General features: G+C 40.7%; 1 long non-coding RNA gene across 1 annotated transcript; it reads left to right on the forward strand.

Annotated features, from left to right (window-relative positions):
* The first annotated feature begins 14862 nt into the window (after positions 1 to 14862).
* LOC116647870 lies at positions 14863 to 110708 on the forward strand. The gene is made up of 4 exons (XR_004302410.1): positions 14863 to 14955; positions 43764 to 43934; positions 63034 to 63168; positions 110276 to 110708. It is a non-coding gene; the product is annotated as an uncharacterized LOC116647870 (long non-coding RNA).
* Positions 110709 to 144179: the final 33471 nt, after the last annotated feature.

The following is a 144179-nucleotide window of genomic DNA, read 5'->3' on the forward strand; positions in this document are numbered from 1 at the left end:
CTTTTCCCCTTCTGTTCCATGAGGGGAAAAATTATCAAATGCCTATCAATGCTAATGAAAATTATTTAAAAAAAAATAAATGGCAAGGAGATCCTGCAAGTATACACCATACCTACACCCATCACTAAGAAAATCAGTCTTATAGTTTCATCTAGCAGAACCTACCAATCTTTCAGCTCTGACTGAAAATAGAAGACTTACCGCTCCATCATTAACAATGTAGATCTGTTTGCTGGCTTTAGCCATTGAAATCTTTCTTATTCCTTCTAAAAACTAGTCCCTTTGATGGAAGAGATGGGAGGGTCATTCATAAACATATTCTGACAGCAAGTAAAACACAGGTGCTTAGCATAAAATAATTGAATGTAGAGCTGTCTCCATTCAGAGAAAAATGGGACCTAAGATATTTCTGGAGGACAGACCCTCTTTTTAATGTTGCACTCCCAACTCTCAAATGATTACAAAAAGGGGCACAATTTTCCACTGTAAGTAAAGTCTCCATTTACTCGTTCAAATTTCTGGTGGAGATAAAATTAAGCTCAACATTTTGAATACCATTTACATTAGATTTGACTTCTACAACTATACATCCATGCCATGTCCTACCCTAACGCAATACCTGGTACAGTTAATAATTTCCCATTTAATAACTATTTGTGTAAGTGAGTGAGTGGCTGGAGAGCAATATTGTGTGTTTGTGGAGAGTAAAGACTTTGAGTCAAATGGACTGGGTGGGCTCTTGCCCTCAGAAATTGCTTAGTATATGACATTGAGAAAATTACTCAAACTCTTCAAGACTCAGTCTTATTATTTACCAAATGGTCAGTAACAGTAGTGAGCCTTAAGGAATCAACGTACTGCCTGCTGTGCACTTGGCAATATGCTTGGCAACACATACTAAGTCTTCAATAAATATTAGCACTGATTATTAGGATGACAATCTATAAATTGATCAGAGGTAACACTGTTCTAGATTCTACCTACATTTCTACTGAAAGAGAAGACTAACCCCCTCCTCAAATTGGTGTTCTTTCTTTTCCAAGCAAAGGAATGAGAAGAGAAGGGAAGGAACGAGAAAATATGGGGGGAAAAGCTAGAAGCTACATCTTTAGATAGAAATACTAGCACCTCACTTGCTTGTTTTTTTTTAAACTAAACATTACTATTCAACAAAAAAGCAGAAGTTTCCATTATGAGACTATGCTTTATTTTCTGAGTGCTAATCTTCCCCATGATTGCTCTTTTCTGACTCAGAGTTTACTGCCATTTCCCAAATAGGTTCCCAGAACAGCATTCTAAAAATTACATTTTATCATGTCCCTCATGTGCTCAAAATCCCCTGATGGCCTCACATCCAATTTAAAGTAAACCCCAAAGTCCTTGGCTTCCTCACTGGTGCCCCCAGCATGCCTTGAGGCTGGCTGTTCCCTTTGCCGAATATTCCTCCCCTAGAAGATCATATGCCTCTCTCTCACCTCCCTCTCATTTCTCTGCTCAAATGTTCCTTCATCAGAAACATCTTCCTGAGCCTGACCCCCCATCAGCCTCTATTCTATTCTCCAGTATCATATTTTAGCATTGCTCTTATTGCCACTATATGTATGGAACACTATATGTATACTTGGTTCTGTATGTCATTACTTCTTGTCCCTCCCCCCCACCCAATGCCCCTAGAATGTCAGCTCTGTGAGAGCAGAGACAGCACAGTTAACTGCTGTTACATTTTATATGTCTCAACAAATGACTGCTGCATAATTAGCACTCAAACATATTGCTGAATATATAAATGAATGCGATTAAGGAAAAAAAGACGGAGGGATGTAGACAGGGTGGGAAGGAAAGTGAGAGAGAGGGAAAGTCATTCACAACTACAGGATAAGCTTATTGAAAAGGATTTCACCTGGTAAAATATGCTGGCCATTTTGTCTTAAAATAAAGAAAAAAATAATCACAATGAACTTGAGAACAGTCAGGGTGTCTAATGAAATGGGTAGAAGAAAAAAAGAGAAGGAATGATAATGAATATACATTCTGTCTTATCTCCTTTGCTTTGATTTCGAGATGGAAGGTAACAATGTGCCAGGAGTCCAAAACTTATCATAATATCATGAAATAATGTTCCAGAGAGCAACTCAGGTTTTCTTATCCTAGAGATAATATGAGAAAATGGAAGAGATGAATGAGAAAGGTTGGATTTTGCATTTCCTTATAGATTTAAATAACTTTAACTTTTCTAGAACAGACTCTATGGTAGGTACAATGCTAAGTGATTGCATATACATTCCTTCATTCGGTTTTCACAACGACACTCTGAAAAAAATATTATAATAACTATTTACTATTGAAGAAACCGAAGCTCAGAGGAGTAAGTGATTTATCTCAAGGTCGCACTGCTGTTTAAATGGCAGAATGTTTGGGCCAGGCCCATAGCTTTTCCTGCTACTTCCTGCTGCTTCAAATGGATATAGCATATGTTACTTCTTAGACAACATGTCCAAGAGCCCTAGACATTGACAAACAAATTGCAAGGTTGCCAACCCCCTGGAAGCTTACAAGAGACAAAATATAAAGGCAAATTCTTCTACATTATAGCATCCTCTAAAGAAACAAGCAGCCTACCAAACAAACCAAAAAGTCTACTGGCTACTTTGAGGGTCTTCTCAGCCTTTAGGCCAGATCAGAACTCCTCTAATTGGCCACTTCCTCTCCATTCTCTCGAGAGTTCCAAATTGGATTAATATCTTATCTGATCTGTAAGCGCTTTTCCGTCTTTGTGAGCAAACTTATCCGGGTTTTCCCAGCTTAAAGGCTGCCAATCTCTTGGTGAAGTCAAAGTAGTAATTTTCTTATTCTGTTACTAGCTCCACTGGGTTAATTCAGATTAGGAAAAATTATCACCTTGTTTTTAAAGAACTCTGATTTCACAGGGGCCATTGTTATGCTAGTTTCAGGAGTTCTGTCCTCTGAGGTCATGAAATACAGCAGCTACAGAGGTGGAAGCTATGGATTAGAAGAGAAAAATGAGATGTCCCTCCTCTTCCTCCTCATTAATATCTCTAAAGATCTAGGAGCCCTTGCCAAAAATGTGAGTGAGCCTTCACATGGGTTTTCAAATCAGGTTCAATGTTTGCTTAAGTTATATGGCAATCTTATCAGTTTGACTTCGTACACCCATTGGAGTTCAGCTTGATTTTAGGTTTCTAAAGTTGACTTGGTAATTTCTAATAGATGTCAAATATTACAAAGGTTCAGATGTGGAGCCAAACATATTTGGGCTGCAAGTTTTTGGAAAGCTGCAACTGACTCTCTTGAGAGCATTCCAGTAGGGATGGGCTAGTGCTTCTTTGCCAAGTTTAGAACAGAATCCAAATCTAAGAGGTTTAGAGCTCAGGCTTGGCTGGAATCTTCTGGAAGTTGAGGGGGAGTTGTTTTATTTTCCTCTAATTTAGCAAAAGTCTTCTTACCTTTCAGAATTATGCCCCAAGGGAACTGTGTATAGATATTCGGTGGCTCTGAGAAAACCTCCTTAAGTGATTTAATGTGATTTTTAATGTTTTTATGTTTTTGATCCTACGCAGCCAAATGCATCTGCATTTCCTATTTTTCATTGTCTTAATGTGAGTGACAGAGTTCTTTTCATTGAAGAAAACTCATCTCTATACATGCCGTAGGAAATAATTTCTTCCCCTGCTAAAGTTAAAGGCAAAGCACTCCCCCAGGACAAATGGTTTGTGCCCAAAGTTAATACATCCAAGAAAGCAAAAGTTGTTCCTTGGCTCCAGGGGAATTACACAAGTATCATTTTGTCTAGGCCCCACTCTCCCCCATTTATGGAGAAGATGTCATAGCCGGGACTAAACCTATTAATGGAATGAATGAGTGGTAGAAAGCAAGGAGACCTGTGTAGAAAAGAGAGAAGGCCTGGAATCAGGGGACCCAGATTAAAGTCCAGTTCTGCCACTCAATCATTCTGATCTGCCATTTGCAAGTTATTTAACTGCTCATCTTGCTTGTAAAAGAGGAAAAACAGTATCTGTTGTATTTACCTTGAGGGAAAATGATATATATGAAAGTACTACATAACATAAACACACAAACAGACAAAATTCTGGGAACTGTAAAAAAGTGCTTATCCTGAATTTTGTAATCTGCATCCATTTTAGAGAACATGAAATAGGATCTGCTTAGACAACCAAATGTCATTATAGTCCTTTCACATGATGCAATTTTTAACAAACAGAATTACTAAAAACTATGGAAAGCTTAAGAAAGTCTCCTTCCCAAATGGAACACTCTATGAGTTTCCCCCACTAAAAAGATCTCCTCTAAAACAAAGAGTCTGGAAGAGACCACTGATGATGACTGCCCCAGACTGGCAATGAGCAAGGCCTCACTCTTCTTATTCGGGACCAATTAATATTCATGTAGTCCCAACCTTGAAGGGATTTAGCCCCAGCATTTCATAAAACTGAAGCAATCCATCATCCAAAAGGACAAAGAGGCAAAATTTCTGAGCACTTTTCCTCAAACTCCATCAGAGAATATAAGCTCACGTTACTTCCCCTCCCCAATCCTTTCCTTCTTTATGAAGTGAGACTATTGTGGGCAACCGTGGTCTTGTAATGCATTTTTGGCGGGCCAAGGCAATACCATGGCTTCAGATACTCTCTTTAGTAGAAGTTGGCCAGTGTTCTATTGTTTGCATCTGGGACATGGCCAGTAGAGTTCGGACATCTGCCCACTGTGTTAGCTCCTTGGGCGCCAGTGGGCTGAAGCTCATTATTCCGCTGGGAATTATGCCTCTATTCCTTGAAAAAGGGAGTGACTCACCAACAGCCCTCTATCACATCTGACATTTGGAGGACGAAAATCCCTTTTGAGTTCCAAGCTCAGATGTGAGTGAGTTTCTTAGTCTGACCAAGCTGATCCATAAAGGAACTGCCTGACCAAGCTTGTGCTTGGTCATCTCACTGGAGTTGCTATTTAGTAGGAAATTTGGGAATCCCATTTCTAGACATGTTTAGGATTGTGCCAATCCAAATGGTCAGCCCCCTCTGGCTGCAAAACCAGAAGATAAAAACTGTTCTCTCCAACAGTTGCTACAAGAGGCAGTGGGGTAATGCTGGTGTGGTATAGGAAGTTGGCAGATTTCTCAGTCCTCTCAATAATTTTGCTCTTTTCCTGTCCCTTTTAGTCTTATTGCAACCAATTTCTAGCCCTTTGAGAATCTCAGTAAACATTCCTATTGTAGTTCCCTATTTTTGTCATTAGCTAATTATGGTACACTGGAAAAGTTAACCTAAGGCTTAATATCTATGCCTCAAAAGTAAGAGACGTATCAGTGTTTACCTTACAGGATGGCAAAGCTTAAAGTGCTTAGTACAAGAGCCTGGTACCTAGTAAGTGCTCAGTAAATGTTACAGCTAAAAAAGATGACGAAAGTGCTTAGAAACAGCTTTTAGCACAGTATTTAGCATGAAACAATGACTGGATAAGTGATGAGAAATATTAAAATTATTACATTATTATTTATTCTCAGCGTGAGAAGAATCCAGTTGGCTTTTTTTGTTCAGGTCCATTTACAGACTATTCCCCACTGGGGTCAACACATGGCTTTAGCCAGACCTAAAACTGAGGCTTGATCTTAAAATGCCATCATTCTCTGCTATTCTGAGACCTTGCTCCCTAGTACCTACCCAACATTTTAGTTCTTTAAGGGTTCCAACCTGGCCTTCATGGCTAACAATAGCCAATAACTTCCAGGAAAACAAAGAGCAGGATATTGAGGTCTTTTGGCCTTTGCAACAAAGAACAGCTGGATCCAATTCAAAGCCTTAACTGAAGAAAGAAAGAATAATGGACAGCCTTCCATTGGTCATGTGTCAGCCACTACAGGCTGTCTCTCCACCACCTGCAGGAACAGACTCAAATGGAGCATTTTTATTAAGGAAAATCTTCTACCAGATTATAAGCAATGACCCAGTGAAAAACCAACCTGGTAGGAAATTGGTGGACAATGCCATCCTAGGATGTTGCAGCAAGGAGTGGCCTTTGGAGTGAAGAGTTCTAGGTTCAAAGCTTGACTGCTCCTTTGGGCAGCTTTACTTACCCTTTTGAGCTTCAGTTTCCTCATTTTACATAAATGGGGGGATTATAATAATTACATAACACTTAAGTGAAAGGCTGCTCCAAGATTTAAATGAGATCCTGTATGCTACAGCACATGGCACAGCCTATAGTAAGTAGTAAGTGTTCAATATATGTCAACATGGATTAGTTCCCTTCCTTTTTTTCAAAGCTTTCCTGAACATGTCCTGAATACAGTGGTGGTAAATATACGGTGAATGCTCAGTTAATGGCACTTTCCTAAAAAGCAGTGAGGAATCCTGAGACCTATGCTCCTGGGAGTGATTCTCTAGTGCTGAGTGCCAGTGGGTACCTGGAAACCAGTTTCAGGTCTGAACTTCTGGAAGCCCATTGTTCCTCCATTTCAGCTTGCAAATTATTGCCATGGCCTGCTTATTATTACTTCAACTCCTCCTTCCTCTTCCACATTTCAATAGCTCGCTTGCCTGGCCTTGGGCGTCTCGGGGAAGCCTTTCCCACACCCTCTAGGGAGTCTGCAATATAGCGCAGATGCTCTCAAAGATTAGAAATACTTTTAAGTCTAGTCTAAAAAAATAGTCCTATCCTTTGTCTCAGGCCATTATTTCTACTCTTACCAATTTTGGAGGATGCAATTTCCCATTCTTCATTTATAATATTTTGCTCAGGGTATTTGTAGATTGTCAGCCTATATATCAAGTCTCCTGCTTGATTACACCATATAAATTCAGTTCTATTTATAAGCTAAAGCATGACTACTAGAATAGGAATTAAATACATTTCTAGTTTTGGAGGCAAACAAAACTCATTTTCTAATTCACTATCTCTCTGGATGAAACATTAGCCTCAATCTATAAATTAGAATTTTGGTGCTGTAGAAATCACCTCATTTTGGAGCGAAGAAAGGTAAAGAACTTGCTTCAAGTGATACTTTCTTGCTGATGGCAGAATCAGGACCTGCACATAGGTGGCCTGGTTCTCAGGTCAGGCGTCTTGTAGGGTTACTCAAAGTTTAAACTCCTCTGCATCCTATGTAAGTCCTTTGGTATATGGGCTCCTGCTGGGATCTCCTACTTTCCCTGCACTCTGCTCAGTTTATTGTCCATGGACTACTTCCCATTCTTTCCAACATGTCCAGGGGGCTTTTTCCCACTCTCAGGAGTGACCTGCCTCATCTGTCTACCTGGGAAATCAACTCATCCTTCAACTTTTCTTCTGCAACTCTCCCCAACATCCTCAGAAAAATTCATTTCTCCACCTGTGTGCTAACTGAATTTTGCATATGTCTCATTTGTAGAGGATATTGCATTGAATTATAGTTCTTTATCTTTGCCTCTCCACTTTGTGATTTGTTGCCTTTGTGAATTGTTGAAGCTTAGGAATTATACTTTATTCATCCATGTATCCACAGCTCTCCAAAGAGTTTCTGACACATAATCAGTCTTAATAACTGCCATCTTTTTGTTTTCATTTTGTTTTGTTTACAGGCAATTTTTGTGTTACTTGCTTTAGGTGAACAATAATGCACTTATATGGAATATAACTATTTTCTTCTGACCAACATCTAAATATGTCTGAACTTCTGTGGATATCTTGGATTTCTAGGAACTACAAGTACTAAAAATAGTAATAATAATTGGAAAACTTTGCCTGGAGAATTGAGTAACTTTGTACAAAGAAACTGAGAGAAGGTTCACAAAACCAGAGTACCAAATAGAATATCCAAGGCCTTCCACTTTATGTTTTAAGGTAGCTTAATTTGCTAATCTTAATAAAGTCCAGAATTTTCTACCTTCAACAAAAAGCAAAACAAACAAGCAAAAAACCACTTAAGATGATATATACACCAAAGTTTTTATATCAGAAGAGATTAAACTTAAATTGTAGCAAAATAAAAACTTGCTGTCTTGGAAAGTAGGTAAAACTCTAGTATACAAACTTCCAGTAACTTAAAATCAAGTCTTTTATCCCAAAATGGCAATGAAGTCTCTATAATTAAAATACCTCAATAGCACTTATAGTAGAATCTTTAAAAGTAATCTGAACTCTAAAGTATGTTCCCATCCTTGGGAGATATCATGGAATTTCTCAACTCTGTAAATTATTTAATATTTTCTATTCCATTCAGTTCTTCAGCAGAAATACATGGTATATGGGCTCCTGCTGAGATCTCCTACTTTCCCTGCACTCTGCTCAGTTTATTGAGCAAGTTGCTTAGAAGCTGTGAAACACTAATGTTGAATGACCAAGACTGCCCTCTAAATACTACCTCTATAGGCAAATTCTTACTTAAGAGACCCCGTGGGGAGTCAGCCTACCACCACCCCCCATAACCCTCTCCTGTTCCCTGGGACTAAAAGAGCTATGATTTTGGTGTATTCGGTTTCCAATGTAGCTTGCCCTGGGATTATACCAGATTGATATTCTGAGCCATGTTTGGTTATTCTTGGCACCAGACAACCACAGTCTCTACCAATCAGGTTATGAAGTGCTATAATGGGAAGTCATAATATATGTAACAAAGCTGAAAACCGAAAAAAGAAAAAAAAAGTTTTAATGCATGAAATACATATAATTCTACAGTAATAATGAAAGTAAGACAGGCTCAGGTATGTATTTTGTCTTAAGAACAGAGCACAAACACCATTCAAAACAAACTAGAAAGATAAAGCAGAACAGACCCCCTATAATAGGTTGAAAGCACCTAGAGTCAGAAGCTACGAAAGGCAAAATTTATTTGACAGAAATGCCGCTGTTTAGATTTCTTAAAGTTCTATGTGAACTTTTATCCTACCTTAGAGACTGAGAAGGGAGAGAAATATCAGCTCATGTATAGAATATCCCACAGATCATAGTAATGACTCTCTCAGCTGGAAACAGAAATAAAAGTCATATCGATGGTGTTAGTGTTAGATGATGCATGTGTGTTTGTCCAAATTCTATGAGAATTTCAAATGGCTTGATCCTGATCACCAACTCCTGGCCAGAAACACACTTTCATTCAAACACAACTAGTTTATTTTTTTTTCTTTTTTCTTCAGCATCTCCCCTAAACTTACCAAAAAGAAGTATTTTATTTTGGTTCTGTTCTCTCTTCTTCTCGCTATTTAGAATAATTATAAGTCACATAAATAATGACTCATTGGCTACTGGGCCCAGTGGAGAGTTGAAAGGACAAAACAAAGGGAATGTGTTAACATGACTCTTGGAAAGAGCACAGTTGAAATGCATGGTTTAGCATCTGACTGGAAACTGAATCTTAGCTCTTCACTTGACTTCTTTATGCCTCAGTGTAAGAGGAGAATTATAAAAATCAGTATTTCAGTTTATGGTAGTAGCTCTCTGCCTGACAGACAGTTGGCATAGACACATTATTTTGTATCCTATCACACATGTGTTTATAAATACATTATTTTTCTATTTTGTATGTACGTGCTTTTACATCCTTATACGTATATTTGCCATTATATACAATAGTTATTATATTTGATCTCCAATTATGCATCAAGCAATGAGATAGTGCAAATTAGGAAATAAGTAGAAAACAACATACAAATGAGGTTCTTCTTGTTCTGTAAGTTATAATTAGGGAGAGGGGGAATAATCAATCCAACAAAAAAATTCCAGAATAGTTGACAAGGCAGACCAGATTACCTCGGGGCAGTCCTGATATACGTGTATTGTCTCAGCATACTTATTAATAGCTCCCTCTTTCTAAAGAGTGTCCTGACTTGATCAATTAAATGTTCACACACTAATGGCCACAGTCCTAGGATAAACCTGTTGAGAAGAAAAATGTACTTAAGGACACCTGATCCAGGGAAAAGCTTCTCAGGGTTAGGTGGTGATGAGGGGACATAGCTGTGTAAAGAATGAGGTAGAAGCATAGTACAGACCACCAATTTCAGAAGGATAGAACAGTGAGTACAGAGATAAAAGCACAGGCGTCTATGAAGAATTGGAGAAAAATGAAAATACAAAGGGATCATGTAGTTCAAAGGTGAAAATTGCAAAGGACGACACTAGATAGATCAGTAGTTATCAGCTCATAAGGGTTCGGACAGTTTGGACCAATCTATTTTAAGAGCAACACAAAGGAAGAACGGTGTTGTTTACTTGAATGAGAGGATGTGCCATGAACTTGGGGAGTTGTGGGCACAGAAAATAAAGAGCCTGTTTTATTTGGAAGACCTTGGGGAACTGTTTATTTTACAACAAAGTAGTATCACTTTGTGGCCTCCTTCTTCCCGACGGCCGATGGGATCTGGCTAAGAACCCCACAGCATGCAGCATCCATTTCGCTGCTGAGTTTACATTTCAGCAGAACAATTCCAGAATGAATCATTGCATGCACAGGTTGTTGGTTATGCCCGGTTTGAAGCCCATTTTCAAAGCTCTTTTCTACTTTGTGTTCAAGGCTAAGTATGCAGAGATTTATGTGGAGATTTCTTATTCTTCTTGAAAAATATAAAATCTTTCACCAGAGTATTTTTCTCACGCAGTGAGGCAGTGCTGGGCCTCCTTGTTGTTATTCTCCATAAGACCTTTTCAACTTCTACTCAAATCTCTAGCATTTTTATCTAAGAAAGAAAGGGAGCAATTGAGAACAGAGAAATTAGCCTCTGACATGATCTAAAATGGGATAGGACGTGAATGCACCCCTTTAAAATCAGCAGAATGTGAGAGAGAAACCAGTAATTTAAGGGAACAAAACTGTGTGCCATCAAATAGGAAACTGATTTTAGGAGGATTCAATTTCTCCAAATCCCCTACTTCTAAGACCCAGCAGGGTCTGAGGAATGCGTAGTTGTCTAAAGGGATGACAGTAGCTCAACACTGAAATAAACCTGATTAAAGAATGATTTTGATCGAGCGTGCATTATATATCCAAGAAGGATATGGCACCAGTTTACAAAGAGGGGGTTTCATGAGGACAGGAATCTGGGAAATGAGTAAGTGGTAAACTCAAACGAGGCTCTCCCATTTATATGCTGTGTGGCCTTAGACAAGTGTCTTAAGTTCTCTGAGCCTCGGGTTCTTCATCTGTAAAATGGGGATAATAATAGTACCTACCTCAGAGAATTGTTATTAGGATGAAATGTGTATAAAGTACATACAGCAATCCCTGACACAGAATAAGTGCTTCTTAACAACAGTAATAACAAAAACCTACCAATAATTACTACTCTACTCTAAAATCTCTATAAATTTGAAGTCTCTGTTTCTATGAAATGATTTAGTCTCTATGTTCCTTCCACCTACTTCAAATCTTCCTAAAACCAAGAATTTTTAACACTTATAGCAAAAAATACCAATTCAAAATTTATAAACAAAAAATTCACACTATGCTTTTGAAATTTCTGAAGATACACCTACACATACACCAAGTCCCTTAGTGATGAGAATATCTGCCCCGGTGAAGATGGGAAGGCCAAGACATTATGGGGAGCTACACAGGGTCAGAGTTTATCTTTATATCTCTTTGTCTCAGTTTATAGAAAAAGAAAGGCCCCAGCTTCCAGACAGCCATGAAAACAAAATAAACAGGCATGTAAATGAGATGTGTTTTGGATGTGGGTTTGTATATATTGGCAGCAAGAGCAGTGAAACTTTGACTCTACTTTCTTGTTCTTTTTTCTGTCCCCCCTCAGTGCCAAAGGAGCTATTTTTAAAAGCATGGGTTTGTGTTTTTGATCATAATGTTATGGCAAAAGGGGAGATGACCTTTACGTTTAGTCAGTAGCTGTTATGCAATCAGCAAGTTCCGCATGGCAGCACTTCACGTTTGGTCACCACTAATTTGGGTATTCTATGGTTCTTTCACTTGCCCTCACAATTAAACAGAACTTACTAAGCCTAAACATGGTTAGGTAGTAATTTATTCCTTAATTCATTAAAAGAATATATATTCCTTCCCAAGGTCTACCCAAGCATCTTGCAAGGCCCAGTCTGGTATGGAATAATACACAGAGCTAAGTGAGTGTGCTAAATCTTTACTGATGCTTGCAGGTGTTAATCCAGCTCTGTGCACCACGACTGAGACAGAACGTAACAGCTGGAAGCATTTCAGGATAAAGAGATAACCTACAGAAGCACCCATGTGAGATACAATTCCACAGAAGACCTGGGCTTCAACTCAACAGGTGCACATCAACAAGAGCAGACTGGAATGCCATTATTCACACAGTGTCCTAACTCTCCAGCATTTCATTTCTTATTTTCGACCACTCCGTGGGGGTTAAATTCTGGGACAATTTTCCTAGAGTGAAGAATGATAATCTCTGGCAAACAACAACAACAAATGCTAACTTTGTATGTTTTACGCACTAATGTTTTTTCCTGGGGAGAAAGGGGGGAAAAAACCCTAAATTACTTCTGTGGCCTAATATTTTTTTCAGACCTTACCTGAGAAACCAATGAAAGCACTGTCTATATCATTCCAGAATTTTGACAGAAACCAGAAAAATTTAGTAAGTGTTCCAAATAGTTTTCTTTATACAGAATTGAACAACATGGAAAAACCTCACCATGCCACTAACTGAATTTCTCTATTTTCTTTGGATATTTGGTGATGGATGGTCTAAGACTGCCCATTAAAATACACTCACATAAAATATGCAGCAGGGAAAAAGAATATGTGCTCATGAAGATTTATCTAATCTTCATTGCTAGCTTTCTGTTGTAAAACAAACCTAACTTTTCAATTCCCAAATCTCTGCTCCCATGATGGTATTCTGCAGGGAGAATTGTATCTAACAAAATCGATATCAAATTAGATTTGATCCATCCAAAAAACCAAATAATATCTCTAAAGGAGAGGGTGGGGGAGATGGGATCTCATCCCTATACTCCCTATAGAAAGAGTAAAATTTAAATTGTGAAAATGAGTAATGTCTAAAATGTGTATCTCTTTATTTGCATCAACAAAAAGACTCACAGTTTTGAGACCTGTGTTAGAATAGTTCATACCAGCCTCTGAAATTAGCCACCTCTGCACATCAGTGCCTTAGCCCCACAAAGATTTATCTGTCACACAGGCAAAGTCCACTGTTGGTGGCCTTGGGCACCTCTCCCCCCAGTGGCTTATGGGTCGGGATGCCTCCCATCCTATGGCCTTGCCACCTTGGAGCCTTTCGCTTCTAGCTGCACAGATGGTAGAGAGAATGGGAGATCATGTGGAACAGTCTTGAAAAAAGCAACAGACATTCGAATTGATTTAAATGACACCTGACTGTCTAGGGGTTACGACCTCAGAGCCTCGCTGGCTTTAGCATTTTATCTACAAACAACCTGTTACACAATTCCTGGATCTTCATAAATCACATACACTCCTCTTAAAGGGTGAAGAAGCAGACAAGTGGACAGGCCAACACACAACGGCCACAGCCTGATTTACTGGTGAAGGGTAGTATAAATCACCCGTAGAAAACGCAACAGTCACACTGCTCACAAATGACACGGCAATCGCTCTTTAAATGTCTTCTGCCCACTCATCAAGCACCCAAGATGAATGAATATGCAGAGCTTTTAAATGGCCCTTCCCATCTGTTAAGAGCCGGGGCCTGCTAAAAACAAGACATCCGGCCCAAAATGGAGTTGGTTATGCTCGCCCAGAACAGGACTCTTGAACCAGGCCAGCGAGAACCGCCCGACGCACTCCTGCCCCCCCCCCCCCCCCCCGGGCACCCCTGCAATGACCAACCCGCCTTCCGCCTGGCCTCACAGCCCTGTTTCCTCTCCCTTCCGCCTCAAAATCTTCGCTTCCATACAGCGCCTTTCGGCACCGGCCTGCGCGCTGCCCGATGCCAATCGATTCTGCTCAAAGCAACACTTAGGATTTTAACACGCCTCAGTTTATCTGTTAACAGTTCTGGGGTCAGAAGAGGGGCTGAAAGAGACGCCCCACAAACACCCCCCACACACACACGCACACACCCGCCCCGGGAGGACCGAGCAGCAAGGCCTAGTACCTGCCCAACTGTTGAACCCGAGGCTCCGTCGCCGCCTCTCGAGGTGGTGAGTCCCTCTCAGGATCCTGGCTTCGCAGTTTTTACGTTCACGAGCTTTCCGGCTTCACTTGAGCGTTTCTCTCTCCAGACTGGGTCTGGAAACTGCTGGAATCGGACTGGGTCCAGTCTGACTAATAAGGGCGGCATCAGACCGGATCCCACGGCTGACTGGGTCGACGTCAGCTAGGTCTCACGTCAGACCGGGTCTCACGTCAGACTGGATCCTACGTCACACTGGGTCCCACCTCAAACCGGTTCCCACCTCAAACCGGTCCCCACGTCAGACTGGTTCCGACGTCAGATCGGGTCCCACATCAGACTGGGTCCCACGTCAAATGGTCGGACATCACCCTGGGTCGTACAAACGGGACTAGATTTGGGGTCAGACCGTGTCCAACATAGAAACCGGACTAGATTCAAGATGGACTGGATCCAGGGTCAGACTGGGTCCGACTTAAGCTGGACTGGGTCCAGTGGGAGGCCTCAGGTGAATAAAATCGTGTTTCCAGGCTGCGCAAGTAAATTAACCTAAACAAAGTTAATCTTGAATTACTGTGGCCACAGTGGAGAACTCTGAACCTCTTAGATAAGCTTATCCATTTATGAAGTGCTCTGGAGAAAAGAGGGTCTCAGCCAAGCACTAACTAGAAAGGGTAAAAGGGAAATTGTTTGTCCGCCTCTGCAGTTTCTGGTGACCAGGATGACATCTGCTGGGACATTCCACTGAGTCCAGAGCCTGCAGCCTGGGATCCTGGGAAAACTGGCTGGAGCCGGCAGAGGGTGACAGTCCTTTAAAGTCAGCTCTCCCAAATCTCTGTGGCGCCTGGTCCAAGAGAGGAAGGTAAAATTTCACCTTGTCTCTTCTTTTCTAAGTTCAGGATGGCCGGGAAAAAAACATTTGTAAGAATTAGATCTTTGAATGTGACTGGTGAATTTGCTTTTACGGAACCCATTTGTTGCGGATCCTTTTTCTCCCACGGATAGCTATGGTCTTCCTGTTTGTCTCACTTGTGTGTCCTGAGAACTTGGCTTGGCAACTGTCAAGTTGGAGAGTCCCCAAAATATGGTCAGACAGAAATGTGAGTTGTACTCCAGGTGCAGATAGGGTCCTACGAGCCATTGCCAGGTCTCAGGAGAATTTCTTTCTTTTGGTTATTTTTGGGAGTGGCTCTGGACTTCAGGAACATAGTATCTTCTGCACTGTCTTTGGGGATGGCTCTTGTGTTTATGGAGTTGTTTAATAGTGCCAGCAATATTTACTGTTTGTCCTGCTGAAACCTGACAAAATATTTGAATTTTTTTTTTTTTTTTTTTTTGTAGTTGCTCTATGGTCAGAAGTTGGCCAAACTGGAAGCTGATATTCAGAGCCTGATAGGGATTTTTTTTTTTTTTAGGCCTCCTTCTCTAAGCTAGAATGAAACTATGTAATGGGGGTGAATTATAGGGGTGAGAGGGTATAATAAAAATTCTGAAGCCTTTGCAGAAGAATTTACCAAAACATTCCAAAGACACACAGCTCTAAATATAAAATATAGGAATCTTTTGATTTCCATCTTCTCCCTGCTATAGAGAAGCAAATTGAAAATCATGTAGTTGGGGAGGGTGCCTGGGTGGCTCAGTCCGTTAAGCTTCGGACTCTTGGTTTCGGCTCAGGTCATGCATGATTCAGGGTCAGGGGATTGAGCCTCCTGCATTGGCCTCCATGCTCAGCAGGGAGTCTGCTTGAGACGGTCTCTCTCCCTCTCCTTCTGCCCCTCCCCCCTGCTCGCAGGTGCACGCTCTCTACAAATAAACCTTTAAAAAAAGAAAAGAATGGAGTTGGACGGGTGGGTCAGCACCTTACATTTACAATATGTTTGATCTTATCTATTTTTTAGTTGCACACTTCCTACTTTTGCCCCCTTTTTAAATTTTTTATTAATTAATATTTATAGAATAAATAATTTATAGAGAATAATTATTTATTCTCTAACCTCTGAGCCCATTCTCCGCCTACCAGTTCACCACAAGCAAGCACACACACAAACACTGAATTCCAGTCCTCTGGGAAGGAGACACCAAGATGCTACCAGAAGAGCAGGAGGTTTATTGAATGAAAGACAAAGGAGAGATGAAGCAGGGAAGAGCGTTGTCAGGCAGCTCTGACACCTAGAAACAGAGCCTCAGGCTACTATGCAGATCTAAGATCTCAGCCAGCCAATGGAGAATCATAGAGCAAAGACAATTGGGCAGAAAAGGCCCAAACAGAGCCCCCTGCTGTGCTCAGTCCTTGGCTGGATGCCTCCCAGGAGGCAGGGCTTCCTGTAAATGCTAGGATAGATCCCAATCACGTACGTATACATGTGATGCTTACCAAATTTTGTTTGACAAAATTTACTTACTTTACATTTTAAAAGTATTCAGTTTGGCTTTTGTACCATTTACATACATACACACATACATATGTGTATACGTATTTACATAAAATTGAATAAGAATTTACTGGGTTCCTACTCTCTTCTTTAGACTATGTGTTTTTTCCATCAATTTCATTTACCTCTAATATCTCTAGAGTAAATCTAAGTAGTTTTATCAAAAGTGTACACAAATTGTTCATATTTTCTTTATTTTCACATCTGAGAAAGTCTTTCTGTTGCTTTTGCTCATGAATGACAACATGGCATAGTATGGAATCTTTGAATCTTGCCTTTTACCACTCCAAACTGTAGGAATTCCAAATTTATCTCTTAATGTTAAGTAATACTAAAGAGAAAGGGCTTACTTTTGTTCCTTTGTACATAACCTAAGTTTTCTGCTTGAATGTGTAGAGAAATTTTTTTAAGTCCTTGAAATACAAACATTTTGTCAGTGTACATTTATGTGTGAGCCCTATTCTTTTTAGTATGTTTTTCAGATTAATCTTACCTGGAAATATGAGTCATTATTTAGAGATTTGGACCTCCATTTTAAAGCAGGAAATATTTCTTTTATATCTCCAATAATCCAATAATCATTTCTGTACTCATTATTTAGTTCTTTTGCCCAGATGCAAAAGCACTGGGGCTATTAACATTTTTATCTGAAAATAGACTGGACATAATACCCTTATGCTTCTCAATGTCAGTTTAAAAGTCCTAAGAGCTATTTTGCTAGTCATACTACTAAGCCCCACTTTTATAGCATCATCTTGAAATTTGTCACCCCATTCCTTTACTTCTGTTTCTTGCCCAGTGTCAAGTACTCCTCTGGGAAGCAAAAAGAGGTCTCTTAATCATCTGTAGTTTATTAAGTGTCTAATAGACTATAGGAGAAAGCCAGTGCTCTGTTTTCCCAGCATTTCAGCTGAGTACCAGAATTTGGGGCCAAATTACAGCAAACCCTTTTCTAATAGAAAAAAAAGAAGAAAAGAAAAGAAACCTCAGGAGTTCTATCATGTCCTAAACAAAGCGAACAAACTTGGGTGTTTAGGGTCTTATCCAAAAAACTTTGTCACTATAAACCAAGTGCAACTCAATGTATCTCAAAAAAGATGAAGGGCTAAGTCAATGTGGCTATAATTTGAACTTAACAGTTCTAGGGAGTCTCCCTGTTTCTAACCTGAGATTTAGACCACTAAACTACCTCCCCTAGTGGATTTGTTTGCTTTTTTTATTTCGTTGGTTAAAAAATGAGTCACTATAACCCAAACACTGCAAGAATCTGCTTTTAAAAGAGCATTAAAACTGCTTGATTGATTCGGTGGGATCTTGGAAACTCTGTTTTGTTCTCTGAAAATTATGAAGGCCTTTATTCAGTTCTGGACAATCAATGGAGGACGTTACAAAGGCAGTCTCATCTTCAACTTATCATCCTGAAAACCCTCACCCCTGCTCCTCATCCCTTCCTAAACGGCCCCCTCCAATTGCTCCTAAAAGACACCTAAAAAGACTGAACAACCAGGGCTTCACAAACAACATACCTAATCAGGGCAGAACACAATGGGACTAATACTTTGTGTATTGAGGCTAGCACTCACTCACTTATTCACTTACACCGAGCATTTGTTGAGTGCCTAGTATGTTTATTCACTACACCAAATGCTCACAATACAAAGATGAACAAGACTGAGGCCCCAGAGGACAATCTAAATATTCTATGATCATAATTACGATAAAGAGGAGGAAGAAGGAAGCAGAAGGAGAAGGGAGGTAGTGTTATCCCCATTTTACAGATGACAGAACTGAGGCATGGAGAGGTAAAGGAACATACCCAAGCATACAATGTTTGCAGTTAGCAGGACCAAAATTCTAAGGCTTGAGTTGGCCTTCAGCGTACACAATCATAACCTCCGTGCTCTACTATCTCAATAGGAGACTGAACAAACAAATCAGAAAAGGAATTCATTGTAACTGCATTTGCCTCTTGCCTCTTGGGGGAAGGGTCTGGTGCTCTAAATGACTTTGTTTTATGGTTTATAAGAAATCACTGTTTTGCATTTCACCCGCTAAACAAATCATCCTGCATTCATGGACTGGCAGGCAAAGAAATATCCAAAAAAGAAGATACCAGAAAACTTGTCTAATTCATGAATTGGGTCCTTCTTATTAAATTGAACAATTCCAGGGGTCCCTGGATGGCTCAGTAGGTTAAGTGTCTGCCTTCAGCTCTGGTCATGATCCCAGGGTCTTGGAATGGAGCCCTGCATCTGGCTCCGAGCTCAGCAGGGAACCTGTTTCTCCCTCTCCTGCTGCCGCTCCCCGACTTGTGTGCTCTCTCTCTCTCTCTGTGTCAAATAAATAAAATATTTAGAAAAAAAATTTAAAAGTAAATAAATTGAACAATTCCAAAAATACATTTTTGAACACCAGCTACATACGAGGCACCACACTAATGGTACATGGACGAGGAGGTCATTGTTTCTTGAACTAGACTGTAAACGCCTTACGTGCAGGAACCAAAACACACAAAAATATGACACAATAAGTAGAAAGATAAAGTATGTATAGCGAGTTAAGTGAGAAGACATACTTGTTCCAAGCTGGGCATTCAGAGAAGTCTCATGGAGGAAACAATTGAAGTAATCTTTAAGGATCAATAAGAATGAAGGCAAATAAATAAAAGACTCATTTTTTAAAATAATTTAATTAAGTTTAAAAAGTGAAAAGGTCAAAAATTGAAATGAAACTTAAGGCAGAAAGAACAGTCACCCAGACACCATCAGGCACGAATTTTGCTCCCCTCTGAAGGGAAATGTGTCCCCCTGCAAAGAACAGGATTACATACAGAACAGCTGAGATGGATCTAGATGGTAAATCTAGTTAGACAATAAATGTTTAAGCTTAAAGTGAGCTAGGCCCTAGGCACACTCAGATGACTAGAGTGTGAAGCCAGCTCTTAAGGAAAACCGTGTTATAGTAGGAGTCACTCACTAATTAAATAGAATTTATTTGATGACTTAAACTATCTTTCCCTAACTTGGGAGAATGCCTCTCTTTATTTTCATGCTGTGGTTTCAATTTAATGTGTTTAAACTGTATGTTAAAATATGCCTGATACCTTGCTTCCTGTGTTCTACCCGACAACCAACAGAAAATGTGATCCCATTGCTCAGTTGGACATTGTAAATCCATCTACCAGATATCTTTCCATATCTGTTTCAACATCTTTTAAGGGCAAGTAACATGTTGCTGACGTTTTATTGAATTTTCGATTTACCTTACCTCCTTCATCTATCAACATTAAGTATCATTAATTGCATAAGTGGCTTAGTTTGGGAATGATTGGGAATGATTAGTTAAGGCTATATTGATCACAGTCTTGTTTCAAGATGCTCACAGATCTCCTACTGGGCAGCAAGAGGAGCAATTCTCCACCCTGTTTATTTTCTGGCTAATAGTTTCACATCACTGCAGTGTCTTTCCAACTCTTTTACAACAAGTCCAACGTTCTTTGGGAAGCACATCGTCAGAGTCAGGAAATGAGCAGAGTGTGATGGGATGGTCAAGAAATTGCATCTCTGTTCACGTCTGCCTCTGTTAGAACAGCTTCCTTTTATCTTTTTAAAATTCTGCTGACCAAAAAACACAAATTCAAAACTGTGGTCCTAGCCTTTCACTTTAGAATGCTATTTTAAGTATTTAAATTCGATTTACGTTGGTATGCCTGGGTCTTCAGTTTATCTCTGCCTGACGTGACTTTTTTCATTCTAATACATTTTATATCCAGTTCTTTATGTTTAGTGGTTGCAGAGAAATGCTCCACTGCATAAAAACAAAGGAACTAATTTAAGAAAGAAAACATTAAGGTAAACCGGGGTGTCAGCCTGAGCTCTGTTGTACCCAGGACTTCTTAATGTGTTGGTCAAAATATATACCATTTTGGGGCACCTGGTGGCTCAGTCGTTAAGCGTCTGCCTTCGGCTCAGGTCATGATCCCAGGGTCCTGGGATCGAGCCCCGCATCAGGCTCCCTGCTCTGCTAGGAGCCTGCTTCTCCCTCTCCCACTCCCCCTGCTTGTGTTCCCTCTCTCACTGTGTCTCTCTCTGTCAAATAAATAAATAAAATCTTAAAAAAAAAAAAAATACATATATATATACATATATATATATATATATATATATGTATATATATACCATTTTTAAACATGCAGTGGTCCATTATACTGACCATTATGTTATGCTGGGTAGTTCCCTAAACATTTTGTTATTTTATTTAAGAATAAGCCCTGAACAGGGATCAAAGTAGGATTTGTGTTACTTGACCATAACCATGGAAAGTCTTGCAGGCTGAATGACGAGGTAGGACACATACCGGATAAAAGTATATCCTGTAGTGGCCTGAATACTCAAAAGAGAACAAATGGCCCCTGACACAGACCCTGCAAACTGATTGCTCTAGAACGACAGTAAGTGGCAAAAACACATTATGATCTCTGATCTCCTAAAAACTTCGCCTGATCACTGAAATTGTGCTAACAAGAAAATATTCCCAAGAAAATGATCTATTTCCAGACTTCAAAGGCTCTCTGTGATTTTTACTTAAGAGTGAGCAGTAATGGAGGACAGATTGGAGGGAGGACTCAAGAGCCTGCACTTGAGAGGCTACCAGGAAGGGAAGTCAGAAACCCGAGTCAGGCCCTCAAAGCCTTGCTGACTCTTCCCACAGTTGCTGTCCTGCCTAATACAACACACTGCACTGGCCCCAGGGAAAATGGGAATGCCTCTCCTGGCCCCGTGGCCTCCTCAATCACAACCTGCCACAGAATTTTGAGATTATAAAGCCCACCAATTGGGGCGCGTGGGTGGCTCAGTCGGTTAAGAGTCTGCCTTCGGCTCAGGTCGTGATCCCAGAGTCCTGGGATCAAGCGCGGGATCTGGCTCCCGGCTCAGCGGGGCGTCTCTTCCCTCTGCCCCTCACCCAGCTTGTGCTCTCTCGCTCTTGCTCTCTCTCAAATAAATAAATAAAATCTTCAAAAAAATAAAATAAAAATAAAGCCCACCAATTGCAGCATTTTTACAACTTCTGAACTCAATTTTGTCTGATTCACCGTTAAGAACACCCTTTTTTCCTACAACATTAAAGAAAAACCTCTCAACTATAAAAAATCAAGCCAATCTCCAATGGCTCTGATTTTAGGAAGGATTAAAGGTGAGATGTCTCGGGGTGAAAAGGGGTGCCTACTATTGACTTCCCACCCAGCCTCTTGGTGAAGAGGTTACAAAGACAGACCTAATTCCAAATCTGATGGGGGGGTGGGACAGGATCTTTTATGTTTCCGAGTATCAACAGCACCAGAAACTATTCAGACGAAGTAAAGACAGTGCTACGAATAAAGTTGCGTTCCCTGTCAGGGTTGTAAAATACATGGAAAGACCTTCATTGGGATATGCAGTGCCTGGATCCCAGGAGCAGAGCAAGGAAGTAACAGGCACTGAGGTTTCTTTCCGGAAAACTGGACACCAGTGATCCCGAGATAGGAGACCCTCTGATATTTTATTTTCAGAACAAGACAGAACCCAACTGCGGCTCCCTAAGGAGCCCTACTTCCCAGCACTGGGTCTGCATAAGGAGCCCTGGCATTTCCTCTTTCGCAGAGAGTGCAGCCAGCTCAACAATCAAGCTGTGATGGGGAGCTGAGCGCGGTAGTTAATTAAGGCTGCATCTTTTATTCTCCAGGGCAATTCAGCACAGCTTGAATGCGCCCCAGAGCCAGTCTGTGGTGGGAATGTCTCCCTAGGCAGTGGGAGAATCCAGTCTCATCAGCATGACAATAGCCCCCAGGATGCACTTGGACTGATGTAATGGCCAGAGTTAGGGAGGGGGGTTGAAAGCCTTGTAGCAGAAGCCTGGAGCGTTTGCAGCTGACTGGGGCTATTTCAGTGCACGAAATTCCTTCCCTCTTTCTTTATTCCTTTTATAAGAGATGTTTGCTAATTGGTAGAGCTCAGAAAACAATATACCATTAAGAATCCCTTTCCTTCCTCCCACCTCCCCCACTCCCACTTTTAAAAAGTCCCCGAGTTCTTGCTTCACTGGAAATCTCAACTTTTGTTCTGTGGTTTGCATGAAGTCTTCATTTTTCTTTCTCTCAAACATGGAACTTATAAACAACGATTTACTGAGAGACCCTGCAACCAATTCTTCTGTATTAGGGTTTCCCTAACGCGCTCGCGCTCCCTGCCTTGTAGAATCTTGGCTGTGGTCCTGCTACAGCTCATACGTTTTCCTTGTACCTGATACATTGATACAAAACATTTTGGAAAAGTGAGTCATGGAAAGTTAGTCTGATTTTGTATTTTTTTTCCTTTAATTTTTCTTTTTTTTTTTTTAAATCACGAGATCCTATTTAAAGCCGGAGTAGTTGAATCATTTAAGTTGACAGGGTAACGGTCAAAATGGAGGCAGTGTGAGGAAGTGCCAGTTGAGCTTTGGCTTTGCCACCAACTCAGAAGTGACCCAGGCAAGACACTGTCCTCCCCTCCTGCTTGTGTCTCAATCTGCTCATCTGTCCAAGGGGAGGGAGGAACTCAGTGTTTTCTAAGGCCCCTCCTGAGCTAGGCACTTAATGACTGATTGTCACATTTTCTTAATTGACATGGGACATAAGTTCTGATGTGCCAGAAAATTTGCAATGTGTTAATTCTCTAGGAGAACAAGATGTCCATATTCTATCTAGAGCTTTTATATTAATGCTCTTCGTCATTCTGCATGATGTTTCCAAAAGAAGCAGACCACAAAAGATAGTGTGCATGGAATCTGACTCACTTGAGAGGCTGGCAGCTGATGAACAGACATAAGAGCAGCATTGCTTTAGGAGAATGTTCTTTACTTTCCAGAGCATACAGAATCCTGACAAGGGGTCAGCTCTGCAGCCTGGTCTCCCATTTTCTACTCTGTTCCCCTTATCCAGCATTTGTAGGACCACTGGAGCGATTTAAACATGTCTCTTAAGCATTTCCCAAAGTCTCAAATAGTTTTTTTTAAAGTGGTCTAGTGGTCTGGATTTATTACTGGAATCACAGCCTGTCTCTCCAGCTTCCTTCTTCATGCTGTCATCAAATCATGTGAGTTGATGAGCATTTGAAAGATGGCACCATCTTCCCCCAGGACAAATTTCATTTTTGTAGAGACTGTGGTCATCAAGAGATCTGGAGGACTGGCGGGTGGCTCTTCAAAGAGTCTGTGAGCTCCCTGAAATTGTATACACTTTGAATGTGTATACGTGTGCATATTACTGGGGAGCTTGTCCAGGACTTTCATTCAACTAACAAAGGTGGTAACGGTCATTGTCTTAAGGTAAACAATCTGAAGATTGAAACTTGGAGGAGTGGCATGGATTGTGAAGGTAGAGAGACTCCAGGTCTGTCTGAATGATTATCTCTTCTTTTGGCTATTAAACACTGTGACATCACTCTAGATGTTCCTATAAAATTCCTGCTAATAATCTGTGGAATTGACTTCAGTTCCTCATCTTACTACTTTCTGAGATTTAGCAAAAGAAACAGTAATGAACTCTCAGAAGCTATGGAAATGTACAGTCCGTTAAATAAAACGTAACACCCAGGTTGCAAAAAAGCCACCTGGGCACTGTCACTAAATAATTTCAGTTACGGGGTTATTTCAGGTGAACCAAGACTTTGACTTTACTGTTCCCATCTTCTCCCAAAGCAGCAAAATTCCAGTGGATCCCCAGTCTCCCTCAGCCAAAACCCTGGTCACTTGTTCGAAAAGTATCCAGTTGAAAAGCCTCTTTGAACTTGGTAGGGGTCCATTTTATTATCATTATTATAAAACTTTCGAGAAGAATGTGGCTTGCTTGATATTTTTCTCAGGCCCACGTCTGAAGTTAAGTAAAGGGATACAATACCAGTGTCTTTTTAAAGGTGCCAGATTTATCATCAGCATTCATCTTGGCACGGAAACACACACACACACAGGCACATGCAGTTGCACACTCGTACATCCAGACAGCCACAGTGGTCTTCTCAAAAGGGAAAGAGCCTGTCCCTGTAGTTTAGACTGTTTGCAGCTGGGAGCATAATATGGTAAAATGAAGACTGCATATCCCCCCTCAGCCTCTCAAGCAGCCAAAGAAATCTTTGTCCAGCCCAGGTGTTCGCTGTGTCCTCTTCACTGACATCCTGTCTTGAATTATTCAGGCTCATTCATTATGTATCCCACACAGACACAATTAAATCCTTAACTTTCCCCTCAAGAGAGCGGCAGAGCACCCAGGGACTGGGGGACAGTAGTGCTCCTCCCGGTGCAGAGCCGCCTGGTGGAGCTCATGGGAAGGGGAATGGTTTGCCAAGAGGCTCCGGGCTGGGGGCCTCTCTGCTCTGGAAGTCAAGACCCCACCGCCCTGCCACATTATTTGACCGCAAAAGCAGCTCCCATGGAGATTTCCAGGGAAGGGGAGCTGAGGAAGTACTAAGCGATTCGAATTTAGTTTAGGGGTCTGCATAAATTCCCTGAGGCACTTCAAACCCGCAGACAGACATTTTATTTTTGTGATGAGCGGGCATTTGGTTCCATTAGGTAGGAAGTGAATGAACTCCAGATCTCCACCAAAGATCCTTGGCTTGGGGGGCGGGGGGGGGGGGGGCATGTGGAGGGAGTTGGCAGTCTCAGGCTTGTATCTTCTGGAGACCAGCAGTGAGATGATAACTAAGGACTTTTTAACTCAAAAAAGTATGCTTTTATGCTACTGTTCCTTCTCAGGATCTCGGACAGTAACAAGTGGTTTATAGGAAAAGAGCTATTGCCAAGATGGTTCAGAGCATCTCTAGGAAATGAAATGATGAAATTATAGCCAAGCTAGGTGTGTGTTGGGGATAAGAGGTGAGAGAGGGAATCTTCCTTCCCTTTGTGCATCCCCTTGTCCTGATTCCTTACCACTGGAGGCCTAGAACGTTATGCTGAAGGGTTTGACCAGCTCTATATGTAATTGTTCACCCCTGCTGGGAACTGACCAAAGGCAATTTGGTGGCAGTTTATAGATTCTTTGTGGTAGGTAGTGGTAGGTACCAAGAACTTCAAAGTGGGAGAGTTTTAATTATTTTCCCCCTAAACTCACTAACCAGTTATAATCAAACTAGCTGTCAAACCCAATTTGTCACACACACACACACACACACACACATACACGCATACACGTGCACAGATATTAATGTACACAATTATTAGCAAGTAGCACAAAAAAAGCTCAGAGGACCTGTTCTTTGAGCTTGAGAACATCTCAGTGTTCTATCCTTTAAGAGGATCTGGATCCACCTTCTAAAAAAGGTTTACTCAAGATAGACATGACAATGGTCCACGTCAGAACTCAGTTATCCTTATGGTTGGTCTTTCTCAACTGAGGCAATTTTGCCCCCACCCCCCAAGGGACCTATATCAATGTCCAGGGACATTTTGGGGTTGACAAAACAGAAGGGGTGGAAGGAAGGTTTCTACTGGCATCTAGTGAGAAGAAACCAAGGATGCTGAGGTTGAGAACCCCTGCTCAAACCCAATGATGACATAAGGCCATTAATCCTTGGTTGTCAACCCCGATGTAAAGCTAGTGCCTTTGCTGGATTCCTGTGCCCTCTTACCACAAAGGTGCAGAGGTCTTTAAAATATTTGAGCCAAGTCACATCTCTCAAATGCTCTAAGTCAATGTCCCTTCCAAATATCCCTTACGCTGGTTAATAAACTACTAATTTACAGACAGGTCGGTAATTAGCTAAAGTCTGGCGTTGAGCAGAGATTTGATGACAAACATGCTTTTAATATCCACATCCAGAGTTTGTTTTTCTGATATATTCCCAGCAACCACACCGTAAGTGGGTCTCTGATGACAATGAGAGTGATACGTAGGATGTAAGTTTATCAGGCATGTAACACACAATGTCAAAACCTATGCTAAAATATTCTAGAGCACATTACAGACTCTCATGGTTGTCTCTCAGTATGCGTGTGCTGAATGACCAGACGAATCAAGACTCAAGCTCAGATAATTTTTTAACGTCGTGTTTATAGTTGCACTGCTAGTTAGAGGGTAAGCAGAGACAAATTCAGGCCAACCTGCCTACCCTAAGGAGAGTCCTGAAGGCATCTCCTTGAATGCAAATAAGACGCAGTAAATCCCTAAAAGTAATTTATTGTTAGAATATAAATTTGGATTCACTTTTTGTTTATACTTCAATGATCTTAAAGTCCTTTCCCTGAAAATTATGAGCACCTATCAACTGTTAGATTCACATGCACGAATGAAATCTCCAACTAAAATAAAAGACTCATTTTACATAGTAATTTCGGTAACTTTTCCCTTCAAATTTCTACAAAAACTGCTAAGTGACTGTGCATGGAGTTTATGTTCCATGGCCCTCATTCTTTAGTTTTTTATCCTTAATAGAGATGCCAAGAAATGATGGCATTTTCAGCAAAGAAACAGAGGAAGGATATAAGCGAAGAACTCTTAAAAATACACAAGCTTTATTATGTCAGCATCGGTATGAAGAAAAGGAGGAGAAAATGTTCTGTTATTTGGGTGGAAAAGTGGTGAATCAGAATGATCAAGGGGGCATTTTTCCAGATGCCTTTCAGGACAAGTTGCAGCTTCATAGGTCCAGGGTTGGGAACTTCCAGGAGTGGGCTATAGGATTCCAAGTATCCTGATGGTATTACCTAGGGTTACGATAGCATTTGATCTTATCAAAATGGGATACTTGTGAGAGGGGGCATATAAATATGCTGAGACAACAGTAAAACAGGCAAACTGGGGCTCTTGATCACTCTGCAACCCCAATTCTGAATCCACAGTTCTTGAAGGTATGTGAGTGATAGCTCCTTGACAATAAAGACAAACTCCCCAAACAAAGGGCTGAGGCTGAATCAGAGAACTGCAGGGAGCCATATGGAGAAGGGGAACAGGACCTGGGACATTGTCAGGCAGGCTGCTCATGTCCCACGTTTGCCTTGGACTGCCTTAAATGCGTCAGGGTGAAGGGACAGCACATCAGGGAGGTGGAAGATAAATACCTGATGTGGTTTCACTCTCCAGCCCCATCCTTAGCTACTTTCATTCTCTGCCTCTGATCAATTACAGTAATTCACAAAGAAAGGCCTTGCTAGTTGTGAAGACAGAAGGGAGATAGATCCATTGTTAAAAAAACAACTTTTGCAACTGAGGCTTACAAGAGTCACCATAAATTAGGGCGCCTGGCTGGCTCAGTCGTTGGGCGTCTGCCTTCGGCTCGGGTCGTGATCCCGGGGTCCTGGGATCGAGGCCTACATCGGGCTCCCTGCTTGTTGGGAAGCCTGCTTCTCCCTCTCCCATTCTCCCTGCTTGTGTTCCCTCTCTCGCTGTTAAAAAAATAAACAAAAAATCTTAAAAAAAAAAAAAAAAAAGAGTCACAATAAATTAAATGCCATCAAAGCAGGACTTCATAGAACTTGGGAGGGAACTGTGTTGGAATCAGCCACGGAGTCGTACAGGGAAGACGCAAATTAATTTTGAGTGGCACCACCCTGCAGTGGTCTTACACACCTGGTTCTAATCCTGCCTCTGCCATGTCACCAGCTATGTGAATTAGATAGGAGAGTATACACTCCATGAGGTCAGGGGGTTGTGCATATGTCATTTAGGAAGGTATCCCTTGTGCCTAGAACAGTACCTGGCGGAACACAGGTGCATAATTAAAAAAGCTGTTAGAGGAACAATCGGGTAAGTCACCTCCATGCTTCAGTGTCTGCATCTATATAATGAATTATTCAGAGGAGTAAGTGGGTTAGTACATATAAAGGTCTTAGAATGTTGCCCAAAATATGCACAAAAATGGTAAGCTGTCATTATTTATTATCAATGCAGTGTATGAGAGGAGGAATTCATGTCACTCTCTCTCAAAGTGGTGTTCTGAGTTCAGGATACAAGATTTTTTTTTTCATTGAAAGTAGTCAAATCCACAGACATGTCCAGATAAATAATTTTACTGGAAAGCAGAAGCGAGAATAAAGAATTCTTAAGATTTCAAGCACTTGTTAGAGACATGAGAGTTTATTTGCAAGAGTTAGATGAATCCAAATCACGAGACATAATTTGGAGGAAGACTGTCTAAATGTCTAAGCTGAAAGGATGGTGGCTTTCTTGGAGGCCAAGCTTGGGGCTCCGTAGAACCTGCCTGATTTAAAACATTATCTTGACCTCATATTCTTGGCAAAACTCCTTTTCAAAGTCGGTATACATAGAAACACCCAAAACGAGCTCAGGACACCTGTTAGCTATGAGTGGAGGCACTTAATGTAACTGGCATAGATTCTCCCTCTCGGTCCACATTCTGGTCAGGCAAAATCAAACATTTAGCTTTCACTTTTGCATGACATATCATCCTACACACACCTCTCAACACGTGTCCATTAGCCGTAAATGGTCCCAAATGTGGGCCTTTCTGAAGTGATAACAGCAGAGCTATTAAAACAGTGACAGATCCTAAAAATATCTACTACGCCATCCCCTCCTTCCATTGCTCCCTCCCACTCTGTTTCCTACCATCTTGAATAACTTAACTTCTCTCATTTGCTGGTAAATTAAGACTCATTGATCTTGGCTTATTTACCTTGCTTATCAAATAAAGAGTAAATGTGCTGGTAAACCAAATAGCAACTAGAAAAAAGATAAATGATTAAAGGGGTGTTAATCATATTTTATGACTCTTCTTTTCCAAAATAGTGCTCATGGAGATCAGAACCTAAATTTAAAACTACTACATGCAAGAAAAAAATGTCCAGATCTAGTGATATCCCCTGTGCTTTTAGAGTTATAAAAATGTTTAAATTGGAATGGTTATCGGAATACAAAATAGTTCAACCACCTCTCATCCGTGTATTCATTCATGCGTTAGTTCATCCAGTGTTTATTGAGTACCTACTATAAGCCAAGCATGTACCAAGCTTTGGGAGCAGAAAGCTAAGCACAACACAAACTTGACCTCAAGAAATGAACCAACTAGAGCAGAAGTCTGCAAACTTCTTCTGTAAAAGCCGGAAAGTAAATATTTTTGCCTCTACAGACCGTATGGTCTCTGTCATAGCTACTCAACCTTCCATTTTAGTGCAAAAGCAGCCATAGACAATATGTAAACAAACAAGGTATGACTGTCTTCCAATAAAATTTTATTTATGAACACTGACATTTGAATTTTATGTAATTTTCACATGTCAAAAATAATCATTCTTTTGACTTTTTTCCAACTGTTTCAACATGTAAAAACCAACTCACAAATTGTACAGAACGAGGCAATAGAAATGTTTGGCCTGCAGGCTGTAATTCATTAATTGCTGGTCTAGAGGGGAAAAAATATAAGAAATCATAACTTGCTAATTGGTAACCTCAGTAAGGTAAAAAAGTATTGTGATGAGATGTCCATGTGGGCCTGTAATTTCTACCGGAAGTTAAAGAATAAAGGAACGTGAACCTTCACTTAGAACCTTTGGCTTCCTAAAATCTTACCGATGGTATCTCAGGTGCTGCTGTGCCCCTCTCCACCTCCATCCCCAAGTGAGGTCCTTGTACATCAGCCAGTGGGTTTGAGATCATCCAGATGGTTAGGGACACTTGCCTCAAGGCAGAGAAATCTTGAAGAGTTTGGATAATATCTGATACCATAATGAATTGGGAATATGGAGAATGTAATATGAATGAAAAATTTAATTGGCCTGGGACTTTCAGAATTTTCTTCTTGCCTAAAGAATCAAAGACCTTGGGGGAAGATCTCATGATTGACAGGCCCTAGGATAATAGGAAATGTATTCAAATTAGGAATATAAAGAAGTAGAATATCGTCCTCAGGAGAGGGTGCAGAGATTTGGGAATAGAGAGTAAGATTTGAAGTAGGTCCCAGCAAGAAATGTTTAAGGTATGTCTGGAGGATAAATAAAAACTGGCCTTGTATTTTCAGCAGTGATAATAGCCTAGTGATTTGTGATAACCTCAGATAGTTCAGCCTTTCTGGAGTGAAGTACCTGTGACAGAAAGTGAGAGGAAGAATGGACTAGAGGCAAAGCATGAAGGGTCTTCAGTAACAAGAAATCTGGACCAGAGGAGAGTTCCAACAGGGTTTCAAGCAGGAGAAAGGCATGATCAGATCAAATCTGTGTTAAAATGATTAACTCTGGTCACAAGGTAGAGAATGGCATCAAATGAGAATCAGAGACATGACAACTTGCCTGAGGTCACAGAATTAATTAGAGGAAAAGAAACACACACATACACACCCACGAAAGACTGAAAAACAGAAGATCCTGATACCTCTTCTAGCACATTCCATTGATAAGATTTGTTCTCTGTTCTCCAGCCCTGATCACAAGGAAAGACCTTCAAGTAAAAGATGATAGTGCTGATTCACTCTCTATAAAACACCCACTTTGAATAATTTCTCTAAATAGCTAAATATATTTGCCAAGAGCCATGTCTTCTTTTTTTTTTTTTTTTAAAGATTTTATTTATGTATTTGTCAGAGAGAGAGAGAGCACAAGCAGGGGAAGCAGCAGGCAGAGGGAGAAACAGGCTCCCCACCGAGCAAGGAGCCCGATGTGGGACTCGATCCCAGGACCCCAGGATCATGACCTGAGCCAAAGGCAGACCCTTAACCAACTGAGCCACCCAGGCATCCCGCTTAGTTTCATTCTTTTTTTTAATTTTCTATTGTTATGTTAATCACCATACATTACATCATTAGTTTTTGATGTAGTGTTCCATGATTCATTGTTTGTGTATAACACCCAGTGCTCCATGCAGAACGCGCCCTCTTTGATACCCATCACCAGGTTAACCCATCCTCCCACCCCCCTCCCCTCTAGAACCCTCAGTTTGTTTTTCAGAGTCCATCGTCTCTCATGGTTCGTCTCCCCCTCCGATTTCCTCCCCCTTCATTCTTCCCCTCCTGCTATTGTGTAAGACTCTTGAATCACAGATCTGTACCTCTGAAACAAATAATACAATATATGTTAAAAAAAAAAAAGAAAAGAGCCATGTCTTCTTGTACCCTCCTCCTAGCTGATAACAGCATTTGACTATGAAGTGACTAGGGAAAAAATACAAAAGACAGCAGTCTGCCCTCAGGTCAGACCTACTCCTGATGCCTTATACACACCAGCAAAAGTTACTGTGAAAAGTTAGGGGACTCTAGGAAAAGCTTTTTAATGTTAGTCATTCTTTAATTATTGTCTGCTCCCCACATAAGTGTGCTTCTTTGTCTGTCATCTGAATCAAGGATACAGGGTATGAAAGCTAAAGGGAAAGAGCACTGAGTATGCACCTGCCCTATGCCTTTCCGTCTTTTTGTTACGTAAGTTCTTTCTGTATTTTTTCTCATGCAACATTTAAAATATTGGTAAAGTTGATCATCGAATTCATTCCACTCCATCCCCAGCATTTTGCCAGGTCAGATTGGCTTGGCAGATGTGGAGAAGAGGGAGCTGCTGACCGGAGGGAGGGTTTCTCTCCAAGGGATGACAGGGCACAGGAGCTACATCAATCAGAGCAGCAGGCTTTTTTTCCTCTCACTGCAGACTTTGGATTTCTGTTTCCATTAGGAAAAAGAATTCAAACCTCGGGCATTCATCATTAGCCCCCTATCTGCTCCATATAAAAAGAATAAAGGAAGGAAATGTTGCCTGAAGCACAAGTTAAGAAACTTTCTTTGTTTTCTTTAATTTTTTATTTAAATTCAGTTTAACTAACATGTAGTGTATTATTAGTTTCAGAGGTAGAATTTAGTGATTCATCAGTTGTATATGACACCCAGCGCTCATTCCATCAAGTGCCCTCCTTAATGCCCATCACCCGGTTACCCCATCCCCCCACCCACCGCCCCGCCAGCAACCCTCAGTGTGTTTCCTATAGTTAAGAGTCTCTTATGGTTTGCCTCCCTCTCTGTTTTTGTCTTATTTTATTTTTCCTTCCCTTCCCCTATGTTCATCTATTTTGTTTCTTAAATTCCATGTATGAGTGAAATCATATGGTATTTATCTTTCTCTGACTGACTTATCTCGCTTAGCATAATACCCTCTGGTTCCATCCATGTCCTTGCAAATGGCAAGACTTCGTTCTTTTTGATGGCTGGGTAATATTCCATCACATATATATGGCACATCTTGTTTATCCATTCATCTGTTGATGGACATCTGGGTCTTTCCATATTTTGGCTGTTGTGTACATTGCTGCTATAAACATTGGGGTGCATTTGCCCCTTCAAATCACTATGTTTGTATCCTTTGGATAAATACCTAATAATGCAATTGCTGGGTGGTAGGGTAGCTCTATTTTTAACTTTTTGAGGAACCTCCATACTGTTTTCCAGAGTGGCCATACCAGCTTACATTCTCACCAACAGTGTAAGAGGTTTCCCCTTTCTCTGCATCCTCTCCAGCATCTGTCGTTTCCTGACATTAATTTTAGCCATTCTGACTAGCATGAGATGGTATCTCATTGTGGCTTTGATTTGTATTTCCCTGATGCCGAGAGATGTTGAACATTTTTTCATGTGTCTGTTGGCCATTTGTATGTCTTCTTCGGAGAAATGTCTGTTCATATCTTTTGCTCACTTTTTGACTGGATTTTTTTTGTTTTTTGGGTGTTGAGTTTGGTAAGTTTTTTATAGATTTTGGATACTAGCCATTAGGAAACTTTCTTGTATTTTTATAAGAAATATAGATCTGTGACATACCATGTAAGAGAGATGTTCTCACCAACTTTATGGACAGCCCCCTAGAATTCTACCCCACTAAGCTGTTGCCTGTAAATTCTCCAAAAGCTGCCACCATGTTTTTGATAAGAAGCCAAGAGGAGAATCAAAAGGTGAGATGCATACCGAGGTCTCCAGCTGCTTAGTCAGGAAAGAAAGATTTATGGAAACTCAGCATATCTTCCAGCATCTCAGCCTCACTGGAGTCCCACTACTGGAACATTACATATAGATAGACTACCTTGGCTTGAATAACCAGGAACACCACAGATGATGGATATTTTTATTCCCACTTTTCAGAATGCCCAAAATCTCCTAGCTACTAAGTGGCAGAGTTAACATCTCACCCAGGTCTGGTTGGTTCCAAATTCCATACTGTCTTCAGTTGGTCACATTGGGTTCAGCTCAACCAAAGTAAAAAGTGACAACTAATTGTATAAGAAACAGACTTGGGAACCACACATATCCCAGACAATATACTGAAGACTATCATTATTTTATATATACAATAGGGTCATGAAGTAATACCCCACCAGGAGCCCAAGAAGCTGCAGTCATGTAGCCCATTGTTCTGCATCTCCACTCAGAGAAATGGAAGAGTCCCCAAGGGAAGCTCCATCTGGAGGGCCACCAACGCTAGACAACTTGAACTTGGCTTTCTCCCCTTTCATTCACCTCTCAGGCACCCAGTCCCTTCCTCAGACCCAATGGAGCCTGAAGGTTTCAAATGAGCCATGGGAGGAAGGCACATTATTAAGAAAATGGAAAACAGAGTGGATTCTGACCAAAAGGCAACTCCTCCAAATGTAGTATGTTCCAAAATAGGAACAATTGGAAAGTCAAAATAAGTGTGGGGGGAAATCCAGAAGTTTTGAAAAAAGTCTACATTTAAGAGAAGTTTGAGGCTATCAGGAATTTTCTGTCATTGCTCACTTGTGACTTATCCGGAGACATGGATGGGCTAAGAATCTAAGATTATTTTCACTCCTGTCCAGACCTTTGTTTCTTCTACACTTTACACATCTTGGAGACATGGGAGCGTGAACTAATCGAGATGGAATTACTTATGATAATAGTTTCCAGAGCGATTACATTACTTTTGGATTCTAAACACAGGTTTTGTTTCTAAAAGAAAACTATATTGTTTGTTTCTAATACTTGCTTTTTTTTTTTTTTAACACTTGTCTGGAGTTTCTCCATGGAAGGCGGCAGTAGCAATGTTATTTTTCCTAAATAAAAAGCATCCAAAGGGCCATTTAGCAACTTATTATGCATAAATGTAGCCACATTAATAAATGTGTAAGTGTAGTCCTACAGTCCCGACATCTCAGTGGGAAAAACAGAACATACTAGCTTGTACATAACGATGTGGTTTTCTTCTGTTATCTTTTACACAGATTACTGGCTATCTTCTAACATTCAAATAATATATTCTCTATGCAAGGCATTTAGAAAATACAAAAAAATATATAATTATGTCATTTGAGTACTGCTAAGAAATTATTTTTTTTCTTTTCTCTCTCTCAATAGATAGAAACATAGATAACTGCATAGATCTAGATATACAGATGGACCTACATAATACATATACATGTATATTTTTATGTACTGTTTTTACTTAAAATGTCATGAATTTCATCCCTATTTTGATGACTGAACTAAAATCCATTGTATAATCTCACATAAATGAGCAATTTGAGCTTACATTGCTGTCTGCGTCTTTGCAGACAGATTACTATAGGATCTCAGATGTTGATTGTGGAGTTATAAAACACTTCAAGATATTCTTTCAAAATCGTTTATTTCCAAAGGAGATGAATATTTTAATCTGTGTTTCTTTACCAAAATTCTTCCCTATTTTCATTCACAATTTGCATCTAGGGTAAGTCCTTATACTTCAATCAATCCGAATGGATTTCATGTGACATTGAGTGACTACGTTGACATTGGCTCTGTGGGATATTTTCTGTTCCTCAAATCTGATTGTCTATTTGGTGAGTCCTTGTGGAGACCAAGGTTGAGCTCCCAATTTATGTTCTCTAAAAACCCCAAGGGGCAGAAAAGTACCATGAGGAAAAGGTATCATTACACCCATCTGGGGCAACCTACTTCCTTCTGTTCTGTGGCCTTGAACAGCCATCTTAACCCTCATCATCTGTTCTGCTAGTGGGAGCCCTGGGAGGCTGGATGGGAGGGTCTGCAGATTGTTCAATCACTCATTCATTTTATTTGCAATCTCAAATGCCATGCCTGTGTGCAGGAGGGACTTGGTACGTGTTTGTCTAGTGACTGAAATCATCATGACTGTTTCCCCGCATTTGATAAATGCAGGGTCTTGTAGTAGAAACATACATATAAACCAATAATGCCATGTGAGAAGTGCTATCAGAGATTTGGCGCATATCAGAGAAGGCTGTGTGGCTCACACATTGAGGCTCATGCATAACGGATAATATAATCCAGCTACATGAGAAGGGGATTGGCTATGAAGATGAGGCTAAAGGAGCTTTCAGGCAGAAAACACAGGATGTGCAGAGATCACAGTGTTTCAGAAGCTCTGCACTGTTTGGGATGAACAGAATGTAAAGCTAAGGGTCAGAGAGTAAATAAAAATAAGACTGGAAGGAAGCAGGAAGAGAAGACAATGAGGAGCCTTACTGCTCACGCTAAGGAATCTGGATTTCTCCCGAAGATGACTGGAAGCACCTGATAGATTTGAGCAGCAGGATTGAGGTTTACTCTGGCACCAGCCCACAGAGTGGATAAGAGGGAAACGTAATTGGAACCTGGGGGTCAGATAGAGCTGAGTTACAGGTACAGGGGGATCCATTAACAGACAACACGCAAAATAATGGATAAATAGAAGAAGCTTGTAGTAGATGGGTGGGTAGATAGACATGGTTTAGGAGAGAGGTAGACAGGCAGAGCAGATTTAGACCTTCTTGCAGTTACCTGCAAGTTATAGGGAAAGACAGCCTAACCGACCAATGTCCAATGAAGCAAGACCAATCCATCCAGGCCAATATGGATAATGATAGCTAATAATGAGAAATGTCTAAGTTTCCTACATGTTCATAGTGCTCAGAGCTGGATAATGAGATTTCAGTGATTTTTAATTATTTTCTTTTTTATTTTTATATGTATTTTACTTTATATTATAAACCATATAAATATTACTTTATGTGTGTTTTTGATAGTTGTGCAATGATGTATGTGTATGACCAAAAATGTCAGTTTTGTATATGGCTCCCATTTATAGTATCTACTGGTAGATTTTACACAATATCCAGGGTTTTACGTATGTTTCTCATGACAATCCCTATGAGGTACTTGCTACCCTCAGAAAAAGGGAAGAACTAGTCTAAGTGCACTGACTAGTGTGGTAGATTACAAAACCCGATTCTCTACCCCCCCCCCCATATGCACAGCCTTGGCAATGTGACTTTTGATGTCCTCTCACTAGGAATTTGAGTCTGTTTCCCTGCCTCTTGAATTTCAGCTAGTCTTCTGACTTTCTTTGGCTGAGAGAATGTGGAAGGTGTGATGTGGTCACAGTTCAAAGCTTGGGCTTTGAGATCCAGTGGATACCTCTACTTCCTCTACCTCCGCCCCGCCAAGAAGGCTGGGCTAGAATGCTGGACAATGAGAGACTGTGTCCCAGCCACATCCATCATCCCAGCCAATGGCCAACCAAGTGTTAAACATCAGACACGGGAGCAAGGCCATCCTAGACCAGCGTGACCCTGGCTGACCTGCAAGCTGTCAAGAAGACTCCCGAGTAAGCCCAGCCAGGATCAGGTGACCTGGCCAAAATCAGCAGAACTGCCCAGCTGACCCATATATGGTGGTTGTTGCTTTGAGACACTGAGGTTGGGGCGTTTTGTTACACATCACTGATACAACAGAAAGTGGAAGAACTGAGATTTGAACCCAGGTCTAGGCTTCCCTGTGTGTCTCCACGGCATCCTGTCTCCATATGGAGCTAGTGATCTCTCTGAGGCTTTATGTCTAATTCTCTTTCCCTGCCTCTCTTCCACAACTACTTTTAATAGGAAAGCACTCATTCTGTCTCCATCCAAGATCTAGTTTGGGTCACTGTATTTAAATTTGTAGACTGCTCCAGGACTGACTAGTGTGTTTTGTTTTGTTTTGAATAATTTGTCGATATAATTAAGTTGCTGGAGTGGAGAGTCTCTATACCTTGATTCACTAATAAAATTAGAATGAACTTAAGAATACATTTTAAGAATGTATGCCGCCTTTACATATTTTATCTGGTTTTATATTTATATTACTACAAGGTTAAAAAAAGTATCGTTATACCAATTTTACAGGTAAAACAAACAAAACAAACACAAATCAAGACTGGGATAGATACAGAGTACTTGTCTGGGATCAAGCCGTGAATCAGACACCCCGTCTGCAAGCTCAGCCTGACCTTACCACCAGACCATGAAATCTAGATTCTGACCCAGAATTATTTAATCCAGCTGTGAGACTTAGGAGGCCATTTAACATGCTGGCTTTCTAGTTAAAAATAACAATCCATTTCCTATTGGATTTCAAACACTGCTGGTTTAACCAGCACTCTTCATTGTCCCCAGAAGTGTAAGGGAAATGATCAGCCCTCAAAGAGTATAACCTCCACGAGGGCAGGCCATTTTCTGAATGATTGCCGCTGGATCCCCAGTGCACAGAAGAGGCGCACAACATGGAATAAACAAGTGAGGGTATTAAGCATGTAGGTGCTAAGTTCTTAAAAGAATCACTTAATCCTCACACAGTCTTACTTCTTGCAAATTTCCTCACTTTACAGATGAGGCATTGGGAATCAGGGTTTTACATTCTTTTCCTAAAGTAACTCAGAGAATGAGTGGCAGAGTCGAATTTTGAACCCAGGATTGTTAAGGTCAAACTGCATGCATTTTTTTTCTAATCACCCTTCCTTCTTCCCCAAGTAACAGATACGCTTGCCTGACAGACAATCCCTAGGGTTAGATTGCTTTTTAAGTGGCCTCAAGCAGCTATCTCTATCAGTGATTAAAAATGAGGAAACAGGCTTCAGCTAAAGCAGAATAAACATAGTAGACATTAATTTAAAAGGGACTTTCAGATTGTTAAATTTTTGAACAATCAGAGTATGCTACGAATTAAAATGGGATTTTCTGATTTATATCTTGATTCCACAGGGAAACAATTTTGGAGGTACCATTGCCCATGTGATTGCACCAGGGAATTTGTGATCATTTCACAAAGTGCCAGAGCATGACTATAAGGGCCAGATCATTCCCATTTTGCCTCTCGATTTGCTCTTCATCCAGGCCTTTCCTAACATAGCGTGAACACAAAGGTCAATTTCCTGCAGTCAATTTGAAAAAGGCCAACTCTCAATTAACTTTGCAAAAGGGGTCAGAGGTGATGTGGAGAAATAAAACCCACAAGTAATGTAAAACACCCATTTCAGCTCTGAGCTCAAATAGCCACTTCTAACCAAATGCTGACCAGAGCTGCTAACCAGTAGTAATGCAGATAGATTTGCAATCTGTTGCTTAAATCTCATCATTTCTGCTACCCACCTTGGGTGGACAGATCAATAAGGGAAAAGTTGTAAGAATAGCAACTGGAGAGAGAAGGAAAAAACAGAGAAAGGGACGCCAGCATAATATGCAAGCTAAATATTATTATTAAAGTAATTTAGAATTTATTAGATTCTTTCCTCTAACCTCAAATAGACATGGAAGGTTTTCCACTCATCTTTAATTGCCCTCCCACCCCTGCTGATGAACCAACATTTCTTGCACCAAGCAGAGGACTCTGAACCATTGAGAGGCTATCCTACCGTCTCACACTATGGAGTGGCCCCTTAAATCCAAACCAGACGGTGGAGAGGCTCACTGTGGTCTACCAAAATTCAACCCCAAATGGTTATTAAGCCCCTGACTATTGACCTGGGACAATAACAGGGACTCCTCAGTGTGTTGTGCTCTCTAGGGAATGGTTCGTTCAACCTTCTCGAGTAAGGGACACAAAGCCAGGGGGGATGGGGCATCAGAAAAAGGCACCATTCCACCCTTGATACAAATCCCTGTAATCAAATCCATATTCGGCCAACTCAGTCTTACCTCCAAACTCCCTCTGAGATGCTGTAAACATTGGCAGACAATGCCTATAATTAAGGTGGAATACGTTCTCAGAAATGTTTGTTTCTGTCTGCTAATTGTTTTAACAAATATTAGAAGATGTCCTGTGGTCAGTCCAGAGCACAGCAGCAGGGACACCTAAACCCCCCATGAGAAGCAGCTCAGGAGCGTGGCACCATGACCGTGCAGGGCCGTGCAGCCACAGCCTTGGAAAGCGTAGAAAGATGGAGGTTAGGATATGTTTTCCAGCCTTAATTGTCCAAGCGTGGGCTCGGCGTAACGGTGACATGATCAAGCTTCCCCCTCTTGCTCTAAAGAAACACTGAGAGACTGTGTGCATTGTTGTCTTTCAATACCAAGGGGGGAAGTGGGCGAAAGAAAGTAAGAGTGTTCTGGCACCAGAATAATTTCTCCATTACCTCAATTAGTTCCAATGATGTGGAAAAGTTCTGTCTGGAGAAATCAAACTAAACGTAAAATCACTGAAGTGCTGGGGTGGCGGCAGTAGGTGTTGATATAGGCATTAGTCAGCAATACTGATGGCAATGAAGTCACTCAAACAGCCCTGTCGCTGGAACCCGGGCAGAGAAGTAAACTCATTAGATCACCCCCTTTAGTGAAGCATGTGGTTTTCAATGTGGCACCAGCACAACCTGGCACCTACCACAAGATTTAGCTGTCTGCCCTTGGAAGGCACAATTTACCGAGGTGTCTGGTAAAGAAATCTGGAGAAGTTATTCTTATTTTCTACAGAAACATAAATAAGTCCTCTCTCTTAAGAGCCACATTAGCCCTTAGTTGTGAGAGGTTGGATTTTCTTTAGGGAGGTAACAGGCTCTTTGTGGCTATGGAGCACAAAATGGAGACAACTAAAAGGCAGAGACTATAGGAGATTTGGGCATAGCACAGGGAAGAATTTATAATGCTTGACGCTAGCCATGAGGTTCTCACGTGTGATCGATACGAAGCTCCCCACTGGGTGGTCAGCAAAGGCTGGGTCACAATCTGCCAGGGGTAATACAGGAGAATTCTTGCACTGAATGGGTCATTGAATAATTTAAAATTTTCTTTCTCCAATTAAGATCCAGCTAGCGGGAGGAGATGAGAGACGAGAAGCCATTAAAAACAACAACAACAACAACCCTCTAGACTCTCAAAAAATATTCTGTCACATACACAGTTATATTAAAATCATACATTCTCCTTACTGTTTGGAAGAGTTGATAAAAATGGAGATGCTCTATGATGGGTTGAACAACTATTGGGAGTGAATTTTTCCCTCCCTGTTTAACCGTAGTCTTCTTTTGATAAAAGGTTGATGAGCACAGCACGCAGATGGATGGATGACTAGGTAGATAGGTAGGTAGGTAGGTAGGTAGGTAGGTAGGTAGAATATATTGTCCACTTCCTGTGTGGTCAATGACTTTATTACATCCACCACAAAAAAGCAGACTTGGGTATTATTCCCAGGTTATATAACTGAGGAAACTGAGTCTCAAAGAAGTTGAATAACTTGCCCCAAATCACATATCTAGAAAGTGACAGAAACAGGATTAAGATCAAGAATGGAGTCAGTCCCGGCTCCATCCACCTTCTCAGACTGCTCTGCAAACCCAAGTTAGGGCATGGCTTATCCTGCTTTGAGTGACTTGAATGTTAAGACCAATGTCAAGGAGGGGTAGAGGCCCCTATTTCTTTATATATCATTGTGTAGAGATGTTAACTAATAAATGGCTGATTGATAGGAGAGTTTAAAATGTCTCCTCAAAATGATTTTCCCTTTTTCAAGGTGACGGGGTACATACCAGTCTAACTACTGACAAAGCTGGAATTTCACACCCTACTAGGAAGCCAGAGCCACTTGGCTTCAGCCCAGTCCCTGAAAACTAGAAGAGTAGTTAACAATGGCATGAGCCCCCAGGGCATATTGTTCAGGGAGCCAAGTTCAGAATTATTCATAACTATGTTAGAACCTCAATGACTAGAAGCAACCTCTTCTCCCTGCAAATCTAAAATTTTATAAGATAGATGAGAGTGATGAAAATATTACTCCTCCACATGGGGATTTCAGCAACATGGAGGTGTTTTTGAAAATGCCATTTGAATTTTCCAGTTCCTAAAAAGAGACTGGCTTTTTACAGCTTGACATAAACTAGGGCCCCGTGCAGGAATCCAAGTTAGAAAGAGTCCCTCATCCGTGGTTTTTCCTCTGATTCCAAACTTTGTGTTCATGTATGTTTGTTCATCCAACTAGTCTTCATAATGCTGTCTTTCAAATTACAAAAGGCAAGTCTTTATGAGTGAGAACAATAGTTAAGTAACCATTCTACTGTACATCCCTGCATAGAAAATTCCATATAGCCCATCAAGGAAGGGCTATTTTTTTTTTTAATTTTTTATTGTTATGTTAATCCCCATACATTACATCATTAGTTTTAGATATAGTGTTCCACGATTCATTGTTTGTGCATAACACCCAGTGCTCCATGCAGAACGTGCCCTCCTCAATACCCATCACCAGGCTAACCCATCCTCCCAACCCCCTCCCCTCTAGAACCCTCAGTTTGTTTTTCAGAGTCCATTGTCTCTCATGGTTCTTCTCCCCCTCCGATTTCCCCCCCTTCATTCTTCCCCTCCTGCTACATTCTTCTTCTTCTTTTTTTCTTTCTTAACATATATTGCATTGTTTCAGAGGTACAGATCTGAGATTCAACAGTCTTGCACAATTCACAGCGCTTACCAGAACACATACCCTCCCCAGTGTCCATCACCCAGTCACCCCATCCCTCCCACCCCACCCCCCACTCCAGCAACCCTCAGTTTGTTTCCTGAGATTAAGAATTCCTCATATCAGTGAGGTCATATGATACATGTCTTTCTCTGTTTGACTTATTTCGCTCAGCATAATACCCTCCAGTTCCATCCACGTCGTTGCAAATGGCAAGATCTCATAAGGAAGGGCTATTTTAATTAGTGTTTAGACTGAAAACTTGAATATCTACATCAGTGTTGGAACAAAGATTGCAAAAATAAACAAAAGCTGCAGACAAGCTGGAAACGTCACACTAGGCTTTGATGTCCATATCCTCGCACACCAGCTCTTTCCCTACAGTCATGTTGAGGGCATCACAGCGGGCATTATAGATACTAAAATATCTTAAGCTCTTTTTACATTGGTCTCATCACCCCTAAAACTTGTAAACAAGAACCACATCATGATGAAGAACTTGGACTCACTCCATAAAAGAAGAACCTAGAATCAGTCCATGATTCCGCCTCTGTGTGATCTTGGGCGAGTGATTTAACCTCTTCGAGTGTCTACAGTGAGGATTATAACAGTACACCTTTCATTAGGTTGTGGAGAGTTATAAATGGGATACTTATTAAAAAGGACCTAGCACAGTGCCTGGCACAGAGTGAAGGCTGGTGCAAATGTGTGCTATTAACATGGTTATATTCTCTTCTACAAATAGTTTTGTGTTGAACACTCAGTAGAAGCTCAATCTAAACATGATAATTTGTAACATGAGGGAGAGACAATAATTACAAATTGGACTACACTGAGTATACTGAAGAGTAATTCTAGGAGTTTTAAATTATTTTCTTTTTTAAAAAGTGTCTCCCTTGTTACATAATCCTTTCCCTGCCTTTCTTATTCCCCTATTTTATACTTTGCCCAAAGAATCATTTAGTGTTCCAAAATATTAGACTCTTATAGGTATTCAGAAGCCCCAGGAGAAATGGAATACATTTACAGACCCATAAACATCTAAATTAGTGCTATAAATGGGAAATATAGTCTATAGTTGGAGAGTGCCCAATACATAATATGTTGTGGCATAGAAGAGACTTCCTTTTTGGTGGCTGGAAAATCTATTTGCTCTAAGTATTCAATTTTAAAATGGATAATAAAAATAAATAATAGGCATGCTTCTGCTTAAATTGCACCTTTCATGGGAGATCTCAAAGAGTTTTTCAACTGTTAATTTATGACCCCTGGGGAAAGGTAGGTGGCAAGTAATATCTTTTTTCCTCAAATGGAGAAACAGACATAAAGAGGCCCAGGTGACTTGTCCAAGGACACAAGGCAAGCCCTGGCTTAAAGCAAACCATCCCAAAGAAAACACAAATGCAGAGATACTCTCTTTAAATGATTAAAACCTCTATTATTTGCCTGTAAAACCTGAGCTGAATGCTAACGTGGGTTGTATAACCATCATACAGCCCACACTGTTTTCATTAGTGTATCAGCTATCTCATCCTGCAAACTACCACAAAACCTTAATAGTGTATATTGGTAAATATTTATTCTTGCTCATGCATCTGCAGGTTGGCTGGGAGTTGAGTCTCTAGGCGAGGCTCGAGGCTGAGCTCAACTGGACAGCCCAAGACAAAGGTTAAGTCTGGATCTTCTCCCTGTGTCTGCATGGAGCAGCCATCTGGCCAGGGCATAATCATCTCATGGCAATGGTGAAGGAACAAGAGAAGAAACCCTACCATGTAAGTAAACCATGTCATTTCCATGAATCCACGCAAGTCAATGACTGAGCTTAGATGGAAAGGTGGGGAAGTACACTCTCCCCTACCATGAAGCTGAAAGGACACGTGGCTATATCCCAAATGAATTTCCTTGAAAGTATACACCCCCCCCTCCCCGGAGGTGAGAGAAGAGAGTGAGTACTCTCAACAGTAATATAATCTACTATCATCAGCACTTATGATTGTTAACATTTCAGACATTTTGTTTGGGCTAATCTTTGAAACTCTGCTTCTATAACTTCTACTGGACCAATGACTTGATCCTGGCTTGGAAGGGTGCAATTTAAATAAGACAACGAATACCTCTTGTCACTTCCTAGTATCTCCTTGGTGCCTAATTAAAGACACCAATCAGATGTAAGAGTAAAGTGCCTGATAAGGAAATAATCCTGATTTATTTAGATGAAATCGTATATGGTAGATCAGTGTAAATAATTTGAGCTGATTTGAGCTTATTAGTGAGTCTGTTCACAGACACTGTGAATAATCCCTGAGATTTCCAAGGAACCAGGAATGTTTGACATCTATAAAAGGTACAGTGAAATATCTTTAGCATATTGATGCTTATTGCAGATGAGATCCTCTTAACTAATAGTTCTATCTCCACGATGCCTCAAAACTCAAACACTCCAAGAGGCCACATGAGGATTCTTCCTGGCTTACAGCATCCTGGTATAAATCTGAATTCCTGTAAGGTCATTTCATGCTACCACTCTGCTCCAATACTCAACTTGTTTCTCAACCTAGACCAAAATTTCCAACTTGAGTATTCATTAAGCATAAGATACACTCCCTCTCTTTCTCCTCATGCTGTGCAGAGCTAAAGAAAAATAAAGGATTAGGGTCCAATCTAATCTGAATATTCTACACAGAGATGAGATTTAAGGAATTGTCATCATTTTAGACAACTAGTAATATGAAAAAGAGTTCAATGCATGGCATGGCCCAATGGGGTAGCCCAGCTATAGAGGGAAAACAGAAAAACCAGTTGTCCTTTTGACACTACTTTGAAGAACAGCTTTCTCTCCAAGGTAGCCAAGTCCTCTCCATGTCTCTGCCAACCCCTGCCTCCAGGCTCTATCTGAATCACTTTCCTTTTTGGTTAAATCTTTGGATTCCTGTGGGGAGAAGAGTGGCTCCCACTGGCTCAGGACTATTTCTCTAGGTTATATATGTCACAATTTTCCATGCCTTTAACAAGACTCAATTAAAAATTAATCGGTCCAGCATGGCAATTTGAGAGGTAATTGTTTCTTTTCCTGACTCCATGGCCATAGGCAAAAAGCACACCCAGAGCCTAAATTAATCATCTAATTGGGATTTTTCCATACTCCAGCCACTCAGCCTTCCAGGGGTCCCAGCAATGTGCTGCCTGACCTCAGTAATTAGATTGCCCTAGTGTCCACTCCGCAGGCTTTCTGCCTTACTTTCCCTTCCAAGTCCCTTTAGTAAAATGGAAAATAGCCATATGGGCTGTTTACCTGGGCCCTCTTCAATGACCAACAGCCTTTATCTTTAGAAGAGGAAATACTGGAAACGGGGCAGGTTAATATATTCAACATGGTTTATAATAGCAAAAGTCGGTTTCAACCTAACAGCAGTCCTGGATTGGTGAAATATAAAGTATAGTCTATTCATATAACACATAGCAATCAGCTAAAAAAGCAGTAAGGAAATGCTATGATTTCATAGGTCTTTAGGTCAAACCATACACATTCTCACTTAACATGAACAGCAATGCTGCAAGTTGTAAATGTAATTATCTCTTTTTTCTTTTTTTTTAAACAGATGAATATATTGGGCATGAAAAGAAATTAGGTTACTACCAGAGGTATTTGTGTTGGTTCATAGTAGCTAACATACATATCACCTTTACATTTAGTTTTTTTTTTTTTTTTTTTTTAAAGATTTTATTTATTTATTTGACAGAGAAAGAGACACAGCGAGAGAGGGAACACAAGCAGGGGGAGTGGGAGAGGGAGAAGCAGGCTCCCCACGGAGCAGAGAGCCTGATGTGGGGCTCGATCCCAGGACCCTGGGATCATGACCTGAGCCGAAGGCAGACGCTTAACGACTGAGCCACCCAGGCGCCCCTATATTTAGTTTTGATAGAAGACATACATTTTGTTGACTCTTCCCCAATTTAAGATTAATAGCATTTTTTTGTTTCTCTAGGAAAAGAAGGTAAAGGCCTATATTTTATTATTTCATTTTTTAAACCCTGGCATGAGTTTTGTATTTTCCTAAAGAGATGGTATGGAGGAGTCTAAGTATCTTTTTTTTCTTAAGTTTCTACCTGTAAAAAATTAATTGGAATGTTTCACCATATCCTTCCCATAAATTTATCCATTATACACTAATGACCATAAATTAAAAAAAAAAAAAAAAAAAGATTTGGAACTATATTTGTTTAAGTGGAAGATAATTCCTTCCATAATGGATATTCAGAAGACCAGCCAATGTTTGAGAGTCTCTTAAAATAGGACTTAAGTTCTCTCTTCTCCATGACCATAAACATTTATCTTAATCATGCAGTGTTCTGAGTACATACAAACTATAAATTTATATATTCTTGCAAACTTTTGCTATTTATCTGTGAAGACTTTGGATCACCAAAGACATACTTGTCACCTGGTAGGTAATTAAGAAGTTAATTTTAATTGAATCGACCTGACCATATCCTTCAGTTTCAAGCCAATATCTTTAGCTGATGCCAGTGACGTATGTGTTTTGTGAACTATGTAATAGCATACAAATATTAGGTATAAATATTGTTAATAATAATGGAAATGATGTATCTGTATTGGCAGTTAAGTTAATAGTATAAAAGAGTTAGTCTTACCTAGCAGTTAGGATTTCATCTGCCAATGCAGCCAATCTCTTCACAACAGTAAATGTAGCATCAATGACACCTTTTTCTTATGGCTTCATAGTTGTATGAAGTTGTGGCTCAGTTGGTTAAGCATCTGCCTTCGGCTCAGGTCACGATCCCACTGGGATCAAGCCCCGTGTCGGGCTCTCTGCTCAGCGGGGAGTCTGCTTCTCCCTCTCCCTTTGCCCCTCTCCTCTGCTTGTGTTCTGTCTCTCAAATAAATAAATAAATAAAATCATAAAAAATATAGTCGTATGAAGTTGAAGAAGGCCACCTTTTTAATTTCTCTGGGTGTAATTTCTTGTAGGTGTATAAAGAATACTACCAATACTCTTTCAAAAATCTTTGGAGTATACTCCAAAGAAGTGAATAAATAAGAAAGTAGGTAGGTTTTTTCTGATACTTGAATCTTTACTTTGGAGCTATCAGTCCGAGACCCTAGCTCCAGTACTAAAGGATACTGGCTCTAGCACAGAACGATTAAAGCCATGCTTCTTCATCCCACTAGACGCATTTTCAAACAGTTAATTCCACTTTTACTAGCCTTATCTCAGTCTTTAACAAGACACACACTTAATACCTATACTGACAAAGAGCTATAATATCACACGTAGTCTAATCATGATAGTCAAATGGTGCTTAGAAGTTTCGACAACATCCGCTTTACACGTATATGGAAGGCAAAGACAAACCCCATTTTCAGTGTATCTTATTTAAAGTGTTCTGTAAAGATTCAGCGTTCACATCGTCAGCTCACAGACGCTACCTGAACATAATAAAGTTATTTACGCGGCTGCTAGTGGCATATTAGAAGCAGCATTGTTACGATTCTCCCAACTACCTGTGAATCGTAACAGTCCCAGAGCTTTATTCACTATCTCCAGGCAAAGCGTCTCCCCAGAGAGAAGAATTTGCAGCAAGCAGGAAGCTCTAGCTTCTTCACATTCGTATCATGAAAACTCAAGAGGGCTCCCAAAGACCTCTGACCTTTTCTCCATGGCTGAGGTTGCCTTGGGGGCTCTTTCTCATGGAGAAAGATCCACCAGCTTACTTTCCCCTCTCTCCTTCCTCCTTCCCCGGCCAGCCTCACCTGTGATCACCCAGGGTAGGAAGAGACGAAAGCCCTCCCCGGGCTCTGATAACAGGGTTGCCTGACTGTAATTACAGGCTTTTGCTTCCCAGCTATCCAAATGACAGTCACAATCGAGCCTGAAACTCCTCAGTCAGATGGAATCAATTACTGAGCAAAATTGGGAGGTTAATTTTCCCCAGAATGAGATATGCCTTTTAGCTTTGCCATCTCTTTCACTCCAGCTGGTGGCTTATTTGGATGCATTGTTCTCTGGCCACATGAACAAAGTTCCATTAGGAAGGATTTCCAAAAGAGTTGATTTGAAAAGGAAACTCCATCAGCCCCCAAACTCAGTACATGCTGAATAGAAGAACTGTTATTAACTAAGCAGCATGGATGGCTAGTCACTAGAATTTACATTTGATGGACATGGGGTTAATCCAATAAGAAGAAATGGCATCTTCCAGTATAGTACCACTCCCTTCTTGAAGTTCCCCTGGCGCTACTGTAGCATGACCCATCATTGAAAGAGTCTTCTCTTCTGGAAACTGCCATGAAAATAAACCATTTCCCTCATTTGAATAATTTTCTAAGTATGACAAAGCATCTCTTTAAAAACAAATAAAACAACCAGTATTCATCTTCTCCAAATGGAATTGCCTCTTCTGAATGGCTGAGTAAAAGGGTTATAATAGCTTCCATTTAATCAGCGATAATTACAGCAATAATAATGATAATATCAGTGACTAAAATTTATTTAGTCTATACTGTGTTTCAGGAAATGCTAATAAATATTTCTGAATTAACACAGTCCCCTCAACACTGCCCTGAGCTGAGGCACTGAGAGGTTGGATAACTTGCTCACATTTACCTGAGTGTTAAATAACAAAGCCAGAATATAAATCCAGGTGACCTGATTCCAGAGCCTCCAATTGAAAATCACGCTACTACATGAACATTGTCACTCCATATGTTCATGAATTCCAAAAGGGAGTACTCCCATCACTTTGTAGGTGGGGAAATTGAAGCATAGAGATATTAACTTGTTCAAGTTTAGGTGTCTCATGAATTAATGAAGCTGCTATTCCACATCACGTCTGTCAGACTCAAAAGCCTTCACATCCATTACATTAAAACCCTACAAAGGCTTTGCAAACAGCCGCTTTTGCACAGTCTTAGGTGATAATTAACTAAAACCATTGGTGGTGATGATCAATTCTAATATAACTTATGTTCTTCCATTAGTCCTCTTTAGGAGTATGGTTAGGTCTTATTAGTAGACTTATAGGATTCCTGTAATCATATTGTATACATTGCATTCCAAATCCTATTAGCTGTTTCCTGGTAGCATCTTTAAAAACTGTCACTCCATGAAGTACACATTTCATCAGGAAACAGACTTCGAGAGTTTGAATAACTTGTAATAAGATCTTTGGAATTAAAATTTGGTGCCATTACTCCTACTGAAACTCAATATCCCCATGATATCTGACAGATTTAAAGGTAGGTGCTTCACTGTTGCCCCTCAGTCTCTGAGTCAGAAAAGTGAGCTAGTATCTACTAATTGTATGACATTTGTTAGAAGTAGAGCTTGGTGTGTTAATTCAGTCATTCGGCGAACAGTTACTGAGTTCCTCCTGCCTCCCAGCACAGTAGCATGGTAGGAACCCTGACTAGAGTCTCAGACTAGGACAGACAGTGTCTCTGCTCTCATGGACCTCACATTCTGCTGATAAACGTGGCAAACACATCTTACATTTAGCATATTGCCGACACATTATGTAACGTGGTGGGGAAATTAATGGCAAATGAGTAGTGTTTTCTGGTTGGAAGTGAAATAAGCTTTTTCTTTCCCTAAGGAGTATACAATGCTAATATAGGCTTTTATGAATATATGAATGTAACCAAGGGGAAAATCGGGGAGTGATATTTACGTTACAGCAGGACTCTTTATAGTTCATATATATGTTGGTGTATGTGGATCTTTAACTTCATGAAGAAAAGTTACTGCAAAGAAACATCAAGAATACAGATTGACAAGTACTGCTAATTTAAAACCAATTTTAAATAAATGAAGTTTAAAAACTTCTGAAGTTCAGAAAAGAAAAGAGTCATAAACTTATAATTATGTATTATATGTGCCAAAATTTATATATACATTATATGTATGAGCATATATACATAATTAGAGAATCCATTGTAAGAATTTGATTCATCAGCATAATGTTCTAGATCCCAGATTTTATAAACTGAGGCTCACCTCTATTTAAAATGTCTGGGGTGACACCATACTGAATAAGTTAGGAGGACATTCAATTCTCAGTGGACAGTGAGAAATAATGTTTCATATAAGCCAAAAGAAACACACACCAACCCACCTTTTGTACCCCATAATTTTTTTTCAGATCACAAGAACATGATTTCTGGATTCCAAAGGGATAAGAGGCCATGTGGCTCTGGATCTCTACTAAGTGGTCTCCATCCCATTTTTTCCTTTTCTCTTAACCCTGGCTTTTCTTCTCATAGACTCTGTTTCCTTCCTTGCAAAAGGCACACCTGCATGAGCACTAGCCTCCCCCAATTACAGCGTCTTTAGTGTAGGTGTAGGAGCAGACCTTGTAAAAAGGGGCTTTCTCATTATTATTATTTTGTGGTCAAAAGGTTGCATATACTTTTTTTTTTTTTTTTTTTTTTTTGCTGCTGCTAAAGCTTAGAAAGGGTGGAAAGCAAAATATTTTGATAATTATTCAGGCCATCAGGTTACATAAGAGGTTCCATGGCTTTCTGCATCAAACTTGAACAGTTGAAACCACAAATTCTGTTTTTGCAGCCATAAAACATTCGTGGCAAAAAAAAAAAAAAAAGAGAAAGAGAGAGAGAAAATAATAAAATCCATTTTCCATTCGCTTGAAACATAAAATTTAATGTGGTGAAAAATGACAGTTTACCCCCAGTAGGAAACTGCTCAGAGCCATGTTTCATAGGCATGGTGTGGAGACTTTGGTACACACGTGCAGTCACTAAATGCTGTAAGAAATTGCATACTGAAAGAGGATGTCACAAGGTAAAAACATGTAAGGGTCAAGGTGAATAAGGTCTTGCTCTAGGTGGAAAAGGCTTCCTTCTCTACCAAAATTATTAAGCTACATCTATTCAAGAATCACTGTTTGATCCAACACTCAAGTGGAGAAACACGTACAGGTAGACATAGAGCAGTGGATGTCCTCACACCAAGACTGAAGACATTTGGCTATCAATGGTGGGTGAATGTGATTATCAGCATGGGAGACATTGAGTGATTTTTCAGAAAGATGAAGTGGCAATAGCTATGAACTCCACAAAATATAATATTTACACAATATTTGTCTTCTTTATGAATATCTCAGAGCAGAATCAAGGCATCCAATGTTAAGTAGCAATAACACTAAGCTCCAGCTCTGTCAATAACAGGAGAAGCAACTGGAGACTCATTCTTTAACTCAACTGGCCTTGATTTCTTTCCTATAAAGTTAACAGCTGGACTAAGTGACTTCTAAGCCCCATTTTAACTAATGTTCTATATGAATTTTAGAAAAGGTAATTACCTGGTTATCCAAATCAATGGAGCATTGAACCAAGTAACAACTGAAAACAAGAACTGCCTTGTCCATATCTGAGTGAAGTTGGATATTATATGTGGTTTGTAGAATTTCTGAGTCTTACACAGACTTCTGTCATGCCTTTAATGTTTAACTATATCAGTTATCTATTGCCACAATGCTGTCTAATCACTCCAAAACTCAGTGACTTAAAACAGTAAGTGTCTATTATTGCTTGCTCTACATACCTGGGGAGAAGTTTTGATCTGGGCCAGGTTTGGCTGCTCTCAGCTGGATTTGCTTATGCATCTGCAATCAGCTGGTGGACCTGTTGGGAGATGGCTGATCTAGGATGGCTTCATGTACATGTCTCATGAATCATTAACCTGGTGACTGAGTGACACTCAGCCAAAAGTCTCTCATCATTTGGGAGAATGGCACAAACTCATTCTCACGGCAGATGGGAAGGGTTGCAAGAGAGAGAAGAGACACTAAGAAGACCAGTGGAAACATATGTACAAGACTGGCATATGGTCACTTTCACCACATTCTAGTGGTGAAAACAAGTTGCAAGACAAGTCCAGATTCGAGGGATGAGAAGCTGCAAAGTCCAATCGCAAAGTGTGTTGATTTAGAGAGGTGTGGAGAATTAGGAACATTCTGATAATCTGCCACACTATACTTAGACACAAAGAATGATCTCTATTTTCTAGTGGTAACATATGTGTTTCTCTACTTACTTTGTAGTGTTCTGTAATTTCCTATAGACATCATCTTCCATTGTTTTGTTTTTTTTTCCCCTATGTAAGCCACTCACTCTACTTACCATTATTCAGTATTATATTTGGCTAAACCAGAATTTGGGGCCAATTAACCCAACTTGATTATTGTAGCATTTACTGTCTATTTACTCTTGGATTAATGGTATGGAGGCCGACATCCTAATTATAAATATGTAAATATTATTCCAAAATTGACCCTAATATAGTTAATATACAGAAAAAGATAGATATGATCCTTACAGAGCTGGGATTCTAAAATATTAGAAGAGATCGGGAAATTTGAAATGATATATACTACTTGCTGCTATGCTTTCTAGATCATTTTTGAGTCTCAGTTAGCTTTTCTACAAAAAATAGACATTTACTTATCTTAATTGTCTTCTAATGTTAATTTCTATGAGTCAGTCATTTTAAGTAGACTCAGTATGGCAACATTCCTGAGTCATGCTAGACCCTTTTAACTTACTGAAGCCTTAGAATATATATACTTTTAAATATTTTGAGTATTCTTAATGTTTAAATAAGTAAAAATGTCAAAGTTACCTAGCATGGATTGACATCAGCAAGTGGCTTTGACAGAGTTTAGTCAGGGACAAATCTTTAGCCACATCAGATAAAGATAGATTCATTCCTTAAAAACTTCTTTGGTATTTTTTTCCAATATGCTTGTGAAAACACTAAGAATGCTTTTCCATACAAATGTTTTTTAATAACTCTGCGATTACTCTCCACTAGTCATGTTCAAATCTTTCCTTGTTACCAATAGTCTCTCTAAATCCGGGTAGATCAGTATGATTAAAAGGAGAGAAATATTTGAGATCAAACACGGTACTACAACATAGTAAAAATCTTGTCTCATTTTCTGTGTCATCTGAAAAAAAAAAAACTAGTAAGTAAAAAATAAGATAAAATTTTATTATAGTTTATATATAAACTATATATATATATATATATATATATATATATATATATATATATATAGCATTGAGCAGTTTCAGAAAAATATATTTTCACAGAAAATATATATATATATATATTTTCTGTGCCCCAGAAAAATATAACTGACATACAGATGTAGACCATTGATGTCCATTTTAGAATGAGTTCTAGTGATGGTTGTGGGAAAGAGATTTACCTTTCTGTTCAACATTTCCATAAACTTTTCACAAACTTCAAATAATTTAAAAATACAAGATGAAGAAATACATTAGAAATTTTCTAATAGTCAACCACAGAAATATGATATTACCAACTTAAAGCCAAAATTATTCTCCCTCCTTATTAGAATGTGGCACATTTGACCATCAAATACGATTAAAAATATCTTTGAAGAATATAATTTGATATTTTCTATTTGAAAAGAAGAAAAATGCAATGCTTAAAATACTGGCTAATGAGAAAATGCAAAACTGAAAAGTAAATATAAGACAGTGGCACTCTGGAATAAGCAATACCTTTAGCATATTAAAAGCTGGTCAATCCCAAAGCCACTGTTTTTGTTGCTGTGCATGTGTCCTAAGAGTTTTTCCAACTGGCAAAGCAGTGACAAGGTGCATATGCTTTTTCATACTTCTTGTTGTTTGTACAAAGCTATTTTGGTTGACTCCACACAAATACAGGGAAATAGAAGCTTGAGGCCACCACTGGAATATTCAAAAAACACAAAGAAAACCCATGTGTTTCATTCATACAGCAATTTGGGGTGAATGTGGTTTTTGGCCCACATTTTCCAGAAAACCACTTAATCCTCCAAGTTTCTTCTAAGTCTAGATACACAACCAGAATCCCAGCTGAACCGATTCACTCAGTCTGGAGATCCCAACTGGTCCAGGATATGCAGTCAACATCTTTCTGAACTCTTGGAGGAGCAGAAGAAATTTACGGGTTATATGGAAATAGAAACCGCTCAATGCCTTTCAAATTCTAGTAGAGCAAGAAATCACAGGCTGAATCCTTTCAACTACCCAGGACAGTTATATCATTCTCCACTGTTTCTCATGGCCCTTGTTTTACACTAACACACCTGTGTAACGCTCTGGAACCAGGCTCCCTAGGTTCACATCTAGACCATACTATTCCCTAGTTGTGGTATCCAGTCGCTTAAACACTCTCTGGCTCTATTTCCTCACAAATAACGTGAGGATAATAATATATAACTTACAGTGTTCTTGTTAGCATGAAATAAGATTATATATATAAAGCTTCTTGCTATAGAGCCTGGCACATGTTAAACACTCAGTGTCAGCTCTGATATTGTTATTATATCATATCACCATCATCATCACCATCATCATCAGTTTTATGCAACCAAATACATACAAGAAAGTCAGACTGTAAATCTGACATCAACCTTACATATCACATAAAATGCTTATTACTAAGAAAGGAATTCTTACAGAATTCCTAATTGAAGAATTCCTAATATGGGGAACTGCCTTCATAAATCTGGGCTCTAATGCTCATCCGTGGCAAATCATTAAAGGGGATTGAGAAGTCCATCTTTCAAGCTCATCCTAACCTCTGAAAGCCCTATTCAGCCCTGGACTCATCAATCAGTATTTATGGAGCACCACATCAGACAGTGATGGAATTAAAGAAGGAGAAATGTCCCCTGCTCCAGACAGACTCATCACCCAGGGAGGAGACAGCCATATTCACAAATAATTACCGTGCATTAATGCATTGCATTTGCTCTTGGGAAGCAGCAGGCCAACAAAGAGGATACTTACATTATGCCTGAGGGGGTCGGAGAAGGCTTGACACCGGAAGGGACATGAGTCTTGGAAAATGAGAAGAAGCCACCAAATAGAGAAAAGGGAAAAAAGGACTCCACATACGGAGTAGCAGGTACCAAGGGGTTATGAAAGCTCTGGTAATGAGGATGTAGTTAGATGCGGTTGAAGCAAGAGATATATTCTAGAGATCAAACAAGGAAGCCTGGAGAGGGAATTATGAGAATACACGCCCTACCACATTCTGTAGAAAATAAAAATGAATTAAAACATAGATATTTTAGAGATGCCCACACAAACCTCATCTGAAAAAAAATGACCCCCCAAAAAATGGCAAAAAAAAAGAAAATACTTGCTTAGATGACAGTACATTTTACTTGCTCTTGGAAAAATCTCCCTGTGAATGCCTTCTTTCCTTCTTTTTTTTTTTAATGGACCAAAAGGAAACGAAGTAATATTTATTGTGTCTCTTGCATTTGCTCCTTAGGAAAATGGCATTAGCCTCATATGGAAACACTTTGACAGGCCCCTGAAAATAATTCCTTAACCACAAACATGTCTTCTACTTGTCTGATCTCAAATTGTTCCAAGTGAGTATCACAGTTTCAGGTCAGTTTTAAGGATATGACAGGCACTATCAGTCCATTAAATATGAATGATATATGAGGTAGAGGGCGGAGGTGTTGGCACAGAAGGAAAGACTGCTGGTAGGAGCCCCATTCCAGGTTCTGTAGAGTGTCTGCCTCCCTAGGAACCTTCCAGTTCCACCTGAAGACACTTACCGGCGGCTCCTCAGCACAGATGAAGGGAGGAACAATGGAACTTCTCTGTGTTCATCACCCAAATACCATCTCAGTACCTCAGTGGAGCATGATTATTGGAAGCAAAAGAACACAGATAGAATTTCACATCCAAGCTTTGGAAATGGAATAACAATGATGCAAGGACACAAACAACCCCTCTCACTGCACTCCACCCCTCCGCACCCCCTGCATCCACCTCCTTGTTGCTTTTTTGCCTCCAACTTCTCATTGGCGGACACCTGATCCACACAGCCATTTATTTCATTTTCAGAGTGCACAAGGCCACTTGGGACCCACTGATACGTGTGGGAAAGTGGTGGCCATGCTGCCTGCACCTGCCGCGGGGAGCCGCCCGTGGCCCCTCCCTCCCTGCCGTGCCCATTGTGTACCACCTTATTCTGTTTCAGTAGCGGCAGAAAAGAAGTCAAAGTAGCCAGCATTCAACATGACCACATACAAAAAGGAAGCCAGAAAGCTTCCTTGTACCTCTCTCCCTCCCAAAGCCTGCCCAGTGGCCTATTTCAATAGTAAGTGTAGCAATCCTATCTCTTTTCAGAGCTACAGCATGTCAGAATCAAGAATCAAAAAAAAAAAAAAAAAAATCAGTAGAAGGCAACAGTATAAGCATTTATTTGGATGGCCCATTGAGCACTACTGGTATGAACCAGCTACACACACACACCCTAATTCAAAATTATTCATATTTGGTATCCCCAAGTAGACCATATCTATTACTTTTGTGCAGGTTAAGTAGATTTGAGATCCAAGGCTCCAAGGACTTTTAACTTCCAAGAGAATAGGCTGCAATACCAATAAATATTCACAGCAATCTCCTTGGAATGCAGACTAAAATTGGGTAACTCTATATACAGATCTTAATGACAACAGCGAAGAACACACATTCAAAGGAGAGGGGAAAGAAGCTTAGCAGCTACCGTCTTGAACAACTGTGCAGCAATGAAACAAGACCAAATTTTGAAGTTGGATGGCCAAATTGTTTAGTTGGTGTCTGTTACCATGCAGAGACTATAACTGCTCGATGGTGGTAATAATACATCATAAGACCTGGAAATGGAAAAGACCCATTAAATCATCAAGTAATGCCTTTGCCAGCACAGGATGCAGTTCCCAGAGAATATTCCTTAAAGTGCCCCTTGGGATGAGCTCCAAAGACCATGTCATTTTATCCATCTCCAAAGAGTGCAATCCAGCTATCTACAGTATCCGATTGCTGTTATGAAATTAAACTTTGGCCTTAAAAGCATTGTTCCATACCGAACTAGTCCTTGGTACCAGGTTTTCATTAAGAACCAGTCATAGCCCTTGGAGGAGGCAGGAAAGGTCATTTTATCCATTCCCCTACCTCCGGGCAGGTCTTGTGTGAAATGACACCAGCCTGGCTCTTATTATAAAATTCCCAGAGCAGGAAGTTCTATAGCCCCTGTTGTAATGTGCTTTCCCATGACACATAACCCTCATGTAGAGAGTGTTTTCTACAGTCTAGACGAAATCTCTCCCACCACAGTTTAAAAACATGTTCCCACAGTAGCAGAGAACTATCTATCGCCCGCCACGTATTGTGTTCACCTCAGAAGAAGAGGGCGGTGTGAGTCTTGATTTTAGCTAGGGTTTTTATATCCGAGTTTACCAAGAACAAAAGGTGATAGGGGCTTTTGGAAGGCAAGGCTTGTTCTTTTCCTCTTTGCTATTTTTTGGATTTTGATTTGTTATAAAAATAAAGTAGCACTCTGCTGACCGAAACCAATAATGCAGATTTTGATGTGTGTGATGCAAATCCATTTAATGCTTCATTTCATATTTCATTTTCATTATATTGAAAAAATTACAGATTTACTGATCAATTACATATGTAAAACCCAGAATCTACAACCTTGGAAGATTAAAATATTCACTATATAATATGCTGATTATGCATCATTATTATTTTTCTCTTACTTAAAATTGAAATGATTGGACAGGACCTTTATTGGCAATCTCTTATTCTACTTTTTAAGTTACTGTAAGTAATTGAAAGTCAGGAAATAGCATGTCTCTGCACTTTTACACAAATGGCAATTGTTTTTTTAATTACCTTTAACTGCTCTTTTCAAAATTTGTCCAGAGTAATGAAGCCTCAACCATCTTTCAGTAAGAAACCTGGAAACACATCACCTGAGTTTATGCTTCTGACAACTTCCTTATCTGACTTTTGATCATCTAGTGAGTCTATGGTTATCCACAAAATACTTTGAGGGAAGAAATCAGAATTATCTTCATGATATTGTTTTCTCATTTTTGAAAAAACAAAGTTTACAGGAATAATTTTATACTAAAAAATATTAGTTTTCATGTTAACACAAAATTTCTAAAATGTATCATGTTGATAAAATGAAACAATGTAAAAGAAAAAATGTACAATGTAGTCATTTGTATATCATGTTTATTTCAAATTTTTGACAAAATTTGAAAGCATTAAATTCTAGAGTGTAAAAGAGTGAGCTAGTGCCTTTTACAACACATACATCATTGTCTTTCCCTTACTCTCTCTTGTGTTAAAGAGAGGGAGAAGGAACATTTTCTTGAACTTAGCAAGAGGTATTCCCATGAACATTCCAATGAGAATTTTCTAATACAGTTGTCAAACCAGAATTTCTTCACATATCATAAGAAAGTTTAACCTTATGAAAATTCTTAAGAAATGCATACCTTAACTCAAAGTGGGTCATAATCTTAACAAGTATTTTATTTTACATCCAAGAATGCAGTGCTTCTGTAAGCCCACAATGCCCATATACAAGACAGTGGTGTAAGTATCATGCTTAACACCTCATATAACATTTTAGGAGATCTTCCTTTGCAAGTCTCTGCCTCCAAAGACAGACATACTTTTTGTGGATTTCTAAACTTAGCCAATATTGTTGGGAAAATATTCACTTCTGTACACCAACAATAATAGTTAACATTTTATTAAGTGCTTACCATGTGCTAAACACTCCACATGCATCATATTATTTGATTTTCATAATCACCCTGTGAAGTAGACACTACTGTGATTTCCATTTTGCAGGTGAGGTTTACCAAGGTTAAGTATCTTGCCCAAGGTCACACAGCTGGTAAGTAGCATGGCCAGGATTTAAACCTGACAGTTCATCTACAGAGCCTCAGACTGTATTCTAACCAGGCTTTGCACATGAATCTCTTGAAGTATCACTTTTATGTGACTCGACTTTCTTGTGCCCAACAGATTCAACAGCTTGGAACCATTAGAAAAATAAAAGCACACAGAAAAGCAAATCAAATAGATCTGAAATAAAAACAGTGTTTTAAAATACCTCTTTCAATCTCATGATCAGTAAGAATGAGAATAAAATTAACTCCTCAGTTAGATGTGTTTTTCTTTGTTTAAAACCTGGAAGGCACCCTAACTGCCTTACTAATTCTGACCTCATCAACGTTATATAAGGTTGGGTCACATAGAACAAATGAAAATGAGACTGGCCTCCTCCCTTTCTACTAGAAATAATAGCAGCATTTAAATATACCGTGGCTACTTCTAGTAAAGTTTTTAAACCCCCATCCCTCGAAAAGAGTGTACTTAAGTACAGAAAGAAAGAAAATAAAACAATCAGAAAATAATTATAGGCATACCCTTTTCAATAAAAGCAATTTTGTAAATTTTATTTAAAGATCTTGTCACTTTTGTCCAATCACGAATCATTTCATGTAAGCCATCAACAGGAACAATTCCATAATAATGAATTGTTCCATTTTTAGGATTCAGCGGAATATGTAGAGCTTCTGCATTTACCTTAAAGGATTTTTTAAAAGCACATAACTGTTACTAGATATGATTAGGTATTTCATGACACGGGAAGTAATTATTTGACCCAACTGGCAGTTTTAGCCGACTTTAGAAAGCTTGCCTCTCTCTGTGGTCAAGCGCTCATTGCTAAGAGCAAACGGATGAGCTTCAAAGCATTGGTTTAGACCATTGGAAACAGATAATCAACAGATGACACAGAGAAACGGGCCCCCCTTCGTTTTTTTTTTGTTGTTTTTTTTTTTTTTTTTTCCTTCCAGTTCTCCTTGTCAAAGGATGATTGATATGTATGGAGCAGCCCTTCAAACGCCAGCCACTGCCTGAGGCACTTCCTATAATCAAAGCACACGCCCACCCAGAGCTAATTAGACATTAGATTAGTGTCAACTGATTGATTTAAAGCAGCCGGCCCTTCTTCCCCACCCCTCCCCTCTCCCAGCACAGTCGAGGATGGGGCTGGTCTCCAAAATGGCTCTCTCACCAGACAGGCAAATTATTCATGGAAGCTCCAGGAAGGAAGCCTAGAGATAATGCAATGTGGCTAAAACACAGCCAGAAGAACGTTTCTAGAAGGAAAAGTGAGAGGGAGGAGAGAGAGAAGGAGGAACAGACAGAGAAAAAAAGAGAATGAATCATGTTTCCGAGAGCAATGAAACCCCTCGGTCCAATTTGTTAAGTTAGAGAGAGTGTTTGTGATGTTTGAAAGAAAATTATTTGCAATTTAACCTAGGAGAGTTCTGAGTACATTTGGCTACAATTTAGATACCATTTTTCAAAGTCTTTTCCCTTCATTTTTTTCCCCCTTTATAAATATATGAGCCGGGAACATTCAAAGTTGTCTTAATGGATTAAGCAGAGACAAGGCTGCAAGGAGCAAATTAAAAATGAAATAGTTACAGCTGTTGGACCTGGCATTGGGCAGAGAGGGGTAAAAAAGATTTCTCTTCTTACAGGATAAGGGAGATCTCAGAAAACACCAAGCCCTTGCAGAGTTCAGATGCGCATGCCTGCAAAACAGTGATTCCTCGACTTCTTAGCAACTACACAGCTCAACTATGCTTACTCTGTAGAGGAGCCCAAAGAGCTGTAGTTCAGCTAAAAAGTGAGCCCATTCCCAGAAGAGACCACCAGAGTAGGGGGCAGCCAGGGGCCAGTTTTAGACTTTTCATTTGCAGATTAAAGGCCTTTTCCACTTGTCACGTCCTGCTACTATTGCACTCTGGGGTCAGGACTGATCCAACACAAACACACCTCTGGAATTATTTCTGTGAATATGGGACCCTGAGAAGTGCTGTAATGGCCCCAGAAACGTGTAAGACAGTACTCGTTAACGGAACTCCAAAAGTCTTCACGGAAGGACGCTTTCTCATGTCGTGGATGGGGGAGGGCTGGAGCAAAGGAAGAGGGGACAGCTAATGATTTGGGGGGAGGCAGGTAGAAGGTGAGAAGAACGGCAATGGCCAAGCAAGTGAAATGACATTCCAGTTAGCCATGACGTTTGATACTTTTAACGTCTCTACAGCTTTCAAGGCTGTATATATTATTTCACTGATTTTCTGCAAAATGCCTGGACGATAGATAGGGCATGTGTCATTATGAACTTACAGATTGGATATTCCGCCCGTTACAGATGAAACGATTAAGGTAAGTAATTTTTCCCTCACATTTGTAGGGAAAGTCAGTGAACTGGTACAAGATAAGTCTTACCAATGTGTCGTACTCCTTCCAACCTTCTGTCTTAATGGCATTTCATATATACATATAGTTCTTATTATTTTAATATTTAGATACCCAGTCCATTTTCATGCATTCTAAGACTTGAAGACCTACCCCTCTTAGCTCGAGAAATGAACCAGACCATAAGCCAGAAATCTAGGAGGTCATTAGGGAGGATGTACAGAATCCAGAAGAGGAAATGCTGAATCCTTGATTAAATACAGGAGTAATAACTCAGATTTTTATTCTATGAGAGGACTAAAGACCTAAGCCAGCTTCCGACTGGTTCCCACCAAACAGTAAAGATGCAGGAAAGTGGGCATTGAAAATTGAACACTGCACTCTAAAATACGTGAAAACTGGCGGAAGTTTCTGGAATCCAAAATGCAATCAGGCACCAGAACAGAATGGAATTATTGTTTTATATTTCTTGTGTATGGGTCTTAGCATCATAATGACAGCTTTCAAGGACTACTTTAGGTTGAAATATGAAGCCACTAGTGCCAAGAGTGGGTAAAGTCTGGACAATTCCATCCACGTCACTGGTTTCCCCTGGCTCTCTTGTCTCCCTGTGGAGACAGGAATTCAGAGAACACAATCGGAGAGCCAAAAGGGGTGAGGCATACGGGAGAGTCCTCCAAATGCCGATTCGGCAAATTTTAACTTTTGCAGCTATAAACCTTTCAATACCTCAAAATAAATCCTTCAGTTTTATATGAGATTTTGGTTCCTGCAGCTGTAGATTTATGCAGTGTGCTAAGGCCAGGCCAGAAGAAGTGAACACAAGCGATGTGACAGATAGCGTACGGATGTTATTCAGCTTCTCACCACAGTATTGCTCACTTAGGAACTTTCCAAATGTCATGCATAGTTCCCCTCATTAATTAGCTGCTAAAGCAGCTGATCTTCTGCCATGGATGTGTGTCTCCAGCTGCTCGCCTTCGGCTTGTGAGACACAGAAAGCAATGTACTTCCTTGCCCCTGGCCTGGATCTGAGACTGTCAGACAGGCAAATCACCACAGGCATCACTGGGGCAGACTGCTCTGTTCATTGCTGGTCTCCCCTCTTTGTGTGCCAAGTTATGTGCCTTGGTTGCTCGTGAGAAATGGATTACTAAAACATAATGTGCTTCAGGAGCCAACTATATTACCTAGGAAAATTGTTAAGACATGTCAACCACATAAACAGCCAGTAGGTTTTGACAGTAAGACCGTGTGCAAGACAACAGACCTATTACTATATTGCCTTTATTGATATTCTTAAAAATAAACTATAATTTATGAAAATTATAATGAATCACGCTCTGTGCTAGTTTTCTTACAAATATCTTAGTTAATCCTCATAATGACTGCAAGGTAGATAATACTGACTTCACTCCACAAAGAAACTAAGGATCGGAGAGGTTAGATGCCTTACCTGAAAATCATCCAGGTAGATGGTGAGGAACCCTGTCTCCTTCCTCCTCGACATCATATGATGAACTTAGAGGAGAATGGTAATTCCTTCAAAACATAGCAACGTGTAAAAAAGAAAGAGGAGACTATCCTCTAGCTAAAATTATTGGGAGAGACCCATATTGTTGCTCTTCCATGAAAACCGTGGAGCATCACCTGTATGTGAGAAGACTGGGATTTGTTAACAGTGACTGAGACCATGATTTTTTATGTAATTTTAATTTTGCCAGAGTTTTACCTGTGTGAGTTCCACTTCTGGTCCACGCTCTCAAAAGTGGGACAAAAATGCATGAGACAGTGGTTTTGAAGATACTGGACATCAGTCAATGAAGGACAGTGAATCCCAAGAGAAGGGAAACAACAAGGTGAGTCCTGTGGTTTACTCATCTTACTGACCAGGCGCCCTGCAGGGAGGGGTAGCCAGGTGGAGCTTAGCATTCTCCTGGAGCTGAGGAGTCAGAAGTGGTTGGTGGGGGAATGGGGGGTCCGTCAGGGCAGCTAGAGCTTCCAGAGCAGAGCCCTTAAAAGAATAGCAATGTATGGAGCAGAGAGCTCCAGGGATTAAAAGTCTTTCGCTGTTCAGTGAATACACTGGGGAAAACTACCTGAGGCTGAGGAAAGAAACACCTACAAGGGTTAGGAGGAACAATTTCTAGAGCTCATCTGGGGCCTTTTCCCACCAGCCGGAAAGAAAACCTCACGGTTCATGAGTCCTCAGGTAGAGTAAGTAGGGCAAGATCCACCCTGACCCACATGCTGCTTTGTTCTTGCCTAACAAAACCTAAAAGCATGACCCATAAAAACCTAACTGTTCCAAATGACTGTCCCGGAACATTTTCTTGTATTAGCTCTCCGATAATTTCTTCTCCTCAACATCTCTTTGGATAGTTGAGTAGCTTTGTGAGAATAAATCTGCTACCAGGATATACTTGCAGAAAACTTGTCACCACAGCAGAGGTCCAGAAACTTGTCCCATGTTTTTCATCTACAGCATAAGCATTACTCTTGACTCCCAGTTCCTTTTAGTATTTTCCAGAAAGTAACCCCCCTGCCTCCTGTTGGGATAGGGGTAGGAATGTGGTAAGAGAAGGTTGGGAGCCAGATTTTAGTTTTTTACACCTTATCCTTCACGCCTGCCTTGCTGAATGCCCCCCTTGGTGCCAAGTACCTGAAATTTACTGTGTTTTATTAGCACAAATCAGCTCATTTTTATTAATATCTTCATTTACAGGCATATGGTTTTCAGCTCCGTACTCTCTGTTATGTCATTTACCAAACTGGTTACCCACTTTCTATTAACCTAACTTTTAAAGAAATTTCTAGTTCATTGTGTTTGCCTTTCTTACCTTTTTTATCTAGAACTTCCTTTGAAATTATTTTACTGCCACGTGAGCAGGGCTTTAAAAGAAACACATGTATGTTGTATTACACATATTCAAATGCATGTTCAGACAGTGGTTAGCCAGAAGTTCCTGAGAATTCTTCCTAAACTGCGTACAAGCAGCCCACACTGAAATCTGATGAACTGGGCTCCCCCCTTGCTTTTCTGTTTACTATCTCATTCTACCCATAAGAAAGCTCAGGTGTAAAATGATTCCACAAGATATTCAAGGTCACAAAAATCATACTTCTGTCTCAGAGCTGTTACAAGAATTAAATGAGGTAAATCACTTAGCATGGTTATAGTCTTATCATCATCAAGTAGAAAAAGTTGTTTTTCATGACTATACATCTGGTCCTTGTTCACACTCCGGATTCTGAATGCAGTGTAGGTAGGTCTGTAGGAGAATGGAAAAGATAGAAAGGTACATGAAGGGATAGGACGCAATATGCTCAACCAAGGAATGATGGCATCCCAGAGGAAGTGACAAAAGGATTATTTTATTAGCTCAGTTGTAGGGCTTAACGTTTGTTTGATTTTGGGATTTTTTTTTTTTAATTTTGTAAGCAGCTACGAAACCACAATATGTTGGTAGTACAATGACAAACTAGTAACTCTTTCAGTAGAGTAGGCTGAATCATTCCTTATAATGTGAGAAAAATAAGGTGTAAAACTTTCAGTAATCTCTTGGTCAAGTATCTTTAGCATACTAATGCTACATTCAATTGCATTTTCTGAAATCCCTTAATCTGTTACTTTTCTATTTCATTTTCTTGTGTTTCCAAGTAACTTCTTAAAGTTCCTGCCTCCAGCTATGAAGGCAGGAATAACTAGTACCAGACTAGCCCTCCTGCAATAAACAACTAAGAAAGTGGACAAAAGGGGCACCTGGGTGGCTCAGTCGTTAAGCATCGGCCTTCAGGTCAGGTCATGATCCCAGGGTCCTGGGATCTAGCCCCACATGGGGGCTCCCTGCTCAGCGGGAAGCCTGCTTCTCCCTCTCCCACTCCCCCTGCTTGTGTTCCTGCTCTCACTTTCTTTCTCTGTCAAATAAATAAATAAAATCTTTTTAAAAAAAGAAAGAAAGTGGACAAAATATGTGAAACAACAGCCTTTAGACACTGGCAACAGGTATTACAAGACTCTGATCCCTGCAAGAAGGGAAACAAATAAGGTGAGCCTTGTGATCACCCTGGCTTTCTGCCCAGAGGCAATTATGGAATCATGGTGTAATAAGAGAGGAAAAGCAGGACCCAAGGGTCTCCTTGAGCCAAAAAGACAAAGATCAGAGTTGGGAGAGGCTGAGGTGGTTGAAATTTGTGCTGCTGAGTACCAGAAAGGAGGTATCTACAACAGAAAGAGTCTCAGAAATCTGCACAAGGGTCTGCTCATGTCTTTGGCTACGTGTGCTTAGAGGAAGACTCCACAAGGCTGACCAAGGAACAATGAACAGAGATAAGACAACTTATGGAAAGCTCTCTGGAGGAAAATGATTGCGTTACATAGATCTGAGGAAAGAGTTTTATCCAAAATATATAAAGAACACTTACAACTCAGTAATAAGACACACACACACCAATGGAAAATGGGCAAGTTATTTGAGTAGCCACTTCACAAAAGAAGCATGAGTGACTGATAAGCATATATAAGCATATATAAAAGTGCTTATTAGAAACCATGGAAATGCAAATTAAAACCATAAAGGAGTATTTTACGGATATTATCACATACCCATTAGAATGACTAAAATTTAAAAGACTGACAACAGCAGGTGTTACAAAGATTGGGAGCAACTACAACTGTAATACAGGGCTGGTGGGAGCGTCCAGTCACTTTGCAAAACAGACGAAGAGCTTCTTGTAAATTTAAGCATATACCTAATTAGTGACCCAAGAATTCCACTTCTAGATATTTATCCAAGAGAAGTGAAAAAGTAAGTCTACAAAAAAGATTCATGCATGAATGTTTATAGCAGCTTTCTTTATAATAGGGCCAAAATTGAAACAACACAAATGTACATCAACGGGTAAATAAATTGTTATATATTCATAAATTAAATAAACTCTGCAATTTAAAATGAACAAACTACTGTCACAAACAACAGCAAGGATGGATCTCAAAATCTTCATGCTAAGTGAAAGAAATAAGACACAAAGAGTATATACTATATGAGTCTATTTATATGAAATTCTAGAATAAGCAAAATTAATCTATCATATAGAAATCAGATCAATATTTGCTTGGAGAAAGATTGGCTGGGAAGGGGCATAAAGGAAATTTTCTGGGGTAGATGAAAATGTTCTATATGTATTGATTTGGGTGATGTTTACATGAATATAGAAAATTATCAAATTTATCAAATTTCAGGTAGCACTGATCTGCTCTGCTTAGCTCAAACTATTTTTTAAACATTTAGGGGTGCCTGGCTGGCAGGGTCGGTGGAGCATGCAACTCTTGATCTTAGGGTCATGAATTCAAGCCCCACATTGACTATAGAGATTACTAAAAAAAATAAATAAAACACTTTAAAAAATTATTTTTTAAGTGTTTAATTGCAAACATTTCCACCTACTGATCCACTTCAAAACAAACTTAAAAAAAGATGTAAAAAAACTTCAGTGGAAGGGCGGCGGGGTGGCTCAGTCGTTAAGCGTCTGCCTTCGGCTCAGGTCATGATCCCAGGGTCCTGGGATCGAGCCCCACATCAGGCTCTCTGCTCAGCGGGAAGCCTGCTTCTCCCTCTCCCACTCCCCCTGCTTGTGTTCCCTCTCTCGCTGTCTTTCTCTCTGTCAAATAAATAAATAAAATCTTAAAAAAAAAAAAAAAAACTTCAGTGGAAAAATCAGTGTACTTATCATTAATATGTAAATCAACAGTGGTTATTTTAAATATGCACATTAATACTCTTCTCCAACCATGAGTAATTTGTATTCTAAGAGAAACACAGGAAAAGCTTTGGGGCACAATTAAAGAACACTCATCTGTCAGAGGAAGAAGACTAGGGTCCTCTCCTGAGCTACTGTGGTGGGAATTGGCAGTCAGGTAGGATACACCCCCAAATTGACTTCTAAATCTAAGGGATCAATGAGGAGTAAGGATCACGCAACCAGCTCATGATTAGAACTATCAAAATTAAGATCAGAAATGAAGCATGTGCATCAAAAAGTAATTAAAATAAGAAATGCAGGAGATCTGTGCCCAATGAAGGGCCAAGAGAAGAAATACCATTGGTCCTTCTTAGTAGAACAGACAATATCATGATTTATTAGACTTATAAGCACAAACATGGTCATACTAAAGAATCGTAACCACCAGCAGAGAATGCTGAAGAACCCTGATTATCCTACTGTATTTACTGGTGTCTCCTTTTCTAACAGACTCAAGTTATCCTGTTTCCTCAAACTATTTGTTTCTACTCAAAGTTTAGTCTTCCCTGATTGCAGGTCCAGAAAATACCCCAGAATATTTCCTTCTTTGCCACAAGACCACTTTAGAGACCTAAAATTATTGTCACTGTAACAGTAGGTGGCTACACAAAGTTTGGCATTGAATTATTTGTGACATATGTTATGCTATGATGAGCTATTTATTACTGAGAGCAATATATGAGACTACAGTGTGAGTGCTAATCAGTCTATAAACATTTTCTTTAGCTATGAATTCCCATTTGTAGGAAACATTTTTTTTCTTAAGGGCATGGATCATTAACATTTCAATACACCAAGCTTAGATCTGGCAACTTACAGAAATTTTTCAGAGGAGAGGCACACAATCCAAGTGACTATCTTAATTACCTGCATCGGCCCAATTAATTTGTGGTGTATTTCAAGCTGAAACAAAGGCCCAGGAATGAGTCTTGCTGTCCCAGCCTAGCCAGAAGATTCTATGAAGCCTCTCCCTCAGTCATTCCAGGGAAGAAAGACAATAGGATGTAGTTGAGCCCTCAGGGGCTTGGCAGCCAAAAGAAGTAGAGAGGAAGCTTTGCGAGAGCTCATATCAGTGTGGAAAATCACATCACAACCAGCTACAGTGAGGAATTCTTGAGAATGGAAGGAACAGACTGTAAAACAAATGATAAAAGCAAAATTTAAAACTTGTCCTGAGGAGGAGTTTTACTGCCTGAATCAACAGATGTGCAAAACTCAGAAACTCCTCAGAGACCTTTACTACCCTCTTGATTGTATATGGTTCCTTTTCCTTTATAAGTGAGTATCACAGGTGTGTCCTAAAGCTGGATTCTGGGAGGATCCTCTGCCAACCAGGAAGCACCTACCATCCACCAGGAAGCAACTGCCTGAGTGTCCTTACTCCCCAAGCACTTTTCTGTTAAATCCCTTGCATGTGACCACAAGTTTGAATCAGGCCAGAGCTTGCTCTCTTCAAAGCTCTTGCTCTAGTTTGAATTGTTTCTACTGCATAACAAATTAATGCTATGTAACAAGTCAATGCTTACATAGAATAGGTGGAAACGCAGATGGTATGTTTTGTAAGGATGCTAAGAATAACTGTAACCCCAACACCTATCAAATCCCCACAAGTTTGGTGATGTCTGAAATTCCATCATTGCAAGTTTACATCTTTGGGTTCAAGTAGAAAAATCGACTAATATGTAAAGAACATGTGGACAGATAATTAAATTATTATTAGTCATCAACCACTTACTATGAATTTTCCTATTTTAAGTGTTTCCAAGAGAACAAAAGTCCCAAAGATTTATATATAAGAAGGTGAAAATATAAACCTTATGCACCAACCAAATGGAATGGAGCCAATTGGGAGGAAGGAAATCAGGGCAGATCAGGGTCCTGAGGATCTTGGGAGAAGAAGCACATCAAGAAAACAAGAACGGGAAATAAGCAGTTGCCCAAGACCCATTTTACCTATTTCACAATTCTATAAATTATCTGACACAGGGAAAGGTCCACAGTTAGTACTCCTAGAGGAACAAAAGCCCAAGATGACCTTTCTCCAACCTACTCAAGAAATGACTGAGTGAAATCAGTGAAAAATCACTGTGGTCCCTTTGAGAATGGTAAAGTGCAGTAGCTTTAGGCCATGGTGTCAGGCAGGTGGTGGATGACCACCAGCTCATATTTCAGAGAAAGTGTTCCTCTATTGGAAGTCTGGGTTGGGCCAATTGGGTCTCCTTGGTTTCATGTATGATGACGTATGTTTTATTATAGAGGATTCTCAGAGTGGAAAACATAAGGCATTTCAAAACCAATAAAAAGACGACTATACATCTGAATCAGGATGCCTACTCTTTCAGGGTTCCCTGACCCAGTTCCAACATGGGGGTTGGGGTCTCCCTACGCACAATATCAGGCATTCTTGGACACCAGTGTCCAAGAATTCAACTCAATTCTGACTCTACCTATCCAGAGATAGCATCAGACTCCAGGGGTTAATAGTTCAGCCCTATAAGACTATCCCCCAAACCCCACTTCAAACTCCAGTCACAAGACCCAGGCTGTTACCTGTGCTTCTGACTAACTAGCTACAGATTGGAGGTTTCAATGACCTCCTCCTCAGGCTCAATTAATTTTCTAGAGCGGCTCATAGAACTCAGGGAAACACTATGTTAACCAGTTTATTAAAGGATATGATAGAGGATGCGAATCAACAGCCAGATAGAGAGTTACACAGGGAGAGGTCCTGAACAATGAAGCTTCTGTCTTCATGGAGCTTAGGGCCCAGCTCAGTGGCACATGGAAGCATTCTGGTTCCCCAAACATGGACCCTCTCTGAAAAAGGACCAAAAAACTGTCCTCTTGTCCTCTTTATGGAGGCTTCATTACTGTCTGAGTCATTGGCCAATGGCTGATTCAACCTCCAGCTCTTTCCCCTTCCTAGAGGTCAAGGGTGTGAGACTGAGAGTTCCAACTCGCTAATCATATGATTGGTCCTGGCAGTCCCCCGCCCTTGCATGGGGTCCAAAAGTCACCTTCATTAATAATAATACACCCATTTCACCTTATGGTTCTGAAGCATTTTCAGGGCCTGTGGATGAAGACCGAATATACTAGAGAAATACATTTTGGTCATCTGAATGACCAGATATATATTTCTTATAAATCATTATATTGCCCCTACCAAGTGCCAAATGCTATGCTAGTTCTTACTCAATAAATTCATAGTCTGGCAATCGATCGACAAGTAAACCAATGAGAACAGTATAGGAGAAGTGCTTGAATGCTGGATGAATCTAGAAGAGGGTTCAAACCCACTTTGAAGGAAGGCTCCCCACTGCCCACTATGCAGACCTTGAGGAGGGTGAATTCTGTGCAGAGGGAGTGTAAGTATAATGCATTCGCAGGCATGGAGGCGGATGGGGGTGTCCAGAGTGTGTAATGAGTGAGAGGTGAAAGGGTGAAGGCCAGAGAAGGAGACGCCAGGATCCGTCATCATCAGGTCTTTCTTATATGCCCTGCTAGGAATTCATGTAAGCCTGCACCCCTGTTTGTATTTACACCCCCACCTTGTTCCAGAGAGCATTTAAAGTGGTTGTTGTCATAGAGCTTGGATTGTATTATGAATGCAATTGAGTGTAATTGAAGGATTTTAAGCAGGGAATGACATGCTCAGGCATGCATTTAAGAAAGATTACTCAGGCAATGCAGAAAATAAATTGTAAGGGGTACAGGGAAAGGGACGAGACTTCAGGCAGTTAAGGCAGAATAGAGGCAATTACAATAATCCAAGGAAAAATGAGGCAGGCCTGAACTAATGCAGTGGCACTGGGAATGCAGAGGGGCTAGGTAGATTTGAGATGTACTTAAGATTGGACAGATTAATTTCTAAGCTAGTGGACCTAATGACACTTAACGCTATGGGAGTAAACTGAGTAGAAAGAAATTACTCAGGAAATGTGTCTTGATCAGGAATTTGAATAAGGGAGACAAATGATCTAGACAATTTGCCTGATATTAGAGAGCATTTATAGTGTAGAAATATACAGTTTCAAGTACTGTGGATTTACTTTGAATTTCCATTTGAATCACCAGCCTAGTTTCTTTTGAGCACAGCCCAATTTCTTGCAAGGTACAAACTCCAGGGATTGTCATAACTGCCCTTGAAGCTGCTCAGTGCATTTTTTCACAGGAGAACTGTTGCTATAGCAACCCCTCAAGATGTAAAAACACATCTCACTCTCATGTCTACTTTTCAGCATGCAGAAACTGGGGGAGGTGATGTTTCTCTAGAAGGGAAAACACCTTCCCAGTTAAAGCAAACACGTTCCACAGGAATTTAAAGTCCAATAACTTGAATTAGACATTGTAAGTGAAAATGTTTAGTACAGAACCTGGAAAATAATTCTTTCTCAGTAAGTCTTCATGGGATCTGAAACCACTTAAAAAAAAAAGAAGAATTTTAACAATTATCATTGAAAGAACTGACTTTAATTCAAAAGCAAAATTTGAGAAATTTAAATATCATAGAGTGTGGCTTATAGAGAAGTAAATTGGGGTAAAATGTTCGTGTTTGGGATGAGGACACGTTTTTGTAAATGGGGAGTGGATTTAAAAGAGATGATAGTAAAGGTTTGGCTGTATGGGAAGTTCATGCTTTCCTTCTAAGAGTTTCAATAGGGGTGTAGAATCACTACCTAAATGAAAATTTAGGCTATAAAAATATGCGCAGCTGAGAGTGATTCTGTTTTAAAATGTGTATGTAACAGTAACGGTTTTATCCTAAAAACATAAAGATGGCTTAAGATTAGGTTGTTAATGTGTTCAAATCCATAGATAGCACACAAAAAAACAAGCTAAAAAGTAGTCTTGAAAGATACCTAAAAGACATTTGATAAAATTCAATACTACCCATCCTTCCTTCCTTCCTTCCTTCCTTCCTTCCTTCTTCCTTCCTTCCTTCCTTCCTTCCTTCCTTCCTTCCTTCCTTCCTTCCTTCCTTCTTTCTTTCTTTCTTTCTTTCTTTCTTTCTTTCTTTCTTTCTTTCTTTCTTTCTTTCTTTCCTTCTCTTTCTCTTTCTCTTTCTCTTTCTCTCTTTCTCTCACAGAGCAGAGTCTGTTCCTGTAGGGATTAGGATTATATCACAAGGACAGTGAGAAGCAACCCAGGGTTCTGAATAGCAGAGGTTGAGAAAAATGAAGAGATTGAGAGATATTTGGGAGGTAGAATCTGCAATGCTAGCAATTGTTCGGGGTGATTGGGTAGTGGTGCTATTGTGTGAGATACTGTATATGGGTGTGGGTGGACCCTGGAGGAGGGGCTGGTTCCCAGGGAAAGGTCAGTATGGCACTGTTGATGAGAGAATGCATCCTGGCTCTGACTGCCCAGGTTCAAATCCATCTTGATCGTTTTGGGTGAATCTTTAAACTTTCATAATTTTGGCTTTTTCATTCATAAAATAGAGATGATACTAATGGAATCCACCTTGAGGGGATTATCTGAAATTACTCCTTTAGTGTTTAGCAGAATCTTTGCCAACATGACTGATACTTAGTAGGTGGTCTTTAGCATTATGATCAGTTGTAGTGTTTAGATGCATTTATTCCAAAGGGTCTGGAAACATCCAGAAAAGGACATTTAAAAGATATTTGGCTATAAAGGCCTGGACCTCTGGAAAGAGACTTGAACCAGATGTACATTTGAGAATCGACACGTACATAGTATTTGAAACATTTTTAATAGTGGGGAAAAGATTGATTATTGAATAAATGGTTGTGGTAACTGGTTAGTCACTAGAGATACAAAATGAAGTTAAATCTTTCTCACAATCTGAACATATAATGTAAAAGGATTAAGTGCCTTAATGTAAAAAAAAGGAAGTGTTAAAATATTACCTTAAGATAAGAAAATTCTTTGTAAACCAGAAACACAAAGGAAAAGCTTTAAAAGAGAATATAGATGTATTTGAATACACTGAAGTTTTTTAAAAATTAAAACTAAAAACCAAAGTTTTAAAACAAGAACACACTGGAAAAATATAACAAGTAACATGAAAAGAAACAAGGAAGAGGCTAACAAAAGTAGATAAAGCATATGATCAGATACTTAACAAAAGAAAAAAAAAATTAACAAAAGAAGAAATGTAAATTAAATCAACATTACATATTATTTGCCCATTAGACCAGCAAAATATCTTAACATTTTGAAGTTTTAATGCAAATTAATTGTGAGTGAAGGTAAAAGCAAATATGTACTCTAAAGCAGTAATTATGCAATTCTTTGTTCATTTACCAGTAAAATAGATTTCTAAAATTATAAACACTTTCATATTTTTTAAAAAGATTCATTATTTATTTTAGAGAGAGAGAGAGCATGAGCAGGAGGGGCAGAGGGAGACAGAAACTCAAGTAGACTCTGTGCTGAACATGGAGGCCAATGGTGGGTTCAATCTCATGACCCTGAGATCACCACCTGAGCTGAAACCAAGAGTCAGACGCCCAACCGACTGAGCCACCCAGGCGCCCCACAAACTCTTTCATTTTTTAGATTAATATTTATTCTTAACTTTAAAGAGTTGTAATATTATAAATATTGATATCTAAAACTAAAACTATATCACTCATCTACATTTTTGCAATGCAGTCTAAATCTAAGAATTATTTGACATCCACGATCATTCACTTTTAAAAAATAGGCTCTTCTAAAAATAATAAATAAATAAATAAATAAATAAATAAATAATAGGCTCTTCTTTAAGATTTGGAAATTATACTCAGTTTTATTTCTCTTTGAATTTATATTTTTATTCCCCTTCCTTCGTATATCTTAATCCTAATATATTTTATACTTCTACAATTTCATTGATCATTTTCTGATTTGATCATTTTTTATCCACAACAAAATTTAACTTGAAATTTTTAAAACCTTTTATTCTCTCTAACCATGCATCTTTTCTGGAGTGAGTTGTGTTCATAGTTATCGGTAGTATATAATTGAGCAGAACTATATATAATATTAAATATTTTATAAATAACCAGTAAACATAAAAAGTAAAATTTTAATGGATATCCATCTTTGTGGTAGGCTGAATAACAGTTCCCAAAAATGTTCTTACTCTAACATCCGAGACCTGTGTTACATGACCTAAAAGTAGAAGACGGAAGTGGAAAAGTCAGAGATGAGACGATGGGAGAAAAGTTAAGAAACATTCCAATCTTTCCAAGAAAGATTCCAAGAAAGATCTCCAAGAGAGATCGTCCACCATTGCAGGAACTGAAGATGGGGAGGCCAGCAGAGGGCCCAATGAGGGTGGCCTCCAGAAGCTGACAACCAGTAAGAAAATGAGGGCCCCCGTCTTACAACCTCAAGGCACAGAATGAGGAAGGAAACAGATTCTACCCTAACATCTCCAGAGAGGAGACCTCGTGTTCTCTTCAGAACATGCTTTCTTATTTTTTGCAATAGGAGCAGGCTGAGCATTCTCCAAATCCTCAAGTTCTGATTCCTTTTTGCTTAATAATGCCCTTTAATTTTTCTCTCTCTTCTCACATTTCACTGTGAGGAGTAAGGTGTAAGGAGAAACCAAGCCATGCCTTCAACAATTTTCTTAGAAATCTCTTCAGCTAAATACCCAGTTTCATCGCTTGCAAGTTCTACCGCCACAGAACACTAGAACACAAGGATGCCAAAGTCTTTCCCCTTTGTGACAAGGATCTCCTCTCTCCCAGTTTTCAAGAACAAGTTCCTCATTTCCATTGCAGACCTCACCAGAATGTCCGTTAGCGACCACATTTCTACCAGCATTGGGTTCATGATGATGTGTATACTCTCTGACACGATAGTGGCTTCCCCCATAGGGCTTCTCTTTGCTCCCTGAGCCCCCACCAGAGTCGCCCTTAATGGACCTAGTAAAGTCACCTTGCCACCAAATGAAATGCCACATCAGAGGCATTGTTTCAAGATCAGGAGCAGCTTAAATTGTAAACACATAAACAGAAGGACCGAGGACTTCTTCCTGACTTCTTCGTGTCTCTCTAGCCCACACGGGACTCTTTCCAGAATACTGACTTAGGCAGAATATCCATCTGCTCTCTTACTAAATGTAATACCTCACACTTCTCCCATTTGGGTCAAATTCACTGTGAATTCCATTTTAGGACATCTAGGGCAGAGGGATCACATGCTGATTCTCCTCTACCTGTGCGAGCAGGGACAGCTGCACTGATACAAGATTTTTATTTAAAAAAAAAAAATAACAAAAACGTGGAGAACATAAGTTTCAAGATCTTTCGGTAGAAGACAGAACCTTCTGAAGCACAGAACACACTAAAGACAAAGCCCTGTGGACAAGCCATGGGGAGAAGGAAAGGGTCAGAGCAGTGAGGGGAGAGCCAAGCTAGGAGTCCCCGAGAGTGACCCAGCGAACATGCGTAATGGCCAGTTCACCTGGAACTCGGCCCCGTGTCCCCAACTAGTTAAATGTGTGACTTAATCAAGTCACTTATCTTCCCAAGCTTCTAGTCCCTCTTCTATTGAAAAAAAAAAAAGCAAGGATTAGATTAGATGGCTTTTAAAGATTTTTTTTTCTGCTAAAATTCTGTAGTTTTTAATACATTCAGACATTCTTTCACATGCTCTGACTACTAGAAACTCCACCTTCTTTTAATAAATTCTATTTACTTGCAGGTGGTTGGACTATTAAGAAAAGCAAATTGTTTAAATAATGTCTGACTTTTTGACTGGCTTGACTCCCCTAACGGGCCATATATATAAGTTTTTTTTTCTGGGTAGTGATTTTTTAGGTACATCAATCAAGTAGTCAGCATTTATTGCATGGAGCTAATTAACTTTCAAAATGACATTTTCATTTGTAACATGGGTTGAGATTTGAACTCAGATCTCATCAATGAAAAGCAGCTGCACTAATAATCCGAGCCCCTAATTCTCCCTGCTTAGCTTCACCATAAATGTGTGATTAATCGCAGGTTTAAGGGAGTTCTCAGTTACTGTGAAAACAAATCATTACCAGAAACTGGCATTCCCAATTTATTTTATTTATTTTATTTTTATTTTTATGAGTTATACCCTATTCTCCATATTTTCCATATGTTCTGGGTCCTTTTCATCATTCAGGACCTCGTGGAAAGCTCAGCTCACCCCATCTCCTAATGGGTCACGATAAACAGGAGAATGTCATTTTCTCTCCACTTTTCCATTTCAAAGGATGTAGAAATATGAGCACTGTCTAGGAAGAGGCAAAAGAATGGAGTCTTGGACAGCAGGACAGAGTGAACACAGAGATAAATGCAGTTATTCTACATCTTAGGTCACTACCACAAACGCAAACGTCAGCTCCCTGTTAGATCCAGACACATGAGCGGTTAGGAACCTGGGAGTGGGCAGAGGGACCTCGACGGTGGCTTATCTTTACTGAATTCTCCTTCACTTTTTCTGTTTTGGGGGAAAGTTACGTAGGGAAACTAGAGAAACAGTTTGACCTCTGCTCTCCTGTTTGTCAGGTACCAAGAATCGTTAGAGGAATTTTACCATTTGGAGAGTATTTGAGGGATATTCTGATTAAATAAACTTTGAAGGCGCTGAGGCACTCATCAAGAACATGGACACCAAAGCAGTGAGAACTGCCTTGGGAATCCAGTTGGAAGAGACATGTCTTAGTAAGATGCCAGGGACAGAGATGACATTTGGCGCAGTCAAATGCAAGCCTGAATCTGAAGTCACAGGTGCATGCAGCCTCTCTCACCTGCCCCTCGAATCTGCAGCTCCGTGTAGACCAGCATTTCCAGTTGAGGACCAGCAAAGAATTAATTTATTTGACAACAGTTCACAAGACTTCACAGCAATATTAGACAGGTTAGGGAGTGTGTATGTGAGTGTGTGAGTGTGTGTGTAACTTATGTCTTACACACCAAAATATCCCAAGTCCTTGAGTGTTGTGAGGACACCTTTTCAATGAATAATCTACAGAAGTTGCCTTTATCCTCTCTCTTATGAGGAAGGCAAAGACCTCTCTGCTTAAATGGGTGGCTTTTCTAAAGGAATTTAGGCTTCTCATGGTCAATGCTTTCTCCACGTTCCTGTTCTTACTGAACTTTCCTTTATTTCATTTACGTCTCATGGGAGTGTTCTCTTTTCCCCACCCAATATAAGCCCTGAAAACACATCCCCCTTTGCCTGACCTTCCCCCAAAACCACCACCCTAAGCCAGTTCTGTATAATGAACACATAAGGAAGTTTGAAGTTAAACAATGAAACAAAGTAGTTCCATTGCAAGATCTCAGAGTAACCAACTGAGCAGGTCTTTGCAGGGTAATTCCATTGGCTGATCCCTTATCAGGAAATTTCTCACTGGCTGTCTCTTTGTCTGCCCTGTTTTAAACTTCCTTCTTTCTCTCGTGGCCAGCCTCCAATTTCCTCCTCCCCATGCTGACTTGTTTCTTCACCAGAATAGTGCAGCCCTCCACCCACTACCTCAAAGGTTTCGGGCCCACCATTACCTAGCCCAAATCTCAGGTTGCTCTAGGAGACAAAAATGGTTTTACTTTGTCTCAGGATCAAATTCTTAGGCAGACCAAGCTTCCCCCACCAACCTTTGTAAGTAAAGAAGAGTTAATATGAAATGCCATCTCCCCAGTATGAATTATATGAGCACCCCAGAAAGCAGAACTGCCAACAATCGGGTCTCTTTGTGTTTTGTTTTGTTTTACTTCTTATAGTGTATTTTGTTTGTCACCCAAGGTCACCCTCACCTGTACTCACACTCTTAATTTCTGTCTGTTTCTGTCTCTCATTCTCTCTCTCTCTCTCTCTCATACACACACACACACACACACCCTTCTCTTTCACTCACATATTCTCTTTAAAATCCACACATTGGGGGGTGCGTGGGTGGCTCAGTCAGTTAAGCGTCTGCCTTCGGCTCAGGTCATGATCCCAGGGTTCCTTGCTCAACGGGGAGTCAGCTTCTCCCTCACCTTCTGCCTCTCACTCTGCCTACCTGTGCTCTCTCTCTCTGTCAAATAAATAAATAAATAAATAAAATCTTAAAAAAAAAAAAATCCACACATCGGTAAACATAGGAAATCAAATGAACTAGTCATAATCCTTACTCTTTCAGTGTCTCAATCTGAGACAGAGGGGAAAAAAAAAAAAAAGAAAAGAGGAAGGTCACAGAAAGCAAAAGACAGGAGGGCAAAAAGTGGAAGTAATGAAGAAGAAAAAACAAGTTAAATAGGTAGTGTCTTAGCGTGTTTGACCGCAGGGGATCAAGGAAGCAGTGGAAAAGTGAATTCTAAGTGCGGGCGTAACTGCCTGTGAGCAGTGTCTCCCAGCGTGCAGCTCAGCCCTGGCTCATCCCAAGGTGGGGGTTAAATGCTGACATAAACCTCGGTACACAGCCGACGTGTCCCCCTGGAGACGTGACACAGTCTCACTCAGCTTGTATCTGCCTTTTATGTAAGAGCTACGCCCTCTTCCTCTGCAGAGAATGACAGCTGGAGGGGAATGAGGTTATTGGGATTAAAACAAAACAAAACACAGACAACACCGATTACAGACCGTTGTAATTTTTTTCTCTTTAACTTTATTAAGATGTAAGAAATGTAGCTGTTTCTCCGGCATTAACAAAGAATAGCTTGATTTTTATGTTTTTCTTCTCGTTCTGGCACAATGTTGACCAAAAATTGGGACCGCGGAAAGGAGATTCAGAACATAAAGATCAGGGTCCATGCGTCTGGGTGAGCAGGAAGCTGTGTCCCCAGGAGGTCTTTTCTTATAACATTTCCAGCCTTATAATTCACCCTTCTGAGGTTTAGCAAAGTAGCCAAAGTAGCCGAAGCAGGGGGTGTTAATACAAGCCAAACCTCAGCCCCTTTCAAGGCTCCCTCTGGTGCCTTCTGAGCTTTAGCACAGCTCCTCCACCCTGAGTCACCACCACCCGCTTTGAAACCGTGTCTTTGGAGAAGGTCATGCCCACAGACACGTCTTTCTCGGTGTGTGACCGGCCTCTGCCAACTTGTGGTGAGACTTTGCATGCCAAATGTAACCAATTACAGGAGTCCCCATCCTGTGGCTGAAGGCATCTGTTTGTGGGAGTATATTCCCTGCATGCTGGGATTAGAGACCACTGGGCTCCCCAGGACATCTGGAAGAGAGTCCTCCTGGAGCTGGCTCTTCCCCACTGCGGGCATTAGCCTCCCTTATGCCAGTCTACAGCTGTATCTTTTAGACCAAGGCCTGTGAAACCATCAGCCACCCAAAAGAGGCTTCTGGGCCACCCAACAGCCATTATGTCTTTCATCTCTTGGATCCCAGAGCCTTCAGGGAAACTGGGACAAAATGGGGAAGTGACTGAATAGACTCAAAAACGAAATTGAGAAATAGCTTGAAAACTGTCCCCAGGGGCACCTGGGGGGCTCAGTGCATTAAGCATCTGCCTTCGGCTCAGGTCATGATCTCGGGGTCCTGGGTTCGAGCCCCACATCGGGTCTCTGCTCAGCGGGGAGCCTGCTTCTCCCTTTCCCTCTGCTGCTCCCCCTGCTTGTGTGCTCTCTATCCCTCTTTCTCTTCCTCTCTCTCTCTCTCTGTCAAATAAATAAATAAAATCTTAAAAAAAAAAAAAAACTGTCCCCAAATTAGAGGGCAACACTTTTTCAAGCTGATCATGAAAATTTTGAAGTATCTATCACATCAGTTCCCTCTTGTCCGATTCCATGACCCTTTCATTATCTCCCATCTGGATTCTTATAACATCTTTGCCAGCATTCTGCTTCCCTCTGATCCCTCTGTCTTCCAAGTTATCATGTTATCTTTCTGAAAATAAACATCTAAGAATATTTCTTATCTTTAGTGGTTTTCCCTCCTCTATGGCATAAAATGCAGAATTTTTAATATATGCCCTTCTCACACACTGGGATGTTTACATTTCCCACCCATGTTGTGTACGTCCATGTCAGTATTCCTCTATTACCCCTTCTGGAATGTTCTTCTCCTGCTTCTCGTATTAGCAAAGTGTTGCTCCTCCAAAGACCAACCCATTCCGTCATCTGCTCTGTAAGGTCTTAAAGCCCTTCGATAGAGCTACTTCTGCTTCTACTTTGGTTTTATCTTCCATCATGCATACCTCTTTTATAATATGCATCCTGTTGTAAACTATTGACATCATGAGTTAATAGTTTGGTTCCTGTAATATAAAATAAACTCAAGGAGAATATAGACCACATTTTGGATCCTAATGTAAGACATGGCATATAAAAAGTGTTCAATAAATATTTGATAAATAGCTGATGAAAAAATGAATTAATAAATGAACAAATGGTTCATTCAGTGAAACTAATGGAAAGCATGTTTGCTATGAATAATGTAAAACAGTGGCTAATCTATGCATAATTCCATGCGTTCACATACACATGAAGAATGACACAATTTATATAAAGCCTAGTATACAGATGCGCACAAAATCCAGCACTTTACATTTTCTTTGGATATATACATGCAACTTGCATTTTTTTTTTTTACCGAAAAATAAGCCCTGAAGGTCTTTTGGAGTCAGGTCTGCCTGTATTTGTTTGCCTTGGGTTTTTGTTTTTCATTTTGCCTTTCTGATTACTCCTTTGGATTCCAGAGACCAGGTATATCCCAAATTTTTAAGCTGTCCTTCTTGGCTGTAAGATGTTTAGGTGGACTCTAATTTTTTTTTTTTTCACTCTTAGGAGCAATTGCCGCTATGAAATCTTTGGGCAGATATGCATCCTTGTGTACATATGCATGTTTTCCTTAAAGGTGACACCTGAGAAAAATTGCTAGGTCATAGGAAATGTACTTTGTACCTGTCACTCAGTCCTATAGAGTAGCTACTTCTGTGTACCCTCACTGACATCAGACACACTAAGTGATTATCTATCTTTCTGCTGTTCTAGCCTCCCATTGCATCCCCACAAAATTCCTCATTGATATAGTCTGGAAATTTAGTTTCAGACCTTTCCTTCCTTTCTTTCTTTCTTTCTTTCTTTCTTTCTTTCTTTCTTTCTTTCTTTCTTTCTCTCTTTCTTTCTTTCTTTTTTTTTTTTTTACAATGAGTGTTTATTAAACTTAGCATTAAGTTTTCCTAATGCGTTGCTCATCTTTGATTTTTCTACCACATTATTTGCTCTCGGATTCATCTTTCTTACTGCTGGTATGTATCTTCTTTGTTGTTGTTGTTTTTTTTAATTTTTTATTTATTTACTTGTCAGAGAGAGAGAGAGAGCACAAGCAGGGGGAGCAGCAGACATAGGGAGAAGCAGGCTCCCCGCTGAGCAAGGAGCCTGACTCGGGACTCAATCCCAGGACCCTGGGATCATGGCCTGAGCCAAAGGCAGACGTTTAACCAACTGAGCTACCCAGGTGCCCCACTGGTATATATCTTCTCCCAGGAGTTTAACGGTCTTATTATTTATATGTGGAAAACTAGCTTCCCTTCAAACTTATTCATGAATACCTCTAGGTAAAAAATTATAGGCTAAAAGAAATTTTCTTAGAGCATTTTAAAATTTAAATAGCATGTAAAATGCTCACTGTGTTCTTACATTCATATTGATTAGAACTCGTATGTCAATATGATTCTCCATCTATTGTAGGTAATCCTTATTTTTTTTTCTACTCTGATAGCTTTAAAATTCTTCTCTTGATTTGGACATTCTAAAATTTAAATATATTTGTATGGAACACTGGAGGTTGATAAGTAATTTTAAAAACTTCTAAATATTTCAACTGAGGGTTCTAGAGGGGAGGGGGTTGGGAGGATGGGTTAGCCTGGTGATGGGTATTGAGGAGGGCACGTTCTGCATGGAGCACTGGGTGTTATGCACAAACAATGAATCATGGAACACTATATCTAAAACTAATGATGTAATGTATGGGGATTAACATAACAATAAAAAAAATTTAAAAAAAAATAAAAATAAAAAAAAATAAAAACTTCTAAATATTTGGATGTCTTATATTAGATGGATAGACCATCTGAATGATGAAATGCTTATTGTATTTTATTTATTTATTTTTAAAGATTTTATTTATTTATTTATTTATTTATTTATTTTTAGAGAGAGAGAGAACGAGCAAGCAGGAGGAGGAGCAGAGGGGGAGGGAGAGGAAGGGGGAAAGAATCCCAGACGGACTCTGTGCTGAGAGCGGAGCCCAACGTGGGGCTCCATCTCACAACCTTGAAATCATGACCTGAGACAAAACCAAGGGTCAGATGCTTAACCGTCTGACCCATGCAGGCACCTCTGGATTTTATTTTAGATTCAATGCCAAAAGACCTAGACTGAGTTCTTTTTTTTTTTTTTAATTTAAATTCAATTAGTCAACATAGAGTACATCATTAGTTTCAGATGTAGAGTTCAGTTATTCATCAGTTGCATATAACACTCAGTGTTCATCACATCATGTGCCCTCCTTAATGCCCATCACCCAGTTACCAGATTCCCCATCCACCTCCCCTTCAGCAACCCTGTTTGTTTTCTGTAGTTAAGAGTCATGGTTTGTCTCCCTCTCTGATTTCTTCCCATTCAGTTTTCCCTCCCTTCCCCTGTGATCCACTGAGTTCTGATCCTAGCTCTATACTGATAAGCTTGTGACTATCATCTGGGTTTAAAACTTCTCTGGGCATTACCTTCCTCTTTGTTCATATAGGAAATAAGGAGGTTATAGAAAGTTATGTCTAGGATCCTTTTCAGTCATAAAATCGTGTGCAAGGGACTCCAAGACTTTACAAACCTTAAGAGATTTGATATGGTTCTTTTTTCTTTCTCAAGACAATATCAAACCTATACTATCCCAGTGATATTCCTATCTATTATAACTATTTCATGGAAGTGATTTCTAGAAATGTAATGTCTCTTAACTCCCTTCTGTGTGTTTCTTTTTATTGCAACTGCATTTCTTTTGAAAGTATGACATTAAAAACTGGGAGAATACATAAGTATAGGAATGTTGTTAAATGTTTCTTTTAATCTAGGTCAGTGAATTAAAGAAGGAGTCTATATGTGAATACTATATATATTCCAACTTTTGCCAAAAGGATACTTAAATATTCACAAAGGGAATTCTAGAAAGCAAAAGGTTTCTCCCTCCAAAAGGCATAGGAGCCCTCTGAATTAAAGCTTCCGACCTCTGAGTACCAGGCTGCCCCTGATTAAAAACAAATGGAACATATGCTGTGGAGCATAAGTCTACCTGATTTATGGTTTGGAAAATTAAGTTACTATTACTTATGGGCCTTGGAAGCAAAGGCCCAATGCAATAGCTAATTGAGAGTAGAGAAGGGGTATATGCTGAAATTGGGAAAATATATTTTAGAGAATGGCTGAGTGAAGACATCAGGGTATGTAATTAAATGGCCTTAAAAAAAAAGTCACACTCTCAACAACCTCTTATATCAAACAATTGGAATGTGTTGGTTTTATTAACTGGTCTTCTGCCATTAGTTCCATCAAGCTGGGTACTACTGAGTAAACCTTCCCTGTTGACGGACTCTAGTAAACATATTAAAACTCCCATGACCAGGGTCATTCTCCCATAAATAAAGACTCTTTAAAATGCAGGCAATTATTAGGTTTCGGTAAGCTACACAGATGCCTTCTAGGTTCTCAAGAGTCAGTCTTAAGAGTGTATTTTGATGAGTTTTTGGACTCATCAAATACATTTCCAATAAATCCTGGGAAGGAATTTTGTTTTCATAGGAATCAGGGACCAGAAGGTTCTGGCTGTGAAAGTTAAACCCTGGAGGACCAGGAGGGAGGGAGACCATGCCCATCACCCTTGCCTCCACTTCTCTTCCCAGTGTAAATCCATTTTCCAAGCAGCTCAGGAAGTTGCAGGGTAAGGAACTAAAAATATCAGTTATTTCTCAGAATTGGGCTGTGATAAAATTGGTGACATATGTAGAGACTTTTTATTTTTAGTGGACAATCAAACATTCCAGACTGATTGCTGTAATTTGCTCGAACAAGTACTAAAAATCTTTGAAATTGAAGGGTGATGCTGTCTCATCATAAGAAGACCATTTTTACTCTCATTGCACTTGGTGACTGAGAAATATGGATATATACTTATTTAAATACAATGAAGACCTATTTTGCTAATTGGGAGTTATTTTTTCTAAATGAAACACTAAGTGAATATTTCCCCCACGTACTGTCATTTTTTTAAATGCATACACTTCATTAATAGTTGTGGTTTTCATCTGTGGGTGATTTTACCCTCTAGGGAAAATTTGGCAACGTTTGGAGATATTTTTGGTTGTCACAATGGGGCAGGAGGTTTCTACTAGCATCTAGAGGGTAAAGGCCAGGAATACTACCAAATTCCCTAAAGTGCAAAGGACAGACTCCCTCCCCCCTCCCCCCAAAAATAATTATTCAGCCTGAAATATCAGTAGTGCCAAGGTTGAGAAACCCTAATCGAGAGAGACCTTTCCCTACTCAGTATGTAGATCATTAGCTCCATAAGTGATAATCCGTGGACACATAAAGCAAACAGAGAGATTACTAATTATTTCTCTAAGTGGACTCAATTTATAAAAATCTCAATTTACACAGTTTTTCAGAAGTATATTTATTGTTGAAAATGAGCTATAGATTTAGAGAGCTAGAGATTTAAACCTACCAAACAATAAAAACAAAGCCCAGGGATGACACATTTAGAGGGGACGCATCCTTCCAATTCCTGCCCTGGCACTTTGTCCACAATAAGAACTCAATAAATACCTGCTGAATGAGCCTTTTAAAAAATCATTTAACTATTTAAAATACATAAGAATGAGTTAAGATTTCTATAATTTCTTTATAATGAAGATCTAAAATGGCCCACATGAGAAAAAAAATCCTTCTTAAAGAAAATAAATCCTTATCTTTCACTAATTTAAATAAGATTAAATCTTTAAAAATGTTTTAAAGGTGTGGACTTGGTTGAAATAGTAAATAGTTTTCTGAGATACACTGTTTCCAGATACAGAATCATTTGTGTGACCTTCTGAGGAACATTCCTCCTCTCCCCAAGCTGTGCTGTTCCTGGGACCCTCTTTTCTCCATCAGTCACAGTAAGAATAAAGTCTTAACTTCAGCTCACTAGCCTGAGGTAACAAAGATGTTTCACACCCACTAATTAGGGGCTGGCAGGTAACCCATCGAACTAACCCCTGAGATGGAAAACACATGGTTCATAAATTGTTTGGTTACACTTACTGCCCCTCTGACTCAGATGCTCGCACATCAGCTCCCCATCCACAGGTCTCTAACCTTTCGGGGTTTGTGGTCTGGAATTTTGAGTCAGGCGAGGAAGCCAGAGAAACAGAGACAAAGAGAGATCCAGAGAGACCAAGAGCTGGGGACAGCTAATCTGCCATAGAAGTTTTCAGGCTTTCACTGAAGTGCCTCCTTGCGCAGTCACATAAACACAAAGACGGAAATATTGTTAAGCAAAGAAATATTAATTAAATCTATCTAGTTGTATGTAATCATATATAGAAAACACGTTTCACACATTCTTGGTCATCTTGCTTAAATCGATGATTCCGGACTAGCATAACTTTCCTTTATTACAAAGGATTTTAAAAGATTACAAGACATAAAAGAATTAAATATTAGGATAATAAGAGTGGGAATGAAAGTTAAGGGTGTTGTAGCAAAACAAACTTCTATCTACATTCCTATCTATTTATGTCTATGTTATCTACCTATTGTGTGTGTGTGCACACGCATGTGCACATATTCTCTAATGAGATAGAAGAAAATTATACTAATGTTTATCTCTATGGTCAATGATGATATTAGTCATATTTTATTTCTGCAGTCTGACCTGTACTTGGAAATAAATTAATGGCTGCCTGATGAAAGTTAAGTGTGACTTAAGGGTGACAAATAACTGTGTTATTTTTAATTTTTAAAAAGCAGTTTCACAAAAACAGCTGAACCTGACCACTTGTGAGCCATGGGATGGAGCACTGGGAAAGGTCAGTGGGCACTTGTTAAATATGAGTAAATGAATAAATCAGGTTGATGCTGTGAGATGTTCAGTTGGATAAAAAATAAGAAATCCAACCTACTATCTGCTTGTTTAATAAGGTTAACCATATGAAATTGCTGAGTTCGTAGATCAACAATAAGTATCAATGATTTTACATGGTTTCATATAATAATGTCATATGTAAGAAAGAAAAACATGTTTACCGGAAAATTTTAAATATCTCTTCTTACTTTCGAATTATCTGTGAGAATCTTCAAAGTTAATCCTGTCTTCCCCTACCATTGGTGTGGGTGACATCTTAAAAGTAATTTCTTCCTCACTAGGCATCTACAATGAATTTCATTTCAAGAAAGAGCCAACATGTCTGGATTCATTGGGTTGGTGTGGAAAGAGAGGCTGGGACTCCACAGCCATAGTCAGGCAAAGAGGTGCCATCATGACAAAAAGAAGCAGGAACAGGCAACACTCACAGAGCCAGGCTCAATTCTACCTTTTTGACATATTTAATCTCAGAAGAACCCATTTTATAGATGTGGTAACAAAGGCACAGCTGCTTAGGTAACTCTGCTAAGGTCACCCATTTGTAAATGTTGAGACAGGATTCAAATCCAGGCACCTAACCCAGACACTGTATTCCTCCCTAAACAGCACCCTGTCCTTCCTCTGCCCTTTACCCGAATTCAGATTTCTTTAGGCTCTTTATCCTTATCTGATGAGTAAATGTATACGGGCTCATGTATTTATTGTTTGTGTTAAATAGGAGGCTCCCAACTGTATCAGCTGTGTCTGTTTCATTTGTGGAGGCATCCTCCGGGTTCCAACATAGGAGATTCTAAATAAATAATTGTTGGAATAAATTATTGTGTGAACGAATGAGTGAATAAGTGAATGAATGTGCACCCCACCCTAGACTAAGGAACAAAGAAAGACTCAAAGCACCAAGTCATCAAATTTAAGAATAAGTTCCTAATCAAGTGTTGAGTCCCAACGTAAGGGATTGGGGGCTAATGCCTGAGGACATTCCCAGGGGCAGCCTTGAGGGTGAGGCTGAAGAAGGCATGTTTTCTGCCCTGCCTGGTGGGAAGCAATGGTGCCAAGCCAGTTGTGCCGAGAATGTGTGCCATGTTTGCCTGTGTGCCTGATATCTTCCAGTACCACCAACATTGTGAGTTCAAGTTCACTTTTCAGCTGCTTTCCAGCAGAGCCTATGTACTGAGTCATGCACGCTCTCTAATGAGTTTCCAAGAGGATTGACCAGGATTCAGGTTTCATTCACCCTGTGGCCCCAGATCAAAAAATTTCCCCATGAAATCCAAATATCCCAAACAAGGATTGAACCCATGCCTCAGTCCTAATTAGCACCAAAAGGTGGCCAGAGTTCCCACTGTGGAGAGGAGAAGTAGAAATGGGTGAAAGATTGCATAATTGGATGTGAAATGTTTCCGTGAATTTAAATGAAAGCTATTTGAACACATTTACACTTTTATGGATAATGATTTCAACTGCTTACTGAAGTTGCAGAAAAAGAAAACAAAATCAATGTTAGACAAAATAAGATGAAGAGCATTTTCTTTTTCCAATGTTGTAAATGAGGTGGAACATAAGGCTGAAGTCGTAACAGCAACAGTTAATACAAAGTGCAACAAAACAGACTCTACGTATGCTTACCTATGGAAGCTTGTGTGGAGGAGAGGGAGCCCGAATTTGGGGGACCATGATCATTCTCAGTCCTTTATCCCCAAGAAAATGAAATATGACTGCTGGAGAATTTCTCATCCTTCTTTTGGTTCAGAGTATGGAGGCCTCCATGTATTGTCCACACACAAGCACATATGGAGATCGGGATATATTAAGTGGAGAGACCACATTTGGTTCCTTAACACCACTCCCAGTCCAGGAGCTGAAAGAGCCATGGCAATGGGCACCAGGCAAAGCTCATTCCTCCATCTACACATCCAGCCATCAGCCATTCAGCAAATGTCCGTTGAGCCCTCATTCAATAAGAGGCAGGCATGTCCTGCATGCCTGGGATACAAGGATGATATGGGCAGGGTCCTGCCCTTAGCACTTGACAGTAAAATGGGAGGAAACAGACCAGTGAAGAATTATGGTCAAGTTTATAAAAATAAACATGGACGTACAAAAGAACCTAAAGGAAGGGCAGGATTGCCTGAGTAGAGATTGAAAGCCTTAGAGCCAGAGGTATATATATAAAATATATAGATCCTGTATATATAAAAATATATCTATCTATATATATTTATATATACACTGTATGTATAAAAATATATAGATCCAAATTTGAAGACACTTAGACATGGTATGAATGCTACCATCTGCCACAGTCCCCACCCTGCCTAATCAACCTTCATCTATATGAGTGGTCATTGCTGGTGACAGAGTGACCTCTGATGGAATTCGCTAAGTTCACAAGAGACTGAACAAGTGACGTCCAAGCTGGCTAAAACTTACCTAAACATTAGTCATGCTGAGAAGGGAAAGAGCCTCAGGAGAGCAAACCATCCATGAAATGGAGTAGAAGCATAAATATGAGCAACTACTAGAGAAATCAAAAGTTCAGTATTTCTGAAGAGGATGGTAGGTAGGAAGCATCTTAAAGAACCACTAAATATTTGGAGTGACTTTTGAAGTGAATTATACACTTTTTGAAAAAATTGCTTCATGTCCATTGTTTGCCGATCTCAAACAAAAATTTTAAAATTTTTAAAAATTTGATTTATTTATATTTTTAGTACAGAGTCTGACTCAGGGTTACCAAATAAAATATGGGATACCCAGTTAAATTTGAATTTTTTTTTTAATTTTATTTATCTGAGAGAGAGAGAGGCAGATAGCAAAAGAGAGAGGGCAGGAGGGGAGGGAAGGGGCAGAGGGAGAGGGAGAAGCAGGCTCCCCACTGAGCAGGGATCAATCCCAGGACCCCGGGATCATGATCTGAGCCAAAGGCAGACACTCAATGGACTGAGCCACCCAGGCACCCTAAATTTGAATTTCAAATAAATAATTTTTTAATATAAGTAGGTCCCACATTTCATGAGACATATACCAGGAAAAAAAAAAATGTCCCAAATATTGCATGGGACATACCTACACTAAAAACAAAAATCTTGTTGCTTATCTAAAATTCAGGATTAATTGGACATCCTTTGTTTTTACTTGCTAATCCTGGCAGCCCCAGCCTGCATACCTGAGAGCCCCTCAGAGTATTCCTGTTTCCATCACGTAGCTTGCCATTTGACAGACATTCAGATGCTTTCAGAGAGCCTTGGGGAGTTCTGGTGAGTACACAGTAACTTCTTCTAGCCCACACATGTCTTCCTGTTTAGTCCGTAACCCCTTTTCCACCCTCTGATATCACTCCTTATTGCATCCCACTCTCTGTCCTTGGGCCACGCTCCCAGACATCCTGAGAGCAGGCTAAGGAGGAGAGTAGGTGGTTGGACAGGTAACTCTGAGAATTTGGAGGCCAAGTGGGAGAGAGTAGGTAGGTAGAAAGAGAATAAATTGTCAACCAAGTATCAACAGCCTGCTGGTTGATCTATTGCCTGTCTCTGTTTCACAAGGGCAGAGTTGTCTGTCTCTTTTGCTATTAGAATATCCCAACAATATCAATAATGACCATGTTGCCTTAATACAAAGGAGAAGGTGTGGCCTGGGACCATTCAAATGCCATCCATGCTCTGGTCTACTGAGGGAAGCCTGCAGAAGCAAGCTGGCTGAGGAGCCCATTTCTCTGGAAGCAACTCAATTACAGCACAGACAAGGGGCCCCTTTGGACATATTTTACCCAAGTGCAAGCACGTTATTCCACACAAGCACCCATTACCAACTTCAGAATACCGTTGCCGGCCAGCTCCAAGCACTTGACATCTTTACAATAACCAGTTTCCCACCTTTTCTTTAACCCAGCCCCTGATCCTTGCATGAGGGTCAGAGTTGCTGTCTGCAGAACAGAGCAAGAAGGGACTGACTCTCAGATCACCAGAGAATCCGGCTCCATCTTCCAATGCAGAATCAAAATTTTAATCTGATTTGACACAGCTATTTGGAGAATCTGAAGGCTTGTCATGAGTCAGATGATTAAAGCGGAACTAAGGGATTTTGCCCTGTCTTTGTGAAGAAGATAAAAAAAAAAGTGGGAAGAATTTGCTTTGTTTCTCCTTTTATGCATCCCACACAAGAAAAGTGCTTGCACTTAGCAATGCACTTGGTTCCCATAGCCAGGCTGGGAATGAAAAGCAAAGAGACAATAAAAGATCCTCTCTCACCAAGTTGTTAGTGTACATTGCTGTGCATTTTATTTTATTTTTATTTTTATTATTTTGGTCTTTGTCACTAGCCAACTTGGCTAAAGGAGTTACAGAAAGAGTGAAAGAGAATTACTTTATTTCTTCTCAACCAAAGAGTCCTTATAAGCCGTAACTCAATTGTGATGAAGGAGCGGTAGAGATAGCTTTAGGGATGTGCCACAAGAAAAGACAGAGTATGTTTCTGTGGTTCATTTTGAAGTCCTGGTGATCAAAATCAGTTTTTAGTTATTTTAGTTGTAGAAACAGCTTTTGCTGACCAATCTCTGAAAGGCACAGCCAAAGGACGCTTGTTTCCTGGGTTTAGGAGAATGAGACTGAAGGTGGTTACTTGGGTGTAGACGCTGTTAAAGTAAAAACCAGGGTAGTATTTATGCCAGGGCAGCGTGTGTTTGTAGGCTACTTGGGGATTTCAGATGGCTTCCGTTTGTCATTACACATTCTCGCAGATTACCCTTCTTCTCCTTAGTGCTGCGGGAGGATTATCAGGTGACAGCGAGTTCCTTTCTCAGATAAGGACAGGATTTACCATCATTGGGATCTAAATCACCTTTTGCCTCTAGCCCAAGAGAACACCAAGGTCCAAGGATCAGAGCATCACATTCATTCCTTCTACCGCCTGTCGACGCCGGGAGACCAGCGTGTTAGAATTCCATTGGGGAAGCCAGCAGTGGGATTGAAACTCCTAAGGAGAGAGAGTCATTAGTTTCGTGAACCTCACACAGCACATGGAATGGGGTGGGGGTGGCATTTCCTCCAGTCCTGATGTCACAGAACTGTTTTTTATAGGAGTCCTCCCACTCTCTGTCTGAGAACTTCATTACACCCCCTGCTGCAGAGGCCCCACAAGCCAACAGAGAGGTGTTGTTCCTTCTCGGGCAGAGAGACTCCCAGGCCTTGTATTTTGACCTTGGGCAAATCACATAAAGTCTTGGGACTCCATTTCACCATCTATAAAACAGGGATCATTCTCCCTGCCCCTCCCACCCTCGTCGGGGTTGTTTTAAGGGCAAGAGGTTGAGGTCATCAATTTAAAAGCATTCAGGAGTAAAAATTAATGCAGCTTAGGCATTAATATCCTAATTGCTGCCATCATTCTGATAACAGTATCAACATCCATTTATTTTGCTATTGGATAATTGTGTAACTGCCCCCATGTGCAACAGATAGCCCCCCACCATCACACTGACTGTTCCCTCTGCCTGGAATGTTCCTCTGCCCTTACAGCATCATTGCTCGCTTCCTCTCCTCCTTCGAGATTTGCTCCAATGCCATATTCTAAGTGAGGCCTGCTTTGACTATTCTATTCAAATTACAACCCACCCCACCCCACCCCCACACTCCTGATACTCCCTGTGCTGCTACACATTTTTCTATAGAATTTATTTCTTCCAACATACTATAAAGTCTGTTATGCTTAATATAATAATGACTGAAGTAGTATATTACATTGACATAACATCGTTTATTATGTTTATGATCTGTTGCCTGTCTCTGTTTCACAAGGGCAGAGATGTCTGTCTCTTTGCTATTAGATTATCCCAAGCTTATTTAGGACAGTGCCTGGCACAAAGTTGACCTTCTTAAAAGTATTTGTTAAAATAAGTAATTAGTTGAAAATAAACCTTAAAAATATTTGTTAAATTAAGTAATTAGTTGAAAATAAACCTATTGCATATCAACTAGAAAAGCTCCATGTTCCTTCACCTAGAATCCAGGGTCAATCAGCTTCCTCTTCTCTTTTGTTCAGTTTCCCCCTATAATAAACACACTTCAGCCAATGCGCATTGTTCTCAGTTGCCCCAAATGAAATACCCTATGGAATTCTATAAACTTCCCTTATCCTGTTCCTTTTGCTTAGAATGCTCACCTCCCAAAGCTTCTCATTTCAAATCCTATTTATCTTTCAAGTTCGAATGCTTTTTCTTCTAGCAAGCCCTTCCTGATTTTCAAACAAGGACATAACCTTTCCCTCCTCTTAAGTCGGCGTAGGAGTTTGCCCACAGTATAGCATTTGCATTATATTATAGTTATTTGGGGTGCTGTATTAGTTCTCTAAGGCCGTGATGACAAAGCCCTATGGACTGGGTGGTTTAAACAACAGAAATTTATTTTCATATAATTTTGAGGTCTAGAGATCAAGATGGTGACAGGGCTGGTTTCTTCTGAGGCTTCTTCTTGGCTTCTTCTCTCCTTAGCTTGTAAATGGCTATCTTCTCTCTGTGTCTTTGCATGGTCTTTCCCCTGTGTGCATCTGTGACCAAATTTCCTCAGAAGAACACAAGTCATATTGGATTGGGGACCACCCTCATGACCTCGTTTTAACTTAATTACCTCTTTAAAGATCCTATCACCAAATACAGTCACATTTTGAGGTGCTGGATGTTAGCACATCAGCATGTGATTTTGGGGGGACACAATTTGACTCATAGCAGGTGCTTACCCTCAAGCTTCCTCAGGGACCTTAAAAGCTGCTCCAGGAGCTATGAGCTCCCTTAAGACAGGCACTCAGTTTTATTCATTTTTGTAACTCCCAAGCAATCTATCAAGGTTTTGGATTTCACTGGCTCTCAAAAATTGTGGAGTGAATCATGTTGCCCCAATACACTCTCACAGAAGCCAGAGTACATGAAGAGTGTCATGACTCCCTCATTCCCTGCTTTTTGGGCTGCCTCTCAAACCAAAGAATCTCCTTGAATTGGTCCCAGTTCCTTATCCTTAGTTCCTTATCCCTGTCTCTTTCCCCCAGGTTTGCCCTCCTAAGGATTCTTTCCCACCTGAGGAAAGATTTGCTGCTTCAATTGCTTTTTGCAAATGAGAATACACTAAAACTTTCTTCTTCTTGGCAATAACTGAGCATCCTTGTAGCTCTCACTGAGGACAGATCTTTTGTAAACGTGCTCATGTGGTAGTAAATAGGGTATGATTAAAAATTAGAGAAAATTTGGGGTGCCTGGGTGGCTCAGTCGGTTAAGCGTCTGATTCGTGATTTGGGCTCTCATCATGATTTCGTGGGTTATAAGGTCGAGCCCTGTGTCAGGCTCCATGCTCAATGGGGAGTCTGCTTGAGAGTCTCTCCCTCTGCCTCTCCCCCCACTCTCTCTGTCCCTCTCTCTCTCTTTCTCTCAAATAAATATATTTTTTTTTAATTAGGGAAAATTTCTACCTAACAATGTTATAACTAATTATTCTAAGAAAGCACCTGTCTATTTTGTTTTTAATGCTTTTGACTTGGAGGCACATAATATTCTTGACAACCTGTACTTCAACTGTAGAATTTCTAAAACTTTTCCAAATCACTAGAATTGTATGATCCAGTCAACACATAAAATGCTGTTAGCTAATACACAGTTCCAACTTCAGAAGCCATTAGTTGAGAGAACTCTAGAAACTTGTGTTAGAAGATTGACAATAATAAATGCTGTGAGCCTGGAAACACAGAGAATTCTTAATTTTCCAGAAGGTCACTGATCTTTATGATGCAGGTTAAAGATCTTTATGTACAAATCCAGTCCTCAATTAGATTCTTCATTTATTTTATTTTTTTAACTTTTATTTTTTAATTTTTTTTTTAAGTAGGCTCCATGCCCAACGTGGAGCTTGAACTCACAACCCTTAGATTTAGAGTCGCATGCTCTACCAACTGAGCCAGCCAGGTTCCCCCTCGATTAGATTCTTCAGTTAGCATTTACGAATAAAACTTTCATCCCTGATTTTCTGTTACTGAAAAGAACATATGGTCTATCAACAAGACTGAGGAGCACTGAAGGGGCTTATTGGTAAAGAAAGCAGACTACTTAGAGTTTATGCTTAAGAAAGAATGTTATCAAGCAACCATCTCTGAGGAACTAGAATGCCCAACAGCTCTGAAATTGAACAAAATCATTCCTGAAGTAACTTTTAAGAAGAGGAGATAGTGTTTTCAGGAATTAGACCCCAAGGAGTTTAAGCCTTAGCCCTCACTCTACTAGACATTTGCTGTGTGGATTGGGCCAACTCACACATCTTTGGGCTTCTGTGGCCCCATCTGGAAGAAGAAAGGGCAAATGAAATGATAACCCTCCTTGAGGCAAGGTTGAGTTGTGAACTTTAGGAGACTCAAACTTCTTCATGAATTTGGATTATTTTTTAAAACCTCCCTTCAATTCAAGAAAAACCCCATGGAATAATATCTCAAGGAGTACTTGGGTTGTACAGAGAATAAAAGCCAGGAACACAGAGCACTTCACAATGGCTAGAAACGAGGTCTCAGGATGCACCATTTCTGTGAGGAGCCATGATTATGGACAGGGTTCTCTGATCCTCTCAGCGTCTCCCACCTTCTGACGTAGAGATACTTGGACCATTTATCAAGAGGTCCCATGGTGACAACAGTAAACACCTCCCAAGACACTGTAATATGAAAGCATGTCAATAAAGCAAACATATCGCCTTGGGTCACACTATGTCACTCCCCAACTATCTTATAAGGTGTAAAGTATAAAACACAATAACCCATAAAGATGCTATTGAAAGCATGGGTCAAGTTCACACAGTAAAAATGAAGTCAAGAGGGAAATTGACTATGTTTTCAAAAATTTCTAGATAAATAGGGAATTAGTCGTGCAGTATTTAAGCAATCTTGTCCTAATAAACCCAGTTTTCTACAAATGCATTCCAAAGGAAGAAATCTCCTGAGTACCTCCATGGCAAATGCCAGGAGCTGCTCATGTGCATTGCCTAACAGCCCCTAGAAAAACCTGCCAGTTTCCATTCCTGATAGGTTGAACATCCCTTGGCTGTAGACAGAAGACCACATTACCCAAGCAACCTGTCCACCAGGTAAAGACCAAAGGCTGGTCAAATCATAATAAGGTCTGTTTGTTTGTGAATTGTATACTAGCGTGGTATTTTCTTCTCATTCCACTTGGCAAATCTCATCAAGCTCTAGGTATTCAAAGCAAATTGGGCTTTAAAGAGTTGCCCCACTAAAGCTTTCAACAACATGGAAACTCACAGAACCTCATTAAGTCAGAGATCTATTAATCAAATCTTGCAGGCTGGTAAACTCCAACAGAGGATTATGCCCAGTGTTATAGAACTAATAGTAAAAATCATGCACAGCAGCAGGCAACCAATAATCTATTTTCTGTCTTTATATATTGGCCTTTTATTGACATTTCATATAAACAGAGTGAAATAATATTTATAGTTCTATACATGCCTTTTACATATGACTTCTTTTATTTAGCATAGTATTTTTGAGATTCATCCATGTTATAACATGTATCAGTATTTTATTCTTTTTTAATGCCAGACAGTATTTTATTATAGGGATACTCCACACTTTATCTCTTAATTGTTTGATGGACATCTGGATTGTTTTGGGGTTTTTTTTTCAAGTCTTTTATTTAAATTCTAGGTAGTTAATGTACAGTATAATATTAGTTTCAGGTGTAGAATTTAGTGATTCATCACTTACATACAATGCCCAGTGCTCATCACAACAAGTGCCCTCCTTAATACTCATCACCAATTTAACCCATCCCCCTGCCCACCTCCTCTCCAGCAACCCTCAATTTGTTCTCTATAGTTAAGAGTCTGTTTTCTAGTTTGCTTCTCCCTCCTTTTACCCCCTATTTTCATCTGTTTTGTTTCTTACATTCCACATAGGAGTGAAAAAAATATAGTATTTGTCTTTCTCTGCCTGACTTATTTCTCTTAGCATAATACTGTCTAGCTCCATCCACATCACTGCAAATGGCAAGATTTCATTTTTTTTGATGGCTGAATAATTCCATTATATATATATATATATTTAAATCAAATATATATATATAATGCTGCTATAAATTTTTATATCCTTTGGGTAAATACCTAGTAGTGTAATTACTACATTTTTTGGCCATTATGAATAATGCTTTTTTAAACATTCATGTACAAGTCTCTGTGTGGACATATGTTTCCATTTCTCCTGGGTGAATATCCAAGAATGGAATTATTATCTCATATGGTAAATTTATATTTAAGAAACTGCCAACCTATTTTCCAAAATGGCTGCACCATTTTACATTCCCATCTGCAGTGTAGGAGTCTTCCAGTCTCTCCATGTCCTCACCAACACTTGTTATTATCTGTATTTATTATACTAGCAAGAATATTGAAACTCAGCTAATCTTTGGGTCCACAAAGATTGACATCTGGACATTCTTCATGTGATGAAGTAGACAGCAAAAAAAAAAAAAAAAAAAGTCATTGATATATTATCGTAAATGTGACTTAAAGACTTAAAGATCTCATATTTAACAAATATTTCTTTTATTATATTAGAAGTCCCCAAATTACAACCTGTCATTTGCTTTACTATCTGAAAATATCTGTTGTTCATTTCTAACCCTCTTCAATATTTGATCACCTCCATGGTAGCCTAGTATGAAAGTTTCCATTACAGCCAAGAAAAAAAAATAATAACCCAGAAGTGGTAGAAGGAAAAATGACAAACCAGAGTTTTTCAGCAGACACAAAAAAAATTATGCAGCCTGATGTTTCTGAAGAGGAAATGGAAATAGTTCAAGACCATAGCAGCAAAATCTAGGCTATTGAGCTTTGGCTTCTCATTTCACCAGTTACCAGTGGCTCCGCTGAAATAAAAAGGTTAGTCATTACTCAGTGGAAAATTTTGTTGAAGGGAAAAAAAATACACTAATGGAATCTCTTGCCCAGACCGCAAATTACTTTACAAGTGACAATTAATTAGGACTCACAACACATGCATAAAGCAGTTCTGCTTTATATTGCAGCAAAGCCTTGGCGAACCTAGCTATTTCTTGGGGTGTAGCATGTGGGAGAGACTACTGGGACATGGATGAGGATTTCATCAGAATTTTATACAGATGAAGGCCACTTATCGCTTCGTGGACAGAGCCCTTCCTTTTGTTAAGCCACTGAGAGAAAGAGCAGGATAAATCAAGCAGATTTGCCATATGTTCTCACAAGTTCATCCTCTTTGGGGACATGGATTAAGTGAGACTCTTCCCACTTATTTTTAGGACATTTAATGGTATCTGTTTTCACTCCTAATAGCCAATTTTGACCAACACAGAGTGGCAATAGTGGCAAAATCTTCAGTTTGCAGTGTATCCAACAAACATTTATTGAACACCAACTGTATGTCAGTCACTGCATTTCTTGAAACTGTCAGTTAAAATATTTTTTAGAGTAGTGGCACAGCACTAAAGTGGCCAGTGGGTGGTGGTGGGTGGGTGGTGACAGCGTTGGGTGCGGGAAGAAGAACCACAAGATAAAACAAATTAAATCATGGAAGCTTTGTAAAATAAGGGAAGTGGCTGAACAGGGAAATGCTAACTCCCATTCCCTAGGATTGTGACATCATTAGTCAATCCGTTCAATACCTTGTTGATGTTGGGGTGTTCTCTTCCCCTCCAAATCCAGAACTTTTCCAAGTTTGGTCAATGCCTGAGCCATCAGGCCAAGTGCTATTTTCAGCTCCACTGGCTCCCTTGTTTTGTGAGTTCAGCCCAGACAGGAAACCACCCAGTCTGGGAGGATTCAGTTAGATCCCCAAAGAGCACACACACTCAGGTGCAAGACCTTCAAGGCGGTGAAGGGATGTTCCAGTTAATCGCCACATGCTGCTTAAGAAGTGAACAAGCAGTCACTGTCTCTCTAGGGGATGAGCACTGTTTCATATATGTATATATGTGTATGTATGTATGTATATGTATGTAAATACATGAGGGGCAGATCTAAAAGGTATTTTACAAATCCTGTCGCTCCTTCTATGTAGAACCCCCTCCCCCCACCCCAGGATTTCCACAGGGAACTTGTGAAGAACTTAGAAATAGTTCCATTTTAGGAAGATGTTTTATTTTGACTAAAGTGCCACTGGTTAAAAACATTGTGTGAGAGAAGTAATATACAGCAGATTTTGTAGACAGGGAAAAAACACCTGTCACGTACAAAGTTTTGGTCTAGAATTTGGAGAACTTCTTTAAAGTGTTCTTGGCTTAATCATTATCCCCTGTCATGAGGAACGGAGCTTATCTGAGGCTCCAGTTAGTAAATCCATCTGGTGTGCCTGGTCCTACCAGGGACCATGTGGCTTCAGAGATAAAAGAGGAGAGGGAAAGGTCAGTGGGACTCATCAGATGACCCGAAAGGATATGCAAGATCTGGGATATACTTATGCTAAAAGACTACTCATTGTTCATCTGAAAGTCAAATTTCACTGGTTTCTTGAATTTTGTTTGACAACCCTATCATTGATACTCATCACTAAATCAACTTCATGCCATGATTTCTTCATGGGCACTCTTTGCTTCTTTGATCTTTATTTCCCCACGGACTAGGAAAAGAGTATATAATTTATACTAATATTCACTGGATGAATGGATAGATGGATTACTAATATAGCCCAAATCGTTAGTTCTTATAAGACCCATTATCTTAAAATGTTCAAACTGAGGTTAATTGAGGAAGAAGGTGTCGATCAGATCTTTCAGTTGAATGAGATCAGGCCAGACTATCTATCTATCTATTTATTTATTTATTTTTACACAGAGAGAGCAAGCTCCAGCAGGACAGAGGGAGAGGGAGAGAGAGTCTTAAGCAGGCTCCACGCCCAGGGTGGAGCCCAATGCAGGGCTTGATCTCAGGACCCTGAGATCATGACCTGAGCTGAAACCAAGAGTTGGACGATTAACCGACTGAGTCACCCAGGCACCCCCAAGGCCAGACTATTTAATACAGTGGTTCCTTCCTATGGTCATAGGTTCATATCCAAGTTGGGGTGCATTACTTCCCTGTAGGGGGAATCAAGAAGTTCCATCCAACCATGAGTAGCTAACATTTATTTGATGCTCACTATGGGCCAACATATATTTATGTTAACATCTAATTCTCTTAAAACCCTACAAATTTAACCTTCTTTCATAGTTGAAGAAGTGAAGCACAGGGAAGTTAAGTAATTCTCCCAAGATCACACAGCTGTTAGGTACTACTGGAATTTGAACCCAGGCAGTCAGGCTCCAAAGCTGGTCTGCTAACTATTCAGCTACACAGCATCTCAGATAGAATGATACTATATATTCAACTATGCTAACTCCATAGCTTTTGCCACAAGAATGAGGTGAATTCTTCCTGATTGTTCATGCCTCATCTCTCTTCATCTACCAGCCAGTACCATTCTTGAACAGTCCCTGTCAGGGTTCTTTCTTTCTACAACCCTCTCCCTCCCCCACACTCCCACCGGCTCCAGGTAACTCTTAGCCAACAATGCAGATGACTTTCCAAATGGTGGCAGCAACATACAAGAGGAAACTTCCAGTGGAGTTATGTTCCAAATTTAAGAATTTATCAAGTAAATCCTCCTTCCACCCCCTGCCCCAGAAGAGAAGACTGGTTGAAAAAAAATAGGAGCAATTAATACAGTATGAGAAGACTTCTTTTTGTAAACTTTTGCTTTTTGGGTGGGGAGGGAAGGGACTGGGGTACAGATTTCTCACACTGGAGATTTATGTCCAATAGATAAACAGGGACCCAGAAAACCAGACATAATTCACTTTATTAAGGATGACTCAGGTGATCGCTAGTGATTCATCTGTGTTTTGGGGGAGAAGAATATTTTTGGAAAGTTCCCTAAAGTCATTTCATGGAGAGGACTATAAAAATATTAGGCTATTTTATCTGCATTTGATAGAGATGTAATGTATCTTTATTATCCAATTTAAAACTAATATTTTAGGTGATGACAAGTTGAGAAGACTGGACCCACAGAACTGGAACTGGAAATTATCAACTGGGAAAATCTAATCCAGCTTGACTGATGGCTGGAAGGAACAGGAGTAAGGTTGAATTAACATTTTGGAGGCCGATTCATCAGCTGTAATAAGCCAGTTTCAAAGGGAAAAAAAATAATGTGTTAAAGCATGAGATCCTTCAATTAGAAAGAAGGAAAAATACTACAAAAGGCCAAATAGCAAGAGACATTTCCAGAGAAGTTTGTTCAAAGTATTTCCCAAGATCTATTTTTAGAACTGCTTTTAAAGAAAATTAAATAATGGTCCACCTCTAATGACTGGGTAAAATTCTCAGTAGGGAGATAAAGATATGCAGAATGATGCTCTACTTCCTACGATTCTTTGAATTTCATATCAAAGGGCTTTCAGTTCAATACCAAGGGCTTCACAGTGAATATATTCATTTCTGCGCCATCATCTGCCCACAGCAGCCCACTAGACTTTGGTGTTCTGGGGATTGGGAGACACAGCTGAGTGATCTCCCACTTCAGAGACATTGAAAACCACTGTCACTGCCTTTGAATATCAAGGCCCTATGTTCCTCAGTCAAAGTACCAGAGGCCTCCAACCCATGTCACTCCTGACATTCTAACTACTGTAAGGAACAATTGACATACCTGCTTTATTTCACCGCCACCACTCAGGCCACACCCAGTGGACATAAGCAAACCCAACACATGGCTGTAGAACGCTATGTAGGCCAGGTGTGTAGACATCTGGGCACCAGCCAGGTGTGTTGATCCATTACATCTCATCTGGATGCAAAACCTCATTTTACTCAAACCACTCTCATCTTGACTCCTGGGTAGAGGGGAGGCATAGCTCACAGTAATGAGAGGGTAGAATCTCTGTGCCTAACTTACCCCCTTTGAGGTAAGGAAACCCATCACGAACTTTATCAGGGTGGATCTGACCCAGGGATGCCATTGTTTATACTTTGGATCTGATATTCACTCAAGTAGAAAAGATCACCTCATGGGGAAAGATCAAGAAAATTTCACCCAGAAAACAGGGATGGAGGACAGAATAGGGAATGAAAAGAAGAGAGGGAAGAGAATAGGAATAAGACTGGGGGTGGGATTAGGGAAGGAAGAAGATGGGACAGAGTTAACTGAAGGCTTGCTGATGAAGACTCTGACCTGTTGCCAGTCTACGAGGAACTTGCTGGTTTGTGCATGTGTGCGCACGTGGATGCGTGCATATGTGCGCGCGCGCGTGTGTGTGTGTGTGTGTGTGTGTGTGTGTGTTTAAGGCTCTGTTTCATTAAGACCAGGAGTTGGGCAAGGTTCCCTGCTGATCACTGGGCCAATATGTTTCTCTATTATTGCTACCATTGAGATGGAAAGAAAAAAAATATTTGGCATCAATGCTTAGACAAATTTACATTTCATTGTGGAAGAGTCATGTTTGTTCAACTTTACTCAGTTCCAATCTGTTCCAGCTAAATAACATTCTTATCCTTCTTCCTCATTTTTGTAGGGTCAGAAAGGAAAAGAGAAGAAAGAGACAGACAGAGACAGAGATAAAGGGAGAGAGAGACTGAGACAGAGGGGCAGGAACAAAAGCTCTTAGGGTCTATTGAATTTTGCTCAACCCCCTTTGAAAGTGAGATATTTCTTACATGTGTTAAAAGAATTTGAATTAAACTGGGTTTTTTAAAAAGATTTATTTATTTATTTTGGGGAGGGGCAGAGGAAGAGGGAGAGAGAATCTCAAGCAGACTCCACACCCAGTGTGGAGTCTGATGTAGGGCTCGATATCACGACCTTGAGATCATGACCTGAGCCAAGACCAAGAGTCTGACGCTTAATCGACTGCACTACCCAGGTGCCCTGGATTAAACTGTTTCTTGATTCACCCACGGTTTCAAATATTGAAAGAAAATAAGAACCCAATATGGCTGCCCCGCATCGGGCTCCCTGCTCGGTGGGAAGCCTGCTTCTCCCTCTCCCACTACCCCTGCTTATGTTCCTGCTCTCCCTATCTCTCTCTTCTGTCAAATAAATAACTAAATAATCTTAAAAAAAAAAAAACCCAATATGGCTTAGGGTTTTTCTTTTCCAAGATGAAAAATCTTATATGAGGCCGAATTCAACACCAAGCAGAACTATCTTGATTCCTCTCCAAAAAATAAAGTCTTATTTATAAAATGTCAAAAAGAACCTCATTTAAGAGCAGTTGTATCCATCAGACTGTTCAATGTCTTAAACTTCGAAAGGAATGCTCACAGAATGCTGCAGGCTAGACCAATTAGAGACAGCACTGATACCTCTGAAGTGCCTGAAGATCCCTTAGTCAAATGGTTTGGGGTCAGCCCTATTTGCACTGATCCATGTATTTTCCAGGGGAACAAAACAGCTCTCCTTTCAGGATGACTCTCCCCTATCAATCTGCAAACCACAAGAAGAGAAAGACAGCAAACCTGGAAAATATAAATCTCATCTTGGAAGTTGGCATTTAGTATGTAACCAGAAAAATCTAAATAAATCAAGTGGGGCTGCAAGACTTCAGTTGAAACCAGAACCAATTGCCCAAGTGCCTTATCAGGTATGATCCCAGCCCCGGAGATGGAGGTAGAGTGAGCAAAGTAAGCAAGCTATAAAATCAGATCCTTGGAGCACGCAAACCCACCTTTCTCAGGTTCTTATGCCTTTGGAAAAGGTCTGCTGCATTTGGAATTAAGTGACTTAAAAAAAGTTAGTTATTGACTGCATTTTTCTTAGAAGTATAGATATATAAATGTATAGCTCTACAAGTACACATTCCAAATAAATTAGGAAATGATATAATTAGTTTAGCATGGTGGTTACAGTCACTTGAAAGAAAAAAAAAGGAAAAAGAAAGATCTAAATGCCTGTTGCCTGTTTCTGGATACTTAATAAGGAATTGAAAGGACTCCACATAGGTTTGCCCTATTAATGCCTTCTACTTTTGAAGATTGAACCTCTTCCAACCTGATCAAAAATGACCAAAAATTGATTTGGCTAAGTCTCTGAATGGTTCAACATTTCAGAACATTTTTGGATATTCTCTACTCTTTGTCCTAGAACAGCCAGAAAATGACAATGCAGACAGAGGAGGAGAAGGAAAAGAAGACAAAGGAGAAATGAAAAAAGAAAAAAAAAAAAGCTCCATTAGGATACAAGAGAGAGGTGATGTATTTCCACCAATTACTGCCAAGAAATTCTCAACCCAATCCCTTCACTAACCATAGTACAATGTGTGTGGCTTAAATCCAGCCCCCCCGTGCCGTTTACCTAATGAATGAGTCTACCCCAGATCAAGCCCGAGCTACGTGCAGCACAGGAGCTGAACTTAAGGGGGATGGAAGATTCGATCGTACACTCTCTTCTACTTAATTAAAACTGAACCCCCAAATCTTTTTCATTTTCTTAGGAATTCCTGAAGAACTGAGTTGAAAATAACACAATGAACCTGCTCCATGGTGAGAGGATGTAAAGGTTAGGCATTGTACATTTTTTTTCTCAATGAATTTGACTGTACAATAGTTAAAAACTTCTGCATCCATATTCACGTTAGCAAAAAAAAATGGCAAAACAAGAATTCCAAAAGAATCGGCACTTAACTGGTATCAGTAAGTCAATAAGAGAAGTGGGAAGTCTTATTTTAATCAGAACTCTCCTGTGATCACCCACACCACCCCCACCTGAGCCAATACTGCTTTTGCTGAGCTAAAACAAAAACAAGGATAAATGTCTGAACTAGGTATTTTCTGGATGCATGCCATCCCAACCATTGTGTAGGCTGCTGGGAAAAAAGCTGGTAAATAAGACAGATGCACTCATTGGTTTGATGGATTTTTACATCTAGAAGCAAATAATCACCCAAATTGTGTCAAGTATTATAAAAGGAAGATAACGGTGTCATGAGCAGGTAAAGCAGGTGGGCCTAATTTAGATAAGGTGGGAGGTTCATGAAGGTATCCACAAAGGTCTGCATAATTTTTTATTGCAGACTCAAAATCACATAGATATGGCACACAAGGCCATCAGAGTGAGCAGGGGCATGAAGATTGATTGATTCAATGGATTTTTAATTTTTGTCTTGTTTAGAAAGAACATTTTTTTTCTCCAAGTCGACGGGATGCGGGATTATTTGGAAACATTATCAACAGCAAGAGAACAGACGGAGACATCTTGAACTGGAAATCAAAATTAGGCATTTACGATAAAACCATGGAATAACTGCCAGTGAATTTTTGCTTTTAGGTGGGAATAATACTCCCTGTTTGTGTCGTGGTGAAGGGACATTGGGTGACAGAGGCAGAACCTCACCCAGAAACCCCAATGCCGAGGCAAAGGCTTTCTGTCTTTATTACAATTCTCAGGAGCCCACATCCTGTTTTCTCCCGGGCTCTGAACTCATCTGCATAGCCAGCCCAAGTCAGAATGTTCTTTCCAGCTCTGGGTCTCTGCACAAGGCTGGGAACTATTTCAGAAGCTCCTTGGTGCATCAGAGAATGGCACGCTGCAAGAGGAGGCTCAGCTCCAGGTTTCCATTAAACTTCAATGATTGACAAAGACTACTTTGCACTTTGAAGTTTCATGTGCAGAAAAAAAATGTGAAGCTTTCTTCCCATCTTATCAATAGGAGAACCAAGGCTAGAGCTCAGACTTCCTGATTTCTTGCCCAGAATCCTTCTCAGAGTTTATTTTTAGGTCTGTGGGCAGCAGGGGGGAAAAATGCACTTTCTCTTTTCCAAATTTGAGGTTAGTAAAACATTATGTGCCCTTGTTTAAATTGCAGTGTCGCTTTATACAATATACTTGTATTATTAAAAATCGACCAAGTTAAATGACCGGTAAAATATGTGGTATGGCAGCAAACAATTGCTGGGTGTGTTTAAATGCATTTCAAGTACCTGACATCACAGAGTCCCCCCACAAGTCAGGAAAAGGGTAAGATTATATTTACCATTGTAAGAATCATCTTAAACATATGCAAAATGCATTTAACCTTAATATTATAGGTAGAAAACCAGTCAGGCTAAAGGTTTCATTTAACTGCCCTTATTAGGGGCTCTGAGAACAGAGGACATAGAGTCACAAATTGCAGACCTGGACACATCATCCAGTCTAACCCTTTATCGAGTGCTTAAACACCTCTAGTGACATGGGGATTTCACTATCTAGAAAGAGAGGTCTCACTACCTCCTCAGCGGCCCATTAGAGAGCTTTAAATGTTAAAAGCTGCAATCCAGAAGAACATGAAGAAAGAAAGACAAAAGTCTTTCTTTCCACCACCTTCAATATAAACAATAGACAAGTTACCGAGAATACAATATACCATTTTACCAGGATAGTCAATTAAATCATCTGTTAAATAAATAAAACATTGCCTTAAAGAGTAGAGCCAGAATAGATCTAATATACCAAGTCATTAGCTTAACAAATATTTATTGAATACATATTATGTATCTAGCTCTGATCTAACCATTGGAGATAAAGCAATGAGTAAAACTGTCTATGTTCTGGCAACTTAGAATAGAATAGCTTGTACAAAGATAGCTTGTAGAAGTAACCATGATAGCAAGCACTTCTATCGTGCTGTGTGCTAGGTTTTGTTCTAAACGTTTTGTGTACATCATCAATATATTTGATCCTCATAGTGACCCTATGTAGAAGGTACTTTTATTGCCCGTTAAACTCCTATATATGAGAAGACTGAGACCTTTTCTTCAAAGTCACATGGCTAGCACATGATGGAGCCAGCGTGCACCCAGGCAGCCTGGCTTCAGAGCCATCATGCTTGGTTCTTTTATGAGAGGGGATTGCCTGTTTCATCACAGGGGAAACACTGATACTGTGGGGTGCATGCCAAATTTAATTTTAGGAGAAGGATCTGTGAATGCTTCCTGGAGGAAGTGACCCAAAGATGAGGACTTACAGTCGAATACATGAAGTTTGCTGCAGGTGGAGCTAATAGAAGTGATTCCACCAAAGGGGACGCAGGTACCCAGACCCAGAGAAGTAAGACTGTATGACATGTACTGGGAACCGAAGGACCACAGTATATCTGGATTCTTGATGCACAGGCAGAAGCTCAACAGTGACACAATTGAAATGAACTCATGTTTTTGGTCATTGCTGTTGTCACCTGGATCATGCCTTCATTTATGAGTTAGTTAATTTGCTCCATGATTATTGATTTACAATGACATGTCAGTCACCCCACAGGATCTCAATCTACAGTGTCCCTGCCTCTTGTTCTGGATGAAGTGAGAAGAGGAAGGACCGAGCAGTATTCAAATAAGCAACATATGTGCTCTGAAGATGGAAGATGGCATTGTAAATGTGTCATTTCTTTCTAAATTATAATTAATATATATGATTAATGCTTGCCCAATCAGAACACCAAAGGTATATTTTGATGAAAAATATTTCTAAACTTTATCTGGGGGAAAAGTATGCAAAAATAACCAATAAGTCTCTGAAAACAAATACAAGCAATTTGGATTAAAGAACTACCAGATAATAAAAATGTATCCTTAAGCCATAATAACTTTAAAAAGGGGTGCTGGTAGAAGAAGAGACAGCTGGCCCTCTCATTGCTGTCACCCTGCACTTACAATGAAAGTTTAAAAATCATCTAAAATCTCCAATGTTTGTGAAAACAGGATGCCCTGTTATTTTTTTATTTCTTTAATTGCTACTAAGATTGAACATCTTTCATTTATGCATTGGTAATTCGTATTTTTCTTTTTGTGAATTGTTCATTCCCCTTTTCCATATTTCTGTGGTTTGGGGTTTTATTCATGGATTTGTTTAAGATCTTTATGTCAAGAACACTGAGTTTGGGGTGCCTGTGTGGCTCAGTCATTAAGCGTCTGTCTTTGGCTCAGGTCATGATGCCAAAGTCCTGGGATCGAGCCCCGAGTCGGGCTCCCTGCTTGGCAGGAAGCCTGCTTCTCCCTCTCCCACTCCCCCTGCTTGTGTTCTCTCTCGCTCGCTGTGTCTCTCTCTGTCAAATAAATAAGTAAAATCTTTAAAAAAAAAAAAAAAAAGAACACTGAGTTTGAGTAGCATTTTCTTGTTGCAACAGAACCATTGCATTCATTTTAATGTGTTGACACACCTGTGGACACTTTACTACAGCTTCCTACAGCGTTATGCACATGCATGTGCACACACTTGCTTGTCTACACCATCATTCTTTCCACGATGATGGCAAAGACAATAAGGCAGCTGGTATCTGGCAAAACATTATCATGGCATAGTCTCGGAAACCTACATTAGCCAAGTCAGACATTTCAGGTGTGATATCTACACAACCATAGCTTTCTTTGGATGAGAAACTCCATACTGCTTGAAAAAGACTTCAGAGCCAAAACATTTGGGAAAAAAAAAAATGTGTTCATTTGAAGAACATTTTCAAGACACAAAAATATTTGGAGTTGTAATTCACCCTTTTCCCACATCTATCCTTGACTATTTTAAAAGTATGCTTTATTTCTCTCCAAATATGATTCCCATATAGATTCAATGATATCTTAGAGTGGACATGTGACTAAGTGGGTAGCCTGACTCTCCACCTGTGTAATACCTGAGTAAATAAACGAAGACGTCTCCCGGCAATGTGCTCCTTTACAACACTAAATCCAGCGTCTCTAACTCTCCCTCCCTTGGACTTGATTGACTTCTATCCTCAAAGCGTCTCCCAGGCCTGGGTGCCCAGGAGAATCCAGGATTACACCATGTAGTATATTTATCTAATGAAATATGAGCTGCGGGTACAACGAGCAATGCCTTGCCGCAGACACCCCATCCATCTGCTGAAAATAATCAATCTCGGAAAATAAAAGTCTTGGGAAAAGTTAAAATTGGGTACATGCCGAGGATTAACATGAGTTCAAAGGCAGAACTGCACTCATTTCATTGACTTGGACTCCGCGCTTGGGGTAGGGATTTGGCCATTTACCATTGGTCGAAAACATGCATTTGTCATGTGACGGCCAGGGCAGGGCTGCTGTCTGCATGACACTGAGCCAGGCAACTCAGAGTGGCCTCTTGAATGGGAAATCACATGATTGTGGCAGCGGCTGATCATCCACTTCTGGACACACTGATGCTCCAAGTTGGTCAGCTTACTTAGAGAACCTTCATGCCATCCCATGGTCCCACGCGTACCCTTAACCTTGGCTGAAAATCATATTAAAAACAACCGTAAGAATAATGCTAATAACACACAACATTCATTGAGTACCTTTGATATGCCAGGAACTTTCATAGAGATATTTCAAATTAAAAAAAAAAATTTTCATTTAGACTTCCTAAGCACCCCTTGAAGTAGTTATTACTGCTCCTGGCTTATGGATCTGTGCATAAACCAAGGCTCAGAGCAGATGAGATTTCCAACCAAGATTTAAATAAACTCTGTGACTGGAAACCGAGCCACTCTTAATGCAGCACCACCCAGCTAGAAAGTCAGGAAAGACTGGGTGTTTGTCCCAGTGTGGTCCATTTCTTTTGCTGGAAAAACAGGGATATCCCATGGCTCTAATAATGTCAATATCAAATTGATAGGATAGTAGCTAACCAGGACGGGGAGAGTGTTTCGAATGGCAAAGTCTGGAGTGGGAAGGATTAAAATTTGAAGGTGGCTTTCCAAACATTACAAAGCTCAGGAGGGGAAATGCACAGAGCATGTCCATCTCCCCTTTGGGCAAGGCTGGCTGCAGGCATTTGCCTTTCTGCTCTTGCTTATGGGAAGAACTCCTTCCCAATACTTCCTAATTTAGCTCTAAACATTTATTCCCAAAGAAAAGAATCAGGCTCAGGTGGAAAAGTACTTAAAAAGGAAAAAAAAAAAACAAAACCATGAATGAGGAGAACTGGAAACAAAAAGTGAGAAGTAATGTTGTAGTGGGCTTCCTAAAGTCCAGGCTCATTAAGAATGTAAACTCTAGAGTCAGCTAGACTTAAGTGTGAATCCAGACTCTGTCGTTCGGACAGAGTGACTTTTCCCTGTCCCTATAATATTAGGTTAAGAACAGATCCTATTGCATGGGGTTGTTGTCTGGATTTAATGAGATAAAGCATGCAAAAGAGCTTGGCACATAAAAAGAACACAATTCAGGACAGTTGTCATTGTCATCATCATGGTCATCATCATCCAGTCCCCCTTCTAACATCCATGATGCTTCCCACATCAAGTCTCACACCCTCTTATTTATGCAGAGTTGACAGTCAGGCTTATGATAAGCCAGAGAGACTAGGCGCTCCTGTTTGCTGTCAGATATGCCCAATAAAGAGTGGACATTTTCACCACTTCCTGTCTGAGAGGAATCCTGAAGATCCAGCTACTCTCAACTCCAATTTTACTTTCCTAATAAAGACAAACGAGCGACTCCTAACTTGGCAGGTCAGCCACCCGTGTTCAGCTATTTGATATTTACACAGAAGTACTATCTCTTATAAAGGTCGCTTTTCTCTCTATAAAATGTCAGGTTGCCATCTTCCATATGCTTCTACTATTTTCATGTACTTTTCCTTAAAACTGATAGACCCAATTGTTGAAGAACATTTGGGGTGAAAACGTAGCCTGGCAAAATGCAGTGCCTAAGAACCAGAACTGGACAGCAAGACATTTAGCCTGGAGCAACAGGGAGGGACTGACGCAGAAGCAGAAGGGAGAGTAGGTGGGGACCAGGCTACAGGGGGAGAGCTAAAAAAAGGGGCAGAATTCCCTGGAAGCTTGGCTGAGTTTCTGGATGTTAACCCATCCTCTTCCGGGAAGGCACTTCCCTTTGATATGGAACTTAATCACTCTTTTATAAATCCATAAGCATAGCCTTCCAATCATATTTGTGCCGACTGGAGTATCACCTCCAAAGCCTCCAGGTACCACAACAGTGTCTTTCAAAATGGGGTTCGCAGAGATCCACCACATAAACCGGCGCAAATAAAAAACTCAGTTCGGCAGCGACATCATGGAAACACAGTCCAAATAAAATAAACCCAGGGGTTTTCCTCCACTGACCTTGAATTACAAATTCTATTTCTCATCCCACACAGAGAGACTCTTCCCTGCAACATCCCGGAGATGAAGCCGAAGTGTCAGCTTCAATATTAGAAGTTAATTCTACATTTCCTTCTGCGGATCACCAATGCCAAGGTTCGGCGTGCCTGAATGTTCTGTGGTTGAGTAGATGTCAGTGGTCTTTAAGAGATTACCTCAACTGCAAAAGCCTCTCAGTCCAAGACCAGAAAGATTTCAAAAGAAAAGGAAAAAAACACGTCTAACTGCTTTATAATTTAGCTTTCAAGAACTTAAAATTACTGAAAGCCACATTTTCATATCTAAATGGTGCCAGGTTTCAGGCATGGGAGATGTCCTCTTCTTGCTCTGAGACAATGTGTCATCAACCCAGTATTTACTGAGCACGTGAGTCATGCGGAGCGAGGTGCCAAGGCAGCTGGAGAAGGTAACGAGGAGCCGGTGCTCTGCCCTCAGGGGTCCTACAGTTTAATTGGGAGCCCATTGTTCTGCGTATTGTTGTTATGGTTATTTCAGCTCCTCGTGCGCATGCAGTTGTTTGATGTACAATCCAATAACAAGAGAATGTCTTGTTTCGACTCATTCGGTTTTGGAGAATAACTCCCATCTCAACCTTTGGGGCTTCCTGTTTGCATAACAAATTTTGATCTGAAATCGGCGATGTGGGTTAATTTCAGAAGGCAGGGGGCCATGGACGCGTTTGTAGAGGAGGACGTGAGTGAGGCCAAAATCAGGGAGGGCAGGGGCAAATTGGGTCTGAGAGGAGGTGAGGGGCAGGCCGCGGCGTGGAGAAGGAGGCCCCGAGGGTCAGGATGAGCGCAGTGGCCGGGGAGCCGTGGAGTGGTGGCTCTCTTTGCTTTGGCCGGGACACGGTGGTGCGCAGATGCCTTCGAACTGAACTTTAAAGCGTAGGAAACAGAAAGTGTTTTGTCCCCTTCGGAGAGTGTCCCATTTTCCACTCCGGTCCAATTTGCGTGCCACAGTCCTGACTCGGCGATCCTCCTTTCAATGGGCACTTATGTTCTCGCCAGGAAGGGCAGCCCTGGCTAAATGTTATGGTTTGGAATGATCCTTCAGAAGGATGGAAAACCGAGTCAATTCAATTAAGGCCCGGGGTCCTGAGCTTTGAACCAGCCACAGTCTAAATTTTATGAGAGGATGAAAAGTTAATTATTTGCCGAGTTTGAGTGAAGTCTACTTTGAAAATCCCTTTCCAAAGACTAATTTCCACTTTGGCTTCCCTGTGGAAAATCAAGGCAGGTTGAACCAGGGTCATAAGTGGAAGCTTTGGAGCTGGGTGTTCAGACGGGGGTCTTGAAGCACAACCTCCCCTCCCCCCACAGCAACACTGCCTTGCCTGTCTTCATCCCACATTCAGAGGGCTGGACGGTATCTAGAAGGGGACCGCAGCCTATGTTTCCCACCACAGGCTACTTTGAAAAATAGAAAAGAAAATACAAGCTGAATTAGGGAAGTCAAGTTTTTAGGGTGCCTTTTTTAGAGGAAGGTCTTAATAATTCATTTGATAGGGTTTTCCCTTTCTAACTGGCAGCTTCGTTGCTGCTTTTCATGTTATTATTTTATTTACCTTTAAAATTTTAACCTTAAAGAGTTATACGTGGGTATGCATGTATATATAATAACTAGGAAATAATTCCCATGATGTAGAAAATATAAAGAAAGTGAGAATCATCCATTAACCCACTGCCCAGATAATAGGTGAATGGTTTTGGTGTATATAGTTCCAAAAACTCTGACGCTTGGATACAGATAACACCCACCCACACACACATAATTAAGCACATACAAAAAATAGTATGTACCAGCTTTGTTCTGTTTTTCACAACAGCATATTGCAGACATTTCCACATAAGCTGGAGAGCAAAAGGATGAAGTGCATAGGTTCTGGGGGAGAATAAAAACTTTAGAGTGAAATGAGAAACTTTTTAAGCCCCAGGAAAAATAGAACCCATCTATGTTGTGTTTCTCAGGCTTAAATGAAATATTCCACGTAAGGCTTTTAGTATCTAACTTAATAAATGCTCGGTAAATATTAACTATGGTCTTAGCATCAGTGATTCATGACTCTGTCATGAAAGCAAAATGTCCCCTCATATTTATGGATGTACCCTAATTTATTTTAGAATGGTCCTTCTCGATGGACATTTAGATTGTTTCTGATTGCTCTCTCTCGTAGATGGATCTGTGCAACTTTTGCGGCTTTGGTGTTGATGCAAGAAACTGGAAAGATTTTCTGAAAATAAGAAACATCAGCTTCCATCCCCCCCAACACACACACACACACACACACACACACACACGCACACATTATTTTAACCTTACTAATGAGTTTACTTAAGTAATCCCAAGGAACATGCTAGAAATGCTACCACAGGACTTAAAAGTAAAGGAACATTTTCCAATAATTGTACTTTGAGCAACGAGAGCAGACATGAAGTTAAAGAGAACCTGTTTCTGACTCTGAGTTTATTATCAACCCCAAACAAATGCCAACTCTCCGGGCCTCAGTTTTTCTCTTTAGTAGAAAAGAAGAGGTTGAGTGAAATGAACCCACAGTTCCTTTCCACATGGCTAGAGAATTCAGGCTCTGTATGGATTGCTTGCAGGATGTCTTACCGTGGATGCTAAGAGAAAATCTAAGTCCTGAAGTGCAGTGGGCTAAGCCTCAAGGACATCCTGATACCTCATGTCTTTGGGTTCAGCTCTAATGAAATCAGATGAAGTGAAATGCAAAATACAACTCTTCCCCTCTGGCCCCATGCTAACTCTAGGCAATGGATACTAACAGTATTACACAACACATCAGTAATAGCAACCCATAAAAGTCAAAAGAGCAACAAATCACTCAATCCTATCACGTACAAACAGAATTTCAAAGAGCTACAGAGGACATGAGGGACTGAAGATGTGATTTCTGCCTTAGCATGGTTACCACGTGGTGGCAGAGAAAGGGCGTGCGCATAGAAAGCTCTCTGGAAATACAAAGCTTGATTATATATGGATTGATGCCTTTCTTTGTTTCAAAAAGGATTCATGGCAGTTTAAAAAATTGCATATAAGACCCCAAAATGCATTAAAATAATTTAGAGAAACAGTGCTAGCAGAAGACAGATATGGGTGCAGGATTAAGATAGGGATGATGTTCCCCAATTCACTCAAAAAAAAAAAAATGCTGTATGCTACTTCTTTAAGTGAGCATTCTGGCAGCCCGCACAAAGACAAGGAGGGACAAACATTACAATATTACCAGGGTCGTAATAATAATAGTTAAGGCCAATACAGGACTTACTGTGTGATGGGGCAGGCAATGTTCTAAGAATTTTACACATAGATTGACTCATTTCACCTCATGATAAAGTACGAAGTGATCCTGGGATTATCTCCAACCTACCATTGGATAAACCGGCCCAGAGTAGTCAAGTCAGTGACCCAGGGTCACCCAGCATGGAAGTCCTCCCCAGAGCTAGCTTTCAATTCCCAGCTGTTTCCCAGTTCCTAGACTCACTACACCCCCTCTCATTCTCCCTCTGGGCTCTGAAACAAAGGGCAAGTGTTTTTAGTTTTCTGTTTTGTTTTTTCATTCCTTAGACTTCCCTGAGCACTCCTGTTTCTCTGGAAACTAATTGGTAAGTATATGTCTCTATAATTAACTAACACCTTTACAGAAATAAATGAGGCAAGATAAACTTAGGGCCCACTCGGTGAACTCACCACAAGGAAGTGTTACCTGTTGTAGAAGGGTAGACAGAAAGGCTTCATGGGAAAAAAAAAAAGGTAACAACATCATAAAATAAATTTAACAATTTTTTAAATTGAGAAAATAAAGAAAGGCTTCGTGGAAGAGGGAAACCTTGAAGGACAGGCAGGATCAGGAAAGAGAATTTGGGGAGCATCTCAGGAAACAGGAATCGTGGGGAGGCTAGCGTATTTTTCAAGACCTGTTGACACACTGAGCTCCTGAAATTCAGCTTGATTTCCGCAAAGACGTTGACCTTCCTGTACTGACAGACCAAAGAAGAGGAAAGTAAGTTAGAGCCATGTGTTTTCCTTGCGTGTATTTTCATACGCCCAGAAAGGCCCCAAATTCCTTTCAGGAAGATGGTGACATTGTGGCCTCTGCACTGTCTTCTTTCTCTCCTGTTTTTCTTCTCACTCATCCATTCCTAAAGTCACAAACCCACAAATTCAGATGAGAATGGCATAGCAGGGAAAGGAAGGAAGCCCAGAGTGAGAGAGAGAAACAGATGTAAAGGCAACTGGGCTTTGGATCCTGCTCCTTGGTAATTCCTGCCATCAGACCCCATTGCCAAGATGCAAAATCCCACCCTCATTAGCAGCCTGGTGACAGATATGAGAAAGGTCACCCATCTGAAGCCACTGGAGCTTCCTTGTCTCTGAGAGGCCCAGGCGAACAAAACCCTGCTAGCAGATATTTTCAGAACATTCATTTACTTCAAAATCAGATCAGTGAAGGGTTGAGAATATTCTCTGGGAAATCTGGTCAGCCTTTAAGGAGAGGTTCTAAATGCAGTCATTGATGCAGTGATTAAGGGGAATAATTATCTCTTCCCTTTATTCTGCCACAGAGAATTGCTAGAGGCCAAGAAACGATTAGTGCTGACTAACAAATCCTGCCCTACCCCCACCCCCACTTCCCAGCCCCACTGACTCCCAAATGGAAAGGGCCAGAATATTTTTCAGCTGAACTAATTCACGAAGCTATAAAACCAGCAGCCTTGCTCACCATTCACCATTTGGGATTTAAAAACTGAAAAGAAAAAAAAAGATTAGATAGATTGGCTTTATATACTGTTACTACAATTAAATAAACAGCCCCCTGTGTGAATTAATATCCTCGATTGGCCTAAAATAGAGCAAGAACCTAGGCGAGATTTTTGAAAAATGTTGAGACTGATTTGAATCAACTAGGAATTGCTAATGGTTTTTATAGCTAATACTTTTCAACTCTTTCCCCCCAAAGCAAACACACCACACACACACACACACACACACACACACACACACACACACACACACACCCTGACACTCAGGTTGTGTCTCCCTTGGTTAGCCTTAATTTTGCCAAATGAAGATTCATGTTACTCTTGCATTGCTTCTCCTCTGAACTTCTCAACGTGGCTCGGGGGAGACAAAGGCAAGAATGCAGGTGGTTCTCCCTTTCCACACCTGCGGGCATATTATGTTCTATGACCGGTTAAGTGTTGATACCATGGTGAGATCTTGGGCCAGAGGCCCCAAGCGATTGTCCAATAATCCTTGAAAGAAGACATCAATGTGACAAAAGTGGCTAAACTTTACATTAGCATAGTCAGAGAATCCTATTCCCTAGAAGAACTCTAAACATTTCAAGACTCTACCTAAGAAAGAAGAGAGAGAGACAGAATTAAAGAATAGCGATGCTTGTGTGTCTCTCTGTGTGTGGGGAGCCGTGTAGGAATAGCCATTCGGGTTAATTTACTTCAACTAAAAATAAGATGAGAAGAAATGATACCACTGGGGCGCCTGGGTGGCTCAGTCGTTAAAACGTCTGCCTTTAGCTCAGGTCATGGACCTGGGATCAAGCCCCGCATCAGGCTCCCTGCTCAGTGGGAGTCTGCTTCTCCCTCTCCCTCTGCCTGCCCCTCCCTCTGCTTGTGCTCTCTCTCTCTCTCTGGCAAATAAATAAGTAAAATCTTTTTTAAAAAGGAAGAAATGATATCACATCATTAAGGGGGAAAATGTACTGAGGTATCAGCTCGGCAGAAGTGACCGTCTGATCACAGCAATGGGACTAGTACTTGGAAGTCAAGTAGCTTGATGATTTTAAGGAAGGAGTGGGAAAACATAGACCACAAATGAGGCAGGGGATAGTTCTAGGGATGGTGGAGAGAAAAGAAAGGAAAGAAGAGCAAGTTAAACAAGGACCATGATATAACCTGGGTAATGAAGAAGAGGGGGTCGCCCTTGATGAAAGCCCCAAACACAGCAGCAGGTGGAGAAGATGTTGACTTTATTTAGCATTAATTGCAGGAAAGGGTCTATAAAATGTGGTCAAAAATTATTAAACCCCCAATGTTATGCCAACATTATGCCATCTCCTGTTCCAAGGCAGGTGTATTATTCCTGGTCCCTAGGATTAAAGTAAATCATTGCTTTTCCACATATTCTGAATATTGCATTTCATTATTTTTTACTGCCCTGTTTCTCGAGGTTTTGTGGCTTAATAGCACTGTTATATCTAAAGTCATCGTGGGTTCTGTGTTGGGAGAGGGAATGTCCAGAAAAGACTATCCTTTGAACGTTCCTTCTCCATCCTTAAATTCCTAGATGCACTCTCTCTACATATATTTCCAGAAACTTCTCCTGGGTCAAACACATCTCCAGTGATGGCCCCAACAAATCTCTCATGCCACTGACGTTGAAATACTCATTTATGTTTAAGAGACTTACCTCAAGCCACTCACTCATTCGTCTGGAGAAGCCCAGATTTGCTTCCTTGAAGCCCCAAACTTTGTTCTAGAAGACACAAAATGATGCTATTAGTTTCAAACAAACAAACAAAAAATGGGTTGGGTTCACCCACAAATCCAAAATAAATCAAAGCAGACATATTAAATCTCATCTTGAAATTAAAATATCCAAGTGGCATTTTGCAGGAGGCTCTCGCTACTGCCCACTAAACGTTCATGAAGACCCAGAAAAACATCACTGAGATAAACAACTTCTTGTCAAGGGTCCAGAGAGTCTGTCAACTCTCAGGTCTCGTGGGTGGGTTGAGAAACATATAACAAGCAAAAGCATCCCCAGGATTGACAACTGACCTCGTGAGATCGGTGCGCCCACTGACTGTCCAGCTGTTGACCACCCTCATGCATGCCAGCCGGGAAACTGAGCAGCCTCCCCTTTCTCAATGTGTCCTGATCTGGGAGGTGGCCAACACACTGTCCCTTCACATTCTTTCTCACTTCCACACTCAACTTCCTGTGTCTCTTTGTCTTTCATTTGCAGAAAACAAAAGCAGAGGCAGTGAAAGAATGACCTACAGCGGTCTCCCTGCTTCCCAGCATGCAAAGCGGTGAGCAGAGAGAGAAAAACTCAGAGAACTCAGGGTTAGAGCAGAGTCCTGAATCGTAGTGCGCATGCCTGGCACCTGTTCCAAACATCAAGCGCCACACAGAGGATGGGGGGGAGGGAATTGCAATCATGTTACTTCAGGGTTTCCCAGCCTCACCCTGCCCCCCCCACGCCCCCACCTCCCACCATTACCACTCCTTCCCAAGACAACTTTTTAGACATTTTTTTCCCCTAATTGCTTTTAGTGTCACAGATGCATTGTATATCCATTTATATATTGTATCTGTGCTTTATACATAAAAAGAGTGAGGTATTTTTAGTTTGTTGTTGTTGTTGTTGTTTTTGCCCTTGCCCAGAAAGCATCAGTGTTCACCCAGTAATAATACGGCTCCTGTAGAGAATGGGTATGCAGCTAGTACCAGCTCCTTAGACCCCGGGAGCGAGGTTGTGCATTCACTGCCAATTGCTTTTTTTCCTACCGGCAGGATCTCTCAGCCTCTGAACTGTTGCTGTTTGGACCAAATGATTCTTTGCTATGGGGCAGCCCTGTGCATTGTGCACAGTTAGCATCGTCCCTGGCCTCTAGATGCTGCGAGCACTCTTAACCCCCATCTCCAGTTGAAACAACCAAAAATGTCACCAGATGTTGCCAAATGCCACCTAGCTGAGAATCACTGCTGGAGGGGGAGGGACGCAGCAGTGAAAAAGGCAAACAGAGCCCCTGCTCATTTTGCTACTAAACAGTTAATTAATCTTCACAGCTCTCCGTGGCTTTACCTCGCAAAGGAAAAAATTAAATAATATCCGAAGCCCACTCCAACTTTATTATCCAAAGGCAAGTGACTTCTTTGTGTTTTTAATTTAACAAACCTGGGTTATTTAGAATAGCTGTTTCTCCCTGCAAGGTTTGAGCCCAAATCACAAACACAATTAATTGCATTTTAAAACAAAACTCAAAAGCATTTATTGATACTCTTTCAAAATCAGTTTGTGGATGATCTTATACAGGGAAAATTATACAAATATCATCTTTTTTGCATACTTCTGAGCAAGCAGCATGGGGTCTGGTATAGAGCAGAACAGAGCAACGTACAAAATCCAGCATACAGTAGATGTCAGGCTTAAAAGCCATCAAAGAGTGTAATAAAATCACATTGAGCCTCGTTAAAGATTTTGTTGACATTTTTTATAAAAAGCATCTCTTTCTCCCTCCCTCGTTCTCTTTCTCTCTCTCTTTCTCTCTCTAATGTAAACATAGAAAAAACTAATGCTTTGCAGCTCAAAACCCAGGCTGAATTAAGTGATTGTAATGGTGACAAAAATGAAAACTTCCATTAGCCTGCTACCTAGTAGCACAAAAAAATCACTTAGTTCTCACGCACACAAGAAAGTCTTACGATATCAATAGTGGAGAAGTGAGGATGGGATGTAGGAGAGAGAGGCTTAGACATAGGAAGTGACGGGAGTAGAATCTGCTCACAGGACCTGTCGGCAGGTTATACAGAAGCTCTTTGGATGATCTTGAAAGTTTCCTAGCCATTCTTGCTACTGCCAAGTCCCGTTTGCCCAAGGTCACTGAAATATTATATTCCTGGACTCAGGAATAAACTGCAGAGTGTCTCTGAACGAGAAGAAGCTTAAGGTCAGTTTTCATTCCACGTATGCCTCTTCAACCTAGGAGATTCCATAATATCTTAATGAACAAGGGCTCAGAGTCAAATGGATTTCTTTATTTTTGACCTTAAGCAGAATATTCCACCCAAGTATGGAATTGACTTAATGAGAGGGCCCCAAACTGGGTCTGTAGCCCATTTGCATTTTGGAGTGCTCGATGCATGTCTCTAGCTTGTTGTTTCCCATCGCAAAACCATCATCTAAGAGTATTGGTGACTCATCTGCTTTGGAATCCCAAAAATGATCGGAGAAGTACATTGAAGATTGGGATGAATCCCTAATTTTTTAAACTAATGACCTATGTCCCTCGGATCACTCTCAGTCCTCGAGAAAACCAAAGATCTACTCATGAAGAGGTCATTGCCCTTTTTTTTAAAATGTAGATAGACAGGGGGTTGGCTTCTTTTTTTTCCTCCAATTTTGATGACCAAATCATCTTGAAAGGAGAGGGGGTTTTATGTCCTCAGAACTGACAACTTCATATCCCATGCTGAAGCCGTCTCACCATTCAAAACTTACAAGTATTATCTAATGACTTGCTCCTAAACAGAGTTTTTGGTGCCAGAACTCCCTGAAGGAATCAAGGGACCCTCTCAGTGTCATATTCCCAGAGCCATCCGACTTTATCCTTCTGTCCAAGGGGACCCACGTGTAGATATTTCCCGTTTTGACAAATTCCTCCACTCCCTGTGGGTTAGCTAAGAGTCTGCTGTGGTCAACATCTGGAGAACGTAGCCAGAAAGCCTCAATAGCTATTATCTCATTTCAGAATCTTCTCACTCCTTGGCCAAAAGTTAAAATAACTGGCCGACGAACCAGGAACTTCTCCCAAGGAGGCATCCAAAGGGAAAGCCAAATAGCTCATAAAATCTTTCCCCAGTCTGTAAAACAGTGAAAGAGACACTTAGCATAGAGTGCTGTTTCCTTGGTTCTCGTTATTTTATGAGGTCTCAATAAGTTTCCTGGGGCTGCTGTAAAAAAAAAGATTTCTTTTTAGTGGTTTACTAGGCTAGATCCCCACCCACCCTCACGCACCCCCACCCCCCCACCCCGGCTCCTGCCTTCTCCCCACACCTCCCCTCCCTTTCTTTTTACAAAAGTTTTTCCATGTCCTGTGCTCACTCTGTCAACTGACTTTTTTTTTTCTTTTTACTCAAAATGCTTCTTCCTCTCATAGGTCATGTTCACTAGTGATGGGGCTTGTCACAGTTCAAATTATAGGTTTTTCATGACTCTTAGGTTTAGACTTTGGGTAAAAAATGAAATATGCTGGGAATGCCTCATAATCATCAGAGGTAGACACTGCTGTGTGCTGCTTGGACCTCCCTTCAGGAATGGAGGCCCGATTTCTCCAGGTGCTGGCTCTCAGCCTCATTTGTTTGTTTGTTTGTTTGTTTATCTATTTGAGAGAGAGACAGAGAGCATGCACATGTGCACATGAGTGGGCAGGGGCAGAGGGAGAGAATCTCAAGCAGGCTCGATCTCACAACCTTGAGATCATGACCTGAGCCGAAATCAAGAGTCGAACGCTTAACTGACCGAGGCACCCAGGCGCCCCTGTCAGCCTCCTTTAAGAATCGCCTCCACTGGAGAAAGATGCCTCACTCAAGGCTGTGCCTATTTCCAGGACAACTCACACCCAGGGACTGATCACTGTGAGGTATAAACCCAACCTGCTCACCCTACCTCTGCGCAACTCAGAAGGCAATTCCAGCTCCTGGGCTTCTCTGCATTACTGCTCAGCATCTCCTTCCAGCCGATCCTCTTCCCTCGCCCTCTCTGTCACAAGACGCTACTCCCAGGAGCTCTCCATAGCATCCGTCCCGCACACTACTCTCTACTTTGGAGTCAGCTTCCCAGAGAACTCAGCCTGCGGCAGTGGGTACCAGGGATGGCCTAAGAAAGCAGTCACTAAGACGGGAGTTAGGACTGTGATCCCCTATTATCCAGTTGGTAATGAGGACCCCTCCGCTCATGCCACTTGAAGCACCATGAAGCAGTGTGATTGTTAAACTTGATCAGTGGTAGACTGGGGTGGGATACACGAGCTGGTGCAATGTTATCAGGTCTTTAAAAATATAGAAGGAAGAGCAACTATCAGGACAGTGGACGGGGTTGGCTATTGCTAAGCTTGACAGACACTCTAGAAGAAAAGCTGAGAGTGAAGAGTCAGCAATTAAAAGCTAAGTGGGAAAACCAGAGGACTTCCTTGGTAGCATAGAAAAAGGCTCTTCTTGTCTCCAACAGAAGGAAAACAGAGGACTAGACTAAAGAAGGTTAATTCCCAACCAAATCAGGGTGACTGTGCCAAGGCCACGGCCCTGGTTGGAAAGAATGGGGTCTTGACTCATGGGATGGAGACATCTAGGATGATCATACCCATAAATCTTGGATCCCCAGATTTTCCTGAATTCTTTGAGTCTGTAGAAATCATCCCCAATCCCAATGGGCTAGTGCTTGCCCCTTGCTTAAAGCAATGCCAAGGCCTCTTTTCTGCAAGATAATGTGCCTCACCTTTATGATCTGTGCCCACCTCTTGTCCCAGTCACTGGGCTAAACTAGGGATGTGGCACAACACAACATAACCAGAGAGGTGCTGGGCCTTTTCCTATAACCCCTGTGAGCTGGAGGACCTGGTTGTCATGTCCCTGTAGGGGCTGAGACAGCACTCATGGAACTGGATTATGGGGATGCTGGGGGACAGAACATAAATTTGAATACAGGAGAGTTTCATTGAGATGGATGCAGTCTCCCAGAAAACAGCGTTTAACCACCCTGGCAAGGACATTGGGAGATGGCATGAATGCACTGTTAGGATGGCCCCCCTGATGCACGGGAGAGTGGTGGCCCCCCACTAAGTTAGGTAGAAGTGCCTGAATTCCCAAGGAAGACACTGAGGAAGAGATAAATGGCCAGAGAAGGGAACAGCTAAGAGTGGCTAAAAAAATCCCACCTGGGAACAATGCTCATGGGACAGCCCAGAAGAACCACCCCTTTCCAAAACAATAAGGAATACCCTTCTGTGGGGGCACCAGCCTCTCTTAGTTCAGTGGTGGCCCTACTCCATATTACAGGCTCGACAGGAGAAGATGCTGATACAAAACTGAGCTCAGTGATAGCAGTGAAAAGGTGAGACCTCAAAACAATAGAGGCCAGATGATAATGCTTAACTGCTACAACCGATGGGTACAAATATCGTAATGAGCTGCAAGGAGGGAGGGCAAGCAAGAAGCTCTGGTGGGCAGAGTCATGGACACGGTTAAAAGAACATGGTGAGCACTGTGAATTGTGCAGGACTGTTGAATCACAGATCTGTACCTCTGAAACAAATAATATATTATATGTTAAAAAAAAAAAAAGAAGAAGAAGAAGAAGATAGCAGGAGGGGATGTATGAAGGGGGGGAAATTGGAGGGGGAGATGAACCATGAGAGACAATGGACTCTGAGAAACAAACTGAGGGTTCTAGAGGGGAGGGAGGTGGGAGGATGGGTTGGCCTGGTGATGGATATTGAGGAGGGCACGTTATGCATGGAGCACTGGGTGTTATACACAAATAATGAATCATGGAACACTACATCAAAAACTAATGATGTAATGTATGGTGATTAACATAACATAATAACTTAAAAAAAAGAAAAAAAAAGAACATGGCAAAATAAATGAGAAGCCAACAAAGGCATGCTCAACCTTCACAATCACAATAAATAAAAAATGGGTGATTAGGTGAAACGAGTCATCCCAATAAAAAGTCACAATGCCCTGAGTTCTGTTTAGACTTGAGCTCGTTTTTGACCCTGAAACCAATGGAACAAGGAAAAAGCAGGATCCCCAGGAAGAAGAGCCTTGTAACACCTCTACACAGTGATGAGTCCCCTGGTCCTTCCTCAAAGGAGCCTATTGCCATTGCCTCGGGTAAGTACTCACAGGGAAAATGAGAATGCTCAAACATTTTGATGATTGTGAGACACTGGGTCTGAGTTCACATAGATAACCCACATCCCCAAGGATAATCACGGCCCCTCTGTTAGAATAGGAGCATAGGGGGACCAAGTAATCAATGGATTCCTGGCTCACCTTCAGCTGACAGAGGATCCACTGTGTCTTCAGCATGCCTGGGTGGTCATTTCTTCAGTCTATGGAATAGATACACTTGGTATTTGGCCTAATCCTCATAATGGGTCCTTGGTCTATGGGGCAGAGGAGGACCAGTGAAAGCTCTGAAACTATCCCCCTTCTGGACAAGACAGTGAAACGATATCAATATTTCATCTTGAAAAGGAAGGCACAAATTAATGCCACCCTTAAAGATTTAAGGATTAAATCATATCAGATCACTCCGGCCTGTGAGCTAAGAATGGTTTTATATTTTTTAAAATGAGTACACTTTCAATGGTTGTAGAGTTACCTACATAATAGCCTCAACTTTTCCACTCAATAGATAAAGCCTAAGATATTTACTAGCTAGCCCTTTAGAGAGAAACTTTGCCAACATATACATTAAAAATAGTCTCCATCACATTTCCATTAATTCAAGAATCTAGCTCCTGCCAGAAAACAGACAAATTCTGGAAGCTGACAGTGGGCCACTGCAAACTAAACCCAGTGTTAGCCCCAGTTGCAGGTACTAGGCCAAGTGTGGTAGTTTTGCTAGAGAACACTGATGTGAGTCCTATATATGGTATGTGCCATTGTTCTGGGGAATATATTCTGTTCCTGCCTTAGCAGAAAAAAAGGGCTATAGAACAGTCTGCTTGTCTTGGGAGGGGCAGCACAGTACATTTAAAGTTTCGCTCCAGGGCTAGCTTAACTCTCTTACTCTCTGTCACAATATAGTCTAAGGAGGTCTGAACCATCTAGGCATTCCACAGAAAAACACATTAATCCACTATACTGATGACCTTGGGTTCATCAGACCAGAAAAGCAAGAAATGACTAGCATATTGGAGGCCTTGTAAGATACACATGCTCCAAAACATAGGTGCTAGATCCTACAAAGATACAGGGGTCTGCTGTGTCAGTAAGAGTTTCAGGGTTCCAGCAGGGAGGCATTTTAGCACAGAGGTCAAGAGAACAGTCCTTGGCTGTTCTCTGCCAACCAAAGACTAGGTGTTCAGGAATTGGAAATTAATGTGATTATGGTACTGATGATAATCATAACTGTTGGAGTTTGGAAGATGTGGCCCTGCGTCTCTTGTTAACCTGCCTATGACCTTAAGTCATTAACTTGGTGATGCCACATGGCAATATGATGCCTTGGATTTGGAATATTAGAGCTTGATCATAATGTTGGCTCAGCCCCCTGAGTGGTTGTGAAACCCTGAGCATGTTATTTCATATCTCTCTGAAATATGTGCCTTATCCCCCGTAATGATCATTTTGGATTAGATAATATCTAAAATGTCTTCCCCACCCTTGAAGTAACTGTGTGCAGGCTATGATGGTGGCTACTAGCCACAGGTGGCTATTTAAACTTACAGCTAAATTAAGATGGAATTAAATTAAACATTCACTTCCTCTAGTTCTACAAGCTAGTGTTCGATAGTCACAGGTAGCCAGTGGTACTATGTTGGGCAGTGCAGATAAGGAACATTTCCATCATCACAGAAAGTTCTATTGACAGTGCTGCTTTCTAGTGCCAAGTACTAATACTAAAATATAGTCTTTTTTTAGGTCTGATACACACACATAAATAAAATAGACATAAAATAAGAGCTAACAGAGCACTAGATCAACCATTCACGAGGGCTCAGTACTAGGAGATGTGTATGTATTATGTCAATTTCATCATACAACACCCCTATGAAATTGTTCTTATGATTATACCATTTATAGATAAGGAATCTATTTAGTTTCTTAAAGTGATTAGGACCCTTGCCCCAGTCATACAGCTGGGAAGTGGTGGAGGGAGGATCCAACTCTTTTTGAGACTATCCTCAAGCACCACACACAGCTTTCTCTTAATGAGCTTCAGTGTTGTTGGCTTTTCCAATATGACTGTCTTCTGAATTCCAATATGAGAGATTCTCTCTCTTTTTAAAGATTTTATTTATTTATTTGAGAAAGAGAGAGAGAGGGCACGAGCAGGGAGGAGAGGGGCAGAGGGAGAAGGAGAAGCAGACTCCCTGCTGATCAGGGAGCCCGACGTGGGGCTTGACCCCAGGACCGAACCAAAGACAGATGCTTAACCAGCTGAGCTACCCAGGTGCCCCCCCCCCCAATATGACACATTCTTAAGGGCTGGAACTAGAGCAGCTAGTAACTGGCTTGCAGGCCCTTGGAGGCAGAGACTTGCCTAGTTTCTTAGATCTCAAGGCAGTATGTTGGAAATAAAGGGAGCATTGCCTGGAAATGCTTCCTTCCCTCTGGCTTTCAAGTTAATTATTTTGTGCCTCAAGCTGACATTTTGACCACTTTGTGTCTCTCTCTCCCCTAATCTTCACACATATCCTCTTTTCTTAATACTTTTTTTTCCTATACTGCAGTCCGAAAATAGCACAGATGTCTGAATGCTGGGTTATTCCATTAATTTAATAATAGTATAGATGTCTGGATGCTGTGTTATTCCTGAAAATAGCATAGCATAAGTGCTAGTCTGAAAATAGCACAGATGTATGGATGCTGTGTTATTCTATTAATTTAATAGTTCCAATAGTATTCTGCTTTCATCCTATGCTATTGTTAAAGTATGCATGTGTTTTGTGAAAGAAAACGGCCTTACTTTTAGGATTGGCGCTTCAGAAGAATTCCTTGACATGGACAAGTTGAGAACTGAATATTATGTTTTGGAAGGAAAAGGGGAAATCCCAGGTGACGGTTGTGAAATCTCACTGATTGAAGTTCAACTGGCTTTAAATATTTTTTGAGATGAAATGGTACTGCACATTTTGAGGGACAATAATTTTGCTTAAAGGCAAACTGGCTTGGAATCAGAAGACCTTGGTTTTGGTACTAACTCTGCCATGCACAGTTGTGGGACTTTTGGTGGGCAATTAAACTACCAAGTCTCATTCTTCTCCTCTGAAAATGGTAACCATGGTAATACTGGCCTTACCTACTAGAGTGGATGCTGTCATGCATGGCCCAGAATCCTCCTGTGAGACCAGGGATATTATTTCGCCAGGTGTAGGAAGTCTTGCCTGCTGACAACTCACAGACCAGTCTGTCTTCAGGAATTCCCTTCAGCCTAAAGCAGTCATCTTGCCCAAGGTTCTACACCCTTCCCAAGAGCAGTGCACATCCAATGACTGGTGTTTGCGGTATACAAAGATCCAATATGCTTATCTTAGTTTAGTCATCTCTGATTGGCCATTCCAGCTCCAGAGCTCCCTTTGGGATCAACTGGTGTCTCTGTGGTAACTACATTGCAGTTTAATTTCTCTCTTTAATTTCTCTCTCTGCCAAATCATGACCTGATCATGACCTCAACTGACGGAGCCACCCAGGTGTGCCTTCTGTGTCATTTTGTAAAAGTTGGGCACAGTTATTTACATATATGCTTTTCTTCCCCAATTGGTTATGATGTTCCTGTAGGCAGAAACTATATATTATTCATATATTATTCCCCCAGAAACAAGTACGTCACCTGTGGACAGCTGTCCACAGATACTGTTTGAATGTCAATTTTGGTAGTTATATTTGTTGTAGTTTATATGTATTTATAAGGCAAAATTTCCTCCATTTTCTGTGAAGACTACAGAAAAGAGAAAATATCTTTAAACTCAAACCTGAGAGATTCAGGTGTGGTGTAAATTTTTTAATACAATTGTGAGTTTTGTTATATATTAAAAATAGCTATTAACACTCATATGTTTATGGCCAATTGATTCTTGTCAAAGGTGCTAAGACCATTCAATGAGGAACGAATGGTCTTTTCAACAAAGGTCCTGGGACACCTGGATATCCACATGCAAAAAATGAAGTTGGACCCCTCCTTCATACTATATATAAAACTTAACTCAAAATGGATTAGTGACCTAAATTTAAGAGCTAAAACCATAAAACTTTAAGAAGAATATGCAGGGTTAAATCTTTATGACCTTGGGTTTGGCAATGAACTTAAAGCAAGAGCACCAAAAGAAAAACTGGATAACTAGATTTCACCGCATTAAAAACTTTTGTACATCAAAGGACATCAACAAAGTGAAAAGACAACCTACAAAATGGGAGAAAATATTCGCAAATCATGTATCTGATAAGGATCAAGAATTCAGAATATACAAACAATCCTTACAATTCAACAAAAAAAGACAACCCTATTTAAAAATGGGCAAGAAATTTGAACTTTTTTTTAAAAAAAGATACATAAGTGGCCCACAGGCAAATGAAAATATGCTCCACATCATTTGTCATCAGGGTAACGCAAATCAGAACCACTTCACATCTACTAGGATGGCTATAATTAAGAAGTAATAACAAGTGTTGGCAAGGATATGGGAAATTGAAACCCTCATACACTGCTGATGGGAATGTAAAATGGAGCAGCCACTAGGGAAACAGTGTGGTGGTTCCTAAAAAGTTAAACATAGAACTACCATGGACTCACAATTCCCCTCCCAAGTGGATATCCCAAAGAGCTGAAAACAGGAATTCCAACAAGTCCATGTGCACCCGTTTTCACAACAGCCAAAATTTAGAAAGCGTGAATGAATGGATACACAGACTCTAGTATTCATACTCAATGCAATATGATTCGGTCACCAAAAAGAATGATGTACTGGTAAATGCTACAACATGGATGAACCTCTAAGCCATGCTAAGCAAAGGAAAGCCAGACGCAAAGGGTCACATATTGTATGATTCTAAGCACATGAAACATCCAGAATGGATAAATCCATAGAGACAGAACACAGATTGATGGTTTGTTTCCAGGGGCCGAGGGGAGGGAGTAACTGCTTGATGGATTTTATTTTGGGGTCATGGAACTATTTCGGAGCTGGATAGAGATAGTGCTTGCACAACATTGCAAATGTAATGAATGCCATTTAAAAATGGTAATTTTATGTCATGTGAACTTAACCACAATAAATTATTTTTTAAGATGTTTTAAATGGCTTCTGAGGAAGGTTTTTACATGTCTCGTGTGTTAGCCCTCTGGACTTCATGGGATTTTCTAAACATTTTGTTGCTTTTAAGTCAAGGTAATAATGTTATTTGACCCTCCGGGTCAATTCTAAGTAGGTAGACAGCAGACCTAAGTATTATTCACCAATGCCTTCATCTTTTCTATTTTGGGAAATATAGAGGGAGACACTTCCCTGGTACCTCCTGGAATGAAGGTAGACCATGTGAATAGTTCTGACCTGGAAACTGTGAGCAGAAGATACTTGTGTGATTTGAGTAGTGAGAGAATCTGCATGTTCTCTTCCTCCATCAGGATCATTGGGAAAACAAAGCATGGGTTGATATGGAGGTGTTACAACATTGAAACCATCTGGAATGCTGGGCTCCTGATGGAAGATACCTGTCCTGTACCTGGACCTGCAGTAAACTTTCAAAATGCAAGAAACTGACTTTCACTGTGTCGAACCACTGAAATGTGGGCAGTGTTTTGTTACTCCACAGAACCTAGCCTATCCTTGTTAATATAAAGAGGCACATGGAAGGAGAAAGTTTGTATTCTCTTGAGACTGTGTTCTCTTGAGATTGCTCAAGTTAGGTCTATGACTCCCATGAACAGGCTGGCTAAAAATACATAAAACAGGGGCAGCTGGGTGCCTCAGTTGGTTAAGCATCAGACTCTTGGTTTCAGCTCAGGTCATATCTCAGGGTCCTGGGATAGAGCCCCATGTTGGGCTCCCTGCTCAGCGTGGAGTCTGCTTGAGATTCTCTCCCTCTGCCCTTCCCCCTGTGCACTCTCTCTCTCTCTCCCTGTAAAATAAATCTTAAAATAAATAAATAAAATAAAAATACATAAAACATCCTGGTACATGGTCAGTACTCAATAAGTGTTGAAATTACAAGCATCACTTGTAATGCTTGAGACCAACAACAAACAAGAGAACATAACAAGGAGAGAGAAAGCCTGCAGAGATTCTTCCCTAGAACAATTTGCTAATGTCGATGCCACTCGGAAATGCTCGGCAAAATTATAGCACACATGTCCTCTCTCCTCTGCCTTCTCACATGGGCTGTTCCTCTTCAGGGCATCTCTCTCAGAAATTGCCTGGTTGCACAAATCCAGGAAGAAATATCTAGGTGAAGTGAATATCACCTCTTTTTTTATTTTTTATTTTTTTTTTAAGAGAGAGAGAGCATGCAGGGCAGGTGGGGTGGTGGTAAGGGGCAGAGGGAGAAGGAGAGAGAGAATCTTAAGCGGACTCCATGCGCAGCATGGAGCTTGACATGAGGCTCGATCTCATAACCATGAGATCTGAGCAGAAATCAAGAGTCAGACGCTTAACTGACTGAGCCACCCAGGTGCCCCTCGCCTCTTTTTAAATATAGCCTTTATTTATTTATCTCTTTAAGAATATTTCAAAGTCACATGGATTAGATTATGAGATGCCCGCCTCTAATGAATATAGTGATTTCCTTTGCCTAAGGTAGAATCTGATTTCTGGTTGTCACTCTTTGGAAGATTAATACCATGAGGTCCTTCATCCTTAAAGAAACTGCCATGGAACACTGTTCATTTATCTGCAGGATCCAGAAGAGAAAGTTTATTGAGTTATCTAAGAATTTAGACTGTGGAGTCAGATGACCAGGTTCAAAGTCCAGCTCATCCACTAACTCAGTGTGTGATCTCAAGAAACTTAGTTGACCCCTCAATGCCTCTGTTTTGTCATCTATGAAATGGGAATACTTATTCTTACTTTATAGGGCTGTTGTGAGGATTAAATGGGTATATATGTCAAGTGTTCAGAGTAATCCCTGGCCCACAGCATGTCCTATGTAACACTTTGCTAATTTTGCTGAGGAGCTGGTCAAACATTCCCTAAACCTAAGGACTGGCTTGGAAGTAATGCCTGAGTTTAAATCCTGCCTTAGTCTCTTACCAGCTGTGGAACCTCAGCTAGTTAAACTCAGAGCCTTTATTCTTCTTCTGTCAAGTGGACAATATCGGGGGAGGGATTGAGCAACATAAAGTACATAAATAACTTAGCCTGGTGAGTGCTCAATTCATAATTCCTTCCCTTGAAAGACCATTCTCCTAAACCATGAGCATAGCTACAGAGGTGATGGATGGGTTAGCTTTCTGTCACTTACAAACAAACCCTTCCTGAAGCTTCAGTTAGAAAATATAAGATCTTATTGACTCACAGAGCTCACATAAAGCTCAATAGTGGAATTAACTTCAGATACAGCCAGAAATAAGTACCCAAGTGAAAGCAAAGGGGATCTTTCTACCTTCCCATTGGCAGCCTCTACTCTATTTTGTGTTGGCCTCCTCCTCCGTGGTTGTGCTTAAAAGCTCCAGATATATTAGTTCAATAACACACAGAGGGTAAGAACTTCTTCCCAAGAGTTCCGACAAAACTCCCAGCATTTTGCTCTCCTTGGATTAACATGACCACATGGACACCTTTGAACCAGTCACAGTGATCTGAAGAAATGCATATGCTAATAAGGCTGGGCAAGGCAGAGTGTCATTTTTCAGTGGCATCCCAAATACAGAATCTGAGAATTCCAAAGTGGTACTAGCCACAAGAAAATGAAAGGTTATTTTTTTTTTTTTTTTTTGAGAAGGGAGACAAATGGAATAGCTTTCTACTGTTCTAAAAAGGCATGAGTAGCATAAAGAGAAAAAGGCAAGGAGATACCTGGCTAAAGATTCTGAAGAGCCTGGGCAGTAGAAGTTGCAACCAGATTTCCATGTCCTGAAACTCATGATGGGACTTTAACTTGTGTGTCCAGGGGTAGTGAATGGACCTTCCAGTCGGAGTCCCTTGCCTGGTTCCTATTTGTGAGCAGCTAACAGGAGTTAGGTGTGGGGTTTGTGGCTCCATGAAACAGCCTCGTTCACTGGATTTTATAGGAAGTAAACCTGTGACCTAAATGTTAGCAAAAAGAGACTGGAATCTTGAGATATCTATTTGCTGTAGAGCCAAAATGAAATACATCAACCAATATGTATTTGTCTACAAGCAACAGAAAACCCAGATTAAACTGGCTTAAATAAAAAGGATATCTATTCATTTCTTTAGCTATAAATACAGAGATAAGGCAGGTTCTGGGCAAGATATGATGTGTGGCTCAATGACATCAGCAAGGATTCAGATTTTTCTTTAAATGCATTTGCTTTTCTTCATTCAGCATCTGCTATGACTTAAGATTGCTTGTCACAAGATGGCTGCAAGTAGCTTCAGGCTCCCTACTCTGGTCAGGCACAAGAGAGAAAAAAACTCTTTCCAAAACATGAAACATAAGTTTTTCATTTGGTCTACCTGAGTTAAGTCAAGCTGGACCATATTAGGAGCATAGTTACTTACACCGAAAAATTATTCGTTGTTTAGCTGAAATTCAAATTCAGCTGGACATCCCATATTTTTTTTCTGGCAACTGTGGTCCCGGTTGATTTAGACTAATCCAAAATGTCCTGTAGAGGGAGGTAGGGAGGACACAGGAACAAAATCAGGCTGCATGTCTGTCTCATTTTTAGAAAGGAAAAAGGCAAACTGAATGCTGAAAATGCAAACATCAGTCAGCTGCACCAGATGTCAGTTAAGGGATTTTGGAGGAAAAATTCCAGGATGAGTTGCTTTATCCAACAAATAATCTCAAGGCTTAAACCCTGGATTAGTAAGTATTATAATTCAATCCAATTACACAAATATTTATTTAATGCTTTTTATCAACAAGGCACTGTTGAAGATTCTGGAGGTCTATTGAGACTGTTTCCTAGGTGCTTCCAAAATATTAAAGAGAACGAAGCAAGTGAGAGCACAAACGTGAAGGGCTCTGTGAGAAAGATCCAGAGACCGTGGGGCGCCAGCATGATGCTCTCCTGAAAGAACCAGGCTTGGAAACACGCATTAAAGGATAATGGATACGAAGTGACATGATCGTACCGTGGGAGATAAGGCATGGAAGTAGATTTGATCTTAGAGGTACCTTTAACAGAGAAATTCCAATCCAAATTTGAGATCTCCACGAGCTATCCAGTAGAAAATATGGCAAGGAAGATTTTTCAAGCAGTGACATGATTAAAGCTGCATTTCAAGGAAAATCCGTCTGACAGCCACGTGAGGGCTGGATTGTAGTGGGAAGAGACTGGAGGTAGAGAGGCCAGTGATGGGATGGAATAGTCTGCAACCGTCCTCCCAGATCCAGTGCCCTTTTTCAGTAACCTGCATTTTGGAAAGGCTACTTTACTATCGTAGAATGAAATTCACAGCCTACAAACATAATTCCAGAGAAAGAAGTGTAATGCCCTAATTGTAACATAAAGAAGAAATGAAGTGATTATTTTACAATAAAAATATTCGAGCACACAGGTCATTAAACTACCAAATACAGCCTTACACCTGTTTTTATATGGCCCATGAGATAAACATGATTTTTTGTAGTTATTTTTTTTTAATTTTTTTATTGTTATGTTAATCCCCATACATTACATCATTAGTTTTAGATATAGTGTTCCATGATTCATTGTTTGTGCATAACACCCAGTGTTCCATGCAGAACGTGCCCTCCTCAATACCCATCACCAGGCTAACCCATCCTCCCACCCCCCTCCCCTCTAGAACCCTCAGTTTGTTTTTCAGAGTCCATCGTCTCTCATGGTTCTTCTCCCCCTCCGATTTCCCCCCCTTCATTTTTCCCCTCCTGCTACATTCTTCTTCTTCTTTCTTTCTTTCTTAACATATATTGCATTATTTGTTTCAGAGGTACAGATCTGAGATTCAACAGTCTTGCACAATTCACAGCGCTTACCAGAGCACATACCCTCCCCAGTGTCCATCACCCAGTCACCCCATCCCTCCCACCCCACCCCCCACTCCAGCAACCCTCAGTTTGTTTCCTGAGATTAAGAATTCCTCATATCAGTGAGGTCATATGATACATGTCTTTCTCTGTTTGACTTATTTCGCTCAGCATAATACTTTTTGTAGTTATTTTTAAAAAATAATTATAGGAGTGCCTACCTAGGATCTATGATGCCCTCTTGGCCCTCAAAACCTGAAGTATTTGCCATCTTGATCTTTGCAGGAAATTATCTGCCAACCCCTCTTCTCAGGAATGGCTGTGTAATTTGTGTGACCAGTGCAAAGTGGGAATGCAGGCTCCTGACATTAAGAATGTCAAGACAGTGATAACAAGTCAAACATGAGCAGGGTCCCTCCCCATCCATGAAGCCAACCCTGCCCGTTCTAGCATATAAATACTTAGATGTTCCTCCACTACAAACATAATGAATTAGTCGGACATGTATACATGTGAACACAGCAGGTGCACCTGCAGGTGGATACAAGTAGGGCCGTGCGCCCTGAACTACCCTTTGCGACAACCCAATACAAATGTGTTTTATGGACAACTCCGGTACCAGGGTGATATTTCCATTCTTGGTGTGATTTTTCCAAACTGGCAGACAAGTCTTTGGGAATTTACAAATAATGCATGGTATCACCTTTCTTTAATTACATGAAAATTGCATTTCCGGAATATTCATGAAATGTTAAAACATAATGAACGGTATTTTATGTGTGAGATGGAATTAGCTTCTAGGCTCAGATAATTATTAGCAGGTTTTATATGAACATTCAGTGAAATATTTGAGGGATGGTTCGGGACTCAGGGTACTTCTTTGCCGTGCAACAGTGGCCAGCACATTGCAGAATGAACAACAAGACGGACCCCATGTGTGCAGGGTCACTAGACTCTCCACCGCCTCATATGGTAACACTCCAAGGTGCCCATGGCCATTTTCAAACCACCCTCTAGGAGGTGGTCCTACCTGGGTTGCAAACAGTTAATCTTGAGAATCCGATTATAATTAGATATTGGGTGGTAAGGGTGAGATATTATAGAAATGGAGTTTGGGGCCCTTGGCTATTGGTTGTGATGGGGAGAGCATTCGAAGAAAAATGTAAACATGAAAACCATGACCTCGTGCACTGGAACAGCCCTTCTAAATGCATCAAATCTGAATTGCTTAGCTTCTCTCACTTTCTCTTTGTGACATCTCTTCAGGAAGGCGGGACAAGCATTAACAATATAAGTACACTAGACCTCTGGTGCCTGGGTGGCCTGGTAGGTTGAGCGTCTGACTCTTGGTTTCCACTCAGGTCGTAATCTTGGATTCCTGATCTCAGGGTCATGATCTTGGAATTGTGAGATCGAGCCTCATGTAGGGCTCCACACTTGGTGTGGAGTCTGCTTGAGATTCTCTCTCTCCCTCTGCCCCTGTCACTCATGCTCTCTCTCTAAAATAAATAAATAAATCTTCTAAAAGTATACATATAATTACACTGGACCAATGTAGACTTAACCCTCTTTGGCATTTTTTATTTTGCATTTCACAGAATATAGATTCAGCACGAAGGATAGGTATTACTCAAGCCCCTGAAATACTTTTTCTTTTTCTTTTTTTTTTAAAGATTTTATTTATTTATTTGACAGAGCGAGCAAGAGAGAGCACAAGCAGGGGGAACAGCAAGCAGAGGGAGAAGCAGACTCCCCGCTGAGCAGGGACCCCAATGTGGGGCTCGATCCCAGGACCCTGGGATCGTGACCTGAGCTGAAGGCAGACACTTAACCGATTAAGCCACCCAGGCACCCCCCACTGAAATATTTTTATTAAAAATTGTATATTTACTTCAGAGTTCATTATTAACACTCATTTATATATAAGACACGTAGTTTGGGAATACAGATAAGAACTGTCTGAGACCTAGAAAGAGCGAGCAACTTGCCCAGGTTCCCTTGACACACAGAGGTGGTAGAGCCAGGGTTAGATTCCGCTTTCCTGATTCTTAATTCTGCATTTCCTCCCCTCATGGGTTAAACGAGTCGGCCCAGCATCTGCTTTGGAAAGAAGGCATTTGAACACGCAGCTTGGAAGAACAGGGAACACCAAGAATGATGACACCAAGTTCTCTTCCAAGTCAAAAAAGGCACTCACGTGGCACCCCAAAAAAGGCACTCACGTGGCACCCCTGAAGGAGAGAGGGTAGTTCACAGGTAGTCCGTGAGAATTCATTGCCAGTGACTTCCCACGAAGAGTGTATTCATATCTATACTTATGGGGAGCCCATGGAAAACACGGAGAAATGAGACACTGGAGTGTTTTAAAAAAACGTTATTGTTGAAACAGGCCCAGAAACCCACTACAGAGCATATAGGTCTGGAACTTGGCAAAACCCAAAATTAATGGTATCGTCATAAAGTTTATATAGAATATAATTTCTTAAGCCATGCACCAGGAAGGAGGCTCATATACGGTAACCAACTCAGCCCACCCATAAATAATCCATGTTAATATCCTAAGAGAGGTCACGGACTAGAGTAATGTGCTGACATCTGGCTGCTTCTGGCAGGATAGGCTGGATGGTATAAACAGATGGCCTTTAATTAGTGGTGGGTTGTCTCAGCAGAGGGCAGCTTGGGCAGGAATGGTTATTTGGATTACCCACCTCGTGCCTGGCTCCTAGAACTCTTGGCATATTGTCAGAAGCACCACTGTGGTTACTGCCAATAGGTCTGATGTCACCGGATGGCAGCCTCTTGGGCTACCATCGTCATTGTGTCATTGGAGGGAGGCCTCTTCGGGAGAGTCTCAGCAAAGATGCCATGGTGCAAATAAGCTGGAGAAACCAGGGGGATGGACGGGGGTGGAGAGAATCCATCAAATAAACTTGCCTTCAGGAGATTTCCTGACTGAAATCTTTGGGCTTTGTAGCCCCAGTTGTTGCTTCTTCTTTTTTAATTCCACACACTTTGAACCCTTTCAGCAGTAGAAAGAGATAGAAACGAGGAGGTGAAGGTTTAACCTTGTTGCCTACTATATATGAGTTCAATGGCAGAGGAAAATGCCCATAGGTCATTATAAAGAGCCAGGCTGCTGAAGGATCATAAGCTCTACTGCTGAGATAGAAAACAATCAAACGTCTGTTTCAGATATAACAAGAAAATGACTTACTGTGTCCAAAATGGAACACAACAGCCCACCGTGTCTTCAATTCACCCAGTCCTGAAAGTTCTGAGAACACTTGGATCCAGAGCAGAATGAGGCAGCCTTCTCTTTTGAATTGAAAAAAAGGAAAATAAAATATTCCTGTGGTACCTGACCCTGTGCTGGGACTTTTGAGAATGCGATACAATGTGTGCCTTCAAAGCTAGGGTTGTTGTTAGTGAGGACCAGATCCGAGCTCTGCTATGCACAGTAAAAGTGTGGGTTGATTGGTGGACATGTGAGCATTTAGCCAATTTCCTGCTGAGTTTTTCCAACGATGGCCTGAGAATTTACTTTTCAGTATGTGATGATAGTGGGAATCACACTTAGCCAACTCAGGTGTTCTCAAACTGGACAGAAACCAAAGAGCAGTCTGATGTGTTTTCAGAACTTGAAACCGATACCTCCGTTCCCTTGTCTGGTCCTTCAATATCTTGCTTAACGACTTTTACAGGTCATGGTTGACTCCGATGCAGTTTCCAAGACTTAAGAATTGGCATGATTTGGGGCGCTTGGGTGGCTCAGTCAGTTAAGCGTCTGCCTTCAGCTCAGGTCATGATCCCAGGGTCCTGGGATCGAGCACCACCTGCTTCTTCCTCTCCCTCTGCCTGCCGCTCTGCCTACTTGTGCTCTCTCTATCTCTCTGTCAAATAAATAAAATAAATAAATAAATAAAATCTTTAAAAAAAAAGAATTGTCATGATTTGCTTCCTTATATAGAAATCCTAGAAGTCCAGAAATCATGTTTATACATGTGATTTGGGGTATATTACATTGCCCAGATGGGAGAGGTCTTTTTATACATGCAGCATAGTATACAAAAACCTAATCATAGATAGGAGGCCTCCTTCTATTTCAGACAAGGTGACCATAAGGAAGTCTGAAAAAGCAGGGTCAAATCTTCCTAATTACTGGGAGCTTTATAAAAGTCATGAGACCTTTGGGAAGGTATCTAGAATGCAAGAAGAATCTGGTCAATAGAAAAAAAAAAGTTTTCCCTATTCATATCTCCAATTAAATAGTAATTACCTGGGCTGAAAACACCAAGGCTAGGAAAGATTGCAATGATTCCTGTATGAATTTCATGGATTTAAGTTGAAAGTTACCTTGTGTCGGGGCACCTGGGTGGCTCAGTTGGTTAAGCGACTGCCTTCAGCTCAGGTCATGATCCTGGAGTCCCGGGATCGAGTCCCGCATCGGGCTCCCTGCTCAGCAGGGAGTCTGCTTCTCCCTCTCCCGCTCCCCCCTCTTGTGCTCTCTCTCTCAAATAAATAAATAAAATCTTTAAAAAAAAAAAAAAAAGAAAGTTACCTTGTGTCAAAAGTTATACAGGTAAGGTCAAGGCCCAGATTATTCTTGAATGCCTAAGTGCTTTCATTATTCTTCATTATTGGGATAAACTGGGAAAGACATCTGAAAATTCCAGCATGAGTGTTAACTCAGCAATGTATGGTCCGTGTAGCCATGCAAGTCTTCCTCTGCACAACGGGAATTATGTACACATTTTATTTGTTCATTCGTTTAATTGATATTTAGTGTACGCCTTCTGGATTTTGAGCTCCATTTTAGATGTTAGAAATGCTGCAATGAAGAACAACAACAAAAGACAAAACCCCTGCTTTCATGGATCTGACATTCTAGCAGGGAAGCTAGGTAATAAACATATTAATAAGTAAATGCATATCACGCAGGTAGTGATAAAAAGGCAAATAACGGGGGAAGAGGGATGGGGAGTGATTGACGTGGTGGGGCGCCATTTTAGAATGTGAGGAAAATAAGGTCTCTCTCCAATAAAGGACATTTGAGCAAGTGTCAGAATGGAGTCATGGAGTTAAGTCATGACGGTATCTGGGAGTAGAATATTCCAGGCAGAAGAAAACAGCAACGGGACAGGCCTGGATGTTTGACGTGTATAAAGAAATTCCAGAAGGTCAGTGGAGCAGAGCAAGCCAGTGTCTGAGGGAACAGAGACGGGGTCAGAGAACAGGTGAGGACCAGAGCACTTGGAGCCTCACGTACATTTTGCCGGCGTGACCTTGAGGCGAAAGGCTTGACTTCCACATGTTTGTAATCTCGGAAGTTGCAAGCACAGCGGACGTTTCTCGAGCGCTTGCTATGAGCCAGGTCCCGTGTTAAGTGCGTACGTATTATTATCCCCTTTTACAAGTCAGGAGACTTAGGCTTCAAGGTTAAACCACTTGCCACAGTTGCCTGCTGATAAGCGCGGGAGATTCCAAAGTAAACAAGACTAAGCCACAAAGGGGTTAAAGGCTCGCCCTGTTGTTTGAACCCCCCCTTCAAAATTCCCGTAGACGTAGCCTTGGCCATGCTCTTCCCAAGCACGGAAGCAAGATAGAGGGAAAGCAAGAGATAAAGCCCTTGGGAGGAGCCCATCTCTTTCTCCCTACACTCAGCTAAGCTTCCAAACCCCTCATTCCCAAGAAGCCTTAGCTCTTTGCTGGCCCCGGAGTGTGTGTTTCCATGGATGCTGAGAGTCATGCTGAGCGCTGAGAAGCCCTCTGTGTTCTTCTCCCCGTGTGGTTAGAGGTGGAGGAGAGTCTCGGCTGCAGTGCCAGGGACCACACCTCTTTGTCAGGAACATGTAATTAAAAAAGAAAGAAAAAGGGAAAAGAAATGAGCAAAGAAATAGCCACCCACCTCCATTTTTCTTAAACGCATGTTCATGTGAGCACGCGCGCGTGCACGCGCACACACACACAGGCACACACACACACACAGGCACGCAAAGCCAGCAGACGTCCATCACTCGGGTCCTTGGGATTCTGATGAAAACATTTTCCACCTGGCACAGTGAGGCACTAAACACCCCTCAAACCCAACCTGAGACTTGGACCGTCAGTGGAGATATTTTTAAAACCATGACACAGAGGAGTGTGACACACTCGGTTTTCTCAGTGGGTGGGTAGAGCGCTATTTCATGTTGTTCTTGTCACCAAGCCCAACGTTATAAGTGTGCACTTTATTACTACACTGAGAATGCTCTGCAGCCAGACCTAGCACAGTGTGTTCCCAAGGAAAGAATGGCAGCCTGGACCTGGACCGGCACAGGGATGGGGGAGGGGAAAGCTGCTGGGGACACAGGCGACCCTCTTGAGGGGTCCTCCTTCATGTGTTCAGCTCATGCTCAGCAGTAGATGAAGTGTCCCTATTGCTGCTTTTGTTATTCTGTATCCGTCAGGGCCTGTCCTTGGGAAAATTCTAGATAGTCAGATATTCAGTGATACCTAAGTAGTTCCCTAAATGACTAGATTTTTTCCCCCTACTCTCCTGTTCTCCTTTCTCTTTTTCCTAATGGGACACTTTTCTCAATATCACATATACAATTTATGACCAAACTAGGAGTGAGCACCCCCCTCTCACTGTTCAGATACAAAGGTGTTTAGTCAAGGGTTCTTATTGTTTTCTTGGGATGACTAGGAAATGGGGGGCAGTGGGTGTGTCTGCCCTGGGCACAGGCAATTAAAAATGGGCTGAAGGTAAGGAATTTAAAAGCAATCTAGAAAACAACAGTTGATCTGCTTTTTATTGGCCCTTTGCCCTGGCAATTCTAAACAATTTCAGTGCTACAAGCCTCCTCCCCATCTGAGAAGACCATCCCCCTCCACAGCCCTTGGTGAGTTACTGAGTTTGAGGGGGATAGAAGATTGGCTTGGCGGGGGGGAATATTGGGTTTCAACAGAAAATCGGAGCTCTCTGGGTAGAGGTCACAGTATTTCCCACTACGTGGACTTGTTTCTTATTTTTCCATTGATAGCAAAAGGATTGTACCTATTCACCTTAATACGAGTGTAAACGTTAGTATTGTCCAAAGAATGACAAATAAGAAATGCCTGCGAAGCGTTGAGATAAAATGGAAAGATTAAGAAGTGGATCTCCAGAGGGTATCTTTGATTCTGTACTACCCCTTAGCTCCCACATTTAACCCCTTCGTAGCAGAACATTCCAGAACTACTAAACAAGGCCTGTGCTATAGGCCTAGGCCAAGCCATCGGCATTTCTGGTTTATTTTTTTTTAAAGAGAGAGAGCAAGTAAGTGACGAGGGGCAGAGGGAAAAGGAGGGAGAGAATCTTAAGCAGGCTCCATGCTCAGCGTGGAGACCTACATGGGGCTCTACACCGGGCCCTATCTCACGACCCTGAGATCATGACCTGAGCTGAAATCAAGAGTCTAACCAACTGAGCCACCCAAGAACCCCGCATTTCTGCTTGAAAACAAAGGTTTGCCAACTATGGCCCTCAAGCTAAATCCAGCCCAGGGCTATTAATGTGTAGTTGGAACACAACCACACCCATTAATTTACATATTGTCTATGGCCGAATTATTGCTCCAACAGCAGAATTCAGTTGTTGTGACAGAAACTGTGTGGCCTGCAAAGCCTAAAATATTTATTATTTAGCCTTAGTTCAGGTTGCTGTAACAGAATACCATAGACCAGAGGTATGGGGCGGCTTAAACAACAAACGTATTTCTCACAGTCCTGGAGCCTGGGAAGCCGAAGATCAGGTTGCTGGCACGGATGGGGTCTTGGTGAAGGTCCTCTTCTGGGTTTAGAAATGGCCATCCTCCTGTTATATTCTTGCATGACAGGGAGAGCTCACTCTCGTATCTCTTCTTATAAGGGCACTAATCCCTTCATGAAGGCTCAACCCTCACGACTTAATTACTTCCCAAAGGCCCCACCTCCAAATATCATCACACTGGGGATTGCGGATTAGGGTTTCAATGTATGAATCTGGGGAGGACACAAACATTCAGGCCATAGCTAGCCCTTTACGGAAAAAATTTGCTGACACCTTCTCGAGAATATTGCAGTAAACTCCTCGCTGAGCCCGTGGCTTCTTCTCTTGCTCTTTACAACCCTTTCTCCACCAGGCAGCCAGCATTCCCTATAAAACATAAAGCACATCATGATCCTCTCCTGCTGGAAACTTCCATTCGTTTCCCATAACAGGTAGAACTAAATGCAAACTTCAGGCTTAGGCTGACAGGATCCTTCGTAATCTGGTAGCCATAACTCTCAGCCTCCATAACCTCTCAGCCAGCTTCGAGCACTCTGAATGTGCCTCTCGGACATGATGTGCTCCTGGCCACCTCATGATCTTCGTGCTTGCTCTTCCCCCTGCTGGAATGCTCTCTTCCCACATCCTGCTAGAGCTTGTGCCTGCCTATATTTCAGGAAGGTCTTTGCTTTAATGTCACTTTCTCAGAGTCTATCTTCCCCTCCCCTCTCGGAGTCTATCTTCCCCTCCCCTCTCGGAGTCTATCTTCCCCTCCCCACACCCTGCTTTATTTTTCTTCATGGCATCAATCAGTTCCTTCCATTAACATGGACTGCAGACAGACCTGTTGATGGATTTCTCGGTGAGATAGGAAGGAAGGAAAGGGTTCAAGGATGACTTTTACAATTGGGACATGAACAGCTACAGAATGGCGAGACCATTGACGGAGTTTGGGAAATTTGTGGGAGGAGCATATTGGGGAGGAGAGAGGGAGAGAAGAATCCATATTTCTATTTTAGACATGTTATATTTAATGAATCTATTAGATGTCAGGGTGGAGATGTCTGGTAGGCAGTTGGATATACAAGTCTGGAATTCAGGGGAGAGATTGGGTCTGAAGATAAAAATTCGTGAGTCATCAACGTATAGATGACATTTAAAGCTATGATCTCAGATAGGAAGTGCCAGGTAGTGTAGACACAGAAGGGAAGACGGCCAGAGCTAAGCCCTGGAGCAAACAAATATTTAGAGACCAGGAAAGAGATGAGGAAGGAAGAAGGAAAGGAGATGGAAAAAGAGATTCCATTGAGGTAGCAGGAAAACCAAGAGAGTAAAATATCCAAAAAGCCAAGTGAGGAAAAATTGCCATTCCAAATGCTGCTGTAATCTCCAGATGAAGATTGAGAATTGGTCTTTAAGCCTGGTCAAGGGCTAAGAAAAGAGCAGAAAAATGGGGACAAAGCCTTGTGGGAGGAGGTTGAGAAGAACGAAAAATGTGAAGGTGAAGACGCAGAGGCAGAGTACAAGTAACAATTTCAAGGAGTTTTGAGAGGTAGCAACGAGAAAATAAAGTGATAGCTAGAGGAAGTTATGAAGAAAGAGGGAGACTATCTAAATGGGAGATATTCCAGTGCATTTACCAGCTGGTTAAAATGAGAAACTACTAGAGGGAAATGATTATACTGAGGGAAGGAGAGATCATTGAGAGCAGTTTTTAATTCAGAGCAGGATCTGGTGTGATTCAAGAAGGGATCTGGTGTAATTCAGGGCAAGATTTGGTGCACTGATGACAAAGTCTCAGATGGGAGTGGGCACGGTCTGCAGGGAAAGCAGGGGACTGCGGGAGGTGGTAGGTGACTCATCTGCAGGTGGATGAAGAAGTTCTCTTCTGCCTGCTTCTGTTTTCTCAGTGAATAAAAGATGAGGTCATCAACTGAGAGTGAGGGGGTGGATGTAAGGAGAGAGGAGATGTGAAATAGTGACTTTGGAGAATGGGATTTCAAATTGACCACGGGAATGTACTAGAATGGCCAGGGAGCACTGAAGGCCCAGCTGAGGTTGGTGGTCAAAAACTAACACGTGACCAGATAGCCCTGCTTTGTGTTTTCCTCCAGCCATGTTCAAATACTCTGGTGCAGGTTCCGAGTGGGCAAAGGGCTGGGTTGAAGCAGGGTAGCTTTCAGGTCAGCAGGCTGGAGGGAGAGATGAAAGCTGCAAGTTTATGCAAGGCATTGAACATAACAATAGAAATAAAGAGGATGAAGACTGTGAAAGGCTTGAAGGAATGGTGCCAAATGGACCAGTTGGTGGGTTAAAGGTCTCTGTAGACCAAAGAATTGCTGAGGTCAGGGTAGTAGAGGGAATCACCTGGAAGATAGCAAGTGGTGTTTGGAGAGTGAGATTCTTAAAAATGAGATTGGGAAGGAAGAGCATCTACTGAAGGGCTATGTGTGAGCATGGGAGGGAGCCACAGAATGTAGAAGACAAGATCATTGGAAGAGAACAGCCCAAAAATCTGAGAGTCCTGAGGAGTGAAAGGCCTCTCTAAGTGGTCACTGAGACAGCCCTAGATTGTGATAGCTGCAGCTAGTGTTGGCTGTGAAAGGTAGCCAGTGGAAAATCTTCTGTAGATGAGAAGTTCAGAGGGCGTCGGTGGTTGACTCACCCAAGGAGGGGCTGTTGAATAGCATATAGTCCAACACTATGGGCCTCAAAGGATCTGGGGTTGGAGAGAATAAAAATGGAGGATGGAATGTGGCGCAAGGAAGATGTAACTTCCTTCTAGGCCCTGTGTCCATGAGGAGGAAGGAAGAGCCACTGGCAGAGAGGGTTGAAGGGGAAGTCCTGACCTCAAGGGGTGACTGGTTTCGGGCACAGCAAACATTCAAGGAGAACATTCATAGAAAAGGGTAAGGATATGGGGCATTTTGATAAGGAGAGACTCTGAGTTATCAGTCGCAGCGGAAGGATTTTGAAGGACTTCTTCTGTGTCCAAATTTCTCCTTTTTATAAGGACTTTAGTTGTACTGGATTAGTTTTCACCCCGATGACCTACCTCATTTCAACTTGATTAAATCTGAAAAAAACTTTCCAAATAAGGTCACATTCTGAGGTATTGTGGGTTAGGACTCCACCATATCTTTTTTGCGGGGACACAATCCACTCAAACAAGGTCTGAAGGTCCAAGTGACATACATGTCCCTGTGGGCTTGGACTTTTGATGGTAAACTGCAACCTAATGTATGGGTGGGCAAGAAGCCTTCATCTTGGGGTCGTTCTCTGAGAGAGTTTGTAGGACAAGCTGGGTGGTATTACAGCAGGGGAGAGGTGGTCTCACAAAGGACACATTAATTCCAGGACTATACAAAGTTTGTGGACCTTCTTTATGGACAACTGTGAGGAGGGTGGTGGTAGGCAGTGGCTCTCCTGCTACTCTTCCCCTTGTTCACTCTACTCACTACACCTCAGCTACACCTGGTCTATTTCTGCCTCAAAATGAATAAATAAATAAATAAATAA

The sequence above is a fragment of the Phoca vitulina genome, unplaced genomic scaffold (genome assembly GCF_004348235.1).
Source record: "Phoca vitulina isolate PV1807 unplaced genomic scaffold, GSC_HSeal_1.0 scaffold41, whole genome shotgun sequence".
In the NCBI taxonomy this organism is placed as follows: Eukaryota; Metazoa; Chordata; class Mammalia; order Carnivora; family Phocidae; genus Phoca; species Phoca vitulina.